We start from the raw sequence: 144179 nt of genomic DNA, 5'->3' as shown, positions 1-144179 counted from the left end.
TTCAAGGGGAAAACAAAACAGAACATTGAATCTATATTCAATCAGTCAGGCACTACTGATAATAAGCGTTTGTGAATTCACCTCGCTATGTAAACAGTATGTATTAATGTTGACTTAATAATAGTAAGCAAGTAAGGTTATGAATTGAGATTAGTAACATTGTTTAGGAAAGAAAAATATGAAGTCCATATATTACTGGTATGTGTAGAAACTATTTAAATCATGTGGATATTTTAATTGAGAAAAAAGGCTGCTTGGAATTCACTCTTGTAATATTGAATTAAAACTAACAAACTTTTATTTCTTTAGATGGCTGCTCATGGTCTTCATCAAGAGGTGAAGCAGTGGTCGTCTCGTGATAACGAAATTATTGCTGCTGCCAAGAAAATGGCCCTGCTTATGGCGAGACTATCACAGTTGGTGAGAGGAGAAGGTGGCACAAAGAAGGACCTTATTGCTTGTGCCAAGGCCATTGCTGAAGCCTCAGAAGAAGTAACCAGACTGGCCAAGGAACTTGCGAGGGAATGCACAGATAGAAGGATGAGAACAGTAAGTTCATGTTGTGCTTGGTAGATGATAAATTTATATTTAGATATCATTGTCTTGTGACAGCCAAAATAAGTAAAACTTTACTGTCCAGTTGGGGCTAAATCTAGCTAGATTTCACCATTTACTAGATTGAAGATACATACATATACATATACCAAAATATCCTTTTCCCCCTTTCAGTTTTCTTCAAATTCCATGTTTCTGTGCATAGAGCTTCACTTTACTTAGAGCAGCATTTCCCAAACTGGGGGAAATTTCACTCTGGGGGGAAATGTGAAACTACCAGGGGGGGAAATAATCACACTGCCTAGTAGCAATAAAAAGAAATATCTCAGATGGATTTTCTCATACCTGAGAGAGAGTATGCCTGTTGTAGATGGGTGGTATAGTTTATTATGTAACCATATTCAACAAAGACCCACTGTGTTGGATAAGAAGAAATGAAGGAGACGATATCCAACACAGTGGGTCTTTGTAGAATTTTACGAATGTGTACATTACTTTGTAGTTATGTAACTATATGTTTATCAGTATATTTGTACATTTTTAAAGGAAGTTAGTAAATAGTCATATTGTGTTTTGCCATGAAGGGGGAAATCTAGATGGTCGAACTGATCGTAGGGAGAAATGACAGAAAAAAGTTTGGGAACTACTGATCTAAGGTCTTACCCTCTAAACTCGCCACAAAACCTACTACCACCCTTAACTCTTGTACATCTTATCACCTTTTTCCTCAAACATACCCAACTAAACTTCACCTTCAACTACTTCAGTCAATCCTTCATCTAATCTACTTGCAGTGTCATCTGCAAACAACAACTGGCTCACTCACTCCACTCCCATTTACCAACTCCAAACCCTTGCTTAGCATTCTTGGGTGAAGGGTGGGTGCATACCTTGAATGGATACCTCCCTCACAAGGGGAAGAATTCTTTTAGTGTATAAATAGATAGGGGCTCAGCCTAGGATGTGCTTGACTATGATCAAGGTTATTAGCTATTTGTTAATTAACAGTTATCTCGGCTCCAGGAGGAGCCAAGATAAGAGGGAGGGAAAGGGGTGGATGGGTGTGGAGTATGTGAGAATGAAATGGGTGGGAGTGGTTTTTATGCCTTTGTTTTATGGCTACCTCCCTTGTAAGGGAAAAGCCTTTGGTATATGTATGTTAATTAACTTATGTGATTTCTTTCACCCCCATTTTTAGAGCCTTCTTCAAGTATGTGAAAGAATTCCGACCATTGGTACCCAACTCAAGATTCTTTCGACTGTTAAAGCAACAATGCTTGGTGCACAAGGTAATGTGAATGGTTGCTTTGTTTATACCTTTTTATTATTATTATGGAAGTTGAACACTTGCAAATTTTATACTGTATATGATTATATTGTAGGAATTATTTTTTTGTTTAAGTTATGTAGATAGTATGTACAGAATGCTTTAGTTTCATACTTATAATATGAAAAGGCTTTAGTATCAATTTAATGTATAGTTTCCTAAGGCAGATATTAACATTGACTGATTTAAGGGCTGTATAGAAACTGGCATTCTTTAACTGAATTTTTCTTATTTCATTAGGTTTCATTAGAATCATTCTTTATGTTCATAATCATTTTAGATCTAGTTTTGCACATAGATGTGTTCGTGCTACTATAACAGTGTTTAACCTTCTTTCTGCTTTGTTTAGATACAGATACCAGTATTTACAAAAAGTTAAGACATTCTTTGACATGTGTTTCAGTTTTTGTGTTTTATACAATTCTTTAATATTCACATTAAACAGTATAGACAATTTTGCAAATTATAGTTGTTCATTGATCATATGTAACCTGTATGAATATGCACAAGTACATTGTATATTTATTTTTGTTTATTTATTTCTAACGTGAATATGAGATTTGTGTAAAACACAGAACTACCTCTGGTTGCCAGGATGTCAGAAGTGAATGACTTTCTCAATTATGTGCAATGTCTCAGACAACACTCAGTTTGTACGGTTCTCATTTTAATGTGGAACGTCCAGGACAAAACTCAAATCTGTGTGGAATGGCAACCATGTGCTTACAAAGGACTTCCACCAGACACCCGTGTATATGTACCATATGCCTTTATGTAGCAGACCTACCTTTAATCATAAACAGATTTTAATACAAGCATTTGGCCTGACGGAAAGAAGATGCATGTGAAGCATCTGACAGCATTGTGGACCAGTTTGAAATGTGTTTTTTATCTTTTCCTTCCATTCTTGGTCCCAAACATGCAGAGTGCTTCCCACGGCGAGAGTCTGAGCTGGGTAATTACTCTCATTGGTTGATGCGTCACTTTCTTGATAGATTGGATTGAATGGTTGGATGTCTTTCAGTGAATGACCCAATCATATATAATTTTAATGACCATTTCACCTCCAGTTGATGTACCCTTCACTTCTCTTAGCACGTATTGTATCCCACCAGTGCTAAGACCCAATATGTACACCGTAGCTGTAGTAGTAGTTGTGGAATCTGAGACAATTGTCAGAAAAAATCTGTAGAAAGTAACAAAACTCCTGTAATTTCCATTATAAAGCATGTTTGAAATTCCTGTAGTCAAGGCCTTTCTGATTTATGTATTTCTATTTGTTTTAGTAGAAATATTATGCATGTGTTGTAGAACACAGATATTTATCCTAGGTTGAAGTCAGGTTTCAAGAAAGTAATGTACTGCACAAGTTGACCACTTTTCCAGAGAGATTTCTCATCTTTCAAGAGTAAAGCAGTAGCCAAGTAACATTTAGGAGAAGCCAAAACTAAATTTACCACTTTTTTCTAACACGCTAAATGTCACAGGAACCAGCAAAATTTGATTCTCATGCATCTTTATCAGTGTGTTGGAATTTGTATTACTTTGTAAAGATACATATATTTCACTACAATGAACAACTACTTGAGGATAGATAAGCTTTATATATTGTACTTAGTAGAGACCAAACTAACAAGAACTGTGGATCTATAGCTAAGGAATGGTGGCTACACAGTCTGGAAACTTATGAAATAGTTGGGGTGATGATGGTTGGGGAAAACTATATAATGGTGGATGAATGGATATCAAACAAATGTAAGGCTGAGGTAATAAATCTGAAAAGTAGACAAAAGAAGGGGAAGGGTGGCTAGGAATAAATTTAGATAAATGTTTTCAGACAACATATTTTTCCACCTAAGGGAAATGATTGTTCAAATTGATTACATAAACAAATTGGGAGACTTCAATTGTAAGGAAGTGAATTGGGAAGAATGGGAAGTATGTGGTAAGAAGCATTTTTGGGATAATAGTTTGTTAGATATTATAATGAATGATACAATGACCCAGTGTATAAGTGACATAATTTACAAAAGAGGACACTCCAGTAAGACTGGACAGGCTATTTACTTAAGAACCTTGTATTGCCTTGCTGAAGTGTGTATGCCCCAGGAAAAGGTGATCATTTATTACTTGAATTTCAGTCAGTGGATGGAAGTTTTTGGACTGAACTTTGCAAGATCTCTCTCTGTCAGTTTCAGTTGTATTTCACCCACCTTTTCACATATGGAGAGCTGATAACTGGTGACTGCTTCTTCCTTTTCTTACTTTTACTTTCAGCTGGTGACGTAGAAAGTCTCACATTATTACAACACAGATAGTACTTTTTTTTTTCTTTCTTTTCCGTAGAAAGATATCTATAGAAGGGTCTCAGGATCATCTCCAGCCACTATATAGCTGCATATTTCCAGTTAGTAAAACTCAAGGCAATAATTATTCAAATTCCAAATCTAAGTTCCATACATTGCTAAGGGCACAGTCATTCTCCTGTAGTCTTCCTTTTTTGTCCTTCCCAAATACCTGTTCCTTATGACAGTTCATACCCTCATGGACATTTACTTGCTTCTCTCACACTATAATTCACTCCCACCCCCACTCATCCATTCCATACTCCATGAGACCCGAAATACAAACCCCTCCACTTCTTTCAGCCTTTAAACTCTCCTACAACCAACCATCTTTATTACCTTTTGTAAATCTACTCACTTTACTTTCTCCTCTCACATATCCCCCCAAACTCCACCACCAATGGCTTCAGTCTATCCTTCCATCCATAGCAGAAATTGGCAATAAACTCTGGAACATGAAGAAGTATTGTAAAATCCATCATAGATACCTTGGACTCATAGATACCTTGGACTCAGTGAGCCATATGATCAGTTGTCTAATGTATATAATACTGGCATGCTTGTTTGTGTGTATATGTGTATTGTATCAATTAGGTTATCCATTCTTCATAGTGGTAAAGGGTTAGATGGAACATCTATACATGTATTTTGTGTTTGTGTATAAGTATACATAGTATGACTTTGATTATTGATAATTGTAGGCTTTTGGTAATTGCTATTGAGGTTGTTGCCGGTTACCTGAAGGCTACAGGTCTTCTGCAAGAAAGACCAGGGGCAACGCATTAATTGATTGTAGGCTTTTTTATTTTGTTTTTGCCACTGATGTATCCATATTGCAATTATGACATTGTCTCAGATTACACTTTGTACTTCATCTTCAGAGGTGATGTTTCCCTGCACCCCAAACATAAGAAAAGATATATAATAATAATGATATAAATCCTTTTTGACATCTCATTTAAATGTGTGATATCTGATGGAGAAGTGCTTGATTGAGTTAAAAGTACCCAGATTTTGTTATGAAGAGAACCGTGTTATGCAAGTAGCGTTGTACAAAAATGCATGACATGAGCTAAGCCCTAATCCAACTTGTGGTAATTAGGAGGGGAAGTGAGGAATGGGTAGACTGGTTTTCAGTCCCCTCATGATTGCCACAAGATAAGCAGTAACCACAAAAATGAATTGCATTTGAATGTATTCTGTTTTGGATAAATAAAGCTATAGTAGTTGACCAGGAAGTTCTCCTCAAGTTCTAGATATATATTTATGATAATTGAATGACTTCTTCATAAAGATTTTTTTATACTTTTTGACTTCATTCTAATACTGATGTTTTGGCACTGAAGATTTTTAGCATAAATATTTTGATACTAAGAAAAATGCTTTATTCAAATTTTTGGTTTTAGCATATGTTATATCTACTATGGCTTTATTTAAACCAAAACTGTTTTGCATTTTTTTTTCTTGCAAAGGGGTTCAGTGTTGTTACCCTGTTACCACCATTTTGCCAAAACCTTGGTGTGTATTAATTAAAGCACTGTTAATGGCATGAAAAATAATTCATAAACCAAATTTCCACCTTTGCAGCTTGCTGAAAATCTTGTCTTAACCCGAAAACTGCAGTTAGGAAATATAAACCTTCCTTTGGTGCAAAATAGGAAAGCAATTAAAATATTTGACAAAATTTTTATCTAAGATGTAAGGCGAACATGATAAGCGTCAAATAGTGAAATACAGTAATCCCTTGTATTACATGAGGTGCTAGTTCTGAGGTCCCCCACATGAATAAGAAAATGTGTTCATCAGCACTCCCTTATATTTCTCTATTTGTTATTTTATTGCTTTTTTTTTAGTCCTAGGGAAGCTCGCTGGCTGAGTGGGTTGGGGTGTTGCTACTTGTGGCAAAGGTCAAGGGGATGGCAGTTTGAACCCTGCCGCTAGCAAAGTTGAACCAAGGGCACGGTTCATTAAATTCCACGCTACAAAGTCCTCAGTAAGGGGCATCATCGTAGCATTCCAATAGGGGGGAGTTTGTGATGTTAAACTATATCATCATCATCATTTAGTCCTAGCCTTCCGATGATAGGAGTTTGTGATGTTAAACCATATCATCATCATCATCCTCATCATTTAGTATTTTCTCAGGAAAATTATTGGAGAAATTTGTATGATCCTAGTGGGAGATTTGAATTGTAAGGTGAATAGGGAGGAATGGGAAACACGTGATAATGAAAATTCCAGGGGTAACACTATGTTAAATGTTGTAATGGATATGCAATGATCCAAAGGGTCAGGGAAGTGATACAAGAAGACAAGACAATCCAGCAAAATGGGACATGTTGCTAACCAAAGAATCTAGTATTATTGACATGTTAAAGTAAATATTATTCATAGGTAAGAATGATCATGAAGTACTTGAATTTGATTTTGTAGGTAGAGATAGCCATGAAATTTATCATACTGATGTCCAATACAATTTTAGGAAAAACTTTTGTTGTCTTGAATTTAATTTTCTGATGATGATTTGATTAATTCTTCAGGTTCTCTGTAAGCTCCTCTTAGTGTTCTACAAATTTTTCTATCTTCTTCCAATATGTCCACAATTGTTTTGCTGTTAATTTCTGTTGTTACCTGCTTATGTAAAACTGAAATGGTGCTGTGGAATTTTCCATGAAATAGGGGATTACTGTAATCACTTGAAGCTTGCTTAAATGAAGGAGAAAATATAAAACATTGGGTTGGTTGTAGCAGACAAGTGCACTGTTTATGGGTCTAGAATGTTTATAGTCATCACTGTTTCTGAGTCATTTCTGTACATGAATCTTATTATTTATTCTTTATGATTATTATTATTTTTTATTTTTTATTAAGTTTCAATACTCCATTTATTATGAATCTCTGCAAAACTTTCTGGATTCTTGTATCAGATATTGAAAATCCATTGAGAAAAGCATGGAGACCTATTTGATTGCAAGGTTCACTGGATATCATTGTGATTAGTGTAGGAATTTTAATTTCACTGTTGCCTCAGACCATACCCAGTTACGTATGTTGCAGTTATCGGGTTAAAGCACCAGAACTATGCTGTTATCAAAAGTAGAAGAGCGTACCGAGTTCAATTGATTGGCACTGTTCTTACTGCTTGTGTCCTACTTGTTCTATGATTGAAAATTATGTGGAATGAAAATACATTTGCCTGGTACTTTCCAAGAATGTTACATCCATTTTAACCAGTTATTTTGTTTTAATGTTTTTGATTTGTAATTTCTTTTTATGTAATTTGAGATATTTGTTTACTGTTGAAAGATATTTGATTATTTTATGTAGAAATTATATTTATAGATTTACTGTTGAAAGATATTTGATTATTTTATGTAGAAATTATATTTATAAATGATTTGGTGTATAGAGGGAATATTATATTTGTTGATATTTTATGTTATATTGTATCCTCTTCTTTTGATCCTTCCGCATGCTGGGTCATCCTTTACAGAGATCCTCATTGGGTCGAGTAAGTAGTGAATGGCATGGTAGTTTGGTATTTTTGAGTTGCTGGTGTTTGATATTGTAATTGTTGCAGTAGTTTTGAGTGGATTGTTTACTGCTCCACATTTGCTGGCCTCTTCAGGAGGTTGCTGTGTTTATTTTTCTTTATTGCACTTTTTCTTGCCCCTGTGATAAGGTATACATTAAATAATATTATGATGAAAACATACATTTCTGCAGAGTGATTTAATATACTGCATGAGAAGCATGTGCTCTTTGTGTGTGTAAGGTAAATATTTTGGTTATTTTATGCTATGGTGCAGAAATGCAAATTGCGAGTATTTTAAGACTCATTTTATTTTGATCTTTTTAATTCTATCAAGCAGATATTTCTTATTACAGAAGAAACATTACTCAAGAGTAATTCTTCTTTAATAATTCATTGTGTGTGTTGGTTTAAAAGGTAAAGAAATAATGAATGTTTGGTGTTTGAAACTAATATTCACTTTGTGTGTACTTGTTCTTTCAAAATCATTAACACTCAGTTATATATATCCATAAAGTAGAATATTTAGAATTCTTATAGAACAGTATTGTTTCATGTTCATAAAGGAGATGTGGATTATTAGTAAAAATACTTATGCCCAAGAGAAAGTATACTCTTGAGATTCAAAGGGCATATATGATCTTTTACCCCCTTTTCTACTACCTTTCTCTGTAATTTATTGACCATTTCCCCTCCTTACTGCTTCCTTGGTTTTTATTCAAAAGGAGGACAACAGTACAATGTACTCATATGTGCATAGTTGTAATAGGCTTGAACAATGGAATTTTCTTGTATTTATATTTAGTTGTAAAGGATTGAAGAAAATATGAGATGTGGTCTACAGTGTCACTAGTTTAGGTCAATTTAATTTTAAAGGTCAAGCTTTAATCTGAAATAGTATTGTTGTGAAATTGACCTTTAATATTTTCTTAAACCATAGATGAAAAAAATAGCACAATATTAAAGAACTTTTATAATCTTTTATGGATACTATTTAGTGTTGGCAGTAATACTGAAGTTATGGTAGACATGTAATTGAATTATATTATTTGTTGCTTCATGACCAACTTGCACTGGGTGTGAGATGCACCATAATTAAGCACAACAGTATGGGTAAGCACCAGACTACCATGATTAAGTATATCACTATGTTTATGAACTACTATTTTTGTGCCATATGTTATTTATTTTGAAGTCCTGTGTTTATTTTTATTGTATCCCATGTATACAATGAGCTCTATGACACTTTAGATTTGGAAATTATGAAGTGTCCATAATATATACTGAACCTTGCAAAACTGTCTAATATCACAATGACAAGGTACAAGAACATTTATTATTACAAGTGGAAAATTGTCATTTTGTCCTATTATCAGTGTTAAGAATGAAATCAGTGTGTCATGTGAGAATGTGTTCACTTGACTATTTACAAAATCTGGTCTGGTGTTTACACACTTTTATTGTTGTCCAGTCACCAGATGTACTTGTTCTGTCCTGCTTCTTTGCTTTATTTGTGTAAGTCTTCATTTCATTTTTAGCTTTACTGATCCTTGTTTCATCTATCCACCAGCTTCTATTTCACTGTCCCCTCAGCCTAACATTTCTTTTTTCTCTTCTGTTATGTATCCTGTTTTTATTTTTATTTATTTGCTTTCCTAAAGCTTTTCATCCTTTACATATTCTTCTTGTAATATTCTTAGTTTATTTTGTATTTGTTTATTTAAATGCCAAACCTACTACATCCACACTTCATTTCTTATTCGTTGCTTTCTTCATGACTCCCATCTCTTTAAGTTATTTTTTTTAACCCATTATTTGGCAGAAGTTACCTACACCCCCTTAAACTTATACATAATTATACACAAAGCAAGGTGGTTCAGGATATGAAAGGAACATCCTCAGCCTTTTTACTCCCATCACATTTTTCTCTTTCACTCCTTCCTGCTTAAACCACGTCAAAGTGACACCTCGTTTCTATCCCAGCAATACTTTCATTTTATACACCATGAACCCTTTCATGGCATAGGTCACCTTAGTCTATACATTCTCTTCAACTCGCTGCAGCATCCACGCATATTTTCAATTCTTGCACTTGACCAAGAGTTCCTGTGACCTCATTTGTTCCATTCACCCACCTTATCCTTGATCTACCATAAGAACATGAGAATGGTGGAGACTGCAAGAGATCATAAGGCCACTAGGCAGTTCCTTGCTCTCACATCTGATATTTCCCATTTGGAAATCAGTTGCATATGTTCAGCTGTTTATCATGTACACTCACAGCTGAGTGATGTCATCAGGCTAGACAAAGTAATCTGTTAAGTGCCATTTATGATAAAGTGTTAAATCAAGGTATGTTTAATCCTGAACCACCACATTGAATAAAATCACCTGGTGATAACCAGAATGATTACTTAAGTGACACTGCCTGATATTGGGCTAAATGAAAATTTACATGTTTTGCTTTTTACCTAATTAACCATATACTGTGCTCTTTTTCTTCCCAGTCTGTTAGAACTTTACCCTGGCCAGTCCAGACTTCTTCTTGTGCTTCATATTTGTAAATACTTCTTTTTCTATGGGCCTTTACCCCAGCAACTTTTGCTCTCAATATTTGTTCTCAATTTCAGTTAGGGTCAACTAGCCAGTTTGTTTATACTTTAGTTTTATTGCTTCAAATAGTTGATTAGCTGCCAGAGTATTGCTTGAATAGGGGAGAGGGTTGAAGTGTGAAGGAGTGACAAGAATTATTATAAGGAACTTGTTTAACAATGTTTATTTACTTTAGGCTCAGAAGAGGACCAAGAGGCAACAGAGATGCTTGTTGGCAATGCTCAGAACCTGATGCAGTCCGTCAAGGAGACTGTTCGTGCTGCAGAAGCTGCTTCTATCAAGATTCGTACGGATGCTGGCATCCGGCTACGTTGGGTGCGCAAACAGCCTTGGTACCAGTACTAGGCACTTAGGGAAAAAAAAAAAAATCTATGGTACAAGTACCAGGTGCATAGCAAACAGTTCTGGTAGTAGTACCTAATTCACAGTAAATGGCTGTGGAACCTGTACCAGGTACATGGCAAATACATAACTGTGGCATGTCAAATAGTCCAGTCACTATATTGTGCACACAGCTGATACCAGTATATGGTATATGACAAGCAGTTGTCATACCAGCACTCCATGCATTGGTCAACAGCTCTGTGGTAATAGTACAAGACATGCTAGTAAACAGCAGTACCAGCCACTTAGGCAAACAGGGACAAAATGTATGTGAAACCTCTCATTGAAAATCTACTGAAAATTGTCAAATTTGGGTGTATTGGTTGTAAGGATACTCAAACCTCAACTCTCCTGAGTCAAGAAAACTATATGCAAGGTAGGCAGACATGTGATGAAAGAATTTTTTTCATGAAATGGCAGGACACCATCTCACACACAAGAGGCAAGAACTCAAACAGGTAGAAAATTTAAGAACAACCTTAGTCCAGTAATCCATAGTTAGGTGAATGCATACTCATTAATATATGGAAGACATTTTTCATTTGTTACATATTGCACATAGTCTCCACCTCACTTTCTATTTTTTCCTCATTTCTTTTCTCTCATTCTTTTTTACAATGAAAACTACATTGCTGAAGCCTATTAGGTCGAAAACTACATCCCAGGAGTGTCATGGTTTGGGTATGTCTTACAACCAAGAAGAGATTTAAGCAATAACTGCAATTACTCATAAACACTGATTCACAATGGATATGTACCACTAATATGCAACTCCAGGAACCTAGAGTAACATGAACAATGTATTCAGTGTTGTAGTAAATAGGTTGTGCAAATGGAAATCTGCCTGAAAGCAGTCAGTGCATGCACACGTCCTATAATTTTTGGTTACCATTTGGTTTATCAAGTGTTTCACTGCCAGAATTCAGTTCCATTTTGCTCTTCTTGTTAAGAAAAGTAAAAATTCAATCACTAAATAGATAGATTGGAGAGGACAAGTGGAGATCTTGTTAAAAGTTAAAGCAATACAAATTACAGTGCATCATTTGTTGGTGGTCATATAACATGGCTTTATCTTTTTTGTCTTTTTAGAGGCTTTCAGAAATTATTTGCTCATACACCAAAATCAAATGAAATTAGTAATTAATCCATTGCCTCAGGTCTCTCATGCAGGAGATCCATGGCTCCTAGTGAAATTATCTTCATGTGAACTGAACTCTGCCCAAATTGGTTCCGGATCGATAATGTTGTCCACGTGCCAAACTCTTTAACGTCTTCCCAGTTTGGGTTGTCTTTGTCAAAGAACTCTTGGAAAAGGCTTAAGCAGTCGCCTACTTTTCATGCAACTCTTGAATATCTGATTTCTCTGTGACTTCACGATTTTAGAGGTGGAATTTCATTGTGAGTGCTGGATAGGAAAGTAGGATTTGCAGCACATAAAAAGATTGGACCATTACTTAAAACAGAATATGTTTAATAAATTGCTATTTGTTGCATGTATTGTGTATTGATAGGTTTTTAATGAGACTAATGATGTTTTTGGTGCTTTCAATGTTGATAACAAAGTGATATGTAGGTTATACTCAAGCTCTGTACACATTTGTAGCTCGATATATATGTGTCAGGCCATTACCACCACCACCACCTCTGAGGTATAACTAACACTTTCCTGTTTCATCTGCTGTGTGTTTGTGATTGGATGCCAACCAGTCAGTGCCTTTTAGTCCCCAGGTGTACCAACATTGTACGTGCCCATCCTCGTCTTGTCATTTCATCAGGAAACATGTCATTCAGTTTAGCAACATTTCATTGCAAAAGCTCAACACTCAATACATGGAAGATATTCTCAATGTACCTACTGTAGCCACCACTCTTGCAGTTGCAAATACAAGTGTTTGCAGATGCAGCTTTGATAGCTTTTCACTTTCTTCTCTCTTTTGCAGCTTTGTCCACTTCTACATAGTAATGACTTGTGATAAGTTAAGAATGAATGCTGTATACGTGAATGACATTATGAAGAATCTATTTCTTGACTTGAAAGGCTCTTTCAGTCTGGACAGGACATACTAAAGACTATATTAATAGGGCCAGTATCACATGGGACTTAACCTCCACTGTAGCGAATACATGTACTACAGTAAGTCGGTCGGTTGCTCAGCAATCTCTTGGTTGGGAGCACAATTAGTTTATAATAAGTTAAGAGAACATATTTCAGTCATCTTTACTACGTATTGACTATAAACTTCTGGAGAGAGAATTCGACCGACCTATCAATAATGACTTGAATGGAAATGTCTAATTTAATGCTCTCCTCTTTCCTACCTTGCAACAATCACTGAGGCCTTAGGTTCAGCCACCATGAAGCAACCATTGCTTCAATTGTCCACATTTCATTACTCTTTTTCATGATTTTTGGTTGAATGTGATGATGCTGATGGTGGAGATGTTAGATGGTGATGCTTCTGTACAGCTGTTGCTGTGCTGGAGTCAGGCCCATGCTGGCACTTTTTGAGTTTCTCTTTCTCTGTATTTGCTTGAAAATCTAGATATTTTATTATAAGATTCAACTAAATAAATATACTATCATGTACATGTTTTTTATTATCACATGTGAAATAGGTTTTACTTGTGTATGATGTGAGCAGATAAGGAAGGAGGGTTGCCAAATAATGAAGTGGTGGGGGTAAACCAGCTTTGGCTGTCAGACCCTGTGTCTTACTGCACTGCTTTTGACCCAGGGAGTGGGTGGGGCTCAGGGACGGCTCTTCATCCATGAGGAGGTAAGAGAAAAGAAAAAGCAAATGGGTAAAGGGTGGGTTTATGCTTTAGATGGCTACCCACCTTATAAAGGGGAAGAGGCTTTTTGGTATGTGAAAATATGATGTGACTGCTCTCCCTAGACCACCTCCCTTAATAGCAGGAAAGGGCCTTCAATATATATAGGTACATACTCAGTGACATGGATATGTGGGGTGAAGAGAACACTGGATGGAAAAGGAAGTCTTTGGCAATGAAGAAAGTGGAAAAGACAGGAATGAGTGGAGGGTGGTTGTACATGGATGAAGAACTGCCATGGCCCTTAGGGATGTTCTTGTCTTCTCTGTATATTTCTCAAATGGATGATGGGAGGAAGGTTACCACGTAATGGAGTAGTGGGGGTAAACCACCTCCAGCTGTTGATTCTTGTTGTGCAAGTGCTGCTATGTCTTGATGTCCCCGAACAGTGTGGCAGAAGATAAGGATGAACCTTCATCCACAAAGTGTTGAAATAGGAGAGAAAATGAACATGTGTAGGGTGGGTATGTGCTTTGATTTGGCTACCACTTATATTTCTCCCCGTCCTCGTATATGCAAAGGGGGACGGAGAGGGGGGGTCGCCGATTAAATGAAGCGGCCTCGCTGTGGATGTACTGTGTCTTGCGACACTGCTTCTGACCCAGGGCGGTGGGCAGGGTGCAGGGATGACCCGTCATCCAGGAGGTGCTCAGATGAGAGGAAGGGTGGGAGGGGTGTGGAGTGTATTTAGGGATGAAATGGGTGGGAGTGTTTTTATGCCTTTCCCTTTTTGGCTACCTCCCTTGGAAGGGGGAAAAAGCCTTGGTATATGTATGTATGTATGTACCACTTATATGGAGGAAAAAGGTCTTTGGGTGTATGTATGTATGTAATAGGAAAGTATCATAGAATGCATCCTGCTACTGAGAATGTAAATTAGTTGGGAGGGGATAAGGGAGTCCAAAATGGCAGACTCGGATATTATTAGGAATTGTTGAAAAGATTCTTAACTCTATCAGACCCAGATCCTAAGGCTGATATGGCCAAGAGATATAGATTTTAGAAGAAGCTGAGAGATTTCATTTATGCAAAACCTGGTAGATCAAGAAGGAAGAACCTTGATGGAGTATGTGTGGGTGAGCTGGGTCAAATTATAAAGCAGACACTAATTCATATGGTCCAGGGATCAAATAGGTTTTTAAACATGTCTATGGATTTATTGGAAACATTCTTTTTGAGAATGAAAGATAAGTTGTATGGAGGTGCATCATGCAGGCAAGTTTGATCAAAACAGGTTACAGTGTCAAAATTTTCGCAACATCTTTTCAGACCATCCTTGAGAGAAATGAAGGAAAGTTGAGATTTCATTACTGCACAAAAGGTAAAGAATTCATAAAGGTAACTACACCGAATAAGCAGAGGACACAGAAAACTAGTGTGGAAATAATTGAAAAAATAATGAATAAATATTTGAAAAATGAATAAAAGATAAGTTTTCCCAACCGAAGCCCTAGGTAGATTAGAGTGCTCCCAGTGTGGCGATTAATGTTAAAGGAACAAGGTGAGTGGGCAACATATTTAAGTGTGAGGGCTATAATCAGTTAAATCTCTGATAAAAAAATGTCTTGCATGACAATGAAGGAAAATTATAGGCCTACATACGAGTATCGTGTATACTCGCCTATAGGTCGCAGCAGTGGTTGTCAGTTATTTACGGTTGACCCGCGGATAGGTCGCACTATAATCTGGCGATTTACAAGACCCATTCAAACAAAAATTATCAGATATCTACCTTTATTTCAAAACTTTACTCACAAAATTTTAATATCAGAACACATGTAGATTGTTCGACTGTCACTCATGCGCATAATGCAAACTCACATAAACAATGATTGCGTTTCTAAAACTATATTCGTAAACAAATGTACTTGCGTAAAAAACGTTATAGTAAACTTGACCAGGAAAAAAAATCAATTCACAATAAGGCCATTATTTCTAAGGTCTACAACCCAGTCAAACAATTATTTTTCAAGACTGGTATGGAGATACTGAAAACCTTGCTGCTCCCTTGGATTTCGGCATTTCTAGCTGATCTTTCTGCTTTCTCTATCCCCTCACTACCTTTTCTGAAACCCAAACTCCCTTTCTGCATATCTGTTTTCATGCCTTTCTGCGTAATCCACCACTTTAAGCTTAAAACCTACTTCATAGCTTTTTCTCTTACTAGTACTCATGATTAGGGTTTGCAGTTATTAGGCCTGAAACTGTGTGCGATCTACCGTAGATCTACCAGTACGGTAGGCCTAATGGAAGTTTACGAAGAAAAAATATTACGAAAATCATAAGTTTATTTAAGTTACATTACAGGGTGTTACGTTACGCTACGAAAACATAATTTGCGCACATGTAGAAACGCAGCCACATGTGAAACAGGTGATGTAGGCCTATGGTAACGTACGGTAAACAAAGGGTCAAGGTTGCATTGATTATAAACACTACAACATATGAAAGAGTTGGAAAAGAGAATATTTTACAATTTTATTGTAATTTATATGTGATTTTCTAGCAGCAGTAGTTCAGTTTAAAGCAGCGAGTCGGTAGGAACCTTTGATTGATATATGTGTATATATATATATATAAAATATATATATATATATATATATATATGTATATGTATATATACAGTATATATATGTATGCACACACACACACACACACACACACACTTTCAACGAACGGACGGCTTGACGAACGCTCTGAAGAAAAGTGCAGATTGAGGATACCAACGCAAAGAGAAGTGCCTTTTTGTATTTGCAAGGGGGGAATTGCTCGTGAGGTAGTGGGAAAGTAAGGAAAGAGGAGAGGGGGAGGGATTACTGGGGAAATGGAAGGTAATGAGGATGTGGAGGACTTGGCCCAGGCAGACGGGCGGAAGGTCAACATGAAACGACCACCGGATGACGAAATGGCAAATAAAAATGTAAAGATTAGAGGTATAGAGAGGAGAAATACAGTAGAAAGTGACGAGAATATGTTCCAGGGATTTAAAGAGGGTGGGGGGGACACAACCCCCCCCAGACTGATAAGACTAGAGGAGAGAGTTGATAAGGTGATCGAGGACTTGGAACGTAAGTTAGGTAATGTAGGCTCCATTCTCCAAAGAATTGAAAGATTGGAACAACTAGAGAAGGCTAACAGAAACTTAACTGAAGAAGTAGAGGACCTAAAAAGACAGTTAGGAAATGTAAAGGAGGAGAATGAGAAATTGAAGAAGAATAGTAATGAAAACAGTGAGAAAATAGCTACAGAAGCTAAAAATTGGAGAATAACTCAAGAAGGGAATAAGGTTTCATTCACTGACATAGTCAAACAGCAATTGAAAGAACATAATGAAGACTCAGTTATTAAAGTGATGAGACAGAAGGAGAATATAGTAAGAGAATTAGCTGACAAAAAGAAATGTATAATTATATTAGGAATGGAAGAGAAACATAACCCAGATAGAACCGCAAGAATCAAGGAGGAAAATGAAAGGGTAAGCAGTTTATTAAAATTAGTCCAGGAAGATGAACCAGAAATTATAAAGGAAATTGAGGAAAAATTCAGACTCGGAAAATATAGTACAGATAAGACCAGACCAATTAAGATTAAATTCAGGTCACAAACAACGGCAGAGAAAATTCTATCCAAGACAGGGAAACTAGCAACAAATGATCAATATAAAAAGGTATGGATAAAAAGAGAAATGAATAAGGAGGAAAGAGAGGCAGAAAAGCAGAAAAGAATTGAAGCTAAGGCAAAAAACGAGGAAAGAACGGAGTCAGAGAAAGAGAGATTCTATTGGAGAGTAGTGAACATGAAAATAAAGCAGTTCGACATACTAAAGAAAAACATAAGGGAAACAGAGAACACAATGGAAGTGGCAGAAAACTAAGAGTGTCTTACACAAATATAGATGGATTGATAACAGGATTGAATGAACTGAATGATTATTTGAAAGAAAAAGAACCGGACATAATGGGAATTGTAGAAACAAAATTAAAAGGCCCACTACCACCCAACAGTGTAGGACATGATACATACAATTATTGGATTAGAAACAGAGAGAAAAAACAAGGGGGTGGAGTTATGTTCCTGACAAAGAAGGATATAAACGTGAAAGGTGTCATATATGGAAAGAATACAGTAGAGATGATTATGATAGAAGTGGAAGACCGAGATAAGAAGAGCAGAAAATTTGTGATCAACTATGTGCCTCCGAAAACAGCCTCATGGGAGGAGAATGAACATAAAAGTATGTTAGAGGACACAAAGATAGCATTAACTAAAATAATGGAAGACGGAGGAAGAATAGTTATGATGGGCGACTTTAATTGCAAAGAAATCTGCTGGGAAGAAATGACAGTAAAGAGTGGTGATGACTCATGGGGAAATGCTCTACTTGAGATGATTACTGACCATTCAATGACACAATGGATACAAGAGAACACTAGGTATAGAAATGAAGAAGAACCATCGAGGCTAGACTTAATAATTACATCTGAACCTAGAATAGTGGACAAGATTGAATATAAAACACCAATAGGTAAAAGTGACCACATATTGATTGAACTGGAACTTAATGAAGAAAAATATATGAAAAGAAATGAACAATATAGAAAAGGAAGAATGATGTATGAAAAAACAAACTTTGATAAAATAAGAGAATTCTTCCAACAAGAAAACTGGGAAGAAATATACAAAGAAGAAACATCAGTGGAAGAGAAATGGAATATTTTGACAAAAATTTACAAAGAAGGAGTGGAAAAGTATGTCCCAAGACAAAAACAAGAAAAAGAATATGTAAAATGCTGGTACAACAAAAGTTGTAGGGAGTTAAAAGACAAAAGAGACAAAGCCTGGACCGGATGGAAAAAAGACAGAAGACCTGAAAAATGGAAAATATATACTAGTTATAGAAATGAATATGTACAAAAGTGCAGAGAGGAAAAAAGAAAATATGAAAAAGATGTTATAGAAAAGTGTAAAGATCAACCAAAACTATTCTACAGATTTGTAAACAATAAACTGAAAAACAAACAAGACTTGGAGAAATTAAGACAAGGGGGAGTTGAATACACTGAGGAAATGGAAATGGCAGAAATTATGAACAAACATTTTAAATCAGTGTTTACAAGGGAAAATATAAAACCTGAAGAGATTGAGTGGAAGGAAAAAGTCCCCCCTATGGAAGAAATAGAAGTAACGAAGAATGAAATATTGACACACTTGGGTAATTTTGATGTCAGAAAATCGCATGGGCCAGATGAAATAGCAAACTGGATTCTGAAAGAATGTAGGAATGAACTGGCAGACAAAATACATAGCATAATAAGCAGTTCCTTAAAAGAAGGAAAAGTTCCAGAAGATTGGAAAAAAGCAAATATAGTACCTATATATAAAGGAGGAAATAAAGAAGAACCTACCAACTATAGACCAGTCTCTCTAACAAGTACAATAGCAAAAATATGTGAAAGAATTATCAAAAGTAGATGGGTAAAATACTTGGAAAAAAACAACGTACTAAATCCAAGGCAATTTGGATTCAGACAAGGACGATCATGCGTCACCAATTTAATATGTTTCTATTCAAGGCTAATAGATATAATACAAGAAAGAGATGGATGGGCTGATTGTGCATTTCTAGACCTAAAAAAAGCTTTTGACAAAGTACCACATAAGAAGTTGCTTAAGAAATTAGAATATGAAGGAGGAAAACAAGGTAAATTGCTAAATTGGATGGAAGACTTTTTGCAAGAAAGAAAAATGCGAGTAGTGATAAGAGATCAGCACTCAAAATGGAATGAAGTAATAAGCGGTGTCCCGCAGGGAACAGTTCTGGCCCCAATAATGTTTGCTATATATATTAATGATATGGATGAAGGAATTGAAAGCTATATGAGCTTCTTTGCAGATGATGCAAAATTACTGAAAAGAGTGAAAACTGAAGAAGATTGTGAATCACTACAGAGAGATCTAAATAAAGTACAAGAATGGAGTAGGAAGTGGGAGATGGAGTTCAATACAAAAAAGTGTAGTATAATGGAATTTGGAAAAAGCAAAAACAGAATAACAGGATCATATAATTTGGGAGAAGAAGGAATAAAAAGAGTAGAAAATGAGAGGGACCTGGGAGTCATTGTTATGAATAATATGTCACCTGAGAAACATATAAATAAGATTTTTGGAGAAACTTATAATTTAATAAGAACAATCAAAGTGGCATTTACATACCTGGATGAAGAAATGGTGAGGAAAATCCTAGTCACCCTGATAAGACCAAGATTGGAATATGCAGCAACGATATGGTCACCAAGTACAAAAAAATGTATAAAAAAACTTGAAAGAATACAAAGAGCAATTACTAAACTGGCACCAACACTCTCAAAACTATCATATGAAGAGAGACTACAAAAACTTAAACTACAGACACTAGAGCAAAGAAGAGAGAGAGGAGATTTGATAGCTATTTACAGAATCATGAAAGGCATAGAAATTACTGATAGAGAGAATCTGATAAAATGGGATGACAGAAATACAAGAGGACACGGAAAGAAAATAAAAAAAGACAACTATAGAAGAGATTTGAAAAAGAACAGCTTTCCTCACAGAGCAATAGACAGTTGGAACAAGTTAGATGAGAAAGTGGTGTGTGCAAAAACAATACATGAATTTAAAAATAGTTTAGATAAAATGAGATATGAAGACGGGACCTCACGAGCATAGCTCCCCTTCCCGTAAAATACAACTAGGTAAATACAACTAGGTAAATACACACACACACATATATATATATATATATATATATATATATATATATATATATATATATATATATATAATGCATACAAAAATCTTGAAAAGCTTTCCGATGTATATTGTGCGAACACCACTGAAATTCCGTGCCATTGTCACATTGAAATCGCCAGTTTTTGCGACTTCGGTGGCGGAGTAGTACTGTCCCTCATTAATGTCGAGTGGATATGTCGCACCCCTGATTTTGGCGAAATATTTAGTTTAAAAAAAAGTGCGATCTATACGCGAATATATACGGTATGTGCCCCCCACCTCCCTTCACTTCTTAGGGGCCCAATTCACCGTGCAGCGCAGCATGCAGTTACCAATGGTAATTCAAAAGAGGTTGGAGATATATCAGTTATTTATTAAAGTGAACTCTGAGTTTCACATGCCTGAAAAAAGGGCCAGATTTTGCACGCATGCCAAGGGTTCCCCACTCCTTATATAAGAGAACAGAGATGAAGAAGAATATTTACTCCTAAGGGATGCTTAGAGTACCTATATCTCAGCTGTTCATGAAAATGACATTATATTCTGAGAATCTGAGGACTTCAATATATATATATATATATATATATATATATATATATATATATATATATATATATATATATATATATATATATATATATATAGATAGAACGAATGTTAATCAGTACATTAAATTACATACAAATGTGATTTTCTTTAGTTTTGTCAGAATTTATATTTACCAAAAAGATACCATAATGTATCGACTGTTTCTGACCTGACACGGCAATTTGTGGTGAGAAGTCAAGGTAGTTTTTAATATTTCGTTATCAATAACCAAACCTTTTGTAGTTTAGGTTAACTTAGAATAGAACCGAAGACGGGCACCTGCAATTGGGCCTGCAAAATGAACATGCGAATGATCTCCATGTTGCCTGTCTTAAAAGACATTCAACATTCCTCGCACAAGTCCTGCGAACTTGGTCGGGGACGGATACGTCCCACAGTACAACACACCTCTACTCAAATTTTCTTCCCAGTGATTTGATAATTGCCACTATCAATTTTTGTTTTGCCAAATACTGACTGAAATATTCTAATATGAACTCCAGCGAAAAATTGTTAGACGCCATGTCAATCACTGACGGAGATACAGATAAAATATGTCGTACTGCTTACATGACGATGGTACAGTTTAAAGGATTACAAAGGCGGAGCATGCCGACAGAGACCTTTTGGTCCATAACTATGTCGGATGCGAATATATATATATATATATATATATATATATATATATATATATATATATATATATATATATATATACATATATATATATATATCATGATAAATAAATAAAAATAATATAATAATAATAAATAAAATAAATGCATAGGTATAGTTAAATATTAAACAAACATATAAATAATAAATAAATTGACAGATGAATAATAATAAATGAAAATCAAATATTAAACAAACAGATAAGTAATAACATTCACGTAATTTACCCAAATTTCTGACTGAATATCTGTGGCATTGTCCGAGGGTTGTTGGCGGTTGTAAAGACGGTGATTTTGGATCATGTGTCTAAGCAACAAATAACTCCCAATAACCGTCACTAGGACCACTACATTGTTTTGAGCACATACAAGAATTTTGTTTCTTATTAGTGCCAGACGAATTGATTAAACTTAGAGAAACCACTCATCCAAAAAATTGGCACACAAGGTGAAGTAACGGGCAAAGAACTTCCGGAATTTACTGATAACAAGCCTCCACTGATAACCAGATAACCAAGGATGAACGCTGTAACCTACCGCCACTTAGGGAAGTAGCACATGGTTCTCAAAGTGGCTAACCTGACACCCACACACTAATCATATTGCCACACACTGTTATTATTATTATCATTTCATTTGGGATAGCTTTATGGATACCCGTAAGTATTTCGATACCCCCTGGGTTTATTTGAGGCATAATTTTAACAACATAGAAGTACTACGTAGCTGTGAAATTTCTTTAAATCTGGGCAAGATTACTTTGCGTTCGCAAAAACAGAATAATCTAACTAAACATCTAATTTGAAAGAGTTGAACGGAAGGCGGAAGCGGCGGGAGGGAAAAGGATTTTGACAAGAGATTAGCAGGAAGCTGCTCAAGTTCAGTGCATTTCTACCTTGCATTAGTCTTTTCGCTGCATTCTGCAACTTTGGTACTTATAGTAGTTGACATTAGGTGGATTTGTAGTGACGCAGCCACAGGCGGTCACACACTTCCCATAGTTGGCAAGAGGTGAATATGAGCTAGCCAATCAGGAGCCAGCAAATGGTTCTCGAGCGGCTAGCGACCTCTCTTGCCAACTACGCTGAGCCGCGAGCGACCCTTAAATAGGGCAGCGGCGGCTAGTCAGGACAGAATGGTAATAGCCACGGCAGCAGCAACAACATCTCGTCCAGTCTTGTAGCAGTTCCATCGAGCCTCGCCGTCATCAGCCGCCACCGCCTCTGACGTTAGGCTCACCGTCCAGCTACGACTGATCAGATCCACTAACCAGTGGCTATTACTTGTGGTTTTACCAAAGAGATTAGAATAAGAGACCAAAGTGAATTTCATTTTCCCTGGCTTGTTCGAACCAAACCACTACAAATTGGTGACCCCGGTGAAAGACAACCAGGATTATGGAAAATTCACAAGTGAAACTTCCCAGTTTCTCCCGTGACTTGGAGAGCTGGCTACTTCACACAGAAGCCTATTTAGCCACTCAAGGTGACGTTCCAGACCACCAAGCCTTCGGCGCGTACATCGCCGCTCTACCAACGGACGTCATCGCCCTTGTCCGTAACGCCGTCTCTTCTCCTCCGGAAGAAGGCAAGTGTGCCGCCCTCAAGACTGCCTTACGGAAGCTATGCGCCAGGCCTGACGACCAGCTCTACCGAGATATCCAGCAGAGCGAACTCGGCGACACCACCCCCTCACAGCTATACACCCGTATGGCCAACCTCAACACCCGTGCAAAGGTGGCATTGCCCAAGGAACTCCTCCGCTCCATTCACCTCTCCAAGATGCCGGACGCCCTCCACTTACACCTGGAAGCTTTAGCCGGCGATAAGGACGACGAACAATACTGCGAAATAGCAGATAGGTTGTTCCAGCGACATACCTCGGTACACAAACCAGTGCATAGTGTTCGTGCAAAGTGTAGTGACAACCCAGGTGTTACCGACCATAATGCTGTGAGTGAAAACATTCCCATGTCATATAGTGCCAGTGACCAAAGTATGCAGCAACTACGGCAGGAAGTCGCCGACATGAAGACCTTGCTCAACCAGTTGCTTGCCGAGAAGGGAACCCCCCCTCAACCACCACCTAGCCCCGCTCCACGACAGGATACTGCCTCCTGTTGGTACCATACCCGCTTCGGAGCCAAGGCGCTCAGATGCACACAACCATGCAGCTGGTCGCAGGGAAACGCCAAACGCGGGGGTCGGTAAGCACTCCTACCCCCGCTAACCATACTCACACCCTCCTCTCAGTGCGTGATCGCCACTCTGGCCTCTCTTTCCTGGTAGACACGGGCTCAGCCGTCAGCATCATACCCCCGACGGAAGAACCCAACCACGGTACACGGTGGCCATCCTACGACCTGCTTGCAGCCAACGGTACGCCCATTGCAACGTACGGCAGCCACCACAGCGTCCTGGACCTCCACGATGTCAAGTTCCCTTGGACATTCGTCATAGCAGCGGTCCAGCACCCCATTCTTGGCTACGACTTCCTCCAGCATTACAATATGGTAGTAAACGCCAAGGATAACTGCTTGTACCACGGCACGACAAGCATACCGGGAACCACCACTAACGCCAAATCCCACCAGATATCGTCCCTCCAGTCCGCTGGCGATTATGTACGCATCCTGCAGGAGTTTCCCCAGCTAACATCGCCAGACAAGACCAACACCACCACCACCCCTCACAACATCATGCACCACATCCAGACATCTGGACCGCCAGTACACAGCAAGCCTCGACGACTTTCCCCAGAGAAGTTGGCCGCTGCCAAACAGGAGTTCCAAGAACTCCTAGACCAGGACATCATCCAACCATCGGAGAGTGCTTGGGCATCACCACTCCACATGGTTCCCAAGCCACCCCCACCGCCCAACCAATGGCGGGCTTGCGGTGACTACCGTCAACTTAACCGCATCACGAAGCCCGACCGCTACCCCATCCCTCACGCTCAAGACTTCCACTTCAAGCTTCACGGGAAGCAGGTCTTCTCCAAAATTGACCTGGTCAGGGCGTTTCATCAAATCCCTGTAGCGCCGGAAGACGTCCAGAAGACAGCCATAGCCACTCCGTTCGGCCTCTTCGAGTGGAAGATGATGGCCTTTGGCCTCCGGAATGCCGCCCAGACGTTCCAGAGGTTCATAGACCATGCCCTCAGAGACTTCGACTTCATCACCGTTTACATCGACGACATCCTCGTAGCCTCCGATACCCACGACCAACACCGCCAACACCTCCGCCTCCTCTTCCGCCGCCTCCAAGATTATGGCCTCCGGGTACATCCGTCCAAGTGTCTCCTCGGAGTTTCATCTCTCGACTTCCTCGGACACCGCATCTCAACAGCAGGTCTGTATCCTCTCCCTCAGAAAGTAGACACAATCCAAGATTTCCCACAGCCAACAACCATCAAGATGCTCCGACGATTCCTAGGAATCGTCAATTATTACCACAGATTCATCCCCAACGCAGCTGCAAAACTCGCTCCCTTGAACGACCTCACCAAGAACCATTCCAAGCGGTCGGTCAAACCTGTGAGATGGTCTTCCGAAGCGACCCAGGCATTCGAACAAGCCAAGGCGGCAATCGCTGAAGCCGCCCGCTTGTCCTACCCAGTAGCTCACGCACCCACATTCCTTACCACTGATGCCTCCTCCACAGCAATTGGCGCCGTCCTCCAACAGAAGATCAACGGCCAGCTCCAGCCTATCGCCTTTTTCTCCAAACGTCTGGACCCTCCTCAAATTCGCTACAGCGCCTTTGACAGGGAACTGCTAGCCATAGTCTCGGCTGTCAAGCACTTCCTTTACTTCCTGGAAGGCCGGCCTTTCGTTATCCTTACAGACCACAAGCCACTCGCCCATGCCCTAGACAGAGTCTCCGACCATCACTCCCCAAGAGTCTCCCGGCAGCTGTCCTTCCTCTCCCAATTTGATACTCGCATTGAATACATCAAGGGAGAGGATAACCAGGTAGCCGATGCCTTGTCTAGAATCACCTCCAGCATCCTCCCTAACCACAACATAGACTACGTACGCATCGCCGCATCTCAGAACAACGACGGTGAACTCCGCCTCCTACGTATGCACGACACCTCGTCCCTACAGCTAAGACAGCTTCCCAACAACCCCGTACCATTGTGGTGTGACATCTCCACAGGCAAACCCCGTCCGTACATCCCCGCCTGTCACCATAAGGACGTCTTCTCCTCCTTCCATGACCACAGTCATCCGGGCATCCGCGCGACACAACGCCTCATCACGGATCGAGTCGTCTGGCCAGGCATCAACAAGGATGTCAGACAATGGACCCGGACCTGCCTCCCCTGCCAGACGGCCAAGGTTACGCGCCACGTCCACGCACCACTCCAGCGTTTTCCTGCACCAACGGCACGTTTCCAGTCAGTTCATGTGGACATTGTGGGCCCCCTTCCGCCTTCTCGCGGCATGCGTTACCTCCTTACGTGTATCGACAGGTACACCAGGTGGCCAGAAGCGATCCCCCTTCCGGATATATCCGCCGAGACGACCGCCCGTGCTTTCCTCTCTGGATGGGTATCCAGATTCGGCGCACCTCACATCATTGTCACCGATAGGGGCTCCCAGTTCGAATCTGACCTATGGTCCAGCCTCCTCAAGTTCCTTGGCACCAAACGTAACCGGACCACCGCTTACCACCCCCAAGCCAATGGACTCGTGGAACGGTTCCACCGCCAACTGAAGGAGTCGCTGAAGGCACAACCCTCATGCGACTGGGTCGACGCCCTTCCCCTGGTGCTTCTCACGATCCGCGTCACACCTAAGGTCGACAATGACATTTCCCCATCGCAGCTACTTTACGCTGAGAACCTTCGCCTCCCTGGGGAAATTGCCACGCCTGCCGTCGGCGATCCGGATCGTCACGCCCTCCTCCAACTCATCAAGGACACATTCGCCAACACCCGTCCAACACCCCCTCGTCCACCACAACCACAGCCGGAGCACCTTCCCCCGGCCCTGTCTACAAGTGACTACGTCTTCGTCAGGAAAGACTCCACACGAGCTCCTCTTCAGCGCCCATACGACGGCCCCTTCCGAGTCCTCAGCAGATCACCAAAGTACTTCGTGATCAACCGAGGTGCCAAACCGGATAGCGTCTCCATCGACAGGCTCAAGCCGGCCCATCTCCCCATCAATCCCCCTACCAAACCTCCAGGACCACTACAATACCTCTTACAGCATGGTCCTAACCCCATCCTCACCACCGAACCAAGTCATTCCTCACCCCCCGAAACACTCTCCCTTCCAAACCAACACACCCCTCCAGGGCCACTACAATACATCTTACAACATGGTCCTAACCCCATCCTCACCACCGAACCAAGTCATTCCTCACCCCCCGAAACACTCTCCCTTCCAAACCAACACTCCCCTCCTGCCCCTGACTCTTCACCATACACAGATCACACGCACACGACAGCGAACCCTTCTCCTTCTCCCACCCCGCAACCACATCCTTCTACAACTGTTCCCGGCACCCCGCAAGATCCTCCCCACCCTACGCCCCCACTCTACCATGCAATGCAACAATTCTCACCCAACCTTATGTCTCCACAGCTCCATACTCAACCGACCCCACCTCGCCAGGCATCTGACTTCGACCACACCACCCTGCATTCGAGCCCCCCTCCATCAAGGCCCTCCTCGCCAGACATGCCCCCTGATGGAATGACCACACGTTTTGGGCGAGTGATACGAAGGCCACACCGATTCAACCACGTCGCGCGCGTCGCTCCCTATCTCCCTCGACGCCCGCTCTCGAAGAGAGGGGGAGTGGTGTAGTGACGCAGCCACAGGCGGTCACACACTTCCCATAGTTGGCAAGAGGTGAATATGAGCTAGCCAATCAGGAGCCAGCAAATGGTTCTCGAGCGGCTAGCGACCTCTCTTGCCAACTACGCTGAGCCGCGAGCGACCCTTAAATAGGGCAGCGGCGGCTAGTCAGGACAGAATGGTAATAGCCACGGCAGCAGCAACAACATCTCGTCCAGTCTTGTAGCAGTTCCATCGAGCCTCGCCGTCATCAGCCGCCACCGCCTCTGACGTTAGGCTCACCGTCCAGCTACGACTGATCAGATCCACTAACCAGTGGCTATTACTTGTGGTTTTACCAAAGAGATTAGAATAAGAGACCAAAGTGAATTTCATTTTCCCTGGCTTGTTCGAACCAAACCACTACAGTTTCATTTTGGTCAAGCATAGCATAACCCCATCTGCAAGGAAACTTTGAAACACACCAACTTATATCGACGCTTGTGGCCGACAACTACCATCACTACTATTCCTCTGGGCATTTTTTTCTTTAATCTGATTAAGTAACAACAAGGATAAAACGAAAATAATTGGCACCCGCTACGATAGGAGATGTTAAAAATTACCTCGAGGGTTTTAAACAGTCTAAAATCGACCCTTAAAGCCCTACAAATTAAACGCATGTCATTCGAGGAGAGAATGAAGCAGGAAAAGATACCCAAGCCGCCATCGGACTCTTGGAGTCGTGACCGAACTGGACAAGCTACCTACAACCTAGCTCTAGTTTACTGATTCAACATCCTCTACCTCTCGATAAAAGATTGACCACAAAAAGACAAGCTACAACTATAAAAGAAGTACTGTAAGTCAGGCAGTGTTGTGAATGATGAATATAAACTGTAAAATAAGTTAAGATATGTGCCTAGTGATTAGTCTTCCCTTGTCTCAAAAATATGTACTGTACTCGTATATATAAAGAACACTTTCTCCACAGAATTGCGTATTCTTTCGATTTTTGAAATCACGGATTAAACAATTATTCCGTAAAATATATTCCTGATCTATTATCGAATACAGAAAAAAACATGGAATGTGACCCCCACCCCTACCCCTACCGCTATGCCATTATCTCGAAGGAGCGGGGTGAGAGGAAGTGCTCAAGGGAGAGGTTGCTTTCCCACCTACTGGAAAATTTGCCACCCGTACTTCCATATCTATAAAAAAGAAAATAAAAAAAATAGTTTTGCAGTGGTTGTGTGATTTTACAGTAAAAGGCAGTGTGAATAAGATTCTACTTCTAGAAAGTGTTTTCTGTGAGAGAGATGGAACTTTCCCAAAGCCTCAGCCCGCATCATCTTGATCGCGAAGTGTCGACTTATGTTGCATTGTTGCAGATCGTTTTTTGATGTTGGTGAGTCAGTTGAGCATCTGGAGTTCTTGAATACACACAAGACTTAAACGAATTCATTTAATTGTCCACCGGACATCAAAAGCGAAGACCTTGATAGGTTAAGAATGGATAAAACTTCGATACACCACATAAATCTTCTCCATGGAGATGAGTGTGAGGTATATGTTTTTTAGAAGTGACTTCTTAATTAAATCGAGGGTATTGTAGTTGTGTACAAGTATCAAAAGCTGCCCAAACAATTAATTGTGCAATTCGCGTTTTTTTATGCAAGATATTATTTGTAAACGTGTGTATTTTTCTAATTTCATCAAATTAACCCGAGGAAGACTGAAAATGCAATAGGTGACAGTAGAAAGATAAATAATTTAGATTTGTCGTTTCGACCCCAACCCCTCCACCCTGCGAAAACAAAAAACCCAGCGGATACTCATGCGGGCAGCAGGACTGTAGGAGAGAAGGAAGAAATATAGACAGAAAAAAAAAATAGTTTTCGGAATAATCACAGTAAATACCAAAGTAACCACTGGGACGTATTTTTTTTTAAATAATAGTAAATAAAAAATGAAATAAAAAACGAGACAACAATATAATTGTGGGAAGGTTTCAAGCCAACAAAGCCTATCACCAACTTTACCAATCGCGGTCGAACTGGTCCACACTCGTTTATGAAGTTATCTACTTCAGTTTTGCCATACAGGTAAGATTACTTAACATGGCTCACAAGTTATTCCTCACTGACCGGTATGAAATTTTAATAAGTTTCTGAAAATAACGAAAGTTTAATTCAATCCACGCATAAAGACCAATTTTTTAATCACGGTAATTGGCCGAGGCTTAGCGACAGGCCGAGTTGGCCTTACATCGGTACTAAGTAGTAATGGTAAATGACGCAGACTCCCACGCTACGGTACCGTAATGGCGCCCCACTAACGGCATATATAGCTTCCATTTATACTGCAAAGCCGTTACTGTCTTCCTTAAGTAAAGGGATAGTGTATGTGGTATATATAAAGCTACAGTATTGTCTATATTTGATATGAATGGCTGTGTGAACTCAGAAGCATAATTCGGATGGGTGATAATTTTCGATAACAAGTCAAACGCATGACCCAAGACAATGGTGAATATTATCACCATGATGGCCTTAGTCCCCCAGACTTAGAAGGGGCTCTAGACTTTAAAGCTTATTAATATTTGGGGCTATGTGTATCATTAGATGGTCAGAAAGCCATAAAGTGCATTTAAGTTACTAATGTTTTTTCAAACATTTAATCTATTTTACATTATATGTATATATATTTATATATATATATATATATATATATATATATATATATATATATATATATATATATATATATATACATACATATACCAAAGGCTTTTTCCCCCTTACACGGGGGGTAGCCAAAAAGAAAAAGGCATAGAAACCACTCCCACCCATTCCATCCCCTACATATTCCACTCCCCTCCACCCTCCTCCCTCTCTCTCATCTTGGCACCTCCTGGATGACGGGTCATCCCTGCATCTTGTCCACTGCCCTGGGTCAGAAGCAGTGTCGCAAGACACAGCACATCCACAGCAAGGCCGCTTCATTAATTCGGCGACCCCCCTCTCCGTCCCCTCATGCAGAAAATGAAAAGACGGGGAGAAATCCCTTCTTGCTGCGTCAAATTATTTCTCATACACACTTCCTCACCTCCCATCCCCCACCCACTCCCCCTAATGCATCACAGTACCATCCATACACAACCCTTCTCCATTCATCCCTATCCTCTGCCCTCTCCCGTCCTTCCTCAACAGACATTCCTCTCTTTTGTAATGTCCCTTTTGCCCCATCCATCCATCTCATCCTAGGACGCTCCCTCATATTCACTCCTTCCACCTCTGCCTTCCACACCTCTTTTACTTATCTTTCTTCACTCTTTCTTTCCATGTGTCCAAACTATCCTAATACTCTTTCACCAACCCTATCTCCCAACTCCCTTTCCACCCCTGTTCTCCTCCTCACCTCATTTCTCACTCTATCTAACCTAGTAACCCCTATCATACTTTTCAGACATTTCATCTCAAACACATTCACACTCCTTCTCTCTTCCTCTCTTATGGCCCATGTTTCTGCCCCATACATTGCTGTTGGCACAATCACTCCTTCATATAACCTCCTCTTATCATCCATTCCCAGATGTCTACTTCTTATTACACTTTTTAATCCACCAAGGCATTTACTCGTTTCTCTCAATCCACATTCTACCTCCACCTCCACTCCACCCTTTCCTGCCACATTTGCACCCAAGTATCTAAAACTATCCACTTCCTCCAGTCTCTCACCCTTAATGCTCAATTCCAGCCTGCTGTCACTCTCTCCCCTTGAGCATCTCATTACCTTACTTTTACCCACATTTATCTTCAGCTTCCTTCTTTCACACACCTTCTCAAACTCTGTCACTAACTTCCTCAGACCCTCCTCTGATCCTGCTACAAGCGCAGTGTCGTCAACAAACAACAACTGGCTTATTTCCCACTTTTCTCCATTTTCTTTAACCATCTCTAACCCCTGACCCACCACCCTTACATTCACCTCTCGCACCACCCCATCCATATATAGATTGAACAGCCAGGGTGACATAACACATCCCTGGCGAAGTCCCACCTTTACCTCAGATCATTCACTCCCTCCATTTCTAATCCTAACACAAGCTCTACTACTCTCATAAAAACTCTTGACTGCTCTTAACAGCTTTCCTTCTATCCCATATATCTGCAGTACCTCCCACAGTGGCTTCCTGTCCACCCTGTCGTAAGCCTTTTCCAAATCCATAAAAAAAAAACATCCTTACCTTTTCCTATAGCTTTCTCACATATCTGTCTTACCACAAAAATCTGATCTACACAACCCCTACCTGTCCTAAAACCACACTGTTCCTCACCAATTACTCACTGTTCCTCTCCTAATCCTCTCAATAAAGACCCTCCCATAAGCCCTTCCAACTACACTCAACAAGCTAATTCCTCTGAAACTACTACACTCACACTTTTCCCCATTTCCATTGTTAAAGCGGAATGATACAGGCACTCTTCCAGTCCTCTGGCACTCTACCCTCTCTTAAACAAACATTAGATAACCACACCAGCCAGTCCACCATAACTGTACCTCCTTTCCTCAGACATTCTGCATGGCATCCATCCAGACCAGGTGCCTTACCTGGTCTCATCATCTGAACAGCTGGTTTCACTTCATCTTTCCCTATTTCTCATCCATTTTCCTCACTCACAACTCATTTTCTTAGCGTTTCCCACTGCAACTACCTTTCCCTCCCTATCCTCCTTCACATTTAGCAACTCCCTAAAATACTCTGCCCACCCTCCTCTCACTGCCTTCTCTTCCATTATCATCCCTCCATCTGCACCTTTTACCTTTTCTTCTCTACTTGATTCGCCTCCTCTTCCTCTTTTGATTTCTTTCCAAAACATCTTTTTATTACTCTCAAAAATTTCTGTCATACTCTTACCCCATTTCACATCTGCTCTCCTCTTTGCTTCCTTTATCTTATGCTTAACTTCCCTTCCCTTTACTTTGTACCTCTCATACGATTCCCTCGTCCTAATTTGTAACCAATCTATGAAAGCCTGTTTCTTCTCTTCTACACCCTTCTTTGCTTCCTCATCCCACCACTCACTAACCTTCCTTCTATTTCCTCCCGCTCTCCTTGTTCCACACACCATTTTTGCACACCTTATGACTCCCCCTTGAACCATCCCCATTCCTCCTCCACTCCTAGTTCTACTCTATCCTTCACTCCCTCCCACTCCTCTCTCAGCTTCTTATACTCCTTCTCCTTTTCATTCTCATTTAAGCAGTTCACTCTAAGTACCTCCCTACCTTCTACCCTTTTCCTCTTTCTCCACCTATTCCCCACTCTCAATTTACCTTCCACCAGAAAATGATATGATATTCCCCCACTCTCTCCCCTTAGAACATGTACATCCTTAACTCTTCCTACCATACTCCTAGTCACCACTATATAGTCCATTAACGCTCTATCTGTCACCGTTCCATCCACCACCCTCTCTCATGTATACTTATGCTTGACTTTCTTCCTAAACACTGTATTTGCTATCATCAACTCTCAAGACACGTCTCCACCATCAACTCTCCTCTACGATTTTTACCTGGAACTCCATACTTCCCAATCACTCCGTCTATTGGTTCGTTTCCTACCCCAGCATTAAGGTCTCCCAATACAACTGCATTGATACTAATTTCTCCTTAATCCATATATATATATATATATATATATATATATATATATATATATATATATATATATATATATATATATATATATATATATAATACCCTACATTTACTCGTTTTTACGTCACGAGTCATAATATCTCTTCTTGGGTGAATTGTGGACAAAAGCATGCAAATAATTAAGTAAATAGATAAATTAATGAATTACCTAATAAATAGATAAATAGAAAAGTAATTAAATAGATAAATAGAAAAGTAATTAAATAGATAAATACAATAAAACACATAAAACTGACGAGCGGAAACGGTGAACGTGCTCTTAGGGATTTTGATATCTTTTGCGTCATCTATGACGCACTGATCTTGGGAAATTAAACAGCACATGCTCATGTGATTCACCACTGCCTTGGATAACGTGTTGGGATGGTGAATGACAGCTATAACCAGCAACAGCAACAAGAAAGTAATTTTTTTCGGAAAATTGTACACATTTGAAATATATAAACCCAAAAGTAAAACCGAGTGAAAAACTGAGAGAATTTTGTGTTTAATTATATCAATACTGAAACAAAATAAGATCAGCATGAATAAAGTAATCGTGTCATACGTGCTAAGTCTAAGGCCCATATAATGTGCGCCACTACCATAGCTGGTCATTCCTTCATCAATTCACTCTTATTTTTTACACCATTTCCCTGCTCGGCAAACATTCCACATGAACTCAAAGTTCCGTTAACCCATTCATTCATCTCATTCTCGGTCTTCTCAATCTTACTTCACCCACGTTCAGTATGTATAAGTTGCATACAAAAGAATAATCACAGTGCACTTTTAAAATGATAAGAGATAGAATATTTGAAGAGAAACAATAAATACTCCCCACTGAATTAAAAAGATGCTTCAGATACTGAACAAAGAAAATAACAAAGAAAAATCACTTGGAAGGACATAATCCGTGAAATAAGACTATGAATAATGTCGAGACATTAGACTAAATGAACTAAGTCCACTTATGAAGGATACTAATATCGTTGAAAAAAGGCGGAGCAAAACTTCTAGAAGAAGTAAGTTTTTTCAATGTGGAAAATACTCTACATTCTCAAGTATCTTCTCGGTGCTGGCTCGCTTGTTTATATGACGACACTTTCTACCTTGCATTCGTGCATTCACTGTCGTTCGTCGGTAATGGTGGAGCAGCAATCAACCATATTTCAATTTAATTCATTGTTTCAAGATTGTTTGCCGAGTATGATTTAATTTGTGAATAACAAGATTAAGGTGAGTGACAATAGATGATTAACAAATTAGTTGTCTTTAATTTTGGGTTGAATCGTATTAGTAACCGTGGGTTATAATCGGTAAGTCTTAATTTTACAAGTTATTGCAGAATGTATTTCTAAATACGTGCAGTGGTGCAATCACCATAAATATTAGCAAAACTGTGGAGAAGGAACCATGTCAGAAGTTGGAAAGTGAAATTGAAATACATAGGAAATGTGGGTCATGATTCAGATGACAGGAAAGTGATAAGAGAGTAGTGAAATCAAATTTGAGTGGGGTTCCCCAGGGGTGAAAACGAAGCCATAAGTTTTAGTAATATGGATGGGTGATACCATTGAAGAAATATAGAACGAAATATAATCATTCAGTACCTTGTATGAGAAGAATAAGAGTACATCTGTACTAAATAAGGCAATATACCTAAATTTAGAGTGTCAAGAGTTTCTTAGGTTAATACTTAATAACTGATAGCAGAGCTCACTTATCAGAAATGTATGGTTTAGTCTGTAATAATAGAAATATAATTTTGAAACGAATGGTAGCTGGGTAGATTTTTTTTAATTAGAAGTAAATAATTTGAATGGGTTCTTAACATGTTCCAACAATATTGTGCAATATTACAATTCTTTGTCAAATTCCTAGGCATAATTCATGTATGACATTTGAACAATGCTATTTTCACTGCACTGTGGTTTTAGGTGGGTCCATTATTTACACCATATGATAGTTATAACCTGTGAGACCAGCTTAGGTAGTGTCTTCCAGCTATAATGTGACAAAAGCATGCGTAGTTCTCTCAAACTGTCAAGCTGTATTAGAATAAAGTTTGAATTGTTTATTTTAGCCACAAATAAAAGAGTATATAGCAACATTACTATGACATTTGTTCAGCTGAAGTTCTGCCAGAAATCAATTTTATTTTCTGACAACACTATGATCTACAAATGTCATTGGTAAAGAATGAATTTTTTTGAAGTCCTAGCCAGTATTTGGGAATGTCAATTCTAACCTAACAAAGACACCCTAATAACAATTTACTTACATACTGGTAGACCCTTTTCTATGTGAATTAGAGGGGAGTAGTTTTGCAAAATTCATTTCCATTGTTACATTTGTAGGGAAATTGTTATTGGAAACTGCACACTTAATGTGGCAGGCATTAGGATCATGAGAGCATGAACTCTGTACTTAGACCCCAAGCCATAGTGATTGGCTTGTGAAACCTATTGACCTAGCCAATGAGACATACTCAGATACTGTTAGGTCATTGAGGTAGAGTTTAAGGTCTATGAAAGATGAAAAAGAATGGTCAAGTTTTAGAAGTGCACACCCATGTGATATAGCATTAGAATATTAAATTTGTAAATTGTATTGCATCAATGTAATATATGTTTTTCTTTGCAGAAGTCAATAACATAAAAAGTTGCTAAAAGCGATACACTAATGAAAGGAGCTGCGGCAACTGCTTGAGATGCCGTCCTTGTTTTGATAGATGTGGAGGTTAAAGAAATTTAGATATAATAAATTCGTCTCTTCTAACCTAACCTACCTAACCTATCCTGCATTTAGTAATGCAATACCTTTAATTCTAGTGGCCATCAGGGTTGTTGTCATTGTATGCACTTTTTTGACCTCTGCATCTATTAAAACAATGATGACAGCTCAAGCAGTCGGCATGGCTCTGCTTGTTAGTGTATCACTTTTAACAACTATTTCTGTTATTGATTTCTGCCAAGAAAAATACATTATATTGATGTATTATAATTTACAAAATTATTTTTAATTTTATATATCGCATAGGTGTGCACTTAAAAAAATTACCAAAAGAATAAGTAAGGACACAATATATAAAAGCAGTTGCAGTTACTTTTTGTGTGTTTAGACAGCTAATTCAGACATAGTGACAAACCTGTGAGACACTTGTTACGAGTGTTTCCAGAATATTTAGAATTGTAGCAGTTTCTATTAACTGCATATCATTTGTTCAAAAGAAATACCAAAGCAATAGCTCATCCATGTTTATTGTTACACAATAGTGTGAGGTAGTAATAAATTTTCTTGTATATTAAAGAAAGAAAAAAAGTATATCCTTCATTGGAAAAGTCTGTATACCAAAAATTTTCCCCCCATATAAGGGAGGTAACTAAGTCAAAGACACATACCTACTCCCACCCATTCCACTCCCCTCCACCACCCTTTCCCCCCTCTCATCTTAGCTCTTTGGAAATAGGTAAAGACTGATAAATTGAGTAAATGTTTTGTACAACATATGTAATATAAATTAGTATATATCAAATTCATAAGTCTGTAGTCTCTACATTCTTCTGCATTGCCATAGGGCTAAAGCAGCCCCTACTAGTACTGGGACATGGACTTTAATATGGTTCAACAGTTACCTGTACATCTGAACAATCCTTTTGAGAATCCACCCTGCTCTTGTTTACATTACCCACCAATGAATGCTTAGTAGGGAATTAATAAGTCCATCTCCTATTGTGCCCCCACATTTAGAATCACTCGTATTGTAGTTAACATTTGGATATCCTTAAAAGATAGAGCCAGAAGTGCAGAGGGACCCATAGAGAAATTAAGGTTGTAGGGGAGGGAAGGATAGAGTAAAATGGGGGATATTTATAAGATTGTTGGTATCATTTGTATTTATTGAATTGTATCAAATTTATCTAATTGGAAAGGAGCAATGCTCATTGGGTCTTGTCTCCTACTCTCAAATCCATGTATAGTTCCAACTTCTTCTATATACATGATTTCGAATTGTCATCTATAGATTTAAATTCATGTATTGTTCCAGTATGGGCTATATCTCTCTCTAAGCCATTCCATTTTTGTATATTTTATTGATTTATTAATTTATTTTATTATATTTTTTGTGTTGATTCATTGTGAAAGACTATTTTCAGATGTCTGCAGAATGACATATTGTGGCAAAAGATATGAAGACAGAGATTGCCTTTAATGATATATATACTACACAGTTCATTGATTAAACTGTATTTTTCAAATGATGTCCGCAGAGTGAAATTTGATATCGATATCTTGGAATGAGGTAACCCAGATGGCTTGGGTACTACATCGTCACCAAAGAGTATCAAGGCTTTTTAGTGCTGTATCAAAAAGTGTGACGTGTCACCCCACCTTACTGAAGCTATCCACACCGAATTTCACCCTTTGTAAGTTGCCTAGAAAAGTCTTAACTTTTTTATTGTAATGTTCGAAACCTGTCATGGAATTTTTAAAAACTTTGATGAAGGGTGCACCATGTCTGTTTGTACATCTTATTAAGTCATTGATGTAGTTGTAAGTTTTTTACTCTCCCATTTACATGACTTTTTGTATGAGACTATTCTTTATCACAAAAAATGCATAAAACATTGCCATGGTCTTTTGCCAGCCTCAGGAACCACTTACAGTACACTGTAAACAGTAAACGAGTAAGGAGTGACAACACCTGGATGTGAGGAACATTTGACAGGTGGGAAAGGTCTTTTATCAGCAGTGATGACTTCAAGAGCAGGGATAAAGCCAGAAGGTGAAACAAAGAATCTCCTTCAATCTCAAGAAATGGCAAAGGATGGAAAACCAAAACCTCATGTGAATGGGGAAAATAACATAGATAGTAGTGACACTAAGGTGTCAAAATCAGATGAGAGAAAGACTCATCCAATGCAGATTGTGACATTTCTGAGTTTACTCTTAGACCTGCTTGGCTTTACGGTTATTTTGCCACTGTTTCCCGCTTTACTTGACTACTATGCTCAGCATGATACAAGTGGCCTTTACAGCTTCTTGCTAGGTGGCATAGCTGCCTTCCAAGACTATCTTAAGGTTCCTTTTAGATTTAATTCTGTTCTCTTTGGTGGGCTCCTGGGATCCTTGTTTTCATTCTTGCAATTCCTCTCCTCACCTGTGACGGGAGCTCTGTCTGACGTTTATGGACGCAAGCCGGTCTTGTGTTGTACACTGGTTGGTATTGCAGTGTCGTATGGTACGTGGGCTTTTGCTAGCAACTTTGCAATCTTTGTCTTAGCACGCATTCTGGGTGGGGTTAGTAAAGGCAATGTCTCTCTTGCATATTCCATTATGGCAGATGTTTCTCATGCCAGCAATCGAGCTAAAGGAATGGCTTTGGTTGGTATCGCCTTTAGCATAGGGTTCATCATAGGTCCGGCAGTAGGTGCATTGTTTTCCAAATGGGGCAGTAGTGGCTGGTTTCAGGTGTCAGCCCTTTATGCATTTACCCTTGCTGTCCTTAACATAATTTACTTTAGTATCTTCTTCAAGGAAACGTTGCCGAAAGAACAAAGAAGGCCATCAATAGGATCGGGGCTGAACAAGGCGTGGACTTTTATCAGCCCACGTGCCTTGTTTTCTTTTTCTGCCGTCCAAGGGTTGGAAAAAAAGGAACAGTTGAAGCTGATTCATCTGGGTGGTGTTTATTTCGCATACATACTTCTGTACTCAGGTCTCGAGTTCACCTTAACCTTTGTAACACATCTCCATCACGACTTCAATTCCCTTGCACAAGGTCGCATGTTTGCCTATTTAGGCATTGTGATGGCAACTGTTCAGGGTGGTTATGTCCGCAAGATCAAAGCTGGTGGGGAAAAGGATATGGCTTGCAAGGGGCTCATCTTGATGATTCCGTCTTTTTTTATCGTTGGGGTGAGCTCAACTGTCCTTGGCCTGTATTTTGGTCTGACACTTTATGCCATTGGGTCTGCAATCATGGTTCCTTGCCTAACAGCCTTGGCCGCCTCCTATGGCCCTAAGGACCAGAAGGGGACTATAATGGGCATCTTTAGATCTTTGGGTGCACTTGCAAGAGCCATTGGACCAATCTTTGCTTCCATTGCTTTCTGGTGTATTGGAGCCTCTTGGTGCTATTGCATCGGAGGTGCTCTTTTAATCCTCCCCTTCTGTGCACTTTTGACCTTTTGAAGATAGCAACTGGATGAAAGTGACTGTCAACTAAAATTCATCATGAAAGCACCCTAAAAACATTCCCTTCCCAAGGTCACACATTCCCACCAAAAGATATATATATTTATATATTTACATATAGGGAAATTTTAAACTTAAGGTGATTAGAATTGTAGTGTGAAGGTGCAACAAATATATCAAGGTGGGTCCTTTGGACTCGTGCCAACCCAGAAATCATCATAAGATTCTCATACTATGTGTATAAAATGTACAGTAGGTTCTTGTTTTTACACAAAGGATGTGTTGTAATTATTTAGGCATAATTTAAAAAATTGTAACCCCACATGGGAGTACAAACTCCAGCTAGATGCACTCAATTTAATGAATTTGGTAGCACCTTCGCAGACCAGAGCCATGCAATATTCTTTTATTTTTCCAGACAAATCTCAATTTATAGAGGAATGTTAAGCCATATAATTTCTATTATCCTTTGTTTCTGTTGTCCTCAAACTGCCTCTTTTACCATGCCAAGGAGATATCTCCTCATGTGGGGGTAAGAATGTTGCCACAATGTTCACAAAAGCCTACTAAATGTAGGAAGTGAAGGAACTAGAGATCTCTTTTGCTGTATTTTTCCCTCTTGAATAATCAAGGCATTTTCTGACTTGATTGCCTTCCCTGACAAGGGGATGAGGCTGTTGGTACTTACATGATATTTTCAAGTTGTTTATTCCCAATTCTGGAATTTTTGTTACATGGGTTAGTGTTCAAGGCAAAGTGATTGAGCCAAATATGATGTACTTTCTGTTATTTCTCAATATTATATACATGCAGTACATTTACTTAGTTGTAGTATTATACACAGCTTTGCTTGTGGGGCCCAGTCTTTTGTGTTCCTATTTGTCAAATCTGACTGAAGTCTTCCATGCTATTTGACTATATCAGAATTCCAGGAATCAATATTTCTATACAGAGAATGGTACGTCTTTGTATCTTTCATCAAACATCTAGTCTTTAATTTCGTCCCATGGCCACAAGTTTCTGATCTCTATATATATATATATATATATATATATATATATATATATATATATATATATATATATATATATATATATATATATATATATATATATATATATATATATATATATATATATATATATTTTTTTTTTTATCCTCCTTAGCATTGGCAGTTCCAGTATATTTATTGTGTATATGTATGTTTGTGTTACAACTGACACACCCATCTAAGAGTGGGGAAGAACCAATATGGGGTCCATGGGTGGATAGGTACAGTATATTATTAATGTGTTGAGGTTAGTGATGAGATATACACAGATGTGGCTTATAGTTTTCTTAACACTGCATATACATCAGATTTCACTCCTTTTCTCATAATGATATGGCTTGTACAATTGAATAACAATTTCTATACCATTCCCAGTTTCTGTGATGAGTGTATACTTTGAATAAGAGTAAGTTACCCCTAATTTGACTGCTCCATTTTGCACATGCTCCACTCACTATTTAGAAATTTTCTTGTCTATGTTTTGTGTTTTCCAAACACTTGGGCAGATGCCTGACTGTTTATGCAGAGGAGGTTTGTAGGATATAAGGGGTTCCTCCAAGTAGATTTCAGTGTCAAAATTTGATAGGTAATATAGTAGAAACTTGGCCCCATGGCCCAGGTACTCCTGCTGTGTAGTATTTTGGTTCCTGCCCTTAGAAAGGATAATGGAAAATTTAGATGCACACAATCAATCTAGTGAACAGGAAAGAAAGGGTAAAAGTTAGGAGTTAATTTGAAGGAAATGGTGAATAGGTGAAGGGATGATAGGGCCTGAGGGAATGTTCTTATCTGTTTTATAAATACTCAAGTTGTCAGGTAGGGTAGAACAGGGGATGCTGAGGTGGTTTGGGAATATGGAACAAGGTTGAGAAGAAAACAGAGAATTAGGTGGATAGATGGGATGAAGGGGGCTTCGGTTGCATATTGCAAGTCAGTGTAGCAGGAAAGAAAAGGAGTGTGTAGAGAGAGGTTGTGAATGGCCTGAAAAGATGTTCTTGTTGAATCATAAACACCTCATAAGAACTGTACTTTACTTGAATCCACACCATAGTATCAAACAATAAAGAAAAAAGACAACATACAAACAGTGCAAAATAAAGCCTTAAGAATGGCAATTAGCTGCACTACAGTAACATCATTATATGTACTGAGGACCCAAAATCCTTACCATAGAATACTACATAAAAATAATAGGCACATAACTGTGCATGAGCCCCAAAACCCACCCACTCGCATCACAAACACAACATAAAAACAAATCCAGCTGCATTTTAATCAAGCAACAACAGTAACCTATCCTGGGTATCCACAATACTTCGATACAAGAACATAAATACTTGGATCATAAAATGCTTGTTTATACACCACCAAAACTTGTGCTTTACCAAACTTCCACTGAAATCAACACCACAGAGAAATCACTCCCAAGATAAAGAAGAATTGCTATAGGTTACCTACATTCAGGTCAACAATATTTATGATAGTGACCTGCACTCACTCTCAAAACAGCAATGCAAAATCTCTTCACAGAGGGATTTACAAGCTGTATTGGTGGCCATGGCCCAGATTCCAGGGAGCCACAGGCTTCTTGAGTCAGAGAAACATGGTGACTGATGGATGGATTGATAGGTCCCAGAATACACCATTTCCATAACTAAAAGAGTTTCCCCAAAACAAGTTATTTCCACCAAGTCATCATGATAGGTAATTAAATGCAACTTAGTTATGTCATAAATTGTACACAAGTTGCTCACCCTCCCATTTTAATTGTTTTATATGTTAGAGGTTTACATTTTGCTCATGTTTTCAACATGTCTTCCACCTTGAATCTTAGACAGATGCTTGCTTGCTATGTTCACCACAATACAGCTACCATAGTACTATATGTTGGGAATACAGTAGTAGTAAGTGTAGTAATAGGGATACGGGTGTAGAACCAACATTAAGCATTCAAAACATAAGCTATCTAGTGACAATCATCAAAACATAAAGTGCTTCCAGTTGCATCTGCCACATAATATTGAATAACATTGCAAAAATTAAAAGACTGGTAGCAGTACATAAGTTATTTTGAATTTAGCCACTTTTGACCATGATCTAAATTATATTCCAACCATTCATAAAATGCAAGCCTACTGTACATTTACATGATAATGTAAAGTTTATTGATAACTTTTTTATGAATATTAGAATCTCGACAGAACACAGATACATATGACTGAAAATTGTCATAATATGTAAGTTTTATACAGATTTACTTGTGGTACTTATTGAAAGATGGTAATTTATGGAATGATTGTGAGAGTTAAACTCAGACATACTGTTAAAGATGTACTCATAAGTGTTTAAATTATGTCTGTTATCAGAAGTTTTGTTATTAAATTTTATATGCAATGAAATTTTTTACACTTCCCTCATCTGACCTTGTTGCAAATGGATTGCACAAGGGAATCATGCAATGTAAATTAGTGATTTTGTGATACAAGCATCCAAGCACTTGTGTGCATGTTTACATTGTTAATACAAAGTCACAAAACCAGTGTGTTTTATATCCCATATCAACTTTAGTACCAGAAATCTAAATGTATCATAATTGTTCATAGTGTAAGAAAGTTTGTTCTCAAAAAGGGTAATACAATACATGTCTAGATAGTGGTGGTAAGTAAAAAGATTTAGAACATAATGAAGGAGACTGCAAGAGACCATGAGGCCTACACTAGGCAGTTCCAGGTCTATTACACGTCATCCCCATCCATAAAGTTCTGTTTCTTAAAACTACTGAGAGTTTCAGTGCTTACTACATGGTTACTAAGTCTGTTCCATTTGTTGACCATTCTATTAGTAAACCAATTTTTGCCTATTTCCTTAAATCTAAATTTATCCAGTTTGAATCCATTACTGCGAGTCCTGCCCTTATTAAAGCCCTGGATCCACTTAAACACCTCTATTAGATCAACCCGTACTCTGTGACATTCCAGAGAGTGTAAGTTAAGGTGCCCAAGCCTCTCTTCATATGGTAAATTTCTAAGCCCATGTATTATTATGGTCTTTCTCCTCTGTACTTATTCTAGTGAACTTGTGTCCATTTTATGACCAAAACTGTACTGCATAGTCAGAAAGAAAAATTGGTAAAGGTCTACATTATTCCAAAGAGAAATTAAATTTTTTTCATTACATTGTACTCTTTAGTTACCAGTTTTAGTGCAGTATGACAAATAGATTAATGTGACACGTCTTTAATAATGTAGCACACGCTGATCACAGAACAAGCACTCCTAAGGAGACCACCAAAATCTACTTCAAACTTTCCCAGAAATAAACCCAAGGGAGACCTCATTCACCAGATAGCAACAGAATATCTTCATTGATGTAATTGTGGGCTGAACAGGTGGCCATGATTGGCTTCTTGGGGAGGGGGAGAGGCATGTCTTCTGCAAGAGAGAACTGGGCGAACAAAATAGTGATCGATATGAACATCTGACAATGAATATTGTCTAGTTCATAGTTTATATATATATATTCATGTCATGCAGTCTATTTTTATTTATTATAGGTTGAGGTACTCTATGCTGTTATTTTCCCTGATCAAGGTACAACAGCCTGACGTTAATTGTTTCACCGATTGGAAACTTACCGCCGCCCACACACGTACACACCATCACCACTAGAGCCAGAAATTATCTTTGAAGAAGAATTTATGGGCTGTTACATATGTTATAATAGTCTGGATCCTTTTTCATGCTACAAGAAATCAAGAAAAGGGCGAAAGGACATGCCATTTGTTGGCTTATTCAAAACCAGAGACATAGTAGGTAGACATTAGCCAGATACAATATTTTAAATATGCCTACATTTATTCGTGTAGATTCTGTGTGTGGTAAAGTGTAGTTCGGCATTGCAATTTTCATGCGTGGATTGATCTGTCGATATGACGTAGATGGGAGGGAGTAAGAGCCACTTCCTTGTATGTCGTATTTTTTAATTTGTTCATGCATGCCATCGCATAATGTTAAGGTATTTCCGGGGGTGGGGGAATGATAATTGTACCATGTGATTGGTTACAGAGAATGCATAGAAAATAGTTACATGAGAAAGTGATTCTTCCTTTTTTGTATATACAGTCCAACATGGACACAAAACCATGGAACGAGTAAATTGTAGTGCATAAAAAGTTAGTGCAGAGAGAGGAGTTACGTTATTCACAGCAAATATTTATTCAGCTGCCTCCATGTAAATTTATGTAGTTGAGGGAAACAAAATGAGCAAATATTATGACTAACATAACCTGTACTATTAAGGAGCTATGCCAATTAATTACGCATCCATTGTGCCTTCGAAATATAAGGATAGAGATAGAGACTGATGATTTCGTATTCCATAGGAATTGTGCTTTTTCTGTGCCTTATAGGGTTGGCAAAGTTATCCGCCTCACCGTTTGTTTGTATCATTGAATCGAGGTGATTTATACCCCGTTGGACGATGAAAATGCCTAGTATAGATGAATAGAATTGCATGATCATATCCAAGATTATTATTATTTTCTTAATCTATTTATTTGTTTTCAACTATTATATTATTCATTCTATATTTTTAAACTAGTGGAGGCGGGTGCGAGAATCCCATTCATGACGTATGCCAGACTCGATGACGCCAAACGTATGATGTCATCGCTACATTAGGCACTACTTTTAGATGCTGTGGATGCATCTCTGAACGTACTTACACACAATTATCCTGAAGACCGACTTAACCTGAATAAAATCATCTGGCGAAATGAGGGATTCGATTGTCTACTGATTTTTGTAATTTTATATCCGCAGGGTGTATCAGAATCAATTAAGATAACCTAGTAACATAATAAAAGAGAAACATTCGCCTGTTATGGAATAGGCAGAATACACTTGGAATATTCCAGAACAAAAATTTTAGTCGTAATGAAAAGTACAACGCATGCGCTACGGAGAGCCGCAGCCCACAAGTAACCGGCTACAGCTATCACTTCGGATGGTTTGTTACTGAAAAAGATTTTGTGCATATGTTTGACAGCTTTTACCGCTTCCGTCTACTTGTGACGTTGTTGATATCTGGATTAGTTTACCAGTTGTCGTGCGGCATCTTGCATTTCAATTTTTTGTTTATTTAATTTGTTTTGTAAATTCTGGGTGTTTTTTGCAAGAAAGGACTAAGTGATGATTGGATGGATTTAGGGGATATGCGAGTTGTATGCTGCAGGTGTGTTTCTTGTTTTCTGTGGGATGTCCGATGATGCGTGCTTGAGAGTTGTGGGCGGGCTGTGATTTCCGGAGGTGGGGAGGGGTGTGGCTAGGGGATCCTGTTGCCCCTCCAATATTTTCTGTATGTCGTCATCATCAACATCATCGTAGAGATAAACACATGCATTATTATTTTGTCGTATAAGGACAATGCGGCCACGAACAAATGTATCTGTTTATTTCGCTTCCCAGAAATAGGTTATGAAATGTTACATTCAAGAAATTTGTGATGAGAGTAATCCACACACACACACATATATATATATATATATATATATATATATATATATATATATATATATATATATATATATATATATATATATATATATATATTCAGTTCCGTGATACCCTCCCTGTAGCAGTTTTTCCTAGTGCGATATTGTCCATAATGATAGAAACGCTAGTAAAATAGTGTTTTCTTTTTCTGAAGCCTGAGGCCAAGGTCCCGCCAAAAACATTTGTATAATAAAAACATAAACAGCATCCGGAAAATGAGGTACACATAGTAAAATTGAAATGTATGAACCCGTATGTCAAGTGAGATGATAACGATAACAAGAAACCGTTTTTTTTCCTCTAGTTTATCTCAAATATGAATTTATACCATGTAAAGAAATTGGCTTGGCCAATGTCGAGCTTAGGGCCTATAAAATGTTTATTCACTTCACCATTATGACAACACTATTACCGTTTGCTTTCTGCCCCACTGTATCAATGTAAAGAATCCCAACATTTAATTAATTTTCAGTTTAATTATTAGCTGTGTAGTACCATACAACTTTTTGGAAAGCCTTTGGTTAATCATGTGTAAATGACGCTCCCTTACTGAAGTGAAAAATGTCGAGAGTTCTATGTACATATTTAGAGAATGATAGCTCATCCATGGAGTTTAAGAAATCGCGTGGTTATACCATCGTCTCCGTGTATAATTGAGTAAGGATGTGGGTGGCATGCAATCTACGAAGGACATGTTGACTAGTTTTAATGATCAGCAGGTTGGATGTGTTTCCAAGTATGTAGACGACGTTCAATTTAGTTCGATTGTGCATACGTTCATGGAAATATATATATAATCCCGTGTAAATATACAAGTTTATTTTTTTCTTTTACTTCTGTATATATTTATTTACGTAGGGACACTAAAGGTATAAAATTCACACGTTGAAGTTCCGCCAATGGTTGATCTGAGGTGCCCTGTTAGTTCTCTGTCTTGCCGCACTTGGCTTTGGCGCTGGTGTCTGCATAAACCTTTCGTGATTCGTGGTCCTTGTTTCCAAACCCCTCCAGAAGTTTGCGAGGCACGTATCACAACGCGTAAAGACGGTAAGCGTAACTATACGCTGTCATCAGGATAAACCTAGCGTTGCTTTTCGTGTGACAAATATCAGGTGAGTCTTACAGGTTCGTGAAAAGTAGCATTTTGTAGGCTGTCAGGAGGCATGACAGTTAATGTTATGTATTGCATGAGAAAATGTCTGCAGCTTGCAATCCCATTCTCCGTTGCAGCCGCTATTGATCGAAGGGACTTGTCTACATTGGGTGGGGTACCTGCTACCAAATTCCTGGCCTTTATTGTGATATCTCTGTCATGGTCTTGAAAACATATTTCACTTGCCGTCCTCCCTCGCCCCACCAACTTGGCGGGAAACTCCTTAGTTTGACAATAGTTGTAGGTTGTACCTAACTCGTTGAGGTCTGAGGTCACGTGATAACAGTATTACTTTCTTGTAATGTCAAAAGTGCAGCGTGTCAACCCTGTACAGTGGGTAAGATGCTTCATATGGTAATTTTGTAGCTTTTACAATCCCAATGTCCTTGAAGTTGCAAAATATTTTAAAATGAACAACCGCAGTATACAAAGAGTACACTTCTTGTGTGAAATGCGCAGTATACGAACATTGTACACTACTAGTGTGAAATGCGCAGTTGGTACAAGTACAGGTGGACTGTCACTGGCAAGCCACAAAGTAGTTGGTTCAAGCCTCGGTCAGGAAGTGTGACGATAAACAGGAAAGTGTGAACGGTATAGTTCATATGAATGGTTGTGAACACCATGTACAGTTGATTAATGCTCGTCACGTGTAGCATTACAGTTTAGCTAGTTGCGCTGTTTAAAATGATTACATACAGTATATCTGATTTTAGAATTTAGGTAATGCCCGACTAGTTATTGATTGTGTTCCCTTTCAAGGGCAAAATCACATACGGATGAGAATGTCCCTTATGGGCGTTCTCATCTGTTTTGTTAATTATGTTGAGGTGATGGTGGATGAAGGCGAAGGGTCGCCAGATAATGTAGTGGGAGTCGACCAGACTTTGTCGTGGGGTGCTGTCTCTGCATTCCCCTCGACCTTAGCGGTATGCCGGGAGGAAGGGATGACCCTTCATGGACTTCGGGTGATTTCGGCCCAGGGTTTTTCTGGGCCGAAATCGCCGGTGATATATTATTCTTTTAATAATATATTTTCTTTCAATAATAAATAATAATATTAGTCCTCAAAATGTTGCTATCATTATTTATTTATCATTGAAAGAAAATGTATTTAAAAAAAATACTTGTATGTCATTTCAAGTGACAATATTTTTTGCACATACTATGTGAAAATTAAATGAAATTTATTAAACAAATGATCTAAATTGAATTTATACAACTTTCATGTGTGGACTAAGGTGAATGGTGTTATTGTTGCACAAAAAGTTGCCTAACATTGACAACATATTATAACAAGGAGTCTAGGGTTGGGTTGCTCAAAAACTAATTCTGGCGTTAGTTTATCTTGATGTTAAATGTCATGGTAACGCTCTGTGTTACCATGATGTTTAATGTCAAGACAGATTTAACGCCAAGATAGTGCAAAAAAAAAAAAAAAAATAACAACCCAGCACAGAAGTTCAACATCATTTGTGAGCATGCAGGAGGGGAGCGCATCGAATGTAGGATGTTTCGGCCACAGACGTTTCGGCCAGAACTCTGCAGGGTAGGACGTTTCGGCCAGCCCTCCAAATGTTGCTATTATTTACTTATTATTGAAAGAAAATAGATTATCAAAAGAATGTAAAAAAAAAAAAATACTTATGCATCATTTCAAGTAACAATATTTTTTGCACATACTGTGTGAAAACGAAATTAAATTTATGAAATAAATTATCTAAATTGAAATTATACATTGCACCAAGCCTTCAAGCTTAAAAGGTTGTTTTCGCTGGGCCGAAATCACCTGATCCCCCCTTCCTGCACGAGGTGGTGAGATGACAGGGGCGTGGATGTAATCTTAATGTTGATGACGTGGGTGGGTGTTTACATTTTCAGTTTCTTTATAAATTTCTGTTCTTTCTCGTTCACGTTTTTTTTTCTCCACCTTATGTATTTCCATTTCGTGATTTTTTCTTTACATTTTCTCACTTCCTCTTCTTTTGTTCGTTCGTTCTTTTGATCTTCATCTCCCCTCAGTATCCAATGTTATACTTTCTTTTTGAAAGTTTGTTTTGGCTAGTCTGCCGCATGGAGGAAGATGTCTTAGGGGAACTTGACAATTGGGAGTACCGATGTAGCTAAATTCGTGAGAACAGATATTGCTCTACTTTTTATTAAATGTGAACATTAAACTTTGTTCATGGAAAAGAAAATTTACAATTCTTGAGCAGTAGTATCTGTTCAAGATTTGTTACGGATGTGTATGTGTGTTTAGTTGTAGAGTGTGGGTTTGCAGTTAACGGTCCCGCCAGTTTTCCTTGATTTGTCAAACTTTGCCATTATTTTATAGTGTATGCTTGGGTTATATGTTTATCCAAAAAATTCCCAAGCTATACGTCTATGTGAAAAGCTGTTCTTCCTGAGAGTGCCTAATTAAGAGATTGCAGTGCGGCCAATCAGTTTTACTTTCCCAATATTATATATATATATATATATATATATATATATCTATATATATATATATATATATATATATATATAATTCCGATTGCCGCCCCCGGATTCGAACCAAGGCTCGCGTGGAAACGATGCTGATACTTTACCACTACGCTATCGGTTGTCTAAAGGAATAGAATTAGCTTAACCAAGAAGCTACACGAGTTGTTAGCTCTTCGTAAAAATGAGTACGAACGGCAGTTTGCAGTCGACTTAATTCCTCGGGACTAGATTCATTCCCAGATTCCAAAGTTTTGGACAACCGATAGACTAGTGGTAGAGTGTCGGCATCGTAGCCACGCGAGCCTTGGTTCGAATCCGGGGTCGACAGTCGGAATTATTTGATTGACTACACCGTCACTGGTGATTTTATATATATATATATATATATATATATATATATATATATATATATATATATATATATATATATATATATATATATATATATGAGTTGCATGATCTAAACTACCACAATGTAATTCTCGAATAAGGGAACATCTTCCGTTTAAGAATATTAATTTTCAAAGTAAAATTAGTTCGCAAGACTGGATGGCCCACGAGTGTTTTTTTTCTATATTAAGGTTTGTATGTACTAGACCCAATGCTTGTTCTTAATGTCGCCAGGTGATTTAATAATTAACAACAGAGGAGGGGGTGGGGAGGAACCTTTACACTTCGTGTGTCCACTGTAGTTCCCTTGGTTCCGCAGGCAAGAGAACGATGTTCTGGTTTGAATTGCTGAACTTTGGGGAAGGCAGCGTGGACCGCGACCTGAGCTGCGGGCGTTACATCGGCCACATCTCCGTCAACATGGACGTTTACATCGACAAGATCTCCCTCAGTTATGGAGGAACCATCGACATCAAGAGGCATGGCACCACCATCCTGACTGCCCACTCGGAGGACGGCGGGTACAGCTTCCCAAGGACAGAGAAGCTCCTGGCCAATGAGTCGTACGGGATCTACCTCAAGTCCTCAGAGACGGTGCCCTTCCTCCTGACGTGGCCACCGCAGGACCAGGACGCTTATGAGGCACATATCGTAGGCGAGAGCTTCCTGGCTGAGGAAAGTATTGGGTTTGCAATGGATGACTAGGAATGGGGCGGTCGAGAGTATGTTGCTCGTCATTCCAGACTGGGTGGTCGCCTGCCTGCTTGCCACTGTCGCCATAAAGCATATTTTCCGTAAAGGGTTATCACACTGGGCTTCCACGGGCATCACCAGCACTAATAGTTGAGGGTTTGAGTAAAAAGGACTTATGTTACAATATTTTATTTTTCAAATTTCGATTCTCTTTCCGTCGTGTATAGCAAAGCTGAGTGATGATCTGAGAGGATATAAACCAATATAAATGTTAGGCATACTGTTCGAAGTGTTCTTAGAGAAGTCTAGATTTCTGTAAGCGAAGTCGTGTTCTAATTACTCAAATAGAGGCACGAGTTCGGAGGAAAATATTCCAGTGTGATAACCCCTTTGTACGATACCCGTGATCCCCCCATACCCCTAAACTGAATCGAATCTTCTGGCGCCAGCAAGGATGTAATGTAAAGAGAAATGCTAGAAACGCTGGTAAATTGATGGTGATGATGTTTTTATAATCTGCCATGGCAGTAGAGATGGTCAGAGTAAGATAACTTTTCAGTTGAATAAAATCGTCTGGCTTAGACCAGAGTGAGGTATATGGACACTGGCACCTTAGCAAAAGTTTAGTTGACGTTCCCCCCCAAGTTTAATAGAATTGCCTGGCCTACAGGGGGGGGGGAGAACGCATGGAATATATAAAGTATATAAGCTTAACAAGGATGGGGGTCAAACTATACTATACATATATGTACATATAATACACACACAAAAGGTCGTTGCGGTACATCAGTAGAGCGTGGTTCGTGACTCTCCCGTTGCATCAAGATAGCGGTGGTGTGGGTGGTAATCAGATCCCATATGCTCTACGCCACGGGTTCTCATAAGGGGTGAAATTCACCCCCAGGGGGGAATTTTGGGATTTCTGGGGGGTGATTTGTGACCACAGTCAGCTTACGGGGTGAGGAAAGCAATTATAGGTTTTGGCCTATCTGGCCTGTCACCTGGGCTGGATTTATACTAATTTGGGAAAAATACAGTATATACTAATTTGGAAAAAATAAAAGTGTTTTTAGTAATATTTGCATATTTAGAATGCACCTTTTGAAGCAGACAATCTTGGAAAGGAGGGGGGAATGACATTCTGAAAAATGGTGAAAGGGGTGAATGGGCCAAGTAAGGCTGAGAACCCCTGCTCTACGCGGAAGGAAGAGTATGTGACGTGTGCCAAGGAGTCGATGGGTGCGGCTCGCTCTTATTAGGAGATACCAATTGGTCTTTCTAAACTGTGGAGATAGTATAGGCATCCCTCTACAATGTGTGTGCGTGTGTATATTAGTCCATATGGTGGCATTAATATCAAATTTTGACACACCTCGTGGGTTTTGTTCTGGTTAAATATAGGTCAGTTTATGGAGGAGAGGGACTGTCACAGACATGAAAGTGATATCGGTCCTTGGCGACCTCCGGGCCAGCCCTGTTGCTGCATGGAATCGCTCGTTCTCAGCCTGAGCAGTATCTGTACGTGCAGTTTTTTTCCGTCCCAAGTTAGTCGTTGTCGGTGTGTTTTTGTGTGATTAATAATTTAGTGATTCATATATATCGTTTTAGAAAATTTTCAAAGTTTACATTGATTCAGGTAAAATGCCTTTTGTTAAATGACATTCCCGCAATGCACAACGGTGAGTTTATTTACAATATTCCAAACATGTCTAATGAAATGCTAATTTGTTTTGTTGGTAAGAAATAAAAACATGAATGTAACAATGCAGTTTAATTCCCATCACCATGGTTTTATAAGGTTTATAATTGTTATCGTTATTTACCATATTGCGCAGATATCATTCGTACATGAATTTATAAGATACAAGCTTGTCACAATAGTCAGAAGTTAAATGAGATTACTTCCTCTTCTATGAATTGGAACCACGTTAGTCTTTTCAAGTCCTGTAGCACTATCCCTTCTTTTAATGAATACACGATAAGGTTACGAATATATCCTGTAATACTAAGTGAGGTTGGGGTTCCGTTAGGTCTTGCTTTTTTCACACTAGCAATATTTCCAATAATTTATGTATTTCCCTTCATTTCTACATACTTACCTTTTAATTCAACTTTACTTTCACATCTTTTCACTACGAAATAATTTTCCTTGGATACAAAAGGGGTTAACTTCTGTTTATTATTTCAGCTCGAGTTGATGACTTCATAGGCTTATCCATCCACTTTGCTTGGAGATTAATTTTCTGCGTCTATCGGTTGAATGGTTTACGTTCACAATTACATTTACCAATGTCCTGTGTGTGTGTGTTTGCTTTAAGCAAAGTAAATTATGACGTACATCTCGCCAGTGGATACAGTGGTCGTGAGTTCAATTCGCGGGGCCTGCTGCCGGTTTTGTTGCGTTGGTTCCCGACAGCCCTGGCCTGACGGGGACTCGACCCAACAACGGGGAAAAAACGGCAACTGACATCGTTTTCACCAATCAGGGGTTCCTCACGCACTTGACGGGAGTTAAATGGTGAATTTTATCTCGCCATGTTATTTCGAATTTTCAGGAGACAAACGATTCCAATGGCGAGCGGCATCCCCCAGATAAGAATCCCAAGTCCCACGTGGTACTTGACGAGTAGATCCGGAAGATCCTCGAGGGAGACCACGAACGAGGCCCATTGAGGTGGTCCTCGAGATGCCATCACCCTCATGAGGAAGACTACTTCGACGGAGACCGGGAGGAAGGACGCAGGCGTCAACTGGATCAGACCAGAAGCGTTTGCGACGGGGATCCTCGACATGTCGGGGTGACCCCCGTCAGGTGGATCCTCCCAGTTCGCAGTCGCCTGCTGCAGGCCGAACAAGAGTGTGAGGAAGGCCTTCGTGAAGTCCAAAGCCTTCATGCACCACGCCCGGGGCATGTCCAAGGGCACCACGATCCGGCGTGGGATGGAGAACTCCTCCTGACGAAGAGGCCGGAAGTCAGGATCGAACCGGTGCCCGTCCAGATGAAGGGTGACCAGCCACGTGCGGTCCAAGGGCAGGCGGTAGAGGTCGAGCGCCAGCTGGAGCAGTCGTCGATCTGCCTCTCTCCAACACCGCATATCCGAGGGCGAAGACTGTACCTGTATGTGTGTATACATTGCCAACATGCTCATGTCCTCCAACAACTGCGTTGGAATGTGAGCTTCAGGTGATGAGAGCTCTTCTCCGTTCACAGCTTTGCCACTAGTGACGTCGTGATGAACCTTGATGACGTCGTCAAGCATCTTCACTCTGATCGTTCTGTTCTGCGCTTCTATGTCGTCTTTATGGAGTCGTGTGAGTTGTATTTTTACCTGGAGTCCTTGCATGGTTTTCAATGTCCCCCATGAAGCGAGGGCAGCTTGGAGCAGAGAACACGACGAATCGTCTGTCAGCTCCATCAGGCGATATGTGACGTCAAAAAAGGAAACGAGGTGATTGTAGTCACGAAACAAACACCAGCAAATGGTGGCGAGCGACGCGAGTCCCGACAATAGTAAGAACTTGCACGTTGGCCCAACCATCACGATCGAAACTTTTAATTATTTCACTAAGATACCGCGCTTGCTTCACTTTTCCGGATAGTTTGTTTGTTTTTTCCCTTAAGATTTCACAATTTCAGTGAGCTGAATCGAAAATGTCTAAAAACAAATATGTAAGTATATCAGCGAACCTGTCACGTCAGTGGGATTTGGTTTCCCGCCAAAACACTTATGAAGAAATAGTCTCGCTGGAAATGATCAAGTAGAACAGTCGTATACCTTTCATTGGCTGTATCTTATTGCAAAACCTCTCCGCGTCTGGTTTATATATCAGCGTGTAAGCTTTGTTATCTCAGACGTTGTATTGATTTGAAAACTTGTTTACATTTCTGAACAGCCAAGATCCGTTGGAAGCGAACGCACAAGTCGGTTAGCAGTGGTTTGTGATTTGAATATTCATTCTGGTTACCTGCCGCCTGACGATATTGCTGAACAAATGAAAATCTTCCTTTATGTAAGCCTTCCATAGCGAAGAGAAGAGGGTCTCCCTCGGCTGAATAAAATCGCCTGGCGGTAGCCAGAAAGAATATAAAAATACTGAAATGCACAGTGCGACGACCCTTGGGTGAATCAAATCCGTCTCTCTTAGAATGGCCTGATGTAAAAGAGTACACTGCCACCGCACTATCATATTCTGACTGCCGTCAAACGATTGTATTAAGTTTGCTGAAGCTTCGATGGTCAGGTTGTTAAATTAGCCCTTGCACCTCAGTAGTAGCCTTGTCATTGTCACCATGGTCTTGGATCACGTGTTGGACATGTGATCGACAGCTATTTCCCTCTCGGAAGAGCTAAGAGCTCGTATATGACCGATCTATGGATAATGTTGTGACTACACACACACACGCACACAACTCCCCGCCCACGAGAGTTGGAGTAACGACCCGCAACGCAGCGATACTGAAATTATTTCAGCCCTGGATTGGATTCGAACCCGGACCGCCGTAGTGTCAGCCGAGAACTTGTGATTTTATCCATTTAAGGATCTGAGTAAGCTTCTCTTGATTTTAAGGATATTGCACCAAGACGAGTTTGCGGCCATAGTTGTGGAGTTAACATACACAGTGATAATATATAACTCAGGGCCACTGACAGAGGGGTGAAGTAAGGCGGAGCCTACACTGATCACGCCACATTGGGGCGTTTCATATTTGGAAACTTCGATTTGGTAAACAGTCGTTAACGCTTCGTTTTGAAAAGTAAACAAGATAATGCCAACGCCATTCCCTCGCGTGAGTCGGTAAGGTTGTTTTCGGCTATTTCTGCCTGCGATGAACTTTAGACTTGGATTGCAACATTATTTGATCTTATTTGAATTGAGGACTGAAAGACTGGCATATCTCATTGAATTTATTAATCTAGTATTATAATTGTTTTGAACGCCTTTTATTAAGATATCTAATGGGTAGAAGTGTATATGAAGGACGCCATTTTTATGAATTGTTACGTTTTAGCCAATTTCATTTAGTGATCCTCATTATTTTCTTTGCTACTATAGTTTGCTTCATTGTGTTTATTTTATTTTATTTCCTTATTTTTCATAGATTATATTTTAACGACAAATATTGTTTCCTGCCTAGATATCACCTTGAAGTTCAAATAACAGTTACATCTCGAAAACATGAATGTGAAGGAATATAATGGAAAGAGGAGTGACGGAGGTGTTGTCGGAATTTATCCACAAATATGACATCCAGCTTTATGGGAGGTGAAATCGAATGAATATGCCAATGAAATAGACGTAAAGAGCTTTAATTTTAAATCGATAAGTTGATATGTGAATGTTGGTCTCTTCATCAACCAGTCCTTTATCCACCTCGATTTTTTCCACCGCTAAATTAATAGCAATTAATGGGCCGTATTCATAAAGAAAAGGATATGCTTATACTTGCAAAATATGAAGGAAATTCTTCTACTTGTATTCATAAAAAATTCAAGCAAAACCTTTTACTTGTCGAGCAAAAGCATAACCTTATAATCGCATAAAAGTAAATGGTTATACATAAACAAGACCCTTTACTTCAAATAAAGAGCATCTGCTTCAAGAAGGCTGAGTCTGGTCAGTAGCAGACTACAGTTAGAATTGAAAGGCTGTTTTGTCCAACTCTCAGCACGATGGCAGAGTTTGTGGATGTGAGGCAAGTTAAACATTACATGCCCCGTTTACCTACACCTGATCGTGATTTTAAGATGTTATTCCGTTTTGAAGAACAAAATGTACAGTGGCTTGCGGACAGATTTTTAAGCACCAATGAAGAAACTCGGGGAGGCGCCTTGTCATCTGTCCATAGAATGAAGATATGTTTGCGTTATCTCAGTGATCCTGGCTATCAAAAAGGTATCGGTCAAGAACTTGGTGTTAGCCAAGCTACGGTATCACGGACTGTGAATGCAGTAGTTGATAGCATAATTGCTCATGCGAATGAATGGATAAAGTTTCCAACTACCAACAGCGAATTAGTAGAGGCAAAACAGGTATGGCAAGGGAAGTATATGTTTCCGACAGCTATTGGTGTCATCGATTGTACTCACATAGGGATACCGAAACCAAAACTGCATGGAGATGAGTACATTAATCGAAAAGGTCGGTCTACCCTGAATGTTCAAGCCACTTGTAATACCAAAGAAATGTTCACTAGTGTTGATGTTAGTTGGCCTGGATCCGTGCACAACTCGAGGATATGGAGAAATTCACAAGTGTGTTTACAATTAAGAACTAAACGTAATGTTGTGCTACTTGGTGATGACAGGTATGGGATAGAGCCATGTCTCATGACTTTATTTCGGAATCCTACATCTCCTGCTGAGGTAAAATATAACAAGCTTTTCAAAAAAGAAAGAGTAATAATTGAGCGATGCTTTGGCCAACTCAAACGCAATAGTAAACTCGTGTACAGGAAACAGGGACATCACATCAGAAATCTTACGAGTAACGACACGTTCAAACATGTAACTATGTAACCCGGCGCTCCCGAAACACGAGTCATTCTTTTACTTCTGCTTGGAGGCTATCCTCCCAAGTATAAGGTAATCATTATGAATATGGAAAGAAGGATATGCTTATACTTCTACCTTTTGCTTGAGAGCATTACCTTATACTTCTACCTTATGCTTGCAAGGATATCCTTCATTTTTATGAATACGGCTCAATATGTCTTGGTAGAGAAGCATCTTTGCTCAACTGCACGAGTCGCACTAAGGTTGGATCGTTTAGTTTGACCGTCTGACACCGCTTCAAATATGTTTGTCAAACAGTTTGACCACGTGAATGGCCCTATTGTGTAATAAATCGGCTCGTTCGCACAGTAGATGTTCGTTATGTTTAGACTAGAGTTTCTTAACCTTTATCGACCTTGGTACCCTCTAGTCTGGATACAGGGACAACTACAGCTGCTACATTACTCCAAGGAACAGACTATCCAGCACACACCAGAAGGCATTCTTCCATCCTTTTATAAGGGGGCTACCAAATCAAAGCGTGCACACACCCCACACCCCTCTGACACCTATTCATCACCCCGGTCCACCTTAGCACCTTGTGGGCAAAGGGTCATCTCTGACGCCTGCCACACCGCTCGGGTCAAAGGCAATGCAGCAAGACAGCGCTTCCGCAGCAGGCCCCACCTCCCTCATTTTCTTGTAAAAGATAAGTAAAGAGATAAGTAAAATGCTGATCAAACCAGAACAATACCCCCTGAGGCCATTTACAATCACCCATTTGTTCCAATTTCTTCCTTGCTCGACAGACATATTTCTTGCTTCCAGCGCCATCTACCCGTCAATCCATATCATCTTTGGTCTTTCTCTAGTTCACTCCACCTGCTCTTATTTTTCACAATATTTTATTTTTTCTTTCTTCACACACTCATACCATTTGTCCAAACCATCTCGGCAATCTTTCATTTACCTTTGTAGTTATCAACCTTTTTCACTCCTTCATAAATTCTCGACATTCGTGAATCCTTCGGTTTTCACCCAAATCCCACAATTCAAAATAAATAGTAATAACAATGATAGTAATGATAAAAAAAATCAATGTATAAAAATAATAATGATAAAATGTTCATGATGGGAAACTGTTCTCTAAGAAGTTGACAATCCTAGCCTAATCATCTTACTTTCCTCGGACAAGACATTTTTTTTTATTCCTTACATATGTATGATTTGTAACAGCAAATCATAGCCTCCATATTGAGAACCACATGAGCTACCTCATCTAACCGTCTTCCAGCTCTCTGCCTCATCATGTTCTCCAATCTATCCATCGTCGTAACACCTGCTATACTTCTTAAATACTCCATTTCAAACACGTTTAGGGTCTTCCTTTCTGCTTGCTTCAAATTCTGTCTCTCCTCCATACAGCGTGCAGGTATTTACTTGTCTCCTTCACTTTCTACTTCCCTCCTCCAGTCGATGCCACATGTGACCCCCCCGAGTACAAACTCCACTTCCTTCACCATTACTCTCGGCCTTCTCCTTTAACACACCCTTACAAACTATCATCAAATGCCGTCTGTCCTCCCATTCATGTAAGCGCAGTCATCTACAAACCCCCAAACCTGGAGGCTCACCTCCAATTTCTCTACGTTCTCATTTCCCAACCTCAGTCCCCTGCCAAGCTCCCTCGCGTATCCCTTACCATCCTATCCAAATATTGAACAACCATATTACACAGCCTCACCTTCACCTCATGCAATGCATTCCCCCCTCCAAATTTCACACAAGCTGTACTGGCCCTTTGTGCGTGTAGATAGTTTTACATATGCATTGTCTAATTAATGCAAAAAAGAATAATCATCTAAACTCCGATACTCCGAACCACATTCATCGATGCAGTGTAAACTTTACTCGGCTGCATAGGACATAAACAGCAACGCGCGGACGTGTCCGACCGAATGTAAACATCGCCTCGTACGATCATATGCATGAAAATAATTTGTTCTCGTACAATTCAGGCATTCACTATAACTATTTCCTTTTATTAGAATAAACACATGACAGTCATCTAACCCAGATGCCTTACCATTTTTGAAGGGGGTAGTAGAAGAGAGGGACAACAATAGTACAAAAGCATTTCATTCCATTATGAATAGAGGGTTTAGTAGAGACAAATGATGGGTGGTCCACTATGATTTTTTTTTTTTTTCATACAATTTCTTGGGTCATGGATGGCTTCATCTGCACATGCGCAAGTGAAATGCAACCCAGGGGTGGGCAAATTACTGCCCATCAAAGGTTTTCACGCGGCTCGCTAAGATCAAGTCACATACTCATGTTATTATATAATTTTGTATAATTGAAAATGTGTATAGATGATACTGCGATGCAAGGAAGGGATGGGGAATAGGGAGTAGATACTCTATGTGAATTAAATTTTGACGCAGCCGAAAGGGATGTTCTCCCAGTTTTCTCTTTTTCTGCATATGGGGACGGAGAGGGGTCGCCGATTAAATGAAGCGGCGTTACTGTCTTGCTACATTGCTTCTGACCCAGGACAGTGGGCTGGATATAAGGATGACCTGTCATCCATGAAAAGTTCATAAGGAAAGGAAGGGAAATGGGTGGGATTGGGTATATGCATTATTACTTGGCTACCTCCCTTGTAAGGTGGAAAAAGCGTTTTTCAAGTATTTGATTTTCAAATAAATGTTTTATGTAGTTTCTGATTTAGAATATTATTTGATATATAATTGCTTATTTTTCTATAAAGAAAAAAATTGTGTAGGCTATTTTAAATATTTCTACTTAATATACTGTGCAACCAATAGTCTATCATTTAAATGGGAGAAGTGACCAGAAAAAATGTCTGTTTCCAATTAATGTAAGAAGAAATTCAGGAAAAATAAAAAGTACAGTACTAGCGCCCCAAAATCCATATATTTGTTTTTATGTAAAACTATTAGTACATATGGGATACAATACACATTTCATAAATAACACATAAGACTTAGAGTAAGATATATATATATATATATATATACACACACACAAACCTACCTCGTTTATTGTGCAAGTTTAAATTATACATTTTTGTAATATCATCATCAATAAGGGAAAGGTGTAATTGTTTTTGCAATTCCTATCCATGTTAGACTAATGTATTTTTTTTTTTTTTGCTGCAATGTTAAACAGTCATGTAATGCAACCCCATATTTACATTAATTCTAATGTAGAAAATAATTTCAAATTAAGCAATTTTTACATTGCAAGCTGGCATGAAATGTAACCCTTGCGTAAAGTGAGGCATAGTTGTGTCTGGTCCTTCAGTACATATAATTTTTATATTTTACAGTTTCTACATCTTTGGTACATGATATATTCCTTTATAAAATGTTAAGAAAATCCAACTAATAACCTTGAGATTCTCATGTGTTGAGCACTCATGACTATGTATTATATATAAAAACCACTGATATGTGGTAAGATAAAGTTCATAGTTATGAAAACATAAAAAGGTCTACTCCTATATCCCACTGTAAAAACAGGGATAGATGATCATGCTATAATAAAAACAAAAAGTATCCTTACATATGATGACATGTTAGTATTGCCTTTTGTTATTGTCTATACTCTATTTTACCCAAATAAATTATAAACGAAACCCCTCTTTTTGAGCTTATATTGTTCTGCTTTTCCTTTGTCAATTTTCTCCATGACCATAGAGGCAACAGGCTTCCTATCTTACAGACATTACTAAAGGACATTTGCCTTCTTTATAAGGGGGTTCAGAGAGTCAAAGTAAACACCTTTGTAAAATATTTAAACCAATGAAATTAAAGTATTTTTCAGAGGAAACATGAATGTCCCTTCAGGGCTTATAATTTTTTTATCTAATGAAATTTGGCATAGGTAATCATATTGTGTCCTGCTGCAGTACCTTTGACCCAAATAGTGTGGCAGGGGATGGATGATCCTTCATCCACAAGGTGCTAAAATGGGAGGGGTGACAAATGGGTACTGGGTGGGTTTAGGGTGGGTATTTGCTTTGCCTGGCCACTTCCCTTATAAAGGAGAAAATTCCTGGTATGTATGTACGTATCCCAAAACATACAAAAACAACATAGAATCTTTCAGTTAATCAACCCATTGCTCCAGGTTTGTCTTCCAGGAGAACAAAGGCCCACAGGTAGCCAACAATGGCCACTGGGCAGGCCCACAGGTCACTCAAGGATAAAATAGTGTTGTGCAAGAAGATGTCCTGCCCATCATGAGGAAGACAGAAGATGGATAGAAAACCACCAATCTTCAATCAACCCTATGCATACTCTAGTCTGCAAAGCAGCACTTGTACCCCACGGGGCTGGTACCTAGTCTCTGGATTTGGCCCATAAACAGAGAATCTTACTTTACCAAATATACAGTATTCTAAAAATTCGTTGCATGTTTAAATATGTACTTGTTCAATTCTACACCCTATCTCCATGTACTTCATTGAGAACTGCCCACCTAAGATCATGTTTATGTTTGTTTTTTTTAGTACACAAATTACAAGAAATAACACATACTAATTCAGAGGGCTTAGATCTGCTAAATCTATAAAACACTGTTGCTTATCTTGCACTTCAAATCTATCATTTTCAGGTTCAGAGATTAATATATTGTTTCAAATTCTGATTACAGTTCTTCTACTTCCTTATCCCAATGTATTAACTTAAGGAAGCTGATTTTACTTGAATATCTAAAAATATGTTTTGATAAATCACAGTCTATTTGGCTCATTCTAAATGACTCAATCTTGTTTAACTTAAAAGCAACGACTCCTCTCAATAGCAAACCATCATAGGCCACTCTTGATGCCATTTACTCCAACACATGAGAAAAGCAAAGCTAATATATAGTTCCCATTAATAGTATCAAGACACCAATATCGCCTGTAAAGTCAAGAGATCATTTCAGGTGTGTATAAATTCAGGAATGCATTTCACAATGCCATTCTAGTTTGTAATCTTTCATGAACTTGGGGACTTGATACTTTTTTTTCAGCTGACTGTGCATAATTATGAAGAAAAATAACTGTTGGTGTCATGGCAAGATCCTGGCACTAGAGAGGAGTATAACAATGATTGCTCTCACATCATCATGAAACAATAACTGCACTAGGGATTGTTGGCATATTTATATGTAGAATTAATGATATACTGGCCAGTAAAATTCACTGTATGCATAATAAATACACTAGAACCTAGAGACTGTTGGCATATTTATATGTAAAAATAATATACTGGCCAATAAAATTCACTGTATTTATAATAAATATACTAGAACCTCAGCTAACTTCAACAAGTACAGTTCAGTATTGTTTTAAGTTGGCTCACTTTCAAATTCCATAATTAACTCCTTTGCTATTTTGATTTATTTTCTGGGTGTTTATCATCAGAAACTATATTTTCGCTAGTCTTTCCCTCTGGTAGGTATATTTGGTGTTAGAACAAAAATCTAGTTTATCACCTTGGTGACTTTGTTAGAGCTGAAACTAGATTATATATAAACATGTATATTATTAGAAATTGTACTCACCATATATATATATATTTTTTTAATTTGTAAGCCAATAATGAATTCACATTTACTGATAACTACGAGACCATGGGTACTCCTTGAATTAAAACTGTATTAAGCATGTGGTGATATTTCCATCAACCGATCAGTCTCTCTATGGCCTTCAGGTAACTGACAACAGCCTCCAAGCAGGACCATAAGTCACTAAGGGAAGATAAATGGACATCCAGCTGGATAAATGAAGATTAATGGGTACTTTCCCTTTAGCTAAATACAATGTACATATGTTAACATGTACATAATGACTGAATTACAATCAAGATGTACATCATAACTATCTGAAAGACAGTTGATCTTCTCATAACTATTCACAAATACATTTAGAAAGTATAGCATAACTTTTTAATCTTTGGTGTATGGAGTCTAATATGTATAATCTCTCAAGGTCTATAAATGTATATGTTAAATAATACTTGGCAACTCAGTCATCTACCTTGTAAGTGGGAAAGAGCCTTTGATATACATACATATAGAAATGATTTGTTTAAAGAACCTGTGTACATAATGTCTACATCATACAATTAAAGTACTATAATAACAAGTGCTTAACAGCCCACCATCATGCTCCCCACTAATTGTAATGTACAGTAAAGTACTTACATTCATAGAGTCCAATCTCCATTTCTTTAGTTATTGCACCTAGGTCTGAATTAATTTATGAATTTAGCTCAAGCTATATTGTCATCTACGCTATTCCTGAAGTTGATATATCTAGAGAGAAAACTTTTTATTAACATCTTTTAGCAAATGTTCTTTTTTAATTTGTTCCCATTTGTGTTGCTCTCCTGTTCCAAACCAAGAGATCTTCTATCAGTTTTATCTACATTCTTTTATTAACCTGAACACTACTATCTTTACCTCATTTTCTTTCTTTACATGATGGAAAGTCCAGTGCTTTTAATATCTTTGTACATTTTTTCTGCATGCCAGGGAACCAATTTTATCATTGGTCTGTATTCTCCCACTCATTTAATTTGTGCAGATACCATACCACCATGTGCATCTTGGGCAGATCAGGGAGTCTGATTTTTTTTTTTTTTCCATCTCTTAATTCTACTGTAGTGTCCCACTGGCCATGAACAAATCATCTCATAACAGTGTGATAACTTGAGTTATTTTAATGATTGAGGAGACACATACCCTTCTTGGGCCTCAAGAGTCTACGTGTGGGTGGTTGGGGCAGAGAATTAAGGATCAATCAGAGCTCTCCCTATGGTCACCAAAGATATGTAGATAGGATAGAGGGAACATCTTATAGTTTCTCATGTCAGAACTGATCTATTGGAATTACTAAAGCATAGGATCAGTTTTCACTTTACAGACACACATAAAACTGACTAGGAATGTAAACTAACTTCTAAATCAAAATTCAAGTATACCATGTTTATGTAGTCTCCATTTTGTGGTCAGTGTATTCAAGTTTACCTTAAAAAATGTAAACTATAGGAATGACAAATATATACTGCAGTGATTGTACATATAACCTGAATATTTCTGAACTATACTAAATATTCTGTAAATGTTGTATTTCAATTCTTGAATAATGTAAAATGTCTCTTGATGACCTTAGAGCCGTATCCGGAAGGAGCTGAAAAAGAATACAGAAAAAAAGAATGAGCAGCCTCATTGACAGCAACACAATATAAAATAATACATGTTAACAAGATTAACACCTTCAATCCAGGAGACATTCCTTACCAACATAAAGATATCTAGCATTAGTTTGGATAAAATCTTACTTGATTGAATAATGTTAATCATGTTTGTTTATAACCTTTCACCCAAGGGTCCTCCTCAAGCATAATGGATATGTCAATTATTATTCAGAAAAAAAATTACAAAGTGTGCCCCTGTGCTGATGGGGTTGACAAGAACAATCCTAAACTTTTCAGCTGTTACCTCTCCTGCAAGGTGGTTAAATAGTAACTGTCTTTGTCAGATCTTGGGAATTTAATACTATGCTGTTACTGCCACCACATGCTCTAGCATGGACTCAAATCACCATATAACTAATTCTTGTTTCCAGATGCCAGCACACCAATTTGACTACCCCCCCTCCCATAGAAAAAATAATAACAAATTAATAAATCTGACCTCATTTATGATTTACTACTTATGTAAAAGCTTTTGACCACCTTCAACAGACTCCCTCCCGCCCCAACCCATACATCCATAACACACTCTACATTGCTTTTTTGTCAAATTAACCTACTTGGCAAAATCAGGGGACTTAGAGATGACATGCTCAAACTCAGCATAAGCCAGCATCCCATCATCATCCAAATCTGCTTCTTGCAACACTCGGGAAATCAGTGTCTGCAAGAGATGAAAATGCAAGTCAGACAATGAAACATTTAACAGAATTTAAGATTATTTTGGCAAATTTTGTTAAAGCCAAAATTGATCAATATGTTGTATTGTTCTCACTTGAAGGAGATCTCTAGGCCTCTGGAAACAATCCATGGCCACCACTTCAATGCAATGTAACTTGAAGAGATTTGCATTGCTGTTTGGAGTGGGGTCTTACAAGGTGGTTTGTGTCTTTTGTGTGGTGGCCTGAAAGGATTTCTTGCCTGCTCTGTAAATTTTGGAGTGGATGAAAAGAGAGGGCTGCCATGTTATGAAGTGATTTGGTTTGTTACAAACTTCATCCTATCAGGAGGCTAGGACAGTGCCTCTTACAGGACTTTGTAGGGTTGAATTTAATGAACTATGCCCTTGGTCCAACTTGCCTGTGGCAACCTTCGAACTGCCACCACCTCATCCTCCTTTGCAAGAAGCAATGCTCTAACTTGCTGGGCCAGTGAGTGTCCATGTACTGAAGCAGTGGGGGTAAACCAGTTTCAGTTGTTGGATCCTGCTGTGGTTCTGCTGTGTCTTGCTGCAATGCCTCTGACCCAAGCAGGTGGGGGACATGGATGACCCTTTATCCACAAGGAGCTAAACTAAAAGGAACAACAAATGGGTGATGGGTGGGTTTATGCCTTGGCTGTCCTATTCTCCTTTATAAGGAGGGAAAGGATCTTTAGGTGTATCAGCATGTCAGTGCAATTCTTACCTGTCTTTTGAGTGATTTCTATTTGATGGTCTGTTGTAGAGTACCTGCCCTGTGAACTAAATGCATGTGTACATGTCTTTAATTCAGCTCTATGGCATAACTTCAATAACAATTGGAAAAAAATTAACGAGCAATGTTTATGTGACTGGAATGGAGTTGTTTCCCTAGGTGCAATCACCACACAAAAGACAACAAACATCTTATCCTACACTGCCCCACTCTAGCCTTACCCAGACAACAACATAATATCTCTTCCTCGAGTGATTTATGGGCCAATCTGGTGACCATTGTTCATTTCCTGGGAGATATGGGTTTCCTGCAAGAGACCAGGAGCAACTAATTGTTCAAGATGGGACCTGTGGGCTAGTGCCTGATATTTAGATAAATCAGTTTTAAAAACCAACTTGGAATAAGAATAATCTCTATCCTGTAAAGTAAACTTGGGTAAAAATATACTAAACCTCCATGTCTTCGCCATTAAAGTTCTGGGGTGCAATCAGTCGGGTAATGGTTTCTTGTAAGTCTCCTCTCCCTAGGTAGTCATCTCCATCAAAATCTGTGAGGAATATAACATGTTTTTTGGCAAAGGGGAAGAATGTACTTAAGGTCTCCATGGATTTGGAGGGGATATATGACAGGGCTGGCAGAGAGGCATTACAGAACATTGCAAATGTATGGGAGGGGGGGGGGGGACTCCAGTAATACAAGCTAAACTCACCAAATATTCTGAAGGCATATTTTGCCTTGACAGACTTGGGTGCTGCATCACTGAAAACCGACATCATGTCCAGGAAGTCTTCAAATGTACAGTCTCCATCCTGTGGGAAAAGGAATGTAAGACAAAACTCTACAATTAAAATTAATTATTACTATGACAACAGGTAGTAACAAGAAGAATGTAGGAAGAAAAGAAATGGGAATGAAGATGAGGAAAACTGAGAAATGACCATTGTCAGAGACGTATTCTAGGTGAAACACTGATATGCAAAAAGAAAGGAAAACAAAAGGAAGAGTGCAGCTGGTCTTTACTGATAGAGGAATTGTGGCTGGGTAAGCTGCTGAGTGTAATTCCACTGATAAATATGAAGAGGGAAGTCTGATTGCACTTGAAGAGGTAATAATAACACTGTAGAGATGGATTACATGTTAATGATAACTGTTGCCTCAATTTTCAAAGACTGAAAACCTGCAGCCATACAGTAGCCAACAAGGTCCCATGGGCCCTCCCACACATCTCTCTGGGAAGAAATTGGTAAATTGCTGTCTGCATTCTCTTAATGTGGGTCTTTCTATGTTTTCAGCTAATACAAGGAGAAGGTGGGGAAAGGTCACCAATTGTTAGTTCTCCTTATGTGAAAAGGCATAGGAAAATAGTTACATACATATACCAAGGGTTTTTCCCCCTTACAAGGGAGGTAGCCAAAAAGAAAAAGGCATAAAATCATTCCCACCCATTCCATCCCTGAATACACTCCACACCCCTCCACCCTCCCTCTTATCTTAGCACCTCCCGGATGACGGGTCATCCCTGCACCTTGTCCACTGCCCTGGGTCAGAAGCAGTGTCACAAGACACAGCACATCCACAGCAAGGCCGCTTCATTAAATCGGCAACCCCCCCTCTCTGTCCCCCCATGCATAAAAGGAGAAGATGGGGAGAAATCCCTCCGGGCTGCGTCAAATTTTGCTCACACATACTACCTCACCCCCCCATCCCCCTGCCCATTCCACCTCATTCACCCGTCCTTCCTCAACAGACATTCCCCTCTTCCCCAAAGCCCCCTTCACCCCATCCATCCACCTCATCCTAGGACGTCCCCTCATGTTCACTCCCTCCACATCTGCCTTCCACACCTCTTTTACTAGTCTTTCTTCACTCATTCTTTCCATGTGTCCAAACCATCCTAATACTCTTTCATCAACCCTATCTCCCAACTCCCTTTCCACCCCCATTCTCCTCCTCACCTCCTCATTTCTCACTCTATCTAGCCTAGTAACCCCCATCATACTTCTCAGACACCTCATCTCAAACACATTCAAACTCCTTCTCTCTTCCTCTCTTATGTTCCATGTTTCTGCCCCATACAGTGCTGTTGGCACAATCACTCCTTCATACAGTCTCCTCTTAGCATCCATTCCCAAATGTCTATTCCTCATTACACTCTTCAATCCACCAAGGCATTTACTCGCTTCTCTCAATCTACATTCTACCTCCACCTCCACTCCACCTTTTCCTGCCACATTTGCACCCAAGTATCTAAAACTATCCACTTCCTCCAGTCGCTCTCCCTTAATGCTCACTTCCAGTCTACTGCCACTTTCACCCCTTGTACATCTCATCACCTTACTTTTACCCACAAGATAAATGTGGGAAAATAGTTAAAGGTGACAAAAAGCTCTTGTGTCTGGTCTGAGGAGTGGAAGCAAACCCTTCAGGGTTACGCTCCAAATGGAAGTGAGGGTCCTGACAGGTTTTGAAGATGGACAACAGGGAGATGATTGTCTGGTTTCCATCTTGGAGGACCACCACATGTAGCTGCTCACCACAGGGAGGAAGAAAGAAAAACAAAAAGGAATATGTAGGAAATAATAGGACATGAAAATGATTATTCAGGAAGGGGTGCTGTGTGAAGGGAAGGAGAAAAGGAAAAGAATGTAGTTTAATACTTGCAACCTTTACTTCATTCACATATCTATTTTGCAAATATAGCTCCCTACACCACTACTACTATTGTGACTTACCTTAGTGGAGGAGAAGACAAGACAGATACGTTCAGCAAAAGGGTTTGCTCTAAGTTCTGGAAGGGTGCGCAGCTTTTCCATAGGCAGTTTGGAGTTCCGGTTGTGGCCTACTTTCTCAGGTGCCAGTTCTTTAAACCTTTTATGTGCACTGAACAGAATAGAGTAATTATCAGTCATGTCATAGATTGCATTTTCTTGAAAATTAACAGATCTAACCTAGGCTTCTTGAAGCACAAGAAAATCCTCAAATTTCTGAATTTGTTTTAAACATATGTATGAAAATATTCTTGAAATAAAAAAATGTTTAATGCTAGAATGAATTTAAATGAGTTATTGATAGAGTATGCTGGTTAATGACCTTTTGGTCCATAATAAGGTCAGATGCTTTAAATGTTAAGAGAATCTAGAAAGTAATGATAAAATTACAAAATAATTTTATCCTTCACTTGGAGAAAGTTGCTAAACAGTGAATGGTACACAATATTACTATCATGTAAAATTACTTTGTTCATCACACCAAATTGAATACCATCTTTTATTTCCTTAATTAAAAAGAATAGAAAAAAAATAACTTACTACAATATTTCCTTCTTGGTGAAATATGTTAAATCCTGTAAAGATAAGAAAAAGTCCCATTGAATCTGGTATTCTAAAATCTTGTATGTAGAGATGAATCTTAGTATCAGAGGGCATCTGCAACACTGAAGTTCCATTCCACAATGTGCCAAACAGACTTGAACAAACATTGCCAAATTTACTTAAACACTGAATTAAATTATTTCTGATAACACTACCATCTCTAATTGTTTCCAGATGGTAGTTTTATCCTATTCTTTTTTATTCTTGAGAGGTTATTTGTCAAAGGACATTATTTTCAACTATGATCAGGGGCAAATGAAAATAGTCTAATTTAATTTACAAAATTATAAAATTGATGTCATAAGACCATAAGCCAATCCTCGTGTTCCAATCCATTATGGAAACCACAGGAGCAAGGGAAATTATGTAAATGATTCTTCTCTACATGAGAAATATCCTATATTAGGTTTTCAAATTTACACCAAATTAAAATACTTGGAAAAACTGACCAATGAGCAGAAAATTAAAACATAGAGCAGAAAATTAAACACTCACACGAGGAGCAGAGAAGAACAGAGGAACACCAAGCTATAGAAAACATAAGGCACAACCCGAAATTCTTCTACAGCTACTGTAAGAAGTTCCTCAAAACCAAGTCACAGATTGGGCCCCTAGTGACAGAACAAGGCAATATAACGGATGCCCCAAAGGAAACCTGCCAGATACTGGCACACCAATATAACAGTGTGTTCAGCATACCTAAGACACAGAAGGAAATCCTTGATCCCACAACCTTCTTCAACCAGACGCCCAAGAACCTGAACCAGCTTACCAACATTCGAGTGACTGAACAGGACATCAAAAAGGCGATAAAGGAGCTTAGGAGTAACTCGGCAGCAGGACCAGACGGTGTACCAGCAATCCTACTCCTAAAATGCTGCGAGGTCTTGGCAGCTCCAATACATATGTTGTGGCTAGCCTCCTTTGACAAAGGAGAGATCCCGGCACTGCTCAAACAAGCCATCATAAGCCCAATATATAAAGGAGGAGACCGGACCTTGCCAAAAAATTATCGACCTGTCGCCCTTACATCACATATTGTCAAAGTAATTGAGAAATGTGTAAGGGACAAGCTGTTCACCTACCTTGAGGTAAATAACCTCATCAAAGAGAACCAACATGGCTTCAGGAAAGGTCGATCATGCCTTTCTAACCTACTGGCACACTATGACTGGCTACTTCGGAACCTGTCGGAGGGGAGAAATGTTGACGTAGTATTCCTAGACTTTGCTAAAGCCTTCGACAAGGTGGACCATGGTGTCCTCCTCCATAAGGCAAGAGATCTAGGAATCTCGGGGAAGCTAGGAGTCTGGCTCTTCAACTTTCTGACAGACCGTACACAAGCAGTCGCAGTCGATGGTGTGAAGTCAACCGAATCCAAGGTAATAAGCGGAGTACCACAAGGATCTGTGCTTGGCCCCCTCCTATTCCTTGTCCATATGAATGACATAAATAGTAGGGTGGACTCAACCCTCCTGTCTTTTGCCGACGACACCCACATCAGCCATGCTGTGCGAGAAAGTGGGGATGTGCAACATCTACAAGACGATCTCAACTCAGTTTATGCATGGGCCAACAACAGCAACATGCAATTCAATGATGAGAAGTTCGAGGTCTTGAGATATGGCACAAATCAAGGCATTAAAGACGACACTGAGCTGCACACGGAGAGAGGTATGAAAATCACACCAAAAGCCCATGTGAAAAGCCTGGGCATTCACTTAAGTGATGATGCCACTTTCCAACACCACATCATGCACTCAGTAAATAGAGCAAGAGGGATGGCCAGCTGGGTCCTAAGGACCTTCTCCTCAAGAGAGGTTCAAGTGATGCTTACCCTCTGGAAGTCGCTTATCCAACCGATACTGGACTATTGTAGCCAACTCTGGTCACCACACAAACGCGGAGACATCCAGATGCTTGAAGCTGTCCAACGGAACTACACCAGGTGCATCAAAGGGATGCAAGATCTCAACTATTGGGATCGCCTGGGAGCACTAGGCCTATACTCTCAACAGAGGAGGAGAGAAAGATACAGGGCCATTTACACATGGAAAATCCTTGATTGACTTGTTCCGGACCCCACGCCCTCTACAATCAAGCCATACCACAGTATAAGGCATGGGCGTAAATGTGAGAGACAAACTCTCCCATCAAGAGCCCCGGTGAGGATTAAGACCCTACTGGCAACCAGCCTAGGCCATGAGGGTCCTAAAATCTTCAACGCCCTCCCAAAGGAGGTGAGAGAGAAAACTAAATGCTCGGTGGACAGCTTCAAACATGCACTGGATAGGTTCCTGCGGAAGGTACCAGACGAGCCTCCAGTGCCAGGCTACACTGCCATAAGTAGGTTCTCTCAAAACACACTACCAGACCAACTGACCCTCGCAAGGAAGGACAACAGGACTGGCAGCAGCGGTAGTCCACTACGGCTGTGAGGATCGACCTCAGAACTCCACTAAGTAAACTAAGTAAGTAAGTAACTTGGTGACTTGGAGCATTCTCCTGTTGCATCACTCATACATGATTCATGTTGCACTGTGTCTGTGGTTAAAATAGGGGAAAAAAGTAACATTGTGCTGTGCTATGGTTATCATTCAGTGAAAATAGCCATTAAAATAAATAAGTATTCAATACTTGGCTTCAGAATATATTTTTAAAAGTGCTATCAGTTGTACCTATGATGATGATCCTATCCTTTCACTGTGACTATAGAGTCTCAGTATAGTCCTACATTGTAACATTACTGAAGTGTGTAGATTTTATAAGATGTTCACATTTTTTCAGAAATTATAAAATATTGCTGGAAAATATGTATATATTATACTAGTATAGTATGCCAATCTAAAATTTTTGAGACATGAAACCTACAAGACTAATGTAATGTCTGAAGAAAATTTTGGTTACGTAGACATTAAGTCAAAATCTTAAATGCCACATCTTACTTTACCTGGTAATCTTCAAGCTCCGTTTCTGAGAATTGACTGCTTCCTTGCCCCATTATGTTTTACCCTGACACGTATTTCGCTATTTCTTTCACCCTTAAGAACGAATAATTGTATTGTAATTCTGGATAAGAATCAAATCCTTTCTCAGCTCTTCAGTCAGTTTCCATTTGATAAACAACACATAGTCATCGATGAAAGCGATTGCAAGCGATCACAACGTTTTCATTAAAACATAAAATGTCCAATTACTTACTATCTATAATATCTACAACATATTTATATAAGATATTTACACCTCACAATAATTTTTTAAAGACTGTGTTACAATTATTCTCTCTTTGATAATGCCAATGGAATGTTATTGACGTACCACCAGTGGACCTGTAACAAAAACAAATGTGCGCATAAAAATCCAATTATACATAAACTAAATGTTACCTGTCTTGTGGTGCAGACAGAAAACTTAGATTATAATGATTCTTTATCGAATAATCTATAGTGAACTATCAGAAAGGTATTCTAGTGGCAAAAGTTGAAAGTGTAAATAATTTACCCTATCCAGTTCAACAACCTTAGCCCAAGCAACGTAGAATTTATGGTGCCCAAAAGTAACTGTTATGAAACTCCTCACGGTAAGGTTTGCTTATTTTGCTGATGGAACTGTAGAAGGAGATGTGAATTAATAGTAACAATGCAATAGGTAGCTTTAGAATAGTCACCTACGTAGCCAAAGCGGATATACTAGTAACTATAATACATAGTTGATAGTATGATAGTTACTAGTACCCCCTTACAGAAAGAATGAAATCCTTCACATATGATATAGTCATAGATTTGCACCTTATAGTAAATATGGATTCTATTCTAGTATCATGCACATCTTTCTCTTCTTTCTTCTGTGCACTCATGACTTAAAATCATTTTTCTTTAGAATAGTTACACTAGATTTGGAGCTATTGGAAACATAGGTAGGTTATGTTATGTTAGGTAGGTTAGGTTAGAATAAACTAATTTATCATCCTTTCATTTCTTCAACCTCTGCACCTCTCAAAACAAACATGACATATCATTCAACTGCCGCAACTTCATTTGTTAGAAAATAGGTTTTAGCAACTTTTTTGTTACTCGACCCTGATTTCTGCCCAAAAAATCACATATTACGTCGATCTAGTATAGTTCCATGACCATTACCATGTATCATCCCCATCCCAGGTGGCCAAGATGAATTAATGAAAATCAGTTAAGCTATAGTAATCTAAGATAATGTTTAACCACCATTCACCAACAGTTTTAGCAAAATAAACACCATTTGAGGATGAAGTAAAAAAAAAAAAAAAAAAAAAAAAAAAAAAAAAAATATATATATATATATATATATATATATATATATATATATATATATATATATATATATATATATATATATATATATATTACTCAATTACCAGTACCATTTGGAGTAATGGACTTGTACCAAAGAAATTATGTTAATTTTATATGGAATTAAAATTCATATAAAGTATTGTATAATTGGTAAATTTTTAGAAGTGCACACACACAATATAGCAATAGAAAATTAATAATTAATTTTGTGAATTATAATACAGTACATCAAAGTAATATGCATTTTTCTTGGCAGAAATTAATAACAAAAAAGTTGCCAAACCGATTTACTAAGAAACAAAGCCATGACAGGTGAATGATACGCCTTGTTTGTTTTGATAGATGCTGAGGTCGTAGAAATGAAAGGATGATAAATTTGTCTATTCTAACCTAGCCTAACCTACCCTACCCTATGTAACCTAAGCTGTATTTAGTAATGCAGTACCTGTAATTCTAAAGATCGTCTGGGTTGTCACAGATACTGATGGCCTGATTAACCCCTTCCATACGGTGCCGCACACGTAGGCGTCATGAGGAGCAAGTGGATTCGCGACGCTGCCATATCGGCGTCTTGATTATATTTATTGTAGTCGCCCCTATGTTTTTACATTCTCCCAAATGCGCCCTGAATCCCATTCTCTGTGGTTTTCAAAATTCGCGGGTGAAAGAGAGAATGATCGATATAAGCGGCGACTATATTTTATGATGCGAATATTATTTCGTTACGTCATACGGCTGGCATTGGCTGCTGCCCGCGAGATTTAAGTCCCGTATTGAAGTGGTTAAGTACTTGATTGGACTGTGGAGAATAGAGTTGTTGCATAACTTGAAGGAAGCCCTATTGTCTTTGTAACAGTGCTTATTAACATCACCTGGAGTTGGAGAATACCCAATGCACAATGTGAAAGCCATCGTTTAATTGACATTGACTGGACTGGACAGATGACATCTTGATGTTATGCTAGCAGCTTCATTCAGTAGCATATTTGCTTTTAGCAGGGTTTTTTGTTGTTCATTTCTGCCAAGAAAAGTGTATAATACATTGATGTATTATAATTTACAAAATTGATAATTAATTTTCTAACACTATATTCTGTAAAAATACTTTGGAAATCCCTTCATCTTACTCTCATAAAACAGCTTTTATTTTGGATTTAATTAAGGAAGAGTAATATGTATCTTTGGCCAACAGAACTAAACTCGCAGAGCAGAGGCCGATAAGACACAATGCACCATGGATACAATTATACTTTGAGAGAATAAGCCGACTGCAACAGAATGGGGGACAAAGTTGAAAAGGATGGTCTCATCAAGATGCTCCTGACATCTCCAGTACAGGATGGGTCGTCCTCTTTGTTATCCACTCCCATTCAGTCGCCAAGTAAGGTATGTGAAAAAAAAAAATTATATATATAGTAAAATTGGGGTATTGGCTGCTTGTTATTGTGGCAAAGTAACATGCAGTCGATACTTTAGGGTCTATATGGGGTGCCCCTACGGACCAGAGCCACACATCATTTTGTCTATGATAGAAGAAATTCTGTTCATAGAGAAATGATGACACTTTTATACTACGACTGTCCCTCCGTTATGCTGTCCCCCAACCCCTTGTTGCTGTCCTGTACCATTTCTCTGAGTATTCTCTTTCTGATGGGGGGAATTCCCTGTGGTGGGGGAAAAGAATACTGCCACCAAGTTTTCCCACTTGGATCGTAAGAGGCGAGAAGAAAGGGACGGGGAGAGGGACTAGGCATCCTTCTCCCTGTAGCCCCAAGGGGCAACTTCCTAAATCGAAAAGAAAAGGCATAAGGGGTGCTGGCGGGCCTCGGGCCAGCACCCTAAGGTTTGGGTCTTTTAATGTGCGTGGATGTGGTACAGATGAGAATAAAAGGGAAGAGATAGGTAGTATGTTTGTGAGAAGAAAGTTGGATGTGTTGGCTTTGAGTGAAACTAAGTTGAAAGGGAAGGGTGAGTGTATGTTTGGGAGTGTAAGTGGGAGGTTATCAGGAGTGAAGAGAGGGCGAGGGAGGGAAGGGGTGGCTATTCTAGTAAGTGAGGAGATAGGTAAAGGGGTAGTGGAGTGGAAGGAGGTTTCCTCAAGGATAATGTGGATGAAGGTGAAACTGGGAAAGGAGATGTGGGTCTTTGTAAGTGCATATGGGCCGGGCAGTGAGAAGAGCATGGAAGAAAGGGAGGCCTTTTGGATAGATTTAAATGAGTGCATAGAGGGTTTAGGAAGAAATGTCAATGTAATAGTACTGGGAGACCTTAATGCTAGAGTGGGAAATGGTCCAATCGATGGAGTGGTTGGGAAGTGTGGAGTTCCAGGAAAGAATCGTAGTGGAGAGTTGATGGTGGAAATGTGTCTAGAAAGAGAGTTGATGATAGCAAATACAGTGTTTCGGAAGAAAGTCAAGCATAAGTACACATGGGAGAGGGTGGTGGAGGGAAGGTTGGTAGATAGAGCGCTAATGGATTATGTAGTGGTAAATAGGATTATGATAGGAAGAGTTAAGGATGTACATGTGCTAAGGGGAGAGGGTGGGGGAATATCAGATGATTTTTTGGTGGAAGGTAAGTTGAGAGTGGAGGATAGATGGAGAAGGAGGAAAGGGACAAAAGGTAGGGAGGTTCTTAGAGTGAACTCCTTGAATGAAAAGGAAAAGGAGAAGGAGTACGAAAAGAAGCTGAAGGAGGAGTGGGAGGGAGTAAAGGATAGAGCAGAGATGGGTGTGGAGGAGGAATGGGGATGGTTCAAGGAGGGAGTCTTAAAGTGTGCAAGGATGGTGTGTGGAACAAGAAGGACAGGGGGAAATAGAAGAAAGGGTAGTGAATGGTGGGATGAGGAAACAAAGAAGGTTGTAGAAGAGAAGAAGCGAGCATTCACAGATTGGTTACAAAAGAGGACAGGGGAGTCATATGAGACGTACAAAGAAAAGAAAAGAGAAGTAAAGCAAAAGGTAAAGGAGGCAAAGAGGAGAGCAGATGTGAAATGGGGTAGGAGTATGACAGAAAATTTTGAAAGTAATAAAAAGATGTTTTGGAAAGAAATTAAGAGAGGAAGAGGAGGCGAATCAAGTAGGGAAGAAAAGGTAAAAGGTACAGATGGAGAGTTGATAATGGAAGAGATGGCAGTGAGGGGAAGATGGGCAGAATATTTTAGGGAGTTGCTGAATGTGAAGGAGGATAGGGAAGGAAAGATAGCTGCAGTGGGAAATACGAAGAAAATGAGAGTGATGAGTGAGGAGAATGGAGGAGAAATAAGGAAGGATGAGGTGAAGGCAGTTGTAAAGATGATGAAAGCAGGTAAGGCACCTGGTCTGGATGGATGTCATGCAGAATGTCTGAAAAAGGGAGGTTCAGTGATGGTGGACTGGTTGGTGAGATTATTTAATGTTTGCTGGAGAGAGGGTAGAGTACCGGAGGACTGGAGTAGTGCCTGTATAGTTCCTCTTTACAAGGGAAAAGGGGACAAGTGTGAATGTAGTAATTTCAGAGGGATTAGCCTGTTGAGTGTAGTAGGGAAGGCTTATGGGAGAATCTTAATTGAGAGGATTAGGAGAGGAACAGAAGGAGTAATTGGTGAGGAACAGTGTGGTTTTAGGACGGGTAGAGGTTGTGTAGATCAGATCTTTGTGGTAAGACAGATATGTGAGAAAGCTATAGGAAAGGGGAAGGATGTTTTTTGGGCTTTTATGGATCTGGAAAAGGCTTATGATAGGGTAGACAGAAAGGCACTGTGGGAGGTTATGCAGATTTATGGGATAGGAGGAAAGCTTTTGGGAGCTGTCAAGAGTTTTTATGTGAGTAGTAGAGCATGTGTTAGGATTGGAAATGGAGAGAGTGAGTGGTTTGAAGTAAAGGTGGGACTTCGTCAAGGATGCGTTATGTCGCCCTGGCTGTTCAACTTATACATGGATGGGGTGGTGCAAGAGGTGAATGCTAGGGTAGTGAGTCAGGGATTGGAGATGGTTAAAGAAAATGGAGAAAAGTGGGAGGTGAGCCAGCTGTTGTTTGCGGACGACACTGCGCTTGTGGCAGGGTCAGAGGAGGGATTGAGGAAGTTGGTGGCAGAGTTTGGGAGAGTATGTGATAGAAGAAAGCTAAAGATAAATGTGGGTAAAAGTAAGGTGATGAGATGTACAAGGGGTGAAAGTGGCAGTAGACTGGAAGTGAACATTAAGGGAGAGCGACTGGAGGAAGTGGATAGTTTTAGATACTTGGGTGCAAGTGTAGCAGGAAAAGGTGGAGTGAAGGTGGAGGTAGAATGTAGATTGAGAGAAGCGAGTAAATGCCTTGGTGGTTTAAAGAGTGTAATGAGAAATAGACATTTGGGAATGGATGCGAAGAGGAGACTGTATGAAGGAGTGATTGTGCCAACAGCACTGTATGGGGCAGAAACGTGGAACATAAGAGAAGAAGAGAGAAGGAGTTTGAATGTGTTTGAGATGAGGTGTCTGAGAAGTATGGCGGGGGTTACTAGGCTAGATAGAGTGAGAAATGAGGAGGTGAGGAGGAGAACAGGGGTGAAAAAGGATTTGGGAGAGAGGGTTGATGAAAGAATATTAGGATGGTTTGGACACATGGAAAGAATGAGTGAAGAAAGACTAGTAAAAGAGGTATGGAAGGCAGATGTGGAGGGAGTGAACATGAGGGGACGTCCTAGGATGAGGTGGATGGATGGGGTGAAGGGGGCTTTGGGGAAGAGGGGAATGTCTGTTGAGGAAGGAAGGGAGAGGACGGAAGACAGAGGTGAGTGGAGAATGGTTGTATATGGATGATGTTGTGACTGCATGAGGAGGAATGGGCGGGGGGTGGGGTAGTATGTGTGAGTAAATTTTGACGCAGCCCGAAGGGATTTCTCCCCGTCCTCTCCTTATATGCAAAGGGGGACGGAGAGGGGGGGGGTCGCCGATTAAATGAAGCGGCCTTGCTGTGGATGTACTGTGTCTTGCGACACTGCTTCTGACCCAGGGCGGTGGGCAGGGTGCAGGGATGACCCGTCATCCAGGAGGTGCTCAGATGAGAGGAAGGGTGGGAGGGGTGTGGAGTGTATTTAGGGATGAAATGGGTGGGAGTGTTTTTATGCCTTTCCCTTTTTGGCTACCTCCCTTGGAAGGGGGAAAAAGCCTTGGTATATGTATGTATGTATGTAAAATTGGGATCACAAGTGTGCTTGCTGATTTAAATATCCAGGTTCCATTTATGCTGATAATGATCTTTTAGATCGTATGTTTATCTTATTGGTTCTGTCATTCATAGTTTCCATTGTGATACTTTGTTGTAAGTGTAGGGCTGACAATTGAAAAAAATATATATATATATATACACATACATACATACGTATACCAGAGGCTTTTTCCCCCTTACAAGGGAGGTAGCCAAAAAACAAAGGCATAAAAACCATTCCCATCCATTCCATCCCTAATACACTCCACTCCCCTCCACCCTCTACCCACCCTCTTATCTTGGCACCTCCTGGATGACGGGTCATCCCTGCATCTTGTCCACTGCCCTGGGTCAGAAGCAGTGCCTCAAGACACAGCACATCCACAGCAAGGCCGCTTCATTAAATCATGCAGAAAAGGAGAAGACAGGGAGAAATCCCTTCAGGCTGCGTCAACATTTTCTCATACATACTACCTCCCTCCCTATCCCCCCATCCATTCCACCTCATGTATCACAGCATCATCCATATACAACCATTTTCCATTCACCCGTCTTCTGTCCTCTCCCGTCCTTCCTCAACAGACATTCCCCTCTTCCCCAAAACCCCTTCCACCCCATCCATCTCATCCTAGGTCACCCCCTCATGTTCACTCCCTCCACATCTGCCTTCTATACATCTTTTACTAGTCTTTCTTCACTCATTCTTTCTATGTGTCCAAACCATCCCAATACTCTTTCATCCACCCTATCTCCCAACTCCCTTACCACCCCCGTTCTCCTCACCTCCTCATTTCTCACTCTATCCAGCCTAGTAACCCCCATCATACTTCTCAGACACCTCATTTCAAACACATTCAAACTCCTTCTCTCTTCCTCTCTTATGTTTCCTGTTTCTGCCCCATACAGTGCTGTTGGCACAATCACTCCTTCATACAATCTCCTCTTAGCATCCATCTCATCCTAGGTCGCCCCCTCATGTTCACTCCCTCCACATCTGCCATCCATACCTCTTTTACTAGTCTTTCTTCACTCATTCTTTCCATGTGTCCAAACCATCCTAATACTCTTTCATTAACCCTATCTCCCAACTCCCTTACCACCACTATTCTCCTCCTCACCTCCTCATTTCTCACTCCATCCAGCCTAGTAACCCCCATCACACTTCTCAGACACCTCATCTCAAACACATTCAAACTCCTTCTCTCTTCCTCTCTTATGTTCCATGTTTCTGCCCCATACAGTGCTGTTGGCACAATCACTCCTTCATACAATCTCCTCTTAGCATCCATTCCCAAATGTTTATTTCTCATTACACTTTTGAATCCACCAAGGCATTTACTCGCTTCTCTTAATCTACATTCTACCTCCACTTCTCCCTTTCCTGCCACATTTGCACCCAAGTATCTAAAACTATCCATTACCTCTAGTTGCTCTCCCTTAATACTCACTTCCAGTCTACTGCCACTTTCACCCCTTGTACATCTTATCACCTTACTTTTACCCTCATTTATCTTCAACTTTCTTTTTTCACACACTCTCCCAATCTCTGTCACTAATGTCCTCAATCCCTCCTCTGATCCTGCCACAAGCACAGTGTCATCTGCAAACAACAACTGGCTCACCTCCCACTTTTTCCATTTTCTTTAACCATCTCCAATCCCTGACCCACCACCCTTGCATTTACCTCTCGCACTACCCCATCCATGTTTAAGTTGAACAGCCAGGGTGACATAACACATCCCTGACGAAGTCCCACCTTTACCTCAAACCACTCACTCTCTCCATTTCTAATCCTGACACATGCTCTACTACTCCCATAAAAACTCCTGACAGCTCCTAAAATCTTTCCTTCTATCCCGTATATCTGCAAAACCTCCCACAGTGCCTTCCTGTCTACCCTGGCCTAAGCCTTTTCCAGATCCATAAAAGCCCAAAAAACATCCTTACCTTTTCCTATAGCTTTCTCACATATCTGTCTTGCCACAAAAATCTGGTATACACAACTTCTACCTGTCCTAAATCCACACTGTTCCTCACCAATTACTCCCTCTCTTCCTCTCCTAATCCTCTCAATCAAGAGTCCTCCCATAAGCTTTCCCAACTACACTTAACAAGCTAATCCCTCTGAAACTACTACACTCACACTTATCCCCTTTTCCTTTGTAGAGTGGAATTATACAGGCACTCCTCCAGTCCTCCGGCACTCTACCCTCTCTCCAACACATTATTTAGTAACCTCACCAGCCAGTCCACCATCACTGTATCTCCTTTTTTCAGACATTCTGCATGGCATCCATCCAGACCAGGTGCCTTACCTGCTTTCATCATCTTAACAACTGCCTTCACTTCATCCTTCCATATTTCTCATCCATTTTCCTCACTCATCATGGTCATTTTCTTAGCGCTTCCCACTGCAACTATCTTTCCCTTCCTATCTGCCTTCACATTTAGCATACATACATACATATACCAAGGCTTTTTCCCCCTTACAAGGGGGGTAGCCAAAAAGAAAAAGGCATAAAATCATTCCCACCCATTCCATCCCTGAATACACTCCACACCCCTCCACCCTCCCTCTTATCTTAGCACCTCCTGAATGACGGGTCATCCCTGCACCTTGTCCACTGCCCTGGGTCAGAAGCAGTGTCGCAAGACACAGCACATCCACAGCAAGGCCGCTTCATTAAATCGGCAACCCCCCCCCTCTCCGTCCCCCCATTGCATAAAATGAGAGGACGGGGAGAAATCCCTTCAGGCTGCGTCAAATTTTGCTCACACATACTACCTCACCCCCCATCCACCTGCCCATTCCACCTCATGCTATCACAACATCATCCATATACAACCATTTTCCATTCACCCCTGTCTTCTGTCCTCTCCCGTCCTTCCTCAACAGACATTCCCCTCTTCCCCAAAGCCCCCTTCACCCCATCCATCCACCTCATCCTAGGATGCCCCCTCATGTTCACTCCCTCCACATCTGCCTTCCACACCTCTTTTACTAGTCTTTCTTCACTCATTCTTTCCATGTGTCCAAACCATCCTAATATTCTTTCATTAACCCTATCTCCCAGCTCCCTTTCCACCCCCGTTCTCCTCCTCACCTCCTCATTTCTCACTCTATCCAGCCTAGTAACCCCCATCATACTTCTCAGACACCTCATCTCAAACACATTCAAACTCCTTCTCTCTTCTTTTCTTATGTTCCATGTTTCTGCCCCATACAGTGCTGTTGGCACAATCACTCCTTCATACAGTCTCCTCTTAGCATCCATTCCCAAATGTCTATTCCTCATTACATTCTTTAATCCACCAAGGCATTTACTCGCTTCTCTCAATCTACATTCTACCTCCACTTTCACTCCACCTTTCCCTGCCACATTTGCACCCAAGTATCTAAAACTATCCACTTCCTCCAGTCGCTCTCCCTTAATGCTCACTTCCAGTCTACTGCCACTTTCACCCCTTGTACATCTCATCACCTTACTTTTACCCACATTTATCTTTAGCTTTCTTCTATCACATACTCTCCCAAACTCTGCCACCAACTTCCTCAATCCCTCCTCCGATCCTGCCACAAGTGCAGTGTCGTCCGCAAACAACAACTGGCTCACCTCCCACTTTTCTCCATTTTCTTTAACCATCTCCAATCCCTTGCCCACTACCCTTGCATTTACCTCTTGCACCACCCCATCCATGTAAAGTTGAACAGCCAGGGTGACATAACGCATCCTTGACGAAGTCCCACCTGTACCTCGAACCACCCACTCTCTCCATTTCCAATCCTGACACAAGCTCTACTATTCTCATAAAAACTCTTGACAGCTCCCAGAAGCTTTCCTCCTATCCCGTATATCTGCATAACCTCCCACAGTGCCTTTCTGTCTACCCTATCCTAAGCCTTTTCCAGATCCATAAAAGCCAAAAAAACATCCTTCCCCTTTCCTATAGCTTTCTCACATATCTGTCTTACCACAAAGATCTGATGTACACAACCTCTACCTGTCCTAAATCCACACTGTTCCTCACCAATTACTCCTTCTGTTCCTCTCCTAATCCTCTCAACCATAAGCCTTCCCAACTACACTCAACAAGCTAATCCCTCTGGAACTACTACATTCACACTTGTCCCCTTTTCCCTTGTACAGTGGAACTATACAGGCACTCCTCCAGTCCTCCGTCACTCTACCCTCTCTCCAACAAACATTTAATAGCCTCACCAACCTGTCCACCATCACTGTACCTCCCTTTTTCAGACATTCCGCATGGCACCCATCCAGACCAGGTGCCTTACCTGCTTTCATCTTAACAACTGCCTTCACCTCATCCTTCCTTATTTCTCCTCCATTCTCCTCATTCATCACTCTCATTTTCTTCGCACTTCCCACAGCAGCAATCTTTCCTTCCCTATCCTCCTTCACATTAAGCAACTCCCTAAAATATTCTGCCCATCTTCCCCTTACTGCCTTCTCTTTCATTAACATCTCTCCATCTGCACCTTTTACCTTTTCTTCTCTACTTGATTTGCCTCCTCCTCCTCTCTTAATTTATTTCCAAAACATCTTTTTATTACTTTCAAAATTTTCTGTCAAACTCTTACCCCATTTAGCAACTCCCTAAAATACTCTGCCCACCTTCCTCTCACTGCCTTCTCTTCCATTATCATCTCTCCATCTGCACCTTTTACCTTTTCTTCTCTACTCGATTCGCCTCCTCTTCCTCTCTTAATTTGTTTGCAAAACATCTTTTTATTACTGTAAAAATTTTCTATCATACTCTTACCCCATTTCACATCTGCTCTCCTCTTTGCCTCTTTTACCTTGTGCTTTACTGCTCTTCTCTTTTCTTTGTGCCTCTCATATGACTCCCATGTCCTATTTTGTAACCAATCTGTGAAAGCTCGCTTCTTCTCTTCTATAACCTTCTTTGTTTCTTCATCCCACCACTTACTACCCTTCCTTCTATTTCCTCCTGTCCTTCTTGTTCCACACACCATCCTTGCACACTTTGTGACTCCCTCCTTGAACCATCCCTATTCCTCCTCCACTCCTAGCTCTACTCTATCCTTCACTCCCTCCCATTCCTCTCTCAGTTTCTTCTTGTACTCCTTCTCCTTTTCCTTCTCATTTAAAGAGTTCACCCTAAGCATCTCCCTACCTTTTGTCCTTTTCCTCTTTCTCCTTCTATCCTCCACTCTCAACTTGCCTTCCACCAAAAAATGATTTGATATTCCCCAACTCTCTCCCCTTAGAACATCTACATCCTTAACTCTTCCTATTATATGCCTATCTACCACTACATAGTCCATTAATGCTCTATCTACCACCCTTCCATCCACCATCCTCTCCTATGTGTACTTATGCTTGACTTTCACCCTAAACACTGTATTTGCTATCATCAACTCACTTTCTAGACACATCTCCACCATCAACTCTCCACTACGATTCTTTCCTGGAACTCCACATTTCCCAACCACTCTGTCAGTTGGTTCATTTCCTACCCTAGCATTGAGGTCTCCCAATACCACTACATTGACGTTCCTCCCTAATCCCTCTATGCACTCATTTAAATCTATCCAAAAAGCCTCCCTTTCTTCTACACTCTTCTCACTACCAGGCCCATATGCACTTACAGAAACCCACATCTCCTTTCCCAGTTTCACCTTTATCCACATTAACCTTGAAGAAACCTCCTTCCACTCCACTACACTTTTATCTATCTCTTCACTGACTAGTATAGCCACCCCTTCTCTCCCTCGCCCTCTCTTCACTCCTAAGAACCTCCCAACTACACTCCCAAACTCACACTCTCCCTGTCCTCTCATCTTAGTTTCACTCAAAGCCAACACATCCATCTTTCTTCTCACTAAACATACTACCTATCTCTTTGCTTTTACTCTCATCTGTACCATGTCCATGCACATTAAAAGACCCAAACCTTAGGGTGCTGGTTGGAAAACTCCTAGACCCTCTTATGCCTTTACATTTTTTAGGAATGTCCCCTGTGGGGCTACAGGGAGAAGGATGCCTGGTCCCAATCCCAGTCCCGTTTTTCTCGCCTCTTACGATCCAAGTGGGAATACTTGGTGGCAGCATTCTTTTCCCACCACAGGGTAGGCGAAACAAGGAAATGAAGTTCAGAGAAATGGTACAGGACAGCAACAAGGGGTTGGGGGACGGCATAACGAAGGGACAGTAGTAGTATAATCAAAGTGTCATAATTTCTCTGTGAGCGGAGTCCTCCTCTATCACAGACAAAATGATGTGTGGCTCTGGTCCATAGGGGGGCCCCATATAGACCCTAAAGTATCAACTACATGCTACTTTGCCTTAACAACATGCAGCCAATACCCCAGACGGGATATATATGTATATATATACTGTATTTTACAGCTTGCAAGACGCTGCATCTTGGAAGACGCACCCTAATATTTGAAAGAAATTTCTAAGAAAAAAAAGAAGTCATTCTCATACAAGAACACATTCACCATATACCCGACCACTGAACACAAAAACATAAGAAGCAATGACAACACGTATTGGACGTATTGTTTACATTGCGAAATCACTTGTCCGATTTTGTTTGTATGGCGATGATACTAGTCGGTGATTAGTAAATATACTATGCATTTTTCATTGTCCAAGGGTGGTTTTATTTTCATAAAAATAAACAAAATTTTTCAAAAATATGCATGTAGACATATAAAACTCAACTGCCGAATAATTTTTTCGGTAGGCGGTGGTCCAAAGTGTCTTTCTGCTGCTCTTTTACAGTGTTCTTTGGCATATCGTGCAACTTGTAGCTTGTATGCGGTAGTATAACTAAACCGTTTTGATGAACTAGCCATGGGTGATGATTTCCAGGACAAAAAAATGTTGTGACACGTTGGTAGTAACTGATAAAGGCACCTGCCTTGTGCGTGCGTTCGTGTGTATGTGTGTGCGTGTTGCTATAAGACGAGGGAACGGCCCGTTTTCTCCACACGCCGAGTAGGCTCCAGGAAAGATTATGGTATTGGAAATACTTGTAACAGCTAAGTACTGAGTTTACATCATATAAAAGGTTGAATTAAATAGTACTTAAGCTAACATCATAGTGTAATGACTCAACATACAAATCCAGGTCGCTATCGGTCAAGTGTCCAAGCTCACTTGAGCCTGGGTGTTGCCTTACAATACAACATTCGTCTTGGAAGACGCACTAGCATTTTTCAGGGTATTTTTTAGGAAAAAAAGTGCATCTTGTAAGCCGTAAAATACGGTATATATATATATATATATATATATATATATATATATATATATATACATAAGTATATATATATATATATATATATATATATATATATATATATATATATATATATATATATAAATGCTCACAAATTGTCAGGAATTTTTCTGTTCAGTACTTACTAATAGTATATTTCAGATATAGAAATTAAGAAAGATACAGTTTTCATTTATTTATCTTGTAGGTGAGTGTAGAAAGCAGAACCTAAAATCTTTGGATTCTGTGTCTTGTACATGGTCAGACCTTCCATTAGATTTTAATTGTTTAATTTGATCCTAGTATTGCAAACTTGTATTCTTCTGGTCAGTAGCCCTGCCTTACATGTGTACAAATTGACATCTCCTTGCTGGGCGTGATTGAACTACCAACCAAACCTCTACTCTGCCGTTACCAAGGAGATGCCATGGAAATTAATTAAATTGCCAGATGTTGTAAAGATCCACAATCCCAGAGTTCCTGGGGGTCGTTTATCTTTACAAGTTTTTGGGATGGTTGATCTTAACAAGCTTGATCTGAGGATGGCCAATTTATATTTACAAGCTCATTTCTGGGATTGTTACTATTTACAAGCTAATATGTGGAGTAGCTTATCTTTGCATGGGTACTCTGGGGTTGCTGGTCTTTACATGTCCAAATTGCCAAGCTGTAGGCATAAGAGAATTGCCAACAGTTATGGAGGGGATTAAGTTAAAGATGGGCTTTTGTGCCACCAGGTGAACTGTGAAGGGACAAACACTAGGTCCAGTATGGAAACGAACATACGATGCATGATTTTGTTTACGGGTATCAGGATGTTTCACCCCATCTTTTCAGTATATTGTTAAGGTTCTTGTATTCTTATCACTCTTTAAGTACAGTTAAACGTTTCTTGATGGCAAAGGTCTTTGGGTAATGTAATATACGTTGTATATAAGTTCTTGGATACATACACCTTAACCCTCTCATGCAGTGTTGTGTGATGAGTCACCAAAAAGGATTGGTGATTTTCACCATAATACCAAGGGGATCACCGAGCTTTTCGGTTTTCTTGGGAGTCAATGCAAGCCTGTTGTAAAAGTCACTTACCTCAACCTTCTCATGAGTTTCCATCCTCATCTGGATAAGGTGGTCTAGTGTCAGCTAAAACAAAATCTCTGAAGTGCATTTTCAGTATAGATAGTCTTAACCGATTCATGCTAGGAATGCCTGTCATTGGCTTAATAAAAACATTGCTCTCAAACAGAATAAAATATTCAAGTTGCTGCACAGATACAAATAGGTTAAGACCAAATTGCTTTCAAGCCTTCACCACGGATCTAAATGATGCAAACACCAGATGATTTTGTTCACATAAGGAGCAGACCCATGGCGAGAGTGGTATCTTGATCAACGAAGATCCTGCTCATGTTCAAGTTTACTCTTCAGTTGAATTAGATAATTCATAGTTGACCTCTGTAGACTCGATATAGGGGAGAAGGCAGGGGATAGGGGTGAGTGGAGAATGGTTATGTATAGACGATATTTTGATGCAACCCAAAGGAATTTCTCCCAGTCTTCTCTAATTTCCACATGCGGGGAGGGAGAGAGGGGGGTTGCTGTATAAGTGAAGCAGCTCTGCTGTGGATGTGCTGTGTCTTGCAGCATTGCATATGACCTGGGCAGGGGGCAGAAAACAGGGATGACCCTTCATTCACGAGGAGCTAAGATAAAAGGGAAACAAGGGTGGTGGTAGTGGGTAGGAATCGGTCCTGCCTTTGACTTAGCTACCTCTATTATAAGGGGGAAGAAGCCCTTGGTATATAGAATAGAATCTATATGGTATAGTGTGGGTTGCTGTTGAGAGGATGCAATTTGAGATAACTACATACAGTTTAGCTTCAGTCTGCAGAGGTATGAAAAAAGGTTACACAACTCATTAATTGCCTGCTTCACGCATCACAGACTGAGAGGATTGACTGGTTATGGACATATTGCTTTCTCACCTTTATTTTATTATTTTATTATTATTATTATTATTTTCTGCTTTTTTTTCTGGTGCTGAGAAGTTTCTTTAAAACTGAGCAAATTCCTCTAGTCTAGAACAGAATTGTTTAAAGTAACCACTTACATGGAATGGGTAAATTATAATAGCGTTTTAACCCCCTGCTATCAAAAGATTTCTTTGAAGCTGAGTATAGTGAGGGGCAATTGCTAGAGCAAAAGCAGTAGAGGAACCAATTGACTAGAAAGGGTTAAAGGTATATTTTGCTCAGTGCAATTATCAGCCTACCACAGCCAATGGCAGGTGACTTGCATCATACCTGGCATCATGTTTGCATAAATGTGTTGGTAAATTTGGTTAAAATGATCAGCCTTGTACTTTGGTGCTCGAAGCAAAAGAGCCCCTTTAAAAAAACAAAGAGTTAGTGATATAGACAATCATTTAATGATCATCATTGAGCCACCAACGATTGGCATGGGGCAATAATCCTACCGAGCAAAATGTTCCTTCAGCACAATAATTGTCTTCCTCGAACCTTTTCTTCTTTTACTTCATATTCTTTGTCTTTATTGTTGTCTTTCAGGTTATATGCCCCTTTTAGGAGCCTGAGCCCAAGTTAGGCAAGTACTGTGGATATTTTGCATTAAGTTGTTTTCCAGGGAGGTCTTTGAGTTCAGACACCTCCCACTGAAGAAGAAACTTAGATCAAGAAAGGAGGAAGAGGAGGGGAAGGGAGTTGATAATATACATGTTCACTGTAGTCTTCAGTCTACTATCCATCCACTTTTGTTATTATGTTTTTACTGTATGTTTGTAGCTTTAGTTTTGGGATTGTTCCCCCATTAAGAAATATTTTCTTCTCTCATCAGTCGAGCCTGTCAGGACTCTCACCATTGAGCATTGGGAGTAGCACCATGACCGCCGGCTTTACTCCCAACTCTTCACGACGACCTTCGCCCTCTGTGTCTGCTGCAACGTCTCCACGTGCCCCAGGCACGGCACTTTCTTTCAATATCGGGGATGGCCCAGTCGGAACACTAATACCTGTTGAATCATCTGGTGACCCCCATGCTAGGTTTACATCTGTTCTAAGAATGACAAGTGGTCAGGTGTGTTTTGGTGTTTTGTGAAATATTTATTTTTGTGTGTAGTACATACATACATACATATACCAAAGGCTTTTTCCCCCTTACACAGGGGGTAGCCAAAAAGAAAAAGGCACAGAAACCACTCCCACCCATTCCATCCCATACATATTCCACTCCCCTCCACCCTCCTTCCTCCTCATCTTGGCATCTCCTGGATGACGGGTCATCCCTGCATCCTGTCCACTGCCCTGGGTCAGAAGCAGTGTTGCAAGACACAGCACATGCACAGCAAGGCTGCTTCATTAATTGGGCAACCCCCCTCTCCGTCCCCTCATGCAGAAAAGGAGAAGACGGGGAGAAATCCCTTCGGGCTGCATCAGATTATTTCTCATACATACTTCCTCACCCCCCATCCCCCCACCCACTCCTCATGCATCACAACATCATCCATACACAACCCTTCTCCATTCACCCCTATCTTGTGTCCTCTCCCATCCTTCCTCAACAGATATTCCTCTCTTTTGTAATGCCCCATTTACCCCATCCATCCAACTCATCCTAGATCGTCCCCTCATACTCACTCCTTCTAACTCTGCCTCCCACACTTCTTTTACTAATCTTTCTTCACTCATTCTTTCCATGTGTCTAAACCATCCTAATACTCTTTCATTAATTAACCCTATCTCCCAACTCCCTTTCCACCCTTGTTCTCCTCCTCACCTCCTCATTTCTCACTCTATCTAGCCTAGTAACCCCTATCATACTTCTCAGACATTTCATCTCAAAAACATTCAAACTCCTTCTCTCTTCCTCTCTTATGTTCCATGTTTCTGCCCCGTACAGTGCTGTTGGCACAATCACTCCTTCATATAACCTCCTCTTAGCATCCATTCCCAGATGTCTATTTCTCATTACACTTTTTAATCCACCAAGGCATTTACTTGCTTCTCTCAATCTACACTCTACATCCACCCAAGTATCTAAAACTATCCACTTCCTCCAGTCTCTCTCCCTTAATGCTCACTTCCAGCCTGCTGTCACTCTCTCCCCTTGTACATCTCATCACCTTACTTTTACCCACATTTATCTTCAGCTTCCTTCTTTCACACACCTTCTCAAACTCTGTCACTAAATTCCTCAATCCCTTCTCTGATCCTGCTACAAGCGCAGTGTCGTCAGCAAACAACAGCTGGCTTATTTCCCACTTTTCTCCATTTTCTTTAACCATCTCCAGCCCCTGACCCACCACTCTTGCATTCACCTCTTACACCACCCCATCCATGTATAGATTGAATACCCAGGGCAATATAACACATCCCTGATGAAGGCCCACCTTTACCTCAAACCATTCACTCTCTCCATTTCTAATCCTAACACAAGATCTGGTACTGTCGTAAAAACTCATGACTGCTCGTAACAGCTTTCCTCCTATCCCATACATCTGCATTACCTCCCACGGTGCCTTCCAGTCTACCCTGTTGTAAGCCTTTTCCAGATCCATAAAAGCCCAAAAAACATCCTTATCTTTTCCTATAGCTTTCTCACATATCTGTCTTACTACAAAAATCTGATCTACACAACCCCTACCTGTCCTAAACCCACACTGTTCCTCACCAATTATTCCCTCTGTTCCTCTCCTAATCCTCTCAATCAAGACCTCCCATAAGCCTTCCTAACTACACTCAATAAGCTAATCCCTCTGAAACTACTACACTCACACTTGTCCCCCTTTCCCCTGTAAAGCGGAATGATACAGGCACTCCTCCAGTCCTCCGGCACTCTACCCTCTCTCCAGCAAACATTAAATAACCTCACCGACCAGTCCATCATAACGGTACCTCCTTTCTTCAGACATTCTGCATGGCATCCATCCAACCCAGGTACCTTACCTACTCTCATCATCTTAACAGCTGCTTTCACTTCATCTTTCCGTATTTTTCCTCCATATTCCTCACTCATCACTCTCAATTTCTTAGCACTTCCTACTGCAACTACCTTTCCCTCCCTATCCTCCTTCACATTTAGCAACTCCATAAAAAAATTCTCTACCCATCTTCCTCTCACTGCCTTCTCTTCCATTATCATCTCTCCATCTGCACCTTTTACCTTTTCTTCTCTACTTGATTCGCCTCCTCTTCCTCTTTTAATTTCTTTCCAAAACATCTTTTTTTTACTTTCAAAATTTTCTGTCATACTCTTACCCCATTTCACATCTGCTCCCCTCTTTGCTTCCTTTATCTTATGCTTAACTTCCCTTCTCTTTACTTTGTTCCTCTCATATGATTCCCTTGTCCTCATTTGTAGCCAATCTTTGAAAGCCTGCTTCATCTCTTCTACACCCTTCTTTGCTTCCTCATCCCACCACTTGCTACCCTTCCTTCTATTTCCTTCTGCCCTCCTTGTTCCACACACCATCTTTGCACACCTTATGACTCCCTCCATGAACCATCCCCATTCCTCCTCCACTTCTAGTTCTACTGTATCCTTCACCCCCTCCCACTCCTCTCTCAGCTTCTTATATTCCTTCTCCTTTTCTTTCTCATTTAAGCAGTTCACTCTAAGTACCTTCCTACCTTCTGCTCTTTTCCTCTTTCTCCACCTATTCTCCACTCTCAATTTACCTTCCTTAGAACATGTACATCCTTAACTCTTCCTACCATACTCCTGGTCACCACTATATAGTCCATTAATGCTCTATCTGCCACCCTTCCATCCACTACCCTCTCCCATGTGTACTTATGCTTGACTTTCTTCCTAACCATTGTATTTGCTATAATTAACTCTCAAGACACATCTCCATCAATTCTCCACTACGATTTTTACCTGGAAATCCATATTTTCCAATCACTCCGTCAATTGGTTTGTTTCCTAGCCTAGCATTAAGGTCTCCCAATACAACTACATTGACATTTCTCCCTAATCCCTCCATGCACTGATTTAAATCTACCCAAAAAGCCTCTCTTTCCTCTATGCTCTTCTCACTACCAGGCCCATATGCACTTACAAAAACCCACATCTCCCTTCCCAGCTTCACCTTCATCCACATAAACCTTGTAGAAACCCCCTTCCACTACATGCTTACCTATCTCTTTACTTACTAGTATAGCCACCCCTTCTCTCCCTTGTCCCCTCTTCACTCCTGAGAACCTCCCAACTACACTCCCAAACTCACACTCACCCCTCTCTTTCATTTTAGTTTCACTCAAAGCCAGCACATCCATCTTTCTTCTCACAAACATACTGCCTATCTCTTCCCTTTTACTCTCATATGTACCACATCCATGCACATTAAAAGACCCAAACCTTAGAGTACTGGTTGAAAAACTCCCAGACCCTCTTATGCCTCTACTTTTTTTAGGAATGTCCCCTGTGGAGCTACAGGTAGCAGGGCTCCTAATCCATCCCCTGTCCTGTTTTTTGTTGCCTCTTACGACTCAAGTGGGAATACTTGGTGGTAGCATTCTTTTTCCCCACCACATGGTAGGCAAAAAAAGGAAATGAATATTTAGAGAAATGGTACAGGACAGTAACAAGGGGTTGGGGGACAGCATAACGAAGGGACAGTTGTAGTATAAAAGTGTCATAATTTCTCTATGAACAGAGTTTTCCTCTATCACAGACAAAATAATGTGTGGCTCTGGTACGTAGGGGCATCCCATATAGACCCTAAAGTATCAACTGCATGCTACTTTGCCACAGTAACATGCAGCCGTTACCCCAGACGGGGATTGTGTGTAGTAGTTGATGTTATTGACTAAAAGGTTGTTTAGGTTTGCTTGTCTTTCTCTGTGGCAGTCAAGAACATATTTTCCCTTAAAGGGAGTGATGGAAGTACTTATTTCCTTAATAAACATGGTGCATAATGTGCACCTGATTAAAAGAATTTTCATAATATCATTGTATATCATGAGAATTTACAGAGTAGGTTTGAAATTTGGAAATATTTGATTGATTAAAAAAAAAATCCACTGATCAACAGGAAAGTGAGACCGATGTTGTGATGTTGGACCATTCTTATGCACGGCCCTGGAACTGGAGACCTGAAGCTTTCCATGCCAGGCCACGGAAGATGCTGTTCATGTCCAAGTCTTCTAAGCCAAGTAAAGTCAGGTTAGTGAAGAGTCTGTTGTTTATTTCAGTAAAATTTAAGAATCATGCAAACACAGATATCTAGTATGAAATTTACGTTGTTCAATTGCCCCTAACCTAATATAACCTGTAATCATTCCATAGAAAAATAGTTCTTTCAAATGCAAAAAAGAAGTGAAAAATGTGTTTGCGTGATAACCAGAATTGAACCCAACTTTCTTCAGTAGCGTTGCACCATTGTAGATTTTGCTCCAGCTGATTTTATTCAGGTGAAGCATGAGCCCTTCTGTTACTCCCCTCTGTGAGGTGACTTCTCCATGCTGAATAGAGTTGCCTGATGTTTGACAGCAAAATTTAAGTAGGATCAATCAATCCATTGCCCCTGGTCTCACTTGCAGAAGACCTGCAGCATTTGTGAAGGATATCTTTGTTCATCTGTGTATCCATGGGGTTTCCTCCCCCTTATAACATCTTAATAAAGGGATGAATGAGATTATCTTGACTCTTTCCAATTGTTTATGTTCCCTAAACTGAGGCCAGAATAAAGTATATAAAGAATGTCATCTTAGTTATTATTACATAGCTCATGGGGTAGACATGATGATCCTAGCCCCACAAATTCATTGTCAGGTTCTTAGTTCTCAACCTCCACTTGTGTTCTATGTTGAGACATTGTGACATAAGTTGAAGAAGAAGACACTGGTCTAGTTTCTAGTTTATTCTTGACTGGTTTTGCTTAGAGTGAAACTGGCCAGGCATAAACTCGAAACTAGACCTGTGTCTATATATTCTGTGACATGTTCGGGAACATTGTGGTGATATTCCTATCCCCCACCTTAACATAGGAAAATTAAGAGATGAAGACTTAGGAGTGATAAAAGATAGATTCAATGCGGGTAGCAAAAGTACATTAAAAAAGAAAATGTCCATAGCATTGACAAACACAGTGTAACTCTGGGCCTTAGGGGTATTTCATATAGCTGCCGTCAGTAGCCCTATACATTTTCTGTCTGAAAATAAAAATATGTTTTTCTTTTTCACAGCTCGCATGATTATATTGACATTGATGGCGATACATCACCTCCCCCACCCTTGCCATATGACCTCTCCAAGGCAGAGCAGGTCATGAGCGAATGCAAGAGGCATGTGGTGTTTGCACGGCTTGATCAGATCAAGAGTGAAGGCTCGGACCTAGAGGATAAAGAGGAAGATGATTGGGAGGACAAGATTCCAAAGTAACTATACAGTTTCCAGTTCATGTGAAAAGGTTTAATAGATTAGATTTGTATTGGTGTCATTGTAAAACAGTTTGAATTTTTATTTAAAAAAGATGCAACATTAAATTCTGTAAGAAGGTTCTGTGGGAGAAGGAATTGATGATGTTGAACCAGATTAGCTAAAAAGAAAAAAGATCTGTACCTATTGGATGGTTGCTGGCCGAGCGGGTTAGGGCATCGTTACTTGTGGCGGAGGTCGAGATGATGACAATTCGAACCATGCTTGGAGCGAGTTGAACCAAGGGCATGGTTCATTAAATTCCACGCTACAAAGTCCCCTGTAAGGGGCACTGTCCTAGCCTCCCAATAGGAGGGGGAGTTTGTGATATTAAACCAAACTTATTTATTTTCTGTCTTGCAATTATGAATGCCATATTGCAGGTTTGGATGGACAGAAGCTCAAGCAAGGCTGTTCAGTAAAGTCGTTAAAATCCTGGACAGTGACCGTTTGGCACGGCTTGCTCTCAAGGAAACCCACAATGAACCTGTCACAAGAAGGGCACAGATTGGTAAGGTTTACATAGAAATTGCTACATAAATTTTCATATCTTTTTTGATTTGCATGAGATACTTTTAATAGGTAAAAGGTGCAGATGGAGAGATGATAATGGAAGAGAAGGCAGTAAGAGGAAGATGGGCAGAGTATTTTAGGGAGTTGCTAAATGTGAAAGAGGATAGGGAGGGAAAGGTAGTTGCTGTGGGAAGTGCTAAGAAAATGACCGTGATGAGTGAGGAAAATGGAGGAGAAATATGGAAGGATGAAGTGAAGGCAGTTGTTAAGATGATAAGAGCAGGTAAGGCACCTGGTCTGAATGGATGTCATGCAGAATGTCTGAGGAAAGGAGGTACTGTGATGGTGCAGTGGCTGGTGAGGTTATTTAATGTTTGTTGGAGAGAGGGTAGAGTGCCAGAGGACTGGAGGAGTGCCTGTATAGTTCCACTGTACAAGGGAAAAGGGAACAAGTGTGAATGTAGTAGTTTCAGAGGGATCAGCTTGTTGAGTGTAGTTGGTAAGGCTTATGGGAGGGTCTTGATTGAGAGGATTAGGAGAGGAACGGAGGGAGTAACTGGTGATGAACAGTGTGGATTTAGGAGAGGTAGAAATTGTGTAGATGAGACTTTTGTGGTAAGACAGATATGTGAGAAAGCTATAGGAAAAGGTAAGGATGTTATTTGGGTTTTTATGGATTTGGAAAAGGCTTATGACAAGGTAGACAGGAAGGCACTGTGGGAGGTATTACAGATATACAGGATAGGACGAAAGCTTTTAAGAGTTGTCAAGAGTTTTTACGAGAGTAGTAGAGCATGTGTCAGAATTAGAAATGGAGAGAGTGAGTGGTTCGAGGTAAAGATGGGACTTCATCAGGGATGTGTTATGTCACCCTGGCTTTTCAATTTATACATGGATGGGGTGGTGTGAGAGGTGAATGCAAGGGTGGTGGGTCAGGGATTGGAGATGGTTAAAGAAAATCGAGAAAATTGGGAGGTGAGCCAGCTGTTGTTTGCGGATGACACTGCACTTGTAGTGGGATCAGGGGAGGGATTGAGGAAGTTTGTGACAGAGTTTGGGAAAGTGTGTGAAAGAAGAAAGTTGAAGGTAAATGTGGGTAAAAGTATGGTGATGAGATGTACAAGGGGTGAAAGTGGCAGCAGACTGGAAGTGAGTATTAAGGGAGAGAGACTGGAGGAAGTGGATAGTTTTAGATACTTGGGTGCAAATGTGGCAGGAAAGGGAGGTATGGCAGTGGAGCTAAAATATAGATTGAGAGAAGTGAGTAAATGCCTTGGTGGATTAAAAAGTGTAATGAGAAATAGACATTTGGGAATGTATGCTAAGAGGAGATTGTATGAAGGAGTGATTGTGCCAACAGCACTGTATGGGGCAGAAACATGGAACATAAGAGAGGAAGAGAAAAGGAGTTTGAATGTGTTTGAGATGAGGTGTCTGAGAAGTATGATAGGGGTTACTAGGCAGAATAGAGTGAGAAATGAGGAGGTGAGGTGGAGAATGGGGGTGGAAAGGGAGTTGGGAGATAGGGTGGATGAAAGAGTAATGGGATGGTTTGGACACATAGTAAGAATGGGTAAAGAAAGACTAGTAAAAGAGGAGTGGAAGGAGTGAACATGAGGGGGTGCCAAGATAAGAGGGAGGGAAGTGGAGTGTGATAGGGATGGAATGGATGGGAGTGGTTTTTATGCCTTTGTTTTTAGGCTACCTCCCTCATAAGGGGGAAAAAAGCCTTTGGTTTATGTATGTATGTACTTTTAATAGGGATAGAATATTTTATTTATTTATTTGTTTGTTTGTTTGGATGATCACTGGCCTACTGGGGTAGTGGCAGAAGTTGAAGTGATGGTAGTTTGAACTCTGTTGCCGGTGAGTTGGATAAGGGTATGGTTCTTCAAATCCCAGGTTACAAAGTCCTATATTTGGGGCACCATCCTAACCTCCTGATAGGGGAAGTTGAGAACCAAATCAATCATCATCATCACTCAATTTATTTGTTTATTTTATTGATTTATTTGTTTATTTTAGTATTTATTCATTATTATTTTGTTTTATTTATTTTACAGATAAAACAGCAGCAAAATTTAGGCAGGCCATGGCAAGAGTCAACTGGGACCCCAAACTGACCCAATGGCTTCATTCGAATCTCCTTCAGTACCTGAGTCTCTCCTTTCTAGCGGCTTACTTAGACGTCCTTCAGGTGGGCTTTTGCTCTTTTTTTGTTTTCTTTTCTTCTTTTCTTTCTTCTTTGTTCTTGTTCTTTTCTGTGTCTTCTTTGTCTTCTTTGTCTTCTTCCTCTTTTTCTTCTTCTTCCAGTAATTTTTAACAACCTAACAGGATAATCCTACATACATACATATACCAAGGCTTTTTCCCCCTTACAAGGGGAGGTAGCCAAAAAGGAAAAGGCATAAAATCATTCCCACCCATTCCATCCCTGAATACACTCCACACCCCTCCACCCTCCCTCTTATCTTAGCACCTCCTGGATGACGGGTCATCCCTGCACCTTGTCCACTGCCCTGGGTTAGAAGCAGTGTCGTAAGACACAGCACATCCACAGCAAGGCCGCTTCTTTAAATCGGCGACCACCCCTCTCCGTCCCCCCATGCTTAAAAGGAGAAGATGGGGAGAAATCCCTTCAGGCTGCATCAAATTTTGCTCACACATACTACCTCACCCCCCATCCCCCCGCCCATTCCACCTCATGCATCACAACATCCTCTATATACAACCATTCTCCATTCACCCATCCTCTGTCCTCTCCCGTCCTTCCTCAACAGACATTCCCCTCTTCCCCAAAGCCCTCTTCACCCCATCCATCCACCTCATCCTAGGACATCCCCTCATGTTCACTCCCTCCACATCTGCCTTCCATACCTCTTTTACTAGTCTTTCTTCACTCATTCTTTCCATGTGTCCAAACCATCCTAATACTCTTTCATCAACCCTATCTCCCAACTCCCTTTCCACCCCTGTTCTTCTCCTCACCTCCTCATTTCTCACTCTATCTAGCCTAGTAACCCCCATCATACTTCTCACACACCTCATCTCAAACACATTCAAACTCCTTTTCCCTTGCTTTCTTATATTCCATGTTTCTGCCCCATACAGTGCTGTTGGCACAATCACTCCTTCATACAGTCTCGTCTTAGCATCCATTCCCAAATGTCTATTCCTCATTACACACTTCAATCCACCAAGGCATTTACTCGCTTCACTCAATCTACATTCTACCTCCACCTTCACTCCACCTTTTCCTGCCACATTTGCACCCAAGTATCTAAAACTATCCACTTCATCCAGTCTCTCTCCCTTAATACTCACTTCCAGTCTACTGCCACTTTCACCCCTTGTACATCTCATCACCTCACTTTTACCCACATTTATCTTTAGCTTTCTTCTATCACACACTCTCCCAAACTGTCACCAACTTCCTCAGTCCCTCCTCCGATCCTGCCACAAGCTCAGTGTCGTCAGCAAACAACAGATGGCTCACCTCCCACTTTTCTCCATTTTCTTTAACCATCTCCAATCCCTTGCCCACTACCCTTGCATTTACCTCTCGTACTACCCCATCCATGTATAAGTTGAACAGCCAGGGTGACATAACGATCCTTGACGAAGTCCCACCTGTACCTCGAACCACTCACTCTCCCCATTTCTAATCCTGACACAAGCTCTACTACTCTCATAAAAACTCTTGACAGCTCCTAGAAGCTTTCCTCCTATCCCTTATATCTGCATAACCTCCCACAGTGCCTTTCTGTCTACCCTATCGTAAGCCTTTTCAAGATCCATAAAAGCCCAAAAAACATCCTTCCCCTTTCCTATAGCTTGCTCACATATCTGTCTTACCACAAAGATCTGATCTACACAACCTCTACCCGTCCTAAATCCACACTGTTCCTCACCAATTACTCCCTCTGTTCCTCTCCTATTCCTCTCAATCAAGATCCTCCCATAAGCCTTCCCAACTACACTTAACAAGCTAATCCCTCTGAAACTACTACATTCACACTTGTCCCCTTTTCCCTTGTAAAGTGGAACTATACAGGCACTCCTCCAGTCCTCCGTCACTCTACCCTCTCTCCAGCAAACATTAAATAACCTCACCAGCCAGTCCACCATCACTGTTCCTCCTTTTTTTAGACATTCTGCATGACATCCATCCAGACCAGGTGCCTTACCTGCTTTCATCATCTTAACAACTGCCTTCACTTCATCCTTCTTTATTTCTCCTCCATTCTCCTCACTCATCACGGTCATTTTCTTAGCATTTCCCACTGCAACTATCTTTCCCTCCCTATCCTCCTTCACATTTAGCAACTCCCTAAAATACTCTGCCTATCTTCCTCTTACTGCCTTCTCTTCCATTATCATCTCTCTATCTGCACCTTTTACCTTTTCTTCTCTACTTGATTCACCTACTCTTCCTCTCTTAATTTCTTTCCAAAACATCTTTTTATTACTTTCAAAATTTTCTGTCATACTCTTACCCCACTTCACATCTGCTCTCCTCTTTGCCTCCTTTACCTTTTGCTTTACTTCTCTTTTCTTTTCTTTGTACCTCTCATATGACTCCCTCGTCCTATTTTGTAACCAATCTGTGAAAGCTCGCTTCTTCTCTTCTACAACCTTCTTTGTTTCCTCATCCCACCATTCACTACCCTTCCTTCTATTTCCTCCTGTTCTTGTTCCACACACCATCCTTTTACACTTTGTGACTCCCACCTTGAACCATCCCCATTCCTCCTCCACACCTAGCTCTACTCTATCCTTCACTCCCTCCCACTCCTCCTTCAGCTTCTTCTTGTACTCCTCCTTTTCCTTCTCATTTAAAGAGTTCACTCTAAGCACCTCCCTACCTTTTGTCCCTTTCCTCTTTCTCCATTTATCTTCCACTCTCAACTTACCTTCCACCAAAAAATGATCTGATATTCCCCCACCCTCTCCCCTTAGCACATGTACATCCTTAACTCATACTATCATAGTCCTATTTACAATAACATAATCCATCAATGCTCTATCTACCACCCTTCCATCCACCACCCTCTCCCATGTGTACTTATGCTTGACTTTCTTCCAAAACACTGTATTTACTATCATCAACTCTCTTTCTAGACACATTTCCACCATCAACTCTCCACTACGATTCTTTCCTGGAACTCCACATTTCCCAACCACTCCATCAATTGGACCATTTCCTACCCTAGCATTAAGGTCTTCCAGTACTATTACATTGACATTTCTCCCTAAATCCTCTATGCACTCATTTAAATCTATCCAAAAGGCCTCCCTTTCTTCTACACTCTTCTCACTGCCAGGCCCATATGCACTTACAAAAACCCACATCTCCTTTCCCAGTTTCACCTTCATCCACATTATCCTTGAGGAAACCTCCTTCCACTGCACTACATGTTTACCTATCTCTTCACTTACTAGAATAGCCACCCCTTCCCTCCCTCGCCCTCTCTTCACTCCTGATAACCTCCCACTTACACTCCCAAACTTACACTCACCCTTCCCTTTCAGCTTAGTTTCACTCAAAGCCAACACATCCATCTTTCTTCTCACAAACATACTACCTATCTCTTCCCTTTTACTCTCATCTGTACCACATCCACGCACATTAAAACACCCAAACCTTAGGGTGCTGGTCGGAAAACTCCCAGACCCTCTTATGCCTTTACTTTTTCGTTTAGGAATGTCCCCTGTGGGGCTACAAGGAGAAGGATGCCTAGTCCCACTCCCTGTCCCTTTCTTCTCGCCTCTTACGATCCAAGTGGAAATACTGGTGGCAGTATTCTTTTCCCCCACCACAGGGAATTCCCCCACAGCAGAAAATGAATACTCAGAGAAATGGTACAGGACAGCAGCAAGGGGTTGGGGGACAGCATAACGGAGGGACAGTCGTAGTATAAAAGTGTCATCATTTCTCTATGAAGAGTTTTCCTCTATCATAGACAAAATGATGTGTGGCTCTGGTCCGTAGGGGCACCCCATATAGACCCTAAAGTATCAACTGCATGCTACTTTGCCACAATAACAAGCAGCCAATACCCCAGACGGGATAATCCTACATTGCCCAAATCTTGTGCCATACGAAGTTTCTTAACTGTGACCAGATACATTGGGTCTCTGACAAAGATAGGCGAGGCATACTGAGAGTCTTTCCCTCTTTGAAACAGACCCTCAAGTCCAAGATCCCAACGCTTATAGACAAGATGTTGGCCTTGAGCAACACCAACCGAGGAGCCAATGTCGAAGCTCTTAACCTTCTCCTGAAGAGACCTTGGGATCCTGCATTGCCTTCTCTAAACCTTCATAAACCTGTAAGTATCCTTTTTATTTCTCACATAATCCATTGGACATAATGTTGATATTTAGTGATTTTTATTTTTTAGGAAATGGTAGGGAGTTGGAACAGATATTCAAAGTAAACTGTCCTACATATACCAGTGGCCTTTTCCCCTGGATATATGCATTGGAGAAAATGCAGAAAGAGGATGCCCACTTCTCTCGCTGCCTCGCTTAATCGCCTTTTATAACTTAAGTGGGAACATGGTGGCTGCAATCAATGTTGAAAGTTTTTAGCAATAGTTCATTATATATAATACTAAACCAATTGTAGCTGTTGAGTTCGGCATAGGCTGGGGAGTTGTGCCAACATTTTTGGGTTAAGAGAAACATACAGGTGCTTAATTTATGCAAGTTTATGTTATACAGATTTGATAAGATGATTCTCTCACTCTCCCTCCCTTCCTCCCACTCACTAGAAAAAAAAAAAAAAAAAATTATGTGGTGGATACCTTAGTACCCTTCCACATCCCCACCCCCACACACAATTTAATTTACACAATTTTTTTTTTTTTTTTTTTTTTTTTTTTTTTTTTGTTCTCTTTCTCTACACAATGCATCTTGGTCCTTATATATCATATGAATTGATAACTAACTTATTTTTTAGCTATCTCCCTTGTACATACATATACCAGTACATGTATGCACCTATACTAACATAAACCACAGTTGTACATGATATGTTTTCCATCAATTTGCAGAGAAAGTTAGAGGGTTCACCTGTTATTGTTCAAGTGCCAAGCACACCCACTTCTAGCGTACCTCAGACGTGCCGTCGCATCCGCTTCTTCAATACACAGCTGCAGCATATGGCCAGAACTCTCCCTGTCATGGTTTCAGCAAGTAGGTTCATTCTGATATATTGTACAGGTGTTGATATAGTTAGCTTTATTTATTTGATTTATTTATTTATTTATTTATTTTTTATGTGTATATGATATCACTTTTTAACTAACATTTCTATTTGGCAGATGAGGGGAGTGATGCTTCCAGCATCCTAGAGCAAATCGTGTCAGATGTTAGAAATCGCATTGTAGAATGCAAGAATCAGTATCCTTCTCGGCCCATTGTCCTGCTCGGTTGGGGAGTGGGGGCAGTCCTGGCTTGCCACGTATGTAAAGTTCAGTTATATTTGTACTGCAGTACATACATATACCAAAGGCTTTTTCCCCCTTACAAGGGAGGTAGCCAAAAAAAAAAAGGCATAAAAACCATTCCCACCCATTCCATCCCTAAATACACTCCACTCCCCTCTACCCTCCCTTTTATCTTGGCACCTCCTGGATGACGGGTCATCCTTGCATCTTGTCCACTGCCCTGGGTCAGAAACGGTGTCGCAAAACACAGCACATCCACAGCAAGGCCGCTTCATTAAATCGGTGACTCCCCCTCTCCGTCCCCTCATGCAGAAAATGAGAAGACGGGGAGAAATCCCTTCAGGCTGCGTCAAATTTTTCTCACCCCCATCCCCCCACCCATTCCACCTCATGCATCACAACATCATCCATATACAACCATTCTCCATTCACCTCTGTCTTCTGTCCTCTTCCATACTTCCCCAACAGACATTTCCCTCTTCACCAAAGCCCCCTTCACCACATCCATCCATCTCATCCAAGGTCGCCCCCTCATGTTCACTCCCTCCACATCTGCCTTCCATACCTCTTTTACTAGTCTTTCTTCACTCATTCTTTCCATGTGTCCAAATCATCCCAATACTCTTTCATCAACCCTATCTCCCAACTCCCTTACCACCCCTATTCTCCTCCTCACTTCCTCATTTGTCACTCTATCCAGCCTAGTAACCCCCATCATACTTCTTAAACACTTCATCTCAAACACATTCAAACTCCTTCTCTCTTCCTCTCTTATGTTCCATGTTTCTGCCACATACAGTGCTGTTAGCACTCACTCCTTCATACAATCTCCTCTCCATTCCCAAATGTTTATTTCTCATTACACTTTTTAATCCACTAAGGCATTTACTTGCTTCTCTCTATCTACATTCTGCCTCCACCCCCACTCCACCCTTTCCTGCCATATTCGCACCCAAGTATCTAAAACTATCCACTTCATCCAGTCTCTCTCCCTTAATACTCACTTCCAGTCTACTGCCACTTTCACCCCTTGTACATCTCATCACCTTACTTTAGCCCACATTTACCCTCAGCTTCCTTCTTTCACACACCTCAAACTCTGTCACTAATTTCCTCAATCCCTCCTCTGATCCTGTCACAAGCACAGTGTTGTCAGCAAACAACAACTGGCTTATTTCCCACTTTTCTCCATTTTCTTTAACCATCTCCAATCCCTGACCCACCACCCTTGCATTTCCCTCTTGCACCACCCCAGCCATGTATAAGTTGAAAAGCCAGGGTGACATAACACATCCCTGACGAAGTCCCACCTTTACCTCGAACCACTCACTCTCCATATCTAATCCTGACACATGCTCTACTACATATACATATACCAAAGGCTTTTTCCCCCTATACGGGGGGTAGCAATAAAGGAAAAGGCATAGAAACCATTCCCACCCATTCCATTCCCTACATATTCCACTACCCTCCATCCTCCTCCCTCCCTCTTATCTTGGCACCTCCTGGATGACGGGTCATCCCTGCATCCTGTCCACTGCCCTGGGTCAGAAGCAGTGTCGCAAGACACCGTATATCCAAAGCAAGGCCGCTTCATAAATTCGGCGACCCCCCTCTCCGTCCCCACATGCAGAAAAGGAGAAGACAGGAAAAAATCCCTTCTGACTGCGTCAAATTTTTTCTCAGACACACTTCCTCAACCCCCATCCCCCACCCACTCCCCCTCATGCATCACAGCATCATCCATACACAACCCTTCTCCATTCACCCCTATCTTCTCTCCTCTCCTATCCTTCCTCAACAGAGATTCCTCTCTTTTGTAATGCCCCTTTCACCCTATCCATCCATCTCATCCTAGGATGCCCCCTCATATTCACTCCTTCCACTTCTGCCTTCCACACCTCCTTTACTAATCTTTCTTCATTCATTCTTTCTATGTGTCCAAACCATCCTAATACTCTTTCATTAGCCCTATCTCCCAACTCCCTTTCCACCCCTGTTCTCCTCCTCACCTCCTCATTTCTCACTCTATCTAGCCTAGTAACCCCTATCATACTTCTCAGACATTTCATCTCAAACACATTCAAACTCTTCCTCTCTTATGTTCCATGTTTCTGCCTAATAGAGTGCTGTTGGCACAATCACTCCTTCATAAAACCTCTTAGCATCCATTCCCAGATGTCTATTTCTCATTACACTTTTTAATCCACCAAGGCATTTACTTGCTTCTCTCAATCTACATTCTACCTCCACCCCCACTCCTCCCTTTCCTGCCACATTTGCACCCAAGTATCTAAAACTATCCACTTCCTCCAGTCTCTCACCCTTAATGCTCACTTCCAGCCTACTATCACTCTCTCCCCTTGTACATCTCATCACCTTACTTTTGTCCAAATTTATCTTCAGCTTCCTTCTTTCACACACCTTCTCAAACTCTGTCACAAACTTCCTCAATCCCTCCTCTGATCGTGCTATAAGCGCAGTGTCATCAGCAAACAACAACTGGCTTATTTCCCACTTTTCTCCATTTTCTTTAACCATCTCCAATCCCTGACCCACCACCCTTGCATTCACCTCTCGCACCACCCCATCCATGTATAGATTGAACAGCCAGGGTGACATAACACATCCCTGATGAAGTCCCACCTTTATCTCAAACCATTCACTCTCTCCATTTCTAATCCTAACACAAGCTCTACTACTGTCGTAAAAACTCTTGACTGCTCTTAACATCTTTCCTCCTAACCCATATATCTGCAGTACCTCCCACAGTGCCTTCCTATCTACCCTGTCATGAGCCTTTTCCAGATCCATAAAAGCAAAAAAAACATCCTTGCCTTTTCCCATAGCTTTCTCACATATCTGTCTTACCACAAAAATCTGATCTACACAACCGTAGAACCTGTCCTAAAACCACACTATTTCCTCACCAATTACTCCCTCTGTTCCTCTCCTAATCCTCACAGTCAAGACCCTCCCAGAAGCCTTCCCAACTACACTCAACATGCTGATCCCTCTAAAACTACTACACTCGCACTTGTCCCCCTTTCCCTTGTAAAGCAGAACTATACAGGCACTCGTCCAGTCCTCTGGCACTCTACCCTCTCTACATGCTGTACTCTTCTTATCAAAACTCTTGACAGCTCCTAGAAGCTTTCTTCTTATCCCGTATATCTGCAAAACCTCCCACAGTGCCTTCCTGTCTACCCTATCATAAGCCTTTTCCAGATCCACAAAAGCCCAAAAAACATCCTTACCTTTTCCTATAGCTTTCTTACAAGAATGACAACAACTCAAAAATCTCTTTATCATAAATGTTGTTCAGAGTTCATTAAAGACCTCCAAAACACTGTGTTTTCATGTCCAAATCTAGAGCTGTCACATTACCTCAGTCTCTTAATCCACCACTTGCCAACTGCCACTTGTGCGGATGTTTGGGCCCAGAGATAAACCCACTTCGGGAATTGGGCCCTCCAGGACATAAAGCACCACCAATTCACAAAGTGAGTTTATATCCTGCCCCCAAACATCTGCACAAGTGGTGGTTGGCGAGTGAACTAGGTGTACTAAGATATCTATCCAGACCAGTACAGTACAAGGTACAAGTGTTTGATAGTACAAACCAAGGTATGTACAGCCTCTTGGAATGGAATCTGTACATAAGTCAAAGAGTTATTGTATTGTAAGAGAAATATTTCTCAAAAATAGTGACTATTGTGTTTTGTAGTTTATTGTCTCATACACTGGACCTTCCATTTAATCTACCTCCAGTGAGGGAATTGATGAAAACCTCAGGGCCAAAAAATGTGAAAAGTTCCATAGATTTTCTTACTGTTGTGTATTGTCTACCTAGCTTACATTTTGGGTTTTGGTTTTGCAGGTGTCAATGCTGGAGACTGTTACTGCAAACATCTGCCTGGGCTTTCCTGTAATGGGTGTGACTGGAAAGCGGGGAGAGGCTGATGATCCTCTTTTGGATTGTAAAACTCCAACACTTTTCATAATTGGAGAGAATTCCTCTGTTGCCAGGTAAGTTACTATATATTGTGGTGTTCTCATCCACTTTTCCCACTTGACACAAGCATGGTCAATTGGATTAAAAAAAAAAGCATCATATTACACATACATCTTCAACATTCTTCTGAAATAACAGTAGAACACAACTATACAGAAACACATGCACACACACACACCTAAATCCATAAGCAAGCACTCCAAGACAGAACCCACTTAAAAAAAAAAAGATCCCACTAAGAAATCACCCCCTGACAAGTAAGAATCATCTTAGCACCTTAGGGATGGAGTATCATTCCTATTCCGGCACCAGAACATTTGGGTCAAAGGCAGTGCAGCAAGACACAGTGCCTCCACAGGAGGGCCCATCAGTTTGAGCTGATTTACCCCCAACTGCTTCATTATATGACAACTCATAAACCCAGATAAACACTCACACATAGACACACACATCCCCTTGTTCACTTGAACATTTTACAGAGCAGACAAAAATCATTCCTTTGAGTCACAACATCTCTTCATCACATTTCTCAAAAATGAAGAAATGAGACACAGTAAGCTTATGATAAGCACCCATGTATGAGTAGAATCATTGCATAAGGAAGTGTGCTTCTTGCATATATTTTTTTCAAATAACCCCAGGAATCTGAACAGGTTCATATTTTTTGGGTTGATTTGTATAATTATTGCCACCCACCAGCATTGATGATATAGAAGATCTTCGTATCAAACTGCGAGTGGAGACGGGGCTCATTGTTGTTGGAGGAGCTGACAACCATCTTCGTTTGTTGAAGGAGAAAAGGTACAGGGAAGGCGTCACGCAATCCATGGTCGACCGGTGCCTACTGGTAGGTCCTGTTAGCTTTTTGTGAGTTTATCTTCTTCATTAACGGGGCTTGAAACCAACAGTGGGTGTCTGCATATGGTGGCCATGTGAGATGGTCCTGCAAGGCAGGTGTCAGAGAGAATCGTCTCCCTGTCACTTGTCTTCAAAATCCATAGACACCCTGATGTCTGTCTGGAGGTGCAGCCTTGAGGATCTGACATTTGGTCCCTGGACTGGGCCCATGATCTCTTTCCAACAACTTTGAATGTATTTCCTCCACCTTTTCACATAAGGAGAGCTGACAACTGCTCCTGTTCGAGTACGACTCGAAGATGATACCACCAAAACAGTCCCACATAGGTACAACACAACAACATTCAAATGTTTCTTCCCAGAGAGACTTGTGGGAGGATCTGGGTTATGTCACTGGCTATAGCTCGTTTAACTTCCTAATACATCCCACTCTTAAAGTTTTCACCATGGAGAACAATATAAGCAAGTTAAGGAGGTAATAAAATTCATAAGTCCTTCATAGTTTATCTATCTATATCCTAGGGCCCCCTTATAAGGAAGGTGGCCAGCCAAGGCAACCCATGATTGATATGTTGAACAGCCATAGTGATATAATGCATCATAGTTTTGGGCTCGTGTGTACCATTTAATCCCTTCTTTGTATATTTACATGTATGCCTTCCCCTACTCATAAGGACTCTTCACTACCTCCCAACAACTTTTCCTTCACTCCGTGTCTTTGAAGTTCTCCATGTATGTACCAAAACTTTTTTTCTCTCTCTATGAAGGATTTGCCAAAGATACTATCATTGGTGGGTTCATATAATCCCAAAACCATAAAAGAGGGAGAATGAGGATTGGATCTCTGGATCTATTTATTTGTTTTATTCATTTATTTAATCTTGTTTATGTATTTATTCATTTATTTATTCTCTTTTTTTTTTTCTTTTTTTAGGATGAAATTGGAGATTTCCTTTCCCACCTACTTAGCCAACCCATGGTCAGTACCACCCAGGTCTTCACTCCTGTGTCTTCATCCACAACATCTTCATTCCTCTCCTCGTCAGTCACGTCTGCTGTTAGTTCCCTCAGCAATTCCCTTTCCAGTTCATCCCTTTCCTTCACCAATCCCCTGCCACCCAAGTCGCAGCGGAAGGAGGGTGCTCAGAGTCGGAAGCGGAAGATATCGAGCGGGAGTTCGGCAGAGGGAGGTGCTCCCTCCTCTCCTGGCAAGCTCTCTCGTCCAGGTAATCAAGCCTCAGCCGGGACAAAGAAGATTTCTTTGTGTGGGAGATAATGCTATATACATTAGATTTAAGGAGATTGCAGACATTTGCTCTTCATGAAATTAATGGACTTTTGTCAGGGACTCCAGTAAATCTCACCACTAGCCACAAGGTTCCCACAGGTGTTTCAACATTGCCTCCCACTAGTTCATCATCTTGGGTGGGAACAGACTTGTACTCAAGCCACTCGCCCTCGTCCACCACTCTTACAGACCCGCCTTCGGCTGCTGCACCTTTGGGTATGGGTTTTGAGGACTTAAACATTAGTATTTTTGAACTTCTGCATGAATTTTTATGCATGTGTTATTGTTTGCACTGTTTATTAAATAATGTTTCATTTCTATTTCTATGTGTGTGTAGGAGGAACTTCCCAAACATCCATAGCCCCCAAACGAAAGTACACACGACGGACGGACAGTTCCCGCCGTAATCAAAAGCTGAAGGTTCTCAAGAACCTAGATTCTCTGAAGATGGCCATGACTATGAAGGGGTCTGTAGGGCCAGCAACAACAGGTGGTGGTACTTCAGTGGTGTCTGGAGGACTAGGTGGGGCTCTGGCGGCCAAGGGGGACCCTAAGGTGAGTTAACAGGTGACCCATGAGACAAAAGGAAGTAGAGATTTATTTTGATCACTCCTGTCATTGTTGCGTGTGTGTTTTCACATGGTCACAATCCTCATGAGGGTGAAGGGCCTTTTGGTATATGTATGTACATGCTATTACTCTGAAACATTTATCTATTTGTCTTCTTTGCTTTGCTTTGCTGCATCATAGTGGATTGTAGTAAAATTCTCATTAAACCCTGCAACAGGGTGGCATACTGTTTTGGTTTAACAGTTTCATCCTGCTAAGAAGCAGACCCTGGATTTGAAGATAATTTTGATAAAAATAAAAAAGCTCCTGAAGTTTTCAGTTTATGCACTCCTCTGCTGAATGAAATTGGCTAGCATGAGCCAGAAAAAACCTATAAAGTGTGTCATCATGTTGAAGGGATGTAGAGTTTTGAGGTTTTGAAGGTCCTTTATGTGTGATGTTCTTTGTGAATTTGAGTCTGTAGGAATTTGATGAAATGTGAGCAATGCATGTATCTATTTGTAGTCTTGTGTTCACTGGTATTCCTTTGCCTCCTCTTCTTTTTCATTTTGTTCTTACTTTAGAGAGTTTGTTCTGACCATTATATTTACAAAAAAGGATAGACCCAAGAGTGACCAACGATAGGTACTAGAGGTGGGCATCAGAGAGAATTGGCTCCGTGCTACCCATCTCCAAAACCTATCAACACCAACACCTCAATCTGGACTCTATATCCTCTACCCTTGCTAATAAGGAGTACTGACAACTGGCAACTGCATCCCTCCTTCTTCCCTTTCCACAGCCTGGTGACACATAAAGAGTCACATACAATACAGATAGCAGTTCAAAGTTTCATCATAGAGAGGTCTGTGCAAAAGCCCGAGGACAATTGCCAGCCACTGGATGCTTACTGAGGAATGCCATGGCTGGAACAGTCTTTTCCCACAAATCCCCTAGAGTGTATATTGTGTTGTTGGTGTGTGTGATTGTATACAATGCAGTCTTTCATAATATGGTATGGGGTGAAGTATTGCATCCTGGACAGTTATCTGCGATGCAATCATCCAGACTCTTCTGGTAGCTTAGGATGCTGCACCGCAGTCTGGCCAGGTGGACTCTGTCCTTTTGGGAGAGACAGGATTCACAGGGATTATCAAGAGGTCTGGGATGTTGCAATGTTTTGCCTTTCGGTTTGTTGATGTAGCAGTGAATGGTATGATTATGGATATGCTTCTGGAGGCTGGTGTGTGGTGGTTGAGGAGGAATAGAAGAGAATATTGTGTGTGATATAAGTACCTGGGTGTTGCTTTGATGTTTCTTGGCATGTGTGGTAGTATGTAGTGTAGTGGGTGTGCTGTGTTTGTGGAGGCTGCAGCAAGTCTTTGTGTGCCTGTCATGTCAAGGTGATCCTTGACTTCGAGGACTTTCATTTCATGATTTAAATGGTCTGAAGGTGTTGTATTTGTGCAGCCTGTAATTGTCTATAGGGTTTTGTTTTGTATGGTCTGAATGGTGTTGTGGTGTGTATTATATTAGGGGCCCATGCTGGACTCACATAATTTATCACTAAGTGTATGTGTTGTTTGTATACTGTAGTGGTACAGTGGTTTCTTTGTTTTGTCCAAATGGTGTTCCTGCAATTGATTTAAATGCATTAAGTCTAGGTGTGCATTTTTGTCCTTATGTTTGTGATGTGTTGTTTGAGTGACAGATGTATCATATGTTATGCCAAGAATCTAGGGTGTATGTGTATGTTATGAGAGGGTTGTTGATAAAGAGGCATGATATATATTTGTGGTCCGCTGTCTAATTGGTGAAAAGTGTGGCTGTAGATTCGGTTGGGGCTATTTTGAGTCTGTAGTGAACCAGGTGTTATGTTCTGAGGGATAGATCTGGGGTTGTTGTGTTTAAATGTGTTGCATTGCATGATGAGGCTTTGGATTTCTGGTGTAAAGTTTGGGTTGTGTGAATTTGTTGCCTCTGGGGATGTATTTCTTGTCTGCATCTTGTATGGTTGCATTGGAGGTGTTCACAACAGTGTCTATGTCTGTGATTGGTGTACTGTTCAGTATCCCAAGTTTTTTTTCTTCCTCTCAATGGAAGCTTCCCATTTTGCTCTTGTAATTGGAGTATGTGTGTCTGTGGCCAACTTGGGTATTGGGGGTAATGATGATTGGAAGGTGGTCAAATCCAAGGGCTCCGACTACTTTCCAAGAAATTGTTGGGGTTAAACAGGGGAAACAGAAGGTAAAGTCAGGAGAGGAGTGGGTATAGAGGGCTTGATGGGGGAAATGTGTGTGATTATGGGTGTTGTTCATGATGGTCAGTGAGTCAGGTTGTGTCTGCAGATCAAACCCTCTGTCTGTGTTGGTATTGTTCACATACCAGGCCAATATGTCATCAATCCCTGGGCAATTGGTGTAGAGCATTGCAAGTTGGGCACGGGGATGGAGGGGAATTGGATCAAGTCTTGCAGATAGAAAGCTAGTCCATAGCTAGGGCATAATGCATTAAATTCACTGGCCCTCTCTGTAAGTTCGTGACATTGAACCAAATGATTTTTATTATTATCGGGATGCTTAATGGTTGAGTAGTTAGAGCATCATTCCTTGCAATGGAGGTCAGAGTGGAGGCAGACTGTATCTATGACAGCAAGCAGGTTTGTAGTATGGGCATGCCATCAAATTCCCTGCATCAAAACATCTCCTGTAAGGAGACACAATCCTAGTTTTCTCTGATAGGGAGAATTCATGATGTGAAACTGAATCATTGTTATTATTCAAGTTAAATTTCAGTTTAAATTTGGTTGTGGTTTGAGGTAAAGGTGGGGCTGCATCAGGGATGTGTGAAGTCACCATGGCTGTTTAATGTCTACATGGATGGGGTGGTGTGGAAGGCAAATGTAAGGGTAATGGGCAGGGGACTGGTGATGGTTAAAGAAAATGGAGGTAAGTGGGAAGTGAGCCAGTTGTTGTTTGCTGGCAACACTGTGCTTGTAGCAAGGTCAGGGGAGGAATTAAGGGAGTTAGTGACAGAGTTTGGGAGGGTATGCAATAGGAGAAAGTTGAAGGTAAGTTGAAGGTGGGTAAAAGTAAGGTGATGAGATGTACAAGGGTGGAGGATGGTAGTGAGTTGGAAGTAAGTCTTAAAGGAGAGAGGCTGGAGGAAGTAAATAGCTTTCGGTATTTGGGGTCACATGTGGCAGGAAAGGGAGTAGTGATGGTAGAAGTAAAATGTATACTGAGAGAAGCAAGTAAATACCTTGGGGTATTAAAAAGTGTCTTAGGAAATGGGTATTTGGGAATTGGTGCAAAGAAGAGACTGTATGAAGGCGTGGTTGTGCTGCTGGCACAGTGTGGGGACAGAAACATGGAGATAGTGGTGAGGGGAGAATGGCTGTGTATAGATGATACTGTGATGCAAGGAAGGGAGGGGATTGGGGTTAGGGAGTGGTTATGTGTGAATGATATTTTGACGCAGCCCAAAGGGATTTTTCTACTTCTTTTCTATTTTTCACATCAAGGGATGGAGAGGAGGGGGTTGCCAATTAAGTGAAGTGGCCTTGCTGTGGATATGCTGTGTCTTGCTGCATTGCTTCAGACCCAGGGCAGTGGGTGGGATACAAGTGATGACCTGTTGTCCATGAGGAGCTAAGATGATAGGGAGGAAAGGGTGGTGGATGGGAGTGAAATGGGTGGGAGTGGGTACTTGCCTTTTGACTTGGCTACCTCCCTTATAAGGTGGAAAAAGCATTTGGTGTATAGATAGATAAATTTCAATCTAGGAACAGTCATTATTTTGTAGGAGAATTGTTGGAAAATATTTTGTTTTACTTAACCTTGCTATGATTGAACTCTTTCCATGCCTGATTGTTTAGTATATTTAGGAAAAATCAATCGGTCTTGTCCCAAGTATCTTGCAGGATATCCATGGCTCCCAAGTAATCAGCAATGGACACTGGGCGGACCCTTGGGTCACTTGAGGAAAAAATATTGTGTTGTTGTCAAGGGATTGTTAGTGTGCGGCATTGTAGAATGAAACATTCTGTGTCTGCTCAAGAAAATAGTAGGATATTTTGTAGAAAACAGGAAAACAGTTGGGTATTCATTATAACACGAGAAAATATTTTCTAAGGTTAGTTGACATGAATGGTAGGGAAACTGACGTGGCCTGAAATTATTTCTTCTTGTCTCATCTGTTGATTCTTGAGTGGATGGGGGAAGGATAACCATGTAATTGAAGCTGTGGAGGTAAACCAGCTTTGGCTGTCAGGCCCTGGTATGGAGGAACTGTGCCTTGCTGCATTGCCTCTCAACCAGGCAGTGGGTGGGGGACAGGGATGATCTTTCATCCACAAGGAACTAAAATCTCTTTATCTATATATTAAGGGCTTCTTCCCCCTTATAAGGGAGGTAGCCAAGTCAAAAGGCACATACCCACTCCCACCATTCCACTCCTATCCACCACCCTTTCCCCTCTCTCATCTTAGCTCCTTGTGGATGAAGGGGGTCATCCTTGTCTCCTGCCCACTGCCCTGGGTCAGAGGCAATGCAGCAAGACACAGTACATCCACAGCAAGGCTACCTCACTTAATCGGTGATCCCCCCTGCCCTGTCCTCTTTTGCAGAAAATAGAGAATACAGGGGAGAAATTCCTTCAGGCTGAATCAAAATAAGAGAAAAAGATATAGCAAATGAATTTTGGATGGGTGAAGGATAGGTGTATGCTTTGGTTCAGGAGTAAGCCCCTTTGGTATATGTATGTATGTAATTTATGAGAATATCCATTATCACAGCATCTGTGTCATAGGTCCATTTTCCTGTAAACCTTTGATGTTTTGGAATACATAAAGAAAAATGTCTCATTGACTCAAAACTATTTTTGTACCTGGGTCTGCCCCAACTGAATGTTTCTCAGTCAAGACAAAAAAAATAAATGTGTCCTCATAGGAAACAGTTGTCTTATGTCAAAGGTCAGAGAAGATGGGTTAGCATAATGTTCTACATTTATTTATTTATTCTTTATTATTATTATTTATTTATTATTATTATTTTTAAATAGAAATAATAAGATTTTTTTCTTTGTACACCTTTTTCTCAATGAAGCTTTATATCTGGTTTCTACAATTCTTCTTTTTTTTTCTGTTACTGCCTAAAGTGTGTCGGTTAATGTGCTCAATTTTAGTTCATGGTTTTTTTTTGTGTGTATGTGTGATTGAAATCTATATATTTTTTTTATTAGTTTTCTTTATATTTTGCTGAAGATAGCACTTTCATTATTTTGAAGAAGTTTCTTGAATTGCATAAAGCATGTCGAGGTTTAATATCCTTGGACAGTCAAGATTTCATGAGTTTGCCATTACTTTATTATTTTGTTTGTAAGCCGTAGTTGTGCATGCACCCACTCCCTCTGCTTGCAGCGTGGGGACCAAGCAGCTTTGCCAGGACCTGCATCGTCTACAAAGGACACCACGCCTTCACATTTGGTTACCACTTTATCTTCGGCACTTGTTCCTTCCATTCCGTCACTCCAAAATGCAGGATTTCCTCAAGCCACTACCAATGACCCAAAGGCTATGACTTGTGTAGTGTTGGGCAAAGTCGGGTCCCTCACTCGCCTACGTAGCCCCCAAGCCTCCATGGTCACTGCCACATCGGCCCTATGCATAGGCACGTCCACTGTCACTTCATCCATAGCTTCAACTGAGTCCCAAAGATCTTCAATCAACAAGGAATCAACTACCATCACCATTTCTTCTTCTACCTTCCCTCCCTCTTCCTCTTCCTCCTCCTCTACTACCTCCTCTTCCTCCAGCGCACCTCGAGGTTTGTCTCTGCTTGGTCAGCTCACGAGCCAAGAACACTCCATTGCAATCCAGCGATTTCCGCTCGGGAAGCACTCACACATTCCAGTACAAGAAGCAAGGGTGCGAGTTAAACGAGGCAGCGTTCATGCCATGACCAGTGATCATAGAGGAAGTGTAGTCTTGATTAGTGGTGGATCTAGTGGCAATAGGGTGGTGGTAGGAGAGAATTCTTTTGGGGAAGAAGCCAAGGAAGATGACAGTGGTAGTGTCAGTGGCTCCAAGGATAAGGCTGGTGAAGCTAGCAGCATTTGTTATGAGACTTTTGGGAAGAATTTGATCGAAGATAGTGAAAAAGGGAGGAGTGCAGTTAGTGAATTAGCAAGTATTGAAAGTAGTCATAGTAGTAGTGTGAATAGAGAAGATTGTGATGGAATTAAGAGCAAGAAAAGTAGTGACTCCATAAGGGAAGATGTTGCACAAATTGATGATGAAAACGAAGAAGTTGATGTTATGAATTGGAGTGATTCAGCAGGCGAAAGCAATAGTGCAGGAAGCTGGACCCAGGGAGATTCATGTGAAGGCATTGTGGGAGAGGGTGCTCACAGGACACTGTCTGATAGTGTAAATAGTTCAAATGAGATTGAAGGTAGTGATAGTAGACATGGTGAAGTCTGTCCCACAGGAGATAGCGAGAAGAGAGATTAGAGATAGCAAGAAGAGAATTTAGCAATCATTTGGATAAATTAGAATTTATAGCATTGATGGCAGTGACAGTAACATAATTACATTAGGAAATGTCACAGATTTTTCTGAGCTCAATAACCTCGGTTACTGGAATACACCCAAAGCTTTTTCAGAATTTTTTGAAGCTGGAATGAAAGCAATGGGAAAAAGATTTTCCAACTTAGGAAAACAAAGACTTTATCACAAAGTTTAGTATTGCTATAACACGTCAAAAGGTTTACAAAAAATTAAAGTGGCCAAAAACGTTTGCATTGAAAAGTGAAGAATCCACAGTAGAGTTGATCATTTTTTATGTGAGTGCTTCCAGTGTGCTGGGGAGTTCATCATAACCTACAGGATTGAATCATCTTTGAAGATAATTGTCAAATGAGAGTTCATCTTAACATTAATGGGATGACCTTACTTGGATCTCACAGCGATCAGCCCACAAGGGTCGTCCTCGGCCAGTCCCGGCGATGCGTGCCCTATCCTGCGCCAGAGACTCTGCGTAAGTGACCTTGGGAGTGCGAGGATGCATGCATGGACCAGTGCATGCTGAGGAGAGAGGCTTGAGTGGGGCCTGATATGAAGGAGAATGAGAGGTCTTAGGGTGGGGAAGGTGGAAAGAGTGATTGCTCCTAGGTAGTCCAAGTTTGATGACAATAAACGTGCATGAAAAGTGATAGTCAAGTTGAGTGAAGTGCTGGGATCTTAGGGATGATGGTTATGGTGGACAGGGGAGCATGTAGTACAGGTGGGATCCCAAACTAACCCTACTAAAACTGGTGGGAATGTAGGAGCGCTTTTTATAGATGTGCTCAACTTCTTATGAAATTGCTAAGATGCTTTTGTCAGATAACCTTTCAAAACTGATGTCAAATAGATGGTCACTATACTCACCCTTTGGGTTTATAGGTTGACAGAACATTATTTCTTTAACCTCAACTAATTATTGTGTGATGTACATATATGATTAGAGTTAGTTTGAATGTAAAAAGGGTGAAAGAAACTTATGAATGTATGTTTTTCATTTGCCAAAGTCCTCTAGTCACAAAAAGACCATAAAGCAGTCTTTGTGTACTATTTTCTTTTTCTTTCTTTTTGAAAATTACATTGTTTTTAAATGGTTAAATATTGTACATAAGACTACTCAGGAGTTATTAATGTTGGTTGGGTTGATGATTTGGATTTGCAGTGCATCAAACCAACAGCTGCTCCATTAGACTCCGCCAAATCCTGTTACCAGCATTGTACATCAACGTCAACTCCAGTTATACAGGCACATGGCTAGTGTCTCTAATGTTGATTATATATACAGGATTGTTTTCATATGAGACAACCCTTTTTGGAGGAGAGAAAGGGGACATTTACAGGAACCCATAGCTAGTGCAAGTGAACAATTCCTGGTGGGTGCTGTTTGGATGGGAAGGATGGCTACATGGGGGCTTGTTCAAAGAAACTGGGGAATGGCATTGGCTTGTGAATGAAGTGATCTCCCAGGGTTTGCTGGGGGTACAGGTTCATTGCCCCAGTTCTTATTTGCAAGAGACCCACAGCCCATAGGAAACCAATCATGGCCACTGGTACAGTTCGTAACTCATTCAGTGAAAATGTTTTTTGTAGCTCTCTGGAAGGGCTGAAAGATTGTGGTGTGTAAGGGGATTTATGTCTTCTGTGTGGTAATAGCATCATGGGCAATCAGAGTGTTTTGCCAGGTTGATTCTTTATATTGTTTTAATGCAGGGTGGTAACTAGAACAAAGGTTTGTCAAACTAAGTTTTACTTGTGGGAACAGTGATGAGTAACTACACATGTTGGTCCTGCACATGAGGGGGCTGACACTCAATACTTAGATTGGGCCCAAGATTGCTCTCCGTCAACTTCAGTCCTGTTTCTTACATTTTACACATGGAGAGCTAACAACTGGCAACTGTAACCTTCCCCTACCACTTTATCTGGTGACATGGAAACAGTGCTTCATTAATGGAACATAGACAACAACCCAAAGTTTCTTCCTAGAGATACCAATAGGAGCACCTGAGAACTATTATCAGCCACTGTGGGACTGCAGGTTCACCCAAGGGAACAAGGAATTAATTAATTCTTACTTTTGTTGGGAGTGATTTTACTTTTGGGTTGATATCTGGGATGTTTGATGCAGCATGGAATTTGGAACTATATCAAGTGGTTGTTTTGTGAACTGTGTGTGTATCTACGTTTTTGTATGGACATATTGTGGGGTACTGGGTATTGTACTGCAAGTATTTGAATAGAATTCCTCCACTCATCAAACTTGCCTTGAATTTGTTTATGGAGTAGGCTCATCCATTCTCAACCACACACACTCTTTTGCTACTTTCTTCACTCATAAATATATATTTACTGTATATGTATAAACATTCATTCCAGGAAATTAGCATTCAGTACCTAGTATTCCATTTGTATTTAGGAAGTATATTTTGCTATCTTTCACATTTCTTGGTGAGCTTTTTCTTGAACATGTTTTCCAACCTTTGTAAAGCAGATGCTTTATTGCAGTTCTTGTCATGTTCATCCACAGCGATATCATTACTTTAAGAATTGTTAAGATATTCCCATAGCCTTGTGTCACACATGCACATAGAACATAAAAATGAAGGAGACTGCAAGAGCCATAAGGCCTACACTAGGCACTTCCATGTCCATTACCACCTATCATACCCATCCACAAAGTTATCTAACCTTCTTTTAAAACAACCGATAGTTTCTACACTTACTACATGGTTACTAAGTCTATTTCATTCATTAACCACTCTATTGGTAAATCAGTTTTTTCCTCTTTCCTTCTTAAGTCTAGATTTGTTCAATTTAAGTCTTATTACTTCAAGTTCTGCTCTGTTGTCTTAATATGATGACCTTGTCTGCATTATCCTTGGTAAAGGAAAATTATTCTTCATTTAAAAAAGAAATACTGGTTTAATTTAAGCATGAAAATATTCTTCCTTTCTACTTTTTCCAAACTTTATCATCTACCCCCCCTCCACCCAACTTTCTCTTGAAATAGAGATGTGGAAATTATATCCATCCTTCGTCTTTCTTTAGGTGGGGGTTGTAAGGACCTATTGATGATGATTGCGTTGATGACTCACCTTTGCAGTGTGGGTAAAAAGGAAAGGCTACAACATACAGTGGGTACTCAAATTTGGCACAACTTTAGCTTTATGAAACCGCTAAAAAGATACGGAAAATCAAAGTTTAGCGATGTTGTGCTCAAATTCTGTGAATGAATTTCCAGAGGTGTGGCATTATTTGACATAGTAGTAATGTCACAGAGCAACATTACTAACCACATGATGCTTATATTCATAAATGTATTTGTCACTACTTTGTTGGGATTGTTTTTTCTCCCGTATTCTTATTTCATGATGTCAGATGCCGGCAAGTAGTTAAAAAGGTTCTACTAGATGTGTTTGGCTCCACTGTGGAAGATCCCTCACAGCATTGCTTTGGGTTCAAAGGGTGTGACAAGGAGCTGGGTGACCCTTTGTTCCATAGGTGTTGAAATCAAAAGGCATCATTGAATGGGTTTTATTTGTTTGTTATATGGGTGTGGACTCCAACTCACCCAACCCCCTTACAAGAGGTAAAATGCCTGTGGTAGGTGTGTGGGTGTATATATACACTGTATATATATGTATATATATATATATATATACATATATATATATATATATATATATATTAAATAAAACTTATCTCATTTAGATTTTTATATTATGCAAAGTTGGAGAATATGAAATTAAAATCTTGAGTGTAGATAAAAGAGTGCAAGTAAAAAAAGTGATCCTGGCCAATGGATGTTATTGTGTATGCTGATTGGGGGATTCAATTAATTGATGACATCATTGATTCATGGCATCAATATTGATAATTAGTACCTAAATGGTAAGAAATAAGTAAATATATATATATGCATGTATGTATATATGTATATAGAATTAAAAATCTAAAACCAAAACAACATGATACACCCACACACATGCATGCATATGTCAAAAGTCCCTTCCCCTTTACAATGGGGTGGCCAACTCAAAGCATCCACCCACCCTACAAAACAATATACTGAACACAAACTTAAGATTACGTAAATACTTGCCATATATAGGCAATAACTTAACCTCACCAAACATAACCAAGGCAAACCTAACCTAAACTAAACCTATCAAGCCTAACCAAACCTCACCTTATCCAACCTAACTTTACTACATTGTCAAATTTGCTCATCCACAGCAAGCATTTCTTTGTATCATAAGGTTGTGCTTATTTAGTGTTTTTGATCTATTTTGTTTTATTTTATTCTCTCTCTCTCTCTCTCTCTATATATATATATATATATATATATATATATATATATATATACGCACACACATACGCATTAGTTAAGAGACTGTGATAACACTGAGTAGTCAAATTAACCAGTGGACATCAGGCACAACAATGTCCATTGGCCAGGGTGAGTGCCTAAGTCCTACCCTGGGGCAAAGTTCTCAGTGATGCCAAACCCCTCCCCCCTCCCCCATCACCACTTCCTACCTTCACTACCAGTTACTGCCTGTTTTAGCTATTGTCTTGCAAATTAATGAAATGGATTTTAGAATTTGTATTTAATGTCCCTATTGCTGAAAGGATAAAGGGAAGTACTGTATATCATATTTTATTGAATCTAATGCAAAAATCATAGATTATGGTCAAATATTCAGGGCTTCTTTGACCACTTTTTTAATACAATTACAGTAAAATTCCTTTTATCTGATCTTGGTGGGACTTACCCTAGATCGGATGTTTGGAAAAGTCAGATATTTGGATGTACACTAAAAAAACAAATAAATAATAAACTCATTGGTTTGGGACATTTTCACTCATTTATGGTACAATAAAGCAGAATAAACAACACAGCAGAGTTGAGGAGAAATAACCACCAAAGACCAAACATATACAAATGCTGAAATGCCCGCGAAAATAACAGATGACCTGAGCGCCATGAGTCAGTAGCATTGAGAGCAACAACGAAACAATCACTCGATGGTCGGATGTTTGGACAAATTCAGCTTCTATCCGACTTGAGACATTGAAGAAAAAAGTCAGATATTTGGACAAGTCAATTGTTCAAAGGTTGGATAAAAGGAATTTTACTGTATTTTGCACCTTTGTGGGCAGAAACTCCAGGCTAGAATTGCCCCCCTCCCCCCTAAATGTACTGCCACCAAGCATATGCCCCTCACCCCCTGTGTGAGGGCCCTGGCCAGGGCTGCTATTCTTTAGTTGTACTGATAAAAGTGAATTTTGTTGCTGGCCTTGTAACCAAGCACTGTTTTTGTGTTCTGAATTTGGTGATTATCAAATTGGCTGGTGCCATATGGGAATCAAGTGGTCACCAAATCTAAATACCCATTAGAGTTTATCTGATCATATAGTTTGGATGTTATTAGATACTTAACTTCACAAGCATGTATCCAATTTAAAGTTGAAATAAGAATTACCCAAGGAGTAGTTATCGGACAATTTTTGTATTTTATCACCAAAAAACAGAACCTCTAATTTTTTGTTATTTAACATTGTCAATACTGACCAATTATTTCCACATTTTGCATTACATTTATTTTTTTCTCTTAAATATTTGTTCATTAATTTGATTTTTACACATTATGCTTTGATTAGATAATTGTAAAAATTTCAATACAACATTTTCTGCATGAGTATTGTAATTTGACATCCTTTTTCTACCATTTGTGGAAGTACTACAGTTACTGTTGGTGAACATATTTTGGACTCCAAGGTGTGTATCTTGAGTACACAGTACATAATCTTTAGTTCAAACCCCATTTTTGAAAAGCTTAAGATAATATATATACAAATATACATTTATTCTGTATATATATATTATGTATATATATATATATATATTATGTATATATATATATATATATATATATATCAGAGTTTCTTAAACTTTTTTACACCAGGGCACACCTATGCATTAACCAAAACTTTGGAGCGCACCTATGAATTAACCAAAACTTTGGGACGCATCATTGATTCTACCCCCAAAAAAGGAACTAGTTCATTACAAACTCCCACAAACCATGTAAAACATAAAAAAAAAAATGGAAAGTATCAAAAGATCTGAATTATCATTCAGTAGTCAGTTGAGAGAGAGGGGGTGGGAGGGGGGATCAGAAATGACTCATTTAAATCTCCTAGGATAGAAAAAGGGAAAGGCTTAGCCATGCCATCGCTTCTTAAAGATTAAGGAATTTACCTTTCAATTCAAAATTTCAAATGGGGAAGAGTTGATGCTGATTATTAAACCACATTTTTGGTGTCTTTAAAATATATAAAAATAATAAGAAAAATTAAATATAAGCATATTTATTAATTTAATCTTTCATTATCTTGGGGCTCACCTGGTTACCTTCCAGGGTGCATTAGTGCACCCAGGTGCACCATTTGAAAAACACGGATATATATATATATATATATATATATATATACGCACATGCAGAGCTGAATTTAAGAACTAACCAGATGTGAAATACAAAGACAGGTCACCAAGAGCATTGCTCCCCTTCCCATATAATACAACTAGGTAAGATGCATACATATACTAAGGTTCTTTTCCCCTTCCAAGGGAGCCAAAGTCAAAAGACATCATTCAACTCCCACCCATTTTATCCCCACCTTTCCACTCCCATTCACCACCCCTCCCTTCCTCTTTTCTTGGCTCATCCTGGATGACAGGTCATCCCTGCATCTCACCCTTGCCCTGGGCCAGATTCAATACAGCAAGACAGGATATCCACAGTAATTATAATAATATAATTACATATATACTTATATATATATATATATAGATATATAATTGAAGCGGTCTTACTGTTCATGGGATATCTTGCTGCATTGCTTCTGACCCAGGGCAGTGGACAAAATGCAGGGATGATCCATTATCCAGGAGCCAAGAGAAGAGGGAAGGAGGGAGGGGTGTTGAATGGGAGTGGAATATCTGGGGATGAAATGTGTGATAGTGGATTTATGTCTTTTGGCTTTGGCTACCTCCCTTGTAAGGGGGGAAAAACCCTTGGTATATGAATGTATGTGTGTGTATATAAGTAGGTGGCTGTGTTAAAACTCACATCCACATCTTCCATCTTGGCACCTCTGTGAAGAAGGGTTGCACTCTGCTGCAGCAAGAGCAATGCAGCAAGGCATATCTCTTCCTGAGCAGGCCCCAGCAGCTGAATCTGGTTTATCCATACCATTTCACCAAGTACAATCTCCCGTGTCTCATTGACTCAAATTATGGTGTAGATGAGAATTTCCTTTTAAGCCATATCATTGTTTCATCTTCCCGTCATCTACCTTCATTCACTGTTATCTTTTGCATTCTCCCTTCTCTGTTCCACTGGCATTTCACATCCATCCAAGACCCACTTCACCTAATCACTCCTTCTCATTCTGATTCTTCTATTCATGCATACTCCATCCACTGCTTTCAACATTTTGCTGTTTTTGGGACCAGTGACCTGCTTGTAGTTGTCCTACAAGATGGACAGTAGATCTGCCCATTTTCAAAACATGTCAATACCCCAATGTCCACCTGGAGCTGACACCTTGTCTCCAGAATGGGCCTAGGATCTCTCTGTCAGTTTCTCCTGTATTTCTTACACCTTTTCACATATGCAGAGCTGACAAGAGGAGAGTTGTGAATCAAGGAGTGGAGATGGAGGTGATGCTTAGAGCATAGGAGGCAGTAAGTGTCTATGAAGAATGAAAAGTATTATGATAAATATATATCTAGAGAAGAACACAAAGAGAAGGTTGTATGAGGAACTTATTCTGTCCATGGCACTCTATGAAGCAGACACTTGGAATTTAAGAAAAAACCTAAATATGTTTGAGATGTGTGGTGCATGTTGCAAGGAGGTGAGGCAGAGAATAAAGAGCAGAAAGTGTGTTGCTGGATAGGGTATCTCAAAAAGAGCTGTGGTGGTTTTGGCCTGTGAAAAGAATGAATGAAGAAAGGCAATCAAGACGAATGTGGAGATCTGGATTGGATGGAGTGAACTTGAGAGGAAGACCAAGATGGAGGTGGGTGGGTGGACAGGGTGAAGGGGCATTGGGTACAAGAGGTGTGTCCTTTGAGCAAGGAGGAGAGTGCAAAAGAGGAATGAGTGGAGAGTAGTTGTGAGTAGAAGAAAAATTATGCAAAGGATGGTCATGTCAGCTTTTTGAATTTTCATTGAGATTAGTAGGTTGGAGAGGTTGCCCTAGAATGAAGTGGTGGAGGTAAAGTAGTTCTGGCTCTCAGGCTCTGCTATAAAGGAGGTATGTCTCTGCAATGTGCTGGAGGACAGTTTTTAATATGTTATCATATTTCCCTCCGTATAATTTTCTTCAATTTTCAATATTTTTGTTTGAAAATATTTCCTGCAAGTGAAAAAGCTAGCAATTTTAGGAGGGTAAATGCACCAAAGTGTATCCATTGGTATTTACCTACTTGTAATGTACAGGAGAGTTGCTACACTCATAGTGCCCCATCTGTTCAGTCAATCCATTGCCCCACTCTCTTGCTGGAAACCCACAGCTCAGGTTGGCAGTGGCCTCCCAGTTGGTATACAATTCACACAAGAAAAGATATGCAGCCATTGTTTGGGTTGAACGAGAGTGGAGGCATGTAGGATGAGGTGCTGTGTGTCTTGTGGTTGCATCTGGGGCAGGTTGACTCAGTGGCTAGATCTATTCTGTGTAGGTATTGCTTCAGTGCTGGGTGGTGACCTGAACACAGTTATGCCAGTATGGTTCCTGCTTGTCTTGGAAAAAACTTCTTGGTTGTGTTAAATTTGCTTTTGGTTTTAGCTTGGGATTTTCTAATCTTTTATATTAGTTGATATATCTATATGGAAAACTGTTTCTTGACATCCTTCAGATATATAGTCTTCTTCATTTGGTTCCCATGGCCCCGTGACACTCCTGTTCCAGACCAAGAGAGCCTCTCCGTCAGTTTAATCTGCTTCCTTAAATGACATGAGCATTACTGTCACATCATGTCATCTAATGACATGTCAGGAGTGATTATCTCTTCCCAAAATGGATGAAAGCTTACCTTCATAATTTCTTTTCTTTCATACTCTTATAGCTGTGTTTACAGAATCATGTTATCCTTCTGTGATTTATTTTTTATATACATAGAAAAGCAACACTACAGTTTTAAGTAAAATTAAAAGTTTTAATGGAATACATCTGATGCTCTTTGTTAACTTTTTTGGTTGATGAAAATTGTCAGCAGTCAGAGACCTGGATTTGCAATGGCAACTCCAAACATCTCCACTTTTTTTATGACTTTCTTATTTTAGGGGAAATCTTTCATGTGACTGATCATTATTGACATTCCAAGTGTTACACTGGTAATTGTTTTTGCAAGTTTCATTAACTTGAAACCTGGAGCAACAGTCCTTGGGGCCTTCTTTAGATCTCTCTAAGAATACTCTCTGGACTGTTGTCTGTGTTGTGTGAGTGTAGGGCAGTTTCTGTATTCATTGAGGAGCAGTCCAGTTGTTTCCTCTCATTATGTGAAAAAAAAGAATGAGGAAATGCAATTGAACTTAGGCCCTCAGTGCTGGACTTTCTTATGAAGCTGAGGGCATTGGCAAATTTTAAAGATGGGCAATGGTGAGATGATTCTCCCCAACATCCACCTTTCAAGAAAACTACTTAGATCCATGTCTTTGGTCCCTATTATCCCATAAATTACAAGAATTACAAAAGGCAAATTCATTAGAGCAGATATTTGTCTCCCCACATTCTCTGTTCAGCCTTATTGCCATGCACTAACATTGTCTTGTGGATGCTCGCTGGCCCAAAGGGTTTGAGCATTGCTACTTACCATGGAATTCTAAGTGATGGTGGTTTGAACCATCACAAGCGAGTTGGACCAATGTCATAGTTTATAAAATTCCATGCTGCAAAGTCCTCTGTATAGGTCACCATCCTTGCCTCCTGATAGGGGGAGTATGCGACGTTAAACCGAATCAGTCAGAATCAAGTGATGGGTTGTAAGAAATAGACATGAAAATGAAAACTACATAAACTATTAGCAACACTGAATATGAGTAAAGCTCATTGGTCTGATGGAGTCTCAAATTGGATAATTAATGAGTACAGGGACCAGCTGGTAAACAGGATCTATTATTTAGTTCAGTACTTGTTGGAAAGAATTGTACCACATGAATGAAAAAGAGCTTATGTAGTGCCAATTCACAAAAGAGAAAGTTATGAAAAAATACTGAACTAACTACAGACCAATATCCTTGTCCAACATGGCAGCAAAATTATGTAAGGGCATTGCAAGAGATAGAAGGGTTAAATGCCTTGAAGAGATGAATATTTTGGTATGCATATAATCAGATAAGTTAAAGAACTGGAAGATTGTGCATATAAAATCTGCTAAGCTTCTACTTGAGCAGTTGATGTGCTGAAAGAGAGGAAGGGTTGGGTGCACTTGTTAGATCTAGAGAAGGTATTTGGGCTGATACCTCACAGTTTACTTTTGTGGAAAATTAATTGTGTTGGAGGACTTAGAGGTAAGCTCTTTGAATGGATAAATTATTTCCTGAAAGACTGATACATGGCAGACAGTAAAGTTCAGAATAAATAGTGGAGTCCCACAAGGATCAGTTCTAACATCTGTAATATTATTGATTGACATAAATGTTAGCACAAGCTACATGTTTGCAGATGATACAAAAATCATTCCAAGATAAGTGAAAATGCAGATTGTTACAAGGATGAAATTATATTATTGTCAAACAAAAGTTAAGGGAAAATTGAAAATGTTGTAAGATCTAGATGATATGTATGCATGGAGAAAGTTGTGGAAAATAATAAGTTTTGAAAATGGACAGTGGAGAGATGGGTCTTTTCGTCATTCAATGTGTAGGACCACCAGCAGTAGGTACTGTACTTATTGTTTGTCCCTCATCAACATTCATCTACAGTTGTGCTTATTCATTTGTTGTTGAATATGTTTGACACACCATTACAGTGCAATTTAAATAAAATTATATGTATTCTAAATAATATACATGTGATACTGATGGATGTATTTATGTTGCATGTTATTGATATTTATTTTAATTATTTGTGCTTGATAGTGACTTAGAATTTTGCATGTGTTCATAATGATCATTGGTAATAAGAATTTTTGCTTGATAGTAATTTAGGTCTTGCAATGATATTCACAGAGTCTTGACCAAAGTTTAATGTTGCACTTCTTAAGATTTGGCATTATTCAAACCCAAATTGTTATTTTTATATTTTCTTTATATAATTATTTTATTTCATGATGGAAGTGTAGTTGGATATGCATAGTGTGCATAGCACTTAAAATATACTAGATTTCTGTTAGAAAAAGGTGTTGTAGAAAGACACTATTATTGTACATGTCTCTTGCGTACCATGCACTGTAGAAAATTATGACATCGTTACCTCACGCCTGATTCCTCCAGGGCTTGAGTCTAAGGACAGCGGGTATTCCTCTTGAAATGCTTCAGGAGTATAAACCTTCCTCCTCTTCCCCCTCCATCTCTTCCTCCGTCCCTTCTATCGGACAACTAGAGTCTGCTCTCACAGGAAGTGGCAAGGTGAGAGAAAAAAAGAGAGAGAGAGAGAGAGAAGAGAGGGGGATGCTTAAGGGGGAAAGTGGGTGATATGAAGAAATCTAATGGGTGTTGGAACACAAAGACCATGTTGGTTGTCAGTTTTTCTCGTAATGTTGTGTTTATCTGACAGGCAACTGGAGGGGAAAGCAACAGCAGCAGCAACAGCAGTTCCTCCTCAAATTCCTCGTCCTCGTCCTCCTCGTCCAACTCTTCGTCCTCTTCTACGTCATCTTCTTCCTCTGCTGCCCCTTCCTCGTCCTCCAACGCAAATGCCTTACTACCTTCAGCAATCCTTACATCACCAAAGCAGTCATCTTCCACACTCTCATCCTCAACCTATGGTTTTAAGCGAGGAAGGCCAGGTGGATCGGCTACTTCCATGACAACCTCTATCCTGCTGTCAAGCATGACCACCACCACCTGTAGTACTAATGTCACTACCACTACATCAAGTAGCAGCACAGCCTCACTGGAAACCACCACTGCACCTTCAGGAAACCAAGAAATAACAACAATGAAAGGTACAGAATAATGAAGGTGCTTATCATAATAGTATTTGCATTTTTGTAAGGGGTCTCCTAGTGTGGTTATGAGTTTTGATTGAGCCATCCTCTTGTAATGGGGAGTATAATTGTTGTACATATATATATATATATATATATATATATATATATATATATATATATATATATATATATATATATATATATATATATATATATATATATATATATACACACACACACACACACACACACACACACACTCAGTTTCCAGTATATATGTACTAATACACAGGTAAGTTATTATGCTTTCAAAACTCTTCAAGCACTTTTTTCCATTATTTATCATTATACTTTATTTTATTTTTTATTATATATATATATATATTAGGCATTGTGACAGGTTGATGAAGGTGGGTGAGGAAGACATAATTCAGACTCCAAGTATATTTCTAACTTGGATTCTGATTTATGTCTTCCTCATCCACCTTCACCATATATATATATATATATATATATATACATATATATATATATATAAATATATATATATATATATATATATATATATATATATATATATATATATATATATAACATTAATGGACTATGTAGTGGTAGATAGGAGTATAATAAGAAGAGTTAAGGATGTACATGTTCTAAGGGGGGAGAGTGGGGGAATATCAGATCTTTTTTTGGTGGAAGGTAAGTTGAGATGGAGGATAGATAGAGAAAGAGGGAAAGGACAAAAGGTAGGGAGGTGCTTAGGGTGAACTCTTTAAATGAGAAGGAAAAGGAGAAGGGGTACAAGAAGAAGCTGAGAGAGGAGTGGGAGGGAGTGAAGGATAGAGTAGAACTAGGAGTGGAGGAGGAATGGGGATGGTTCAAGGATGGAGTCATAAGGTGTGCAAAGATGGAGTGTGGAACAAGGAGGGCGGGAGGAAATAGGAGGAAGGATAGTGAGTGGTGGGATGAGGAAGCAAAGAAGGGTATAGAAGAGAGGAAACAGGGTTTTATAGATTGGCTTCAAATTAGGACAAGGGAATTGTATGAGAGGTACAAAGTAAAGAGAAGGGAAGTTAAGCATAAGATAAAGGAAGCAAAGAGGAGAGCAGATGTGAAATGGGGTAAGAGTATGACAGAATTTTTTTAAACTAATAAAAAGATGTTTTGGAAAGAAATTAAGAGAGGAAGAGGAGGCTAATCAAGTAGAGAAGAAAAGGTAAAAGGTGCAGATGGAGAAATGATAATGGAAGAGAAGGCAGTAAGAGGAAGATGGGCAGAGTATTTTAGGGAGTTGCTAAATGTGAAGGAGGATAGGGAGGGAAAGATAGTTGCAGTGGGAAGTGTTAAGAAAATGACCATGATGAGTGAGAAAAATGGAGGAGAAATAGTGAAGAATGATGTGAAGGCAGTTGTTAGGATGATGAGAGCAGGTAAGGCACTTGGTCTGGATGGATGCCATGCAGAATGTCTAAAAAAAAGGAGGTACAGTGATGGTGGACTGGCTAGTGAGGTTATTTAATGTGAGGGTAGAGTGCCGGAGGACTGGAGGAGTGCCTGTATAATTCCACTCTACAAGGGAAAAGGGGACAAGTGTGAGTGTAGTAGTTTCAGAGGGATTAGCTTGTTAAGTGTATTTGGGAAGGCTTATGGGAGGATCTTGATTGAGAGGATTAGGAGAGGAACAGAGGGAGTAAATGGTGAGGAACAGTGTGGATTTATGACCGGTAGAGGTTGCGTAGGTCAGATTTTTGTGGTAAGACAGATATGTGAGAAAGCTATAGGAAAAGGTAAGGATTTTTCGGGGCTTTTATGGATCTTGAAAACGCTTATGACAAGGTAGACAGGGAGGGACTGTGGGAGGTTTTGCAGATATACGGGATAGGAGGAAAGCTTTTAAGAGCTGTCAGGAGTTTTTATGAGAGTAGTAGAGCATGTGTCAGGATTAGAAATGGAGAGAGTGAGTGGTTTGAGGTAAAGGTGGGACTCCATCAGGGATGTGTTATGTCACCCTGGCTGTTCAACTTATACATGGATGGGGTAGTGCGAGAGATAAAAGCAAAGGTGGTGAGTCAGGGATTGGAGATGGTTAAAGAAAATGGAGAAAAGTGGGAGGTGAGCCAGCTGTTGTTTGTGAACGATACTGACAGAGTTTGGGAGAGTGTGTGAAAGAAAAAAGTTAAGATAAATGTGGGTAAAAGTAAGGTGATGAGATATACAGGGGGTGAAAGTGGCAGCAGACTGGAAGTGAGCATTAAAGGAGAGCAACTGGAGGAAGTGGATAGTTTTAGATATTTGGGTGTGAATGTGGCAGGAAAGGGAGGAGTGGAGGTGGAGGTAAAATGTAGATTGAGAGAAGCGAGTAAGTGCCTTGGTGGATTAAAAAGTGTAATGAAAAATAGACATTTGGGAATGGATGCTAAGAGAGATTGTATGAAGGAGTGATTGTGCCGACAGCACTGCATGGGGCAGAAACATGGAACATAAGAGAGATGGAGTTTGAATGTGTTTGAGATGAGGTGTCTGAGAAGTATGATGGGGGTTACTAGGCTGGATAGAATGAAAAATGAGGAGGTGAGGAGAACGGGGGTGGTAAGGGAGTTGGGAGATAGGGTTGATGAAAGAGTATTGGGATGGTTTGGTCACATGGAAAGAATGAGTGAAGAAAGACTAGTAAAAGAGGTATGGAAGGCAAATGTGGAGGGAGTGAACATGAGGGGGCAACCTAGAATAAGGTGGATGGATGGGGTGAAAGGGGCTTTGGGAAAGAGGAGAATGTCTGTTGAGGAAGTAGGGGAGAGGACAGAAAACAGGGATGAATGGAAAATGGTTGTATATGGATGATGTTGTGATGCATGAGGTGGAATGGATGGGTGGTGAGGTAGTATGTGTGAGAAAAATTTGACACAGCCCGAAGGGATTTCTCCCCGTCTTCTCCTTTTCTGCATTAGGGGACGGAGAGGGGTGGGGGGTCGCCAGTTTAATGAAGCAGCCTCGTTGTGGATGTGCTGTGTCTTGCGACACTGCTTCTGACTCAGGGCAGTGGACAAGATACAGGGATGACCCATCATCCAGGAGGTGCCAAGATGAGAGGGAGGGTTGAGGGTGGAGGGGAATGGAGTGTATTGGGGATGGAATGGGTGGGAATGGTTTTTTATGCCTTTGTTTTTTGGCTACCTCACTTGTAAGGAAAAAAAACCCTTTGGCATATGTATGTAAGTAATGCATGTAAATGTATATATATATATACAGTAAACTCGCGCTTATCCGAACGCGTTTTAACCGAATAATCGCATTAACCGAACATTTTCTCAATACGGTAGCCATCGCTTCAACCGAACGTATTTGGATCTCAACCGAACATTCAAACACCCCACCGCCTCTTCCGCCACCCCCGCGCCACCCGCAAGCTTCACCAAGTGCTCACACGGTGGGAGCACAATCCATGTTTACACCTGATCGGCTGTTTGGCGGTTCATACATTCGTGAGTCCTCTCGGTGACGATACAGTATCACAAGCTCTCCCTAAACATTTTCTCTTTATACTCTACAGAATATGTTTATGAACTATTATAAGCATTTCCATGTGTATGTTAAGTTTACAGGTACAAATATTGCAGCCGACATTACCGCATGGGAATGAAACATACAAAGTTGGATTAACAGAACATTTCGATTAATCGGACATTTCTAATCCCCCTTGGAGTTCGGATAAGTGGAAGTTTACTGTATATATATATATATATATATATATATATATATATATATATATATATATATATATATATATATTCTCTCCTTTTTGAAGAGAATCTGGGACATTGGATGGATAAATTTATTGAAGATATAATCTTTGAAATTGGAGCATACATCAGATATGCCAAGTAGCCTTATAAATTTTATGTAAATTTCCTCATATTATTCTTGCACCAGGGAATTGTTTAGCACAGGTGTATCTTGAATAGTTGGACATTTCCTTCAATTATATATTTTTTGCTTGGGACTACAAGATTTTTTGGTATATGGAAGGATATAAGGAGTTTGTTTCTTCCCTCGCACAGGCGTGTCTTGCCGAGGGGGAACAGCAGCAGGCATTCGCATAGTGACAAGTGGACGAGGGAGCAGTTCTTCATCGTTCCTGTTAACCAATGTTCCTACTACACCACCACCCACAAATCCTGCTGTTGTGATCACAAACAACGCTGTTGCCTCACAAGCCTTCACCACAACTACAGTCACATCTTCCCCATCAGCTTCTACAACAAGTCGGGCTGCCTCTTCAGTAGGCACAGTCACAGGGAACCTAGCAGGAGGTGTTACTGGGCGTGTAGGTCGGGTGGTCATGGCCCCAAGGCTCGTAAGGCCCGTGGTCACACACACAACCCGACTTGTTGCATCACCAACGTCTCCTTCGTCGGCTTCAGCCAATGGCAGCAACCGACCTGCACGGCCATCACAGACTCCCTCTGCAGTTAGTCCCGGGGCAAGTCCAGGGGTTGGAACACCACCCACTGCACCAGCCCCTTGTATGATAGGTGGCCCATCCAAGGCCATGGCAGGGGAACTGGCACTGTTGGTGGCTGCATCAGAGATGAGCTGTAGGGTGCCCAGCGAACCTCCTCCATCCCCACAGACATCCCCTGGGGCATCGAAGAGTATAGCCACTTTAATCACAGTTTCCCCGACACCTACCAGCAACAGCATCAGCACAGTGGCTTCCAGCAGCAGTAACGGCAGCAGTAATAGTAGACCTCTTCACGTTGTCAGTGGTGTCACAGCCGTTCGGGTGTCATCATCAGCACCACAGCAACAACAGCAACACATAAAGAGTGGCCAACAGACTCTTGGAAGAGGCATCACAAAAAGTGCCGTCAGTCCCCCCAGCAGTAGTAGTACTGCCGTTTGTGTGTCTTTACCTGTAACAACTGGAGGCCGGGGTGTGCTCACCAGGACATACACCCTCTCCAGTACCTCATCACCTGGTACCACCCATGGAGGAACCTCAGGAATTTTGAGAGGGCATCTATTGGGCACTGCTCCCCGACCCTCAGTTGGGTTAGCTGGTGGTTCTAACACAGGTACTAGTGACCAGGGTGTTACGAACACCTCAGAGGCTACTGGAGTAGGATCTGTGCAAGATAAAGGTGAAGCTGGAACCACACCAGCCTCCCCACCACCAGAGTCTTCCAACACTGCACATCAAGAAGACCCTCGCCCCAAGCGTGGACGTCCACGGGTTCGTGGACGACCCAGGAAGACTCTATAGAAGGTTACGAGATATAGAAATTATTTGATAACCAGTTGATACGTGGTGGCCACATTACAGGTTTGATTTTGGTAGTTGGTTTATTCATATAAGAGGAAGCTTGAACTGAATGGTGTGATGAATCTATAAATGATCACAAGTTGCTGAAGAAGGTTCATGCATTGGCTGAATAGAAGAGTCTAGCATTAGCCAGAATAAGATCTGAAAAGTGGTCACCAGGAGGTACTATACAATTGTCGATTCAAGTTTCATCGGCTAGAAACCCGCGGCTCCATAGTTGGTGATGAAGTTCCTGAACCCTTCCAGACATCTCTCCCAGAAAAGACTGAACAATAGTCTGTGTTGTATTACTATAGGAACTTTTCTCTATCACTGGCTTACATTAGTTGTTGTAGAAGGAGGAGGAGGAAGAGAAGGGGTGGACCAGTTGCTGGTTATCAGCCATGAAAAGGTTAAGGAGATAGTTTGGAGTTGATAATGAGGTCTTGGGCTCAGTTGAGAGACTGAGTGCCATCCCCTGGGGCCGTACCTCCAGATAGAGGTGGGGATGTTGATAGATTTTAGAATGTGGGCAGCAGAGAAAGGATTCTTTTGCAAGACTGCACCGTTATTTCATTGTCAGATTGAAAAGACCTCAAACTTCCATGAAGTATGTATTTTTACTCAGTTCAACATTAAGAAATAATTTTAGTACACAAATTGTTGTGACACACAAGGCCAGTACAGAATGCCAGTGTCTTTCTTCATCATTATGAAAGAAAATTCCACTCGTAACTCATTTCCTCCACCTCTTAGAAGATCGGACAACTGGTGATTGCGCCCCTTCTCTTAACACTGTAAATGGGTGACACAGAAACTGTCCCAGACTGACACAACACAGACCATAGTTTAGTGGCTCATCCTGGAATTGCATGGGAGAACCCAAGAACCATGGCCAACTGATTTAGGGTTATGAATTTCCAGTCAGCGGAAGTTGATGCAACCGTTATCATTGATAAATTGAATAGTACAATTGATTTCATTGGTTGCATAATTCTGAGTTTTGGCATGTCATCAGCCATGGTGTCCAGAAAAGTCATTCAGGAAAATAACATAATTTAGCAAAGTAAGAAGATTTGCTCACCAGTTTTGCATGGTGAAGGTACAGCACTTTTAGTACTTGAACCATATATGTTATCCTCTTGTTCTTCCCATATGTAATCCACTTGTTTCTATTTCGTATATATCTATGGTATTCACTCTTGTAAGGTTGGATGGCCAAGTCAAAGATTGGCCCGTTACAGGAAGAAAATATGAAAAGGGGATCTGCAATCTCCTTGCTCAGATCTATTTAGTCATGGTGTTGGCTCAGTTTAGTGTTATGGATTCATCCCCCCCTCCCCCCTCTTTCTCTCACTCCTCCCCCTCTCTCTCTCTCTCCTCCCCTCCTTTCTGTCTCTCTCTGAGATTTTCTTTATGTATGTTTTATGTATCTACATCTAAATAGATATACAAATTTTCATTACAACACAACTGTAAAAAAAATTTAATTCGTCTTTTCTTCTTTTCCCCTTTTCACACTTGAGAACTACTTATCATGTCCATCAGCTGATGATACCTGTAATCTTTCTATTTATGCTGTATAGTACAGTGGCCTTCACCATGATCTTAATGTGCCCATATTGCTGGGAATATTACCACAAACTTGTACATTTGAAAATGGTGAATTGTCTTGACACAAAGGTGTTTCTAGGCTCAGTTGCAGATACTAAGAGTGAAATAGTATGTTGCACTGAGTAATAAAATGTACCTGTCAAACAGAGGAACTGTTTTCTTATCCACACTCAGACATCATTCATTTCATTTTATTTTATTTATTTACTGAAGGGGATAGATGGGAATGGAGTATGTGGGAAGGAATGGGTGGGAATGGTTTTTATGCCTTTGTTTTATCGCTACCTCCCTTCTAAGGGTAAAACGCCATTGGTATATGTATGTTGGTAGGTATTTATTTTTTATTTATTCACTTTTGGTGTCTTGGTGCATTGCTACTGACCCAGGGCGAGATGCAGCAATGACCTGCCATCCATGAGTAGCCAAGATAAGAGGGAGGGAGAGGTGGTGGATGGGAGTGCAATTATGCCTTTTGACTTGGCTACCTCCCTGGTAAGGGGGAAAGACCCCTTGGTATGTGTATGTATTTATTTTTGTTTATCTATACATACTAGTTGGTTTATTATCATTTGTGGGGAGGGGTGAATAGATGCAGCAGATGAACCCATTGTAGTAAAGACTCCCTGGTAGAGTAATTGCTGAATGACAGCTTGTACTTCACTGTTCCATCACTTTGGTACATCAGCACCCTTAATTCACTAACCACTGGATCCCCTGACTTTTCCCCAGACCTTATCCTGCCCCAGTACTGATAAAAATGCCTAAATCACCTCCTGATTTAGACACAATGCTTTATGATAGTTTTAGCCTAATCAGACACTACAGTCGATATGACATTGGCAATTGTCCCACGAGGAGCACCACACAATGAAATATTTAATTATGCACAAATCCAGAAATGGGTGGGAAATAACATGCAAACTGTTTACGAGGGTGACGATATGATGCTCTATTGGAAGAATTTTGGATTCTAAGTGTAGGTGTTGTATAATTGTGGCTTTGGTGCATCCAATCTCTTATCTATAACTTGTTATGTTTGATTCGCTGACTGTTGGAAGCCACACTGTAGAGACGTATTCTAGAGTAATTCTTATGAAGTTTTTAGATGGTTATTAGAGTAAAGGTTGCCAGAAACACATGTTGATTGTTCTGGAGGAATGACAGTTCGAATCCCGCCAGAATCAGCGCGTGGATACAGTAAGGGTATACAAATTTATTCTTGATTCTTAAGCCTCCAACAGAGGCTAGCATATCTACCCACTTCGCAGGACAGATAACGGCTGAAAAATCGAAAACGTAAAAATTATAGTAATGATAATGGTGATAATCTATATGCCAGGGGCTTTTTTTCCCTTCATAAGGGAGGTAACCAGCCAAGGCACGCAGCCAATCCCGCCCATTTCACTCCCATCCACCATCCATGATTTCCCTCTTTATCATAGTTCCACGTGGATCATCTATGTCTCCCACTACCCGGGTCAGAAGCAGTGCAGCAAGACACAGCACATCCACAGCAGGGCGGCTTCATTTACATGGCTAACATCCCTCCTCGTCCCCTCATGATAATAATAATGCTAAAATTGTATGTCTCTTAAACGAGACAGAAGCATCTTTGGTTATTGAAATTTGATGGAACTTTGGAGTTGGCTAGTTGTCAGATGTCGCTTTCATGTTTATTTTTCATTGGTGTTCGTATTCTCCAATGTCCAAGCTCGCAATTCATGAGCCACGTCGTTTTCTAATCCATATAAGATCATTACTCTGCGCCAGAGCAAAGCACCACAGCTCGCTGTGGCCTTGATTCCTCGCAACACGACCGGAAATCGAACCTGAACCTTACGTAAGAAGGATTAGACACAAAAACGATGAAGCTACGATGCGATTTTGTTCGTCGTTGTTGTTGATCCTCCCGGACACGCGAACCCGCCGTTATTGTTTTCCCCACTCCCCGTGCGTCGCCATTTCCTACTGTGGCGTTTAAATCCCCAAATGCAATTAATTTGAAATAATTTTCAGGTTCATAGTAATGTGTGGGTACCAAGCTACGGGTAAATCATACCCCCATAAGATACTAAAGAATAGAAACGCTAGTAAAATACAGTCCAAATCAGCAATCTAAGATAATATATGTGTATGTTGGCTTTTAATGCGCATGGGGTAAAATTCAATTAGGTAACAAGAAAAAAGTTGAGAGTACACACGTGTGCGCGCGCACACACGCACAAACACGAGCTGGAGTAACCCGCAGCCTAGCGATATTGATATTATTCCAGCCCTGGGTGGCATTCGAACCCGGACCGCCACAGTAGCAGCCGGGAACTTTACCAACTGCGCCATGATTTGTATGTATGTTATATTCACAACCATGGTCTTCTATCACGTGTTGGACTCGTGATCGACAGTTATTTCCTTCTGGAAGAGCTCAGAGCTCGTATGTGACCGATCTATGGGTACTGCTGTGACCTTACACGCACACACACACCCAACTCCCCGCCCACGAGAGTTGAAGTAACGACCCGCAGCGCAGCGATACTGAAATTATTTCGGCCCTGGGCGGGAAATAATTTCAGTATCGCTGCGCTGTGGGTCGTTACTCCAACTCAAGTGGGCAGGGAGTTGGGTGTGTGCGTGCGTGTAAGGTCACAGCATTACCCATGGTGAATTACACCCACAGGTAAAAAATAATATAAAATTAAGTAAATGAATGAAAATAATCGACCAGCCCTTACATCTCAGTACTTTTCGGGGTCGATGAATGAAATGTTTTTATTCTCTTCACAACGCTCAAGTTCATCATCTCCCTCCCTCTCTCTCTCTCTCTCTCTCTCTCTCTCTCTCTTTTTATTCATTTGTTTCTACAAGGCCAAGAACGTTGCTTAACTACAATCCCTAACATCACTGATAGGTGCTTTGATGGTTCCATATGGCTCTTGCTTAAAGTATAACTATGACATGGCATAGGTAATGCACATGTTTCTGGTGGTAACAAATGTAATTACAGTATAGCGGTGATTATAATTAAAATGGTTATGGTGATAATAACAGTAATAATTAGTTATTGTTCTGGTAATGGTAGTAATGGCAATTGCCATGGTTGTGTTGATAAAGTAATAATTATTGTTATGGTGATTATAACAGTAAAGATTATTGTTTTGGTAATAATGATTGCAATTGTTTATGGTGATGATAACAGTAATGATTATTGTTTTGATGATGGTAGTTGTAATGAGGGTTGATGATAGGAAAAACATGAACATCAGACTCCATGTGTGAGATTTATTAATTATTACCCGACGTTTCGTCCCTAGTGTGATTCTATTCACACTAGCGGTTAAATTACAATGGAAGTCCATGCACGTGCTCACACACAACCGCGCAGTTTTTCCTTGGCTACGTGGTATCACCGCGGTTTCCGCGCGGTTCAAACTGCTAGTGTGAACAGGGCCTAAGGCCGATCTTAGGCTACAGTGAAATCAAGTTAATTGCTCACAGCTGGGACAGGAATTGCCCGGCCGAGGCGTCCCGTGCTCATTACAGGTCAAGTGCCTATTAAAATAATTACCTAAATTAAATTTGCATGCATATATGTCTAAATATATATATTCTATACATACGTCTACATATATGTACATAAACACACACAAACCCACCCACATATACCCACATGCGTACACACACAAATGCACACACACACACACACACACATACACACCGACTCGGTGGTACAGTTGGTAGAGCGCTGAAATGGGAAGCAGAAGTGCTCCTAGTATCCAGTTCGAATCCTGCCCAGGGCCGAAATTATTTCGGTATCGCTGTACCTCGGGTCGTACTCTGACTCTCGTGGGCGGGGAGTTGGGTGTGTGTGTGTGTGTGCAAGGTCATAGCATTACCCATAGATCGGACCTACGAGCTCTGAGCTCTCTTCCAGGAGGGAAATGGCTGTCGATCACGAGTCCAACACGTGATCCAAAGACCAAGTGAATACACACACACACACACACACAAACTTGAAAGAATACAAAGAGCAATCACAAAATTGGCACCAACACTCTCAAAACTATCATATGAAGAGAGGCTAGAAAAACTTGAACTACAGACACTAGAGCAAAGAAGAGAGAGAGGAGATTTAATAGTTATTTACAGAATCATGAAAGGCATAGAAATTATTGATAGAGAGAATCTGATAAAATAGGATGATAGAAATACAAGAGGACACGGAAAGAAAATCAAGAAAGACAGCTCTAGAAGAGATGTGAAAAGGAACAGCTTTCCTCACAGAGTAATAGACAGTTGGAACAAGTTAGATGAGAAAGTGGTGTGTGCAAAAACAGTACATGAATTTAAAAATAGTTTAGATAAAATGAGATATGAAGACGAAACTCCACGAGCATAGCTCCCCTTCCCGTAAAATACAACTAGGTAAATACACACACACACATGAGTGGAAATGTTGTGCGGTAAACTCAGAGTATAGTTACATTTTCTATTCAATAATGTTCCGTCCTTACCAGGATATCCTCAGATTATATACAATTGGTGTTTGGGGTGACTTCGACCAAATCACATTCCTCCTCTGTCTACCTCTCTGTCTTTACCCGTCCTCTTGACCTCCTTGATGATCAAGCTGCTTGCTGCCCGTGCTAACTTTATGAACCCATCCTTATGGTTGATGCAAGGGTGGGAAGCGATGTAGCCTGCCTCCACATTATTATTATTATTATTATTATTATTATTATTATTATTATTATTATTATTATTATTATTATTATCATCATCATCATAATTATTTATTTTTATTTATTTATTTACTAATTTTTTACTAGTCCTTTGCAGAACACCTTTACCCTATTAAAGTTTTAAAGGTGACCCCATTGCTCGAAATGAACCACTAGCGAGTTTGAGGTTCGGTGAGCTCTGACGTCATATCTGTGTTAAAAAAGTGTCAGTGGCTCTTGGTCTCCATGTCTCTCCATACCTTAACGGGCAACTCCCGTTAGACAGCGCCTTTCTCTATTTTCATTTTCTACGTTTTTATTCTAGCTCCTGGTAATCTATCCTAATCTTGTACCCGTGGACCAGGGAATTTTTTACATCTGCTTTTGTGAGAATTGGTCTTAACTTCCCGCGTACTTCGAGTTGGGAATGGGGGCGGGAGAGAAATTCCATTTTGCCCACCTCGGACCGGTTGTTCGTCTTTCTTCACATTAATATCGTTGCTTTCTCTCTCTATCTGTCCAATAGTCCTTCCGGGTATCTGAGCTTCGTGAACACTCTGAAAATATGTTTAATTTCCTCTTCTAGAAACTTCGCTGCAAATGTGATGCGTCAAAGGAAGAAAACTATAAACAAAAAAAATTATATATATATATATATATATATATATATATATATATATATGTCTATATATATATATATATATATATATATATATATATATATACATACATTACAAAGGATTACAAAGGCGGAGCATGCCGACAGACCTTTTGGTCAAAATCTAGGTCGGATGCGAAAAAAATCATAATAATGATAAATAAATAAATAAATGAATAAATAAAAATTATAATAATGTAAATGATAAACAAAATACATAAATAAATGCATAAGTAAGGTTAAATAATAAACAAACAGGTAAATAGTAAATAATAATAAATTGACATATAACTAATAATAAATGAGAATCAAGCAAATAATAATAAGCAAACAGAGAAATTATAACAAAAACAAACCAACAAATGATATCAAATAAATGATAGTCATTACAGCATCTTGCTTAGATGTTTATCTAAATGATTCTTAAAGCTTCGAACTGAACTACATTGCACTGCCTCTGCAGGAAGTTTATTCCATTCATTAAATACACGGTTGGCGAAGTTGTTTCTACCTACTTTCAAATTAAATTTATTTCCAGACAGCTTGAGGCCATTGCTTCTTGTCTGATTCTCGTTCAGTGTGAAAATTTTGTCACTTCTGATGTTGTCAATTCCCTTTAAAATCTTAAAGACCTGTATCAAGTCACCTCTGAGTCTACCCTCTTTAAGGAAAACAGATTCATGTATTAGTCGATTTTCGTATGATTTATTTTTGATATTTGGAATCAGTTTTGTGGTTCGCCGTTATATATATATATATATATATATATATATATATATATACATACACACACACATTCTGACAGGTTGACGCAAGTGTGAGTAAGAAACACAGAAGTCTTAGTCTGAGTTTATTTCTAACTAGTTTCGCAGGTATGCTTTCTCAAAGCATACCTGCGAAACTAGTCAGGAATAAACCCAGACTAGGACTCCTGTGTTTCCTACACACACTTACTTCATGTGTGTGTATATATATATATATTATATATATATATATATATATATATATATATATATATATATATATATATTGCGTTTAATCCAAGGGAATTGGCAGATACAGGGATGAGGAGCTGAGACGGGAGAGGGTTGAAAGAGTTGTGGAAGGAAGTGGAATGGGTGGGAATAAGTACATGCTTTGACTTGGCTACCTCCTTGTGATATCCCTCGTTTTCCCTTCGGCCTTCGGCCTCGGCCTCGGGGCGGAACCCCAACACGGGATCCCCAGCACGAAGAAGAACGCGAGGAAGAAGAACGCGAAGAAGAACACGAAGTAGAATGCGAAGAAGAACGCGAAGAAGAATGCGAAGAAGAACGCGAAGAAAAACGCGAGGAAGAAGAAGAAGAAGAACGCGAAGAAGAAGAAGAAGAAGAAGAAGAAGAAGAAGAAGAAGAAGAAGAAGAGGAACGCGAAGAAGAAGAAGAAGAATACCACCTGACCCCGACTTACCCAAGCGCTTTTTCAAGAATATTTTTAGGACAAAGTGTCACCGTAATACCACCTGTCCCCGACTTCCACAGAGTTTTTTAGAAGAATATTTTTATTTAGACTTATATATATATATATATATATATATATATATATATATATATATATGTGTGTGTGTGTGTGTGTGTGTGTGTGTGTGTATATGATACCTACGGCTCCTTGTTTACATTCAGAAAATATAAGAGAAAACCCAAAGAGGGGTCATTCCCCCTTTTTATTTACCCTATCTTACTTTATTATATTTAATTTAATCTAACTATTCCTCTTTGCCGGTAAATAATAAGAGAACTGCTTTGTAATGATTGCGTGGTGTTCCGATGACCGGGTTGGGCGGAGTGAGGATGCTTGTCTGGGTCTAAAGTTTGTATGAATTCGTTTACGTACTTGATAAAGTTGTAAAAAGCGAAAAAATGAGCAAAATAGATAAATACCCAAGACAAGATAGTAAAGAAAAAAAATCATCCACAAAAAAAGATAAATAAATAAAATTAGTAGATGATACAGAATAAAATGAAATTAATAAGAATTTAAATAAATAACAATTTCGTCTTCACTTTTCCTCGCATGCTTGTCGGCAGTTGCAAATTTTTTTTTTCACATCTAATTTTTGCACGTCTGCCATCTTGGATCATGATCTTTATTAATTTTTCATGTATCTCAGTACAATGTTCTCTGCCCACCCTGGCTGGCTCAAATACATTATCTAAAGATTTTGGCCCACTCTTAGTGTCCTGCAAATTTCCCACTCAAAAATGGTAAATTCCTCTCAATATGATACCCCAATGACTGATTAGTATTGATATCTGGCAGAATATCAGTAATCAATAACAAGTCACTCCCCTTTCGCCAACAATAGAAAAGTCTTCATTAGAGAAACTAAGAGAGCGCCTGCACGCAAATTGTTATGGATCTGAACAAGAAATCAGGATCCAAGATGGAGAACTTGTAGAAATTAGATATGAAATAAAAAATCGCTCGGCAGTTGACTCTCAAGGCGTTTCGCAAATTTCAAAATTTCACCTCGTCCTCTTCCGTTTTGCATCTAATCCTTAAATGCACATAGGGATTTGGAAATAATACATTTCATCAACCATTATACTAGGTTTCAGAAAGGCCAGGCAAATACAATAATGACAAAGAAAGAAAACAAACCAACAATCCATGCATTGATTAGTCAACACTAAGAAAACCTTCTCCACAGTCAACTGGTCTTCTAAATAGTAACAACACTCATCTTGATTATCTCGAGACATTTGTAGTTGTGCTTATAGTATGCAAATATCAAAAGTTGTTCTGTCAACTAGTTGTGTAATTCACACATATATTGCGAAATGTTTGTAGAATGTATATTGGTTTCATTTGATTTGTTATTTCATATAAACTGTATAGGTATTAATTTCTCCATGTATTTATTTACTTATTCACTGTTTTGCTTGTCTATGCAATCAATATTTACTTACTAGTTTATTTGTTTATATAGTCGTCTTTTTACGTATCTTAATACCTTTTTTATCGTATAAAAGAGCAAAATGAGTTGTAAGATTGACATGAAAATTAATGATAAATCTAAATACAACAGAACCATAGGACTATTATTTATATAAATATTTATAGAATTATTAGAATTATAGAAATACGACAGAACCATTTCACATGAAAACTATTTTAGGAATAGTATTTGAGCAGCAACGTCTACCAACGGTCAACTTTAACATTCGATGAAGAAACATATGTTCGTCTGGACAGTTCAGTTCCGGTATACGTATACGAAACACTTCAAAATTGAATTGAATTTTAATCGTGTGATGAAAAAAAATGAACGTCCACGATCAGAAGTTAGAATATCTGAAAAAAAAATCGAAATAAAATTTTGAACAAAATCGGTGAGTTGAATCGTAATATATATATATATATATATATATATATATATATATATATATATATATATATATATATATATATATATATATGTTTGTGTGTTTGTTTTTGTTTTTGTGTGTGTGTGTGTGTGTGTGTGTGTGTGTGTGTGTGTGATTGCGTGTGTGTGTGTGTGTGTGCGTGTGTGTGTGTATGTGTGTGCGTGCACAAGTATCACAAAACACACGTGACTACACCGATATGCTGTTTCTTTTCCCTGTGTTCAGCATATATATATATATATATATATATATATATATATATATATATATATATATATATATATATATACTGTTAAAAACGACAGCAGATGCATTAGTAATTAATTTCTTGAGTAAGTTTTCTAACTTACTGAAAGTAGATTTCTGTGGAAAACATACGGGAAGAAGCCAAATTTCGTAATACATTAAATAAATAAAAGTAAACAGAAAAGACAGTAGAAAAAAACAAGACGTTTCGCAGATCGTTCTGAATCTTTAACTGGATTGTAGAGAAGTAAAAGAGTGGTCAGTGTAAGTATGAATGAAGACAAATCATATGACTCTCCTCTTCTTGGCTGGCGCTATTTCGTAGACCCTTCAGCCTAGCTGATCGTCTAAGACAGGGTTTCTCAACCTTTTTAGCCATATCGCCCCCTTTTTCAATAATAAAAAAAAAGGATCGCCCCCCTTAATTG

The 144179-nt window shown here is 40.1% G+C and overlaps 6 protein-coding genes across 26 annotated transcripts in view; 5 read left to right on the top strand and 1 right to left on the bottom strand.

Annotated features, from left to right (window-relative positions):
- The window catches only part of Vinc (vinculin), a 58498-nt gene extending 45157 nt beyond the window's left edge, over positions 1–13341 (top strand). For 13 of the 16 annotated variants that reach the window (XM_076183624.1, XM_076183622.1, XM_076183620.1 and 10 more), the window contains 5 exons: positions 310–549; positions 1754–1844; positions 2808–2837; positions 7721–7738; positions 10548–13341. In XM_076183624.1, coding sequence (XP_076039739.1) covers positions 310–549; positions 1754–1844; positions 2808–2837; positions 7721–7738; positions 10548–10717 — 549 coding nt within the window. In that variant the 3' untranslated portion in view covers positions 10718–13341. The remainder of the gene's footprint in view (positions 1–309; positions 550–1753; positions 1845–2807; positions 2838–7720; positions 7739–10547) is intronic. The other 3 variants (XM_076183611.1, XM_076183610.1, XM_076183612.1) reach the window with 3 other exon arrangements.
- A 20850-nt stretch (positions 13342–34191) lies between these two features.
- On the top strand, positions 34192–42906 carry rtet (major facilitator superfamily domain-containing protein rtet). The gene is made up of 3 exons (XM_076183606.1): positions 34192–34357; positions 37393–37548; positions 37770–42906. Exon 3 carries the CDS (start codon positions 37877–37879, stop codon positions 39314–39316), a length of 1440 nt encoding a protein of 479 aa, XP_076039721.1. The 5' UTR covers positions 34192–34357; positions 37393–37548; positions 37770–37876; the 3' UTR covers positions 39317–42906.
- Positions 42907–46806: 3900 nt separating this feature from the next.
- LOC143024656 (uncharacterized) lies at positions 46807–52406 on the top strand. Its single transcript, XM_076183607.1, has 2 exons — positions 46807–46969; positions 50269–52406. The coding sequence occupies exons 1-2, from the start codon at positions 46822–46824 to the stop codon at positions 50652–50654; spliced, it is 534 nt and encodes a 177-aa protein (XP_076039722.1). The 5' UTR covers positions 46807–46821; the 3' UTR covers positions 50655–52406.
- A 3864-nt stretch (positions 52407–56270) lies between these two features.
- Positions 56271–57095, top strand: LOC143024301 (uncharacterized). The gene is made up of 2 exons (XM_076183099.1): positions 56271–56674; positions 56706–57095. Exons 1-2 carry the CDS (start codon positions 56315–56317, stop codon positions 56733–56735), a joined length of 390 nt encoding a protein of 129 aa, XP_076039214.1. The 5' UTR covers positions 56271–56314; the 3' UTR covers positions 56736–57095.
- Positions 57096–61229: 4134 nt separating this feature from the next.
- LOC143024654 (calcium and integrin-binding family member 2-like) lies at positions 61230–72330 on the bottom strand. The gene is made up of 7 exons (XM_076183605.1): positions 72147–72330; positions 69134–69168; positions 68558–68705; positions 66535–66634; positions 66278–66372; positions 64971–65074; positions 61230–64346 (listed from the first exon to the last, which is right to left on the bottom strand). Exons 1-7 carry the CDS (start codon positions 72195–72197, stop codon positions 64325–64327), a joined length of 555 nt encoding a protein of 184 aa, XP_076039720.1. The 5' UTR covers positions 72198–72330; the 3' UTR covers positions 61230–64324.
- Positions 72331–72488: 158 nt separating this feature from the next.
- On the top strand, positions 72489–134873 carry Rcd1 (Reduction in Cnn dots 1). 6 transcript variants are annotated; one of them, XM_076183599.1, is made up of 20 exons: positions 72489–72776; positions 74720–74913; positions 88819–89058; positions 93017–93147; positions 94170–94361; positions 94785–94912; positions 96978–97111; positions 101103–101246; positions 101973–102114; positions 102243–102382; positions 106249–106397; positions 107083–107230; positions 108176–108467; positions 108629–108745; positions 108867–109084; positions 114498–114903; positions 116045–116115; positions 127148–127282; positions 127431–127821; positions 131868–134873. In XM_076183599.1, the coding sequence occupies exons 2-20, from the start codon at positions 74806–74808 to the stop codon at positions 133070–133072; spliced, it is 4491 nt and encodes a 1496-aa protein (XP_076039714.1). In that variant the 5' UTR covers positions 72489–72776; positions 74720–74805; the 3' UTR covers positions 133073–134873. The 6 variants fall into 6 exon arrangements, with proteins under 6 accessions (XP_076039714.1, XP_076039713.1, XP_076039717.1 ...); XM_076183598.1 differs by having other exon boundaries at positions 108587–108745; XM_076183602.1 differs by lacking the exon at positions 108629–108745.
- Positions 134874–144179: the final 9306 nt, after the last annotated feature.

The sequence above is a fragment of the Oratosquilla oratoria genome, chromosome 4 (assembly GCF_046742065.1).
Source record: "Oratosquilla oratoria isolate Oo_2021 chromosome 4, ASM4674206v1, whole genome shotgun sequence".
Lineage (NCBI taxonomy): Eukaryota > Metazoa > Arthropoda > Malacostraca > Stomatopoda > Squillidae > Oratosquilla > Oratosquilla oratoria.
Note: the sequence above shows the minus strand (reverse complement) of the source record. Positions and strands in the feature narration are given on the sequence as shown.

What these genes read in the sequence shown, in the direction of transcription:
- rtet (XM_076183606.1), top strand. Translation starts at nt 37,877, where the DNA reads ATGACTTCAAGAGCAGGGATAAAGCCAGAAGGTGAAACAAAGAATCTC.
- LOC143024656 (XM_076183607.1), top strand. Translation starts at nt 46,822, where the DNA reads ATGGTTGATCTGAGGTGCCCTGTTAGTTCTCTGTCTTGCCGCACTTGG. An exon ending in TATCACAACGCGTAAAGACG is followed by an intron (nt 46,970 to 50,268) that starts GTAAGCGTAACT and finishes TTGGTTCCGCAG; the next exon opens with GCAAGAGAACGATGTTCTGG.
- LOC143024301 (XM_076183099.1), top strand. Translation starts at nt 56,315, where the DNA reads ATGGCAGAGTTTGTGGATGTGAGGCAAGTTAAACATTACATGCCCCGT. An exon ending in AATTAGTAGAGGCAAAACAG is followed by an intron (nt 56,675 to 56,705) that starts GTATGGCAAGGG and finishes TGTTTCCGACAG; the next exon opens with CTATTGGTGTCATCGATTGT.
- LOC143024654 (XM_076183605.1), bottom strand. Translation starts at nt 72,197, where the DNA reads ATGGGGCAAGGAAGCAGTCAATTCTCAGAAACGGAGCTTGAAGATTAC. An exon ending in ATATGCCTTCAGAATATTTG is followed by an intron (nt 66,373 to 66,534) that starts GTGAGTTTAGCT and finishes TATTCCTCACAG; the next exon opens with ATTTTGATGGAGATGACTAC. An exon ending in AAGTCCCCTGATTTTGCCAA is followed by an intron (nt 64,347 to 64,970) that starts GTAGGTTAATTT and finishes ATTCTTTTTCAG; the next exon opens with CTCCTTCCGGATACGGCTCT.
- Rcd1 (XM_076183598.1), top strand. Translation starts at nt 74,806, where the DNA reads ATGGGGGACAAAGTTGAAAAGGATGGTCTCATCAAGATGCTCCTGACA. An exon ending in CTTACTTAGACGTCCTTCAG is followed by an intron (nt 97,112 to 101,102) that starts GTGGGCTTTTGC and finishes TCTTTGAAACAG; the next exon opens with ACCCTCAAGTCCAAGATCCC. An exon ending in TGGCAAGCTCTCTCGTCCAG is followed by an intron (nt 108,468 to 108,586) that starts GTAATCAAGCCT and finishes GACTTTTGTCAG; the next exon opens with GGACTCCAGTAAATCTCACC.